This window comes from Phoenix dactylifera, chromosome 8 (assembly GCF_051530095.1).
Source record: "Phoenix dactylifera cultivar Ajwa chromosome 8, Ajwa_hap1_PhDact_Kaust_v1.1, whole genome shotgun sequence".
Taxonomy (NCBI): Eukaryota; Viridiplantae; Streptophyta; class Magnoliopsida; order Arecales; family Arecaceae; genus Phoenix; species Phoenix dactylifera.
In genome coordinates this window covers 18,353,908-18,498,086 of record NC_143197.1, presented here as the reverse complement: position 1 = coordinate 18,498,086, position 144,179 = coordinate 18,353,908, and the positions used below count along the sequence as shown (strand labels likewise).

Genomic DNA, 144,179 nt, shown 5'->3' with positions numbered 1-144,179 from the left:
TCAAGGAACCCAAAAAGTAACTTCTGGCTAGCCATTTTGGTTAGCTTGGATGATGGTATTTTAAACCGCTCACCTGATCTTTGGTTCGATCGTCATGGATGACACATCCTAATATTTAATATGTGAGGACCCGTGCGGGCGTGTGTTTAGTCCCATATCGGTTATTTGCTCGGTAGATCTTGGGTACTTATACAGAATTAAGAAACCCAAATAATACCTTCCGGCTAGCCATTTTGGGTAAGGTCTTGGGCTGTTACAAATGGTATCAGAGCGAATCCGGCCTATAACCTATGTGGACTAGGGGACACTGCAGCACGGATCCATTGGGGCTGATCACGGGCCAATCGTGGTGTTTGTGATTAGATTTGAATAGATTTAAACCCTTAGCCTGACAAGGACGTCAGAGCTTGAACGAGGGGAGCATGTGAGGATTCGTGCGAGCATGTGTTTAGTCCCATATCGGTTATTCGCTGGGTAGATCTTGGGTACATATACAGGATCAGAAAACTTAAATAATACCTTCCGGCTAACCATTTTGGGTGAGGTCCTGGGTTGTTACAGTGGTCTACTACTTGACTGGCTTCATTGTAGACATTGAACACATGCGAAGTATGTAATAGTAGATCATAATGATCTGATGCTAAAATAACCCAGCCACCAAGAGCTTCCAGATTAAATATTAATTATGGAAAAATGTCATCACAATGAAATCATTGGCAATATATAGATCAAATGTTAATTATTGGGGATCTTTTTCTAGAATGTTATAAATCTCTTAATAAAAATTTATTATTTTATCTTTAATATTTAATTAATGGCTTTCTTCATACATTGAATAAATAAATTATGTTTGGATCTTACCCAATTCAAGGCATGCTATGGAAGGTGCTTCCTTTAGAGTAGAATTCGTTCGGCCCAAGTGCAAATAGTTGATGGCAGTGTAGTCCCAAGATATAGTGGCTCACCTCGTGTTCTCCTTGAAGTGCCTAACAAAGGAGAATCAAGCTTGAACCCAAACTAGTTAAATCTAGATGCACTAAAAATCAGCAAAATAAGTTGAAAAAAAAATCTCTCTCTCAATCCTCTTTTTAAGTTGTTGCCCAAAGAGACAACCCAAGAGGAAGGATGAATTAGGTTTTAATTAATTATTGACAAATTAAAACTTAATGAGTAATTAATTAAACTTATTACAAACCGATTAAATAGATTACTAGATGTAGTGAATGGAGAGAGTGGAAGAGACAATCAATCAATGCAAACACAAGAGATTTTATTGTGGTTCGGAGCCAACTCTTGCTCCTACGTCCACTCTCCAAGTCGTACTTGGGAGTTCACTATAATCCCTAGGATTACAGCCGGTTGTTTTACAAGTTCACAAACCAACTTGTTATTTTTGCGAGATCACAACGAACTCGGTCGGTTTTCACAGGCTCACCCACTAGAACCACCCGATTGTTTTTTCGAGATCACAATCAAACCCTTATACCGTTGGTTTTACTTTGGCTCACCAACTAACCTTAACAACCCTTGATTCAATCCCCTGATTGAACCAAGTAAGAAACACAGTTTGGGAAAGGATACAAGGAAAGCTTCTTAAAAAAACAAATATGAATCAATATGAATAGAGTAGAGTTAGAAGCCCTCAAACAGATTTCAAAAGAGAAAGAAGGAGCTTCTCGAACTCCGAGTCTCCTCTTTGAGTGCACTCAGAAGAAGAGCTTTGAATGCGAAGAAAGAGCTTCTAGGAATGAATTGAATGCGTTTCTTCCTTCTTTTTGCTTGTCTTTTCTCTCAATGGACTCTTGGTAGTTGGAAATCCCTTAATGCACAGATGGAGTAACTCTCTTGTTGTCTACTACTGTTTACTCTGGCTATTTAAACAGTCCCTTTTGAAAAATAGCTGTTAGACACTGATTTGTGGCCGTTCTGCACAGTCTGCACCTTCTAACAATGTATCCGTTGGGGTTGGAGTCGACTCGCTCGATCTGAAGTCGACTCGGCTGTTGCTGGAGTCGACTCATGCTTTAGTGGAGACGACTCGCTCACTGTTCAGGATTCAAATTAAAGTGTCGTTCCAACCTGGAGTCGACTCGATCCAAGCCTGGAGTTGTCTCGCTAAGATCTGAAGATGACTCGGCATTTTGGAGACGGCTCGTTCTAAGGATTTCAGAGATCTATTTTTCTGCATTTCTCTCTTGAGTCGACTCGGATCCTCTTGAAGTCGACTCGGCTCTCAGAGCCCGAAAAAACCGATCCTTTGTCTGTTGATCTGAGCTGCCTCGGAGTCGACTCGCACTTTGTTGGGGTCGACTCGGCTGACTTGGGGTCGACTCTGGAATTCTCGGAGTCGACTCGTTCTCAGGGTCACTGAGTTTGGTTCTCTGCCTTTCAGTCCGCTTTTCTCTGAGAGTCGACTCTGGCATGATTAGGAGTCGACTCGCCAAACGTTGGAGTCGACTCGCATCCTTCTGGAGTCGACTCGATGACAGAGTCCAGAAAACACCTCTCTGTCTTTCTGTCTGTGACTCCTTGGAGTCGACTCGTGGCCATCGGGAGTCGACTCGGCAAGCATAGGAGTCGACTCGAAACCATTTGGAGTCGACTCGCTGACCGGATCTGAAAACCATCTTTCTGTCTTTCTTTCTGTTCTCAGTTAAAGTCGACTCGTAGAGTATCGAAGTCGACTCGAGTTGGTGCTGGAAACTCTGAACCATTTGGAGTCGACTCGGCTCTTTCGGAGTCGACTCGAGAATCAGCCCTTGGTTCAAATAGGATTCAATACTTGTCCAACTTATTTTTGAACCTAAGCTTGAGGCACTTAATTGAAAATATACAAATATATGCCTGAAGTACTAGATTGAATTCATAAGTATAACATAAGATATACTCAAATGCTTTGAGCTCATCAAAATCAAATAGGGGTTTAATCAATCACTCTACAATCTCCCCCTTTTTGATGATGACAAAACATTGAGTATTTGTAAAGTGAATTGCTCAGACATGAATTGACTTGTAGTAGAGTTTCAAAATGAATTCAAATGTCTAATCATTTAGCGTATCCAAAATTGAAAGGTATGAGTCAGTAAACTTTGAAATTAAGGCTCTCTCTTTCATTTGGAATTATATAAGCCTTCAAAGCATACACTCAATTGTTTGGCTTATATTTTTTCAATTTAAATTGTTTATTATTTTGATTCTCCCCCTCAATATTTGCATTCTCTTTTGTTCGAACTTTGTTCAGATTTTTTATTAAATTTCTTTTGATTAGAGAGGAAAAAATCTGACAAATTGTTCTTTAATATGATTCAACTAATCTCCGAATATTTCTTGAATAAATTCTGGAGATTACTCCTTGAGGAGCCCCAACAGAGAAATAATTAGCCTCGAGATATTGAATCTACTAAGAACAAATTACATTGAACAAATTACATTTTTGCTTAAGAATGTTTCATTTAAACATTTGTTTATATCCTTTTACATTTTTCTTCCCCTTTTTGTCATCACATCAAAAAGCACATAAAGAGATAATAAGTCAAATTGCACAGATATTTGAAGGAAAATCTCTATTCATTATAGTAAGTACAAAAATGAATACAATCAAGGGACTGTACATCACAAAAAAAGTGAAATACACTAGGGTTTCTTAGTAGTGGAGGATGTGGCTCCCGTACTCAGTCTAGTATGTCGCATGACCAAGCTAATCCCCTCATATACATTTTCTAGTTGTTCGATGATCTCCGAGGTGGCCCTAAATTGTATCTGAGTGAGCTGGGTCATATTCTCCTGAATAGTGTCAAGCTTGAAGAATAAGGCATTTGCAAGCCTTTCCGCACCTTGACTCTGGCTGCCCATTTCTTTTCTGATGCTGTCTCGCATCTTCCTCGTGACTTCTTTTATGACGCTAAGGCTCCAATATTGACCTTGGACTAAGCTCCTTATGTTGGACATTTCCTCCTTAAGGTCTGCTATCATCATGGCTACTGCTGCTGTGGAGGAAATAATGTCAGTGGAGGGTGTGCTGTGTGAACCTCTCAGCTTCCTCACTATGTCACCTCTCAGCTTCCTCACTATGTCATCTCTCATCTCCCGGAGCTGCTCAGTGCTGATCCTGACTTCTAGGGGCTGCTGAGGTGGTGGACCTGTAGATGGTCCAGCTGAAGTGGATGGTTTAGTTGGGAATGAGGGACCAGAAGTGGATGGGAAGGTAGAAGGATCTGTGAAGTGGTCCTGGTCATGATCAGAGCTAGGGGAATGATGAGTAGTGGGGTCAGATGGTGTGGATGCGGATGTTTTCCTAACCCAGACACCCTCCACCTTGTGGAAACCCATTCGGTGGAGAGTTCCCTCACCCAAGTGGTCAGTGTATCGGAGGGAGCGATGGTGTTCTCCCTCAGGGATAGGGACTTCTAACTCCCTAAAGATGAGTGTAAATAGCACACCGTAGGGAAGACTCAACCTATATTTGTCTAGGGGTTCATAGATATATCTATAGATGAGTTTGGGAAAGTTCAGGGGGATGTCCTGTAGAATGTGGAACATCAAGCCTAGGTCTCTCTCAGAAATGAAGTCAAACCTCCCAGTCTTAGGAAAGAGAGTCCTAGATAAGATACTTAGGAGGAGTCGCATTTCAGCTAAAAGCTGATTTGCAAACACCTCCTCTATAGAGAATTGAGGTGGGCTCCCTAAGATGGTCGTAAGGGCCTCAGTCCTATCAGATGGATGTGTGGGAGCAATCCCCTCTTGGGAGAGATGGAGGATTCGAGCAATGAAGTCCTCCAAAAAAAAAATAGGGACACCTGCTACAGTCCCTTGGATACCACCGCCACCCCGTGTGACGGTCTCGTAAAATTTTCTAACTAACCCTGGGTATGTAGGGAGGTCAAGTGAACAAAAGTACTCTAAGCCCTGGGCCCTAAGACGATGCCCTAAGGTGAACCCTTCCCGGGAGAGGAAGTTAAAGTTGACTTTTCTTCCGGTAAAGACAGCCCTCCCGGCGTATGGACGCGAGGGAACCGGCCTAGGCGGAGAAAAATCGGAGGTGTTGGCCTCACGGGTTCGTTCCATGCCTTGGACCATCTGTCGGCGCCGCTCGCGGTGAGAGATCTCTTCCGGCTCGGGACAACGGCTTTCTTAGGCATTTTGACCTAAAACCGAGGGAAGGACAAGAGAAAATGGAAGAAAATGCGAGAGAAAGGGCCAAAAATGGGTCGGGGATGATGTAGGAGACGACTCTAGGGCTTTTGAACAGTGGCAGCTGAAAATAGAAGTGGAGAAAAGGACATTTCACTTAGGGTTAAAAGTCGGATTTCCGATATCGAGTCGACTCCGGTAAGTCGCGAGTCGACTCGACCTCGAGTCGACTCCTAAATATGCGCGAGTCGACTCCTCCACGAGCCGACTCTAAAATCTATTCGAGTCGACTCGAACTCTGGCACACGCTTAGAGTCTTAATCAATTCTGCTCAAAATGTAAGAAATGTAGAAATCCTTAGAATTTATGCAATGATTTGATGATCACTGACGTGAAATCCAATATCAAAATATAGACTAATCATCAAAATTAATGAATTATAGGGGAGTATCAGTCGAATGGATCAATCACTCCTAATCCTCTTCTAAGAATACAAAAACGATCTTCACTTAAGGGTTTTGTGAAGATGTCAGCAAGTTGATCATCAGTACACACGAATTCAAGCATCACATCACCATTTAACACATGATCTCTTATGAAGTGATGTCTTATCTCAATATGTTAAATTCTTGAGTGTTGAATTGGATTTTTAATTAGATTTATGGCACTTGTATTATCACAATTTATGGGAATCTTATCTTGTTTAATGCCATAATCTTCAAGTTGTTGCTTGATCCACAAAATTTGTGCACAACAACTCCCGGCAGCAACATATTTGGCTTCCGCCGTAGATAGTGCAACCAAGTTTTGTTTCTTGCTAATCCATGAGATTAAGCCGCTGGTGCTTTTTCTATCAAGTTTACAACCAGCGAAGTCAAAATCAGTGTACCCTATTAAGTTTATGCTTGATTCTTTAGAGTACCATAAACCTATGTTTTTTGTTCCTATTAGATATTTAAAGATTCTTTTTACTGCAATTAGGTGTGATTCCTTAGGATTAGATTGATATCTAACACACATGCATACACTAAATATGATATCAGGTCTACTTGTTGTAAGATATAATAATGAACCTATCATACCTCTATACAGCTTTTGATCTACTGACTTACCTGATTCATCTTTGTCTAATTTGCATGATGAGCTCATGGGTGTGCTGATTGGTTTGTTTCCATCCATATCAAACTTCTTTAGCATCTTCTTGATGTATTTAGCTTGATTGATGAAGATCCCTTCCTTAGATTGTTTGATTTGGAGCCCGAGAAAATAATTCAGCTCTCCCATCATGCTCATTTCAAATTCACTCTGCATTAAAACAGCAAATTCTTCGCATAGGCGATTGTTAGTAGCACCGAAAATAATGCACTACTAACATATCTTTATTTTTCCTTTTTAAAAACAGTGTTGTATCAACGTTCCCTCTAGAAAATTCATGGTCTAACAGAAATTTGCTAAGTCTTTCATACCATGCTCTAGGGGCTTGTTTTAGACCATAAAGTGCTTTTCTAGTTTGTAAACATGATTGGGGTATTGATGATTTTCAAAACCAGGAGGCTGTTCTACATAAACCTCCTCATTAATATACCCATTCAAGAAAGCACTTTTTACGTCCATTTGAAATAATTTGAAGTCTTTAGAACATGCAAATGCTAATAACAACCTAATTGCCTCAAGTCTAGCCACAGGAGTAAAGGTCTCATCAAAATTTTTACCTTCTTCTTGATTATAATCCTTTGCTACTAGTCTAGCCTTGTTCCTAACTACAACTTCATTTTCATCAAGTTTATTTTTGTTTATCCATTTAGTTCCAATTATCGGATATTCAGTAGGTCTTTCTACTAAATTCCATACTTTGTTCCTTGTAAATTGGTTTAGTTCCTCTTGCATAGCATTTATCCAATTTACAACACTTTCAGCTTCATCAAGGCTTTTAGGTTCTTGATGTGAAATAAAAGCAAGATGATTATTTAAGTTTCTAAGTAAGGCTCTAGTTCTAATAGGCTGAGATGGATCATCTAGGATTAACTCTTTAGGATGACCGTGAGCATACCTCCAAGCCTTAGTAAGTCCATGTTCAGCCATTACCTCTTGATTTGTTGAGCCCTCCTCAATTTGCTTTGGTTCACCTTCTTGTATGATCATGTCATCCATCTTTTCTTCAATTATTCCTACATCATCATCAAGTGCTACTCTCTTGCTGGAGGAAGCATCATTAGAGTCATCAAAAACAACATGAATGGATTCTTCAATAATAAGGATTCTTTTGTTGAAGACTCTATAAGCCTTACTTGATGTAGAGTATCCCAAAAATATATCTTCATCAGATTTGGAATCAAATTTACCTAAATTATTTTTGCCATTATTGTTAATGAAACATCTACACCCAACACATGAAAGTAGTTTACTTTGGGCTTTCTATCTCTCCAAAGTTCGTAAGGTGTTTTCTTTATAATTGGTCTTAATAGAACTTTATTTAATATATGACATGATGTGTTAATGGCTTCTTCCCAAAAATATTTTGGAAGATTACTTTCACATAACATGGTCCTAGCCATTTCCTCTAAGGTTCTATTCTTTCTTTCCACCACTCCATTTTGTTGTGGAGTCCTAGGTGCAGAAAGATTATGAGTTATCCCCTTCTTACTACAAAATTTTTTCAAATAGATGATTTTCAAATTCGATTCCATGATCACTTTTAATAGCTATAACTGAAGTATTTCTTGTGTTAGTTACTTCCTTATAGAATTTCTTAAATACTGAAAATGCTTCATCTTTATGAGCTAAAAACATGACCCATGTGTATCTAGAGAAATCATCTACAATGACGAGACCATACTTGTTTCCACCAAGGCTTGTGGTTCTAGTTAGTCCAAATAGATCCATGTGAAGTAGTTCAAGGGGTTTAGTAGTAGAGATACAATTTATGGATTTAAAAGAACTTCTAGATTGTTTGCCATATTGATAAGTGTTGGTGGAAAAATGGACCACCCCACAAATGCAATTATAGCACCCAAATCCGTCCGCTCTCGAGCTCATCCAAGTGATCGGGCTCTTCCGCTCTCGAGCTCATCCAAGTGATCGAGCTCTTCCGCTCTCGAGCTCATCAAGTGATCGGGCTCTTCTAAGTGATCGAGCTCATAGGCCGAGCCGAGCACAGCAGGCCGAGCACAGAAGGCTGCCGAGCACAGAAGGCCGAGCACAGAAGGCCGAGCACAGAGAGCCGAGACCAGAGAGCCGAGACCAGAAGGCCGAGACCAGAGAGCGCCGACCAGAAAGGCAACCCCGCCGAGCCCATGCCTTGGCCAAATATCCAATCTCCGCCTAACCCTCCAAAGGATCTGACAACTAAATATATGACTCCACTTCAATCTGCCACCATCCCCAAGTCATTAAGGCACAAGATCTCCGCAGGCATTCGGCACACCCTATCATTAATGCATGAGACCCCCTCAGACCTCCGATGCACTCAGTCATTAAATGAACACGGCTTAAGATGATCTTCGGATCACTGAACCATCAAAGCGTACGGCTCTTTCTGACCACCGGTTCACTCAGCAATCAATGCGCTTGTCATCTACGGACCCCAGGCCCACCACGGCCGGCGGTTCAACCACCCCAACGGGTCCGATCAATCGTGACAGCTCCCTGACAGTGACGGTAACCCATTAATTCGCCCAGTCACATCACAGGTAATCCTGCCACTCTCCCTATAAAAGGGGAGCTTCTCCCTCTAAGATGGGGGAGGCCTCTTCCTCCCAAGGGGATTTTTTCGGACTTCTACATACAATCCCTCTCTCTTCTTCAAAGTGAAGCCCCCCTCTGACTTAAGCATCGGAGGGCCGGCGCCGGGGAGCCCGGCCACCGGTTTTCTTGCAGGACTCTCCAGGAGGACGCCAGCCGTCGGCGCACCGCCACCCACCGTCCCGGCAGCGGAGGCTTCTCCCCCTTCTCGGTTCGCGGCGGCCCCCGGGTCCGGAATTTCCAGCAACAGTTGGCGCTAGAGGAAGGGCCCGAGTTGCTGCCATGAAACTAAGAAGCAAAGGGGCTTCCAACGCCTCTCGACGTCCTCCACTTAGTCCTGGACACTCTGTCCAGAACTCGCCACCTCCGGCCGAGTCAACCCCTCAAGTTCGGCCGGAGCAGTTTCATGCTCTGGTGCAACAGGTGCAGGCCTTGGCTACCGCTGTCCAAGGCTTGCAACCTAGGGGCGCCCCGACGGTACCGCCCCCTCTGGCCCCAGTTCAACCAGAGCCTCCTACAAGCGGACTTCCCTTTCGAGGTCAGGACTCTCAAGTCCAGGCCTCCCTCTGGAGAGAACACCCAGCTAGAGGCCCTGGTGGCTGGCCCCAACCCTCAGAGGCCGAGTCAGTTCCAGGGCAACTTGCACCAGAACGGACCGCTGCAGCGATCCCCCAGAATGATGAGCTCGACAAGAAGGTCGAGGAGCTGGAGCGCCAGATCCAGGCACTCCATGGAAGGAAACCGGGACGTGATGGTGACTTTGAGTTCACCACAAAGTCCCCCTTCTCCCAGCAAATTGATGACGAACCAGTCCCGCCGCGGTTCAAGATGCCCCAGGTGGAGCCTTACAACGGCAGGGCCGACCCCCTCGACCACCTGGAGAGTTATCGGGTCTTAATGGCCCTACAAGGAGCCTCGGAGGCCATGATGTGCAAAGCCTTTCCAGCAACGCTCCGAGGACCGACCCGGCTTTGGTTCACCGGGCTGAAGCCGAGTACTGTCTCCTCCTTTGAGCAGCTCGGCAGGCAGTTTGCCAGTAATTTTGCCGCTAGCCAGCCCCAGCGGCGGACGTCGGACTCCCTCCTTGACATCAAACAAAAGGAGGGAGAGTCCTTCAAGGAGTACTTGGACCGGTTCACCGCCGCAACATGGGAAGTCCGAGAGCTGGACCAGTCAATCGCCATGTCGGCACTAAAGACTGGAGCCCGGTCTTACAGGTTCCTCTTCTCTATCGAGAAGAACTTCCCTGCGGACCTCACCGAAATGTTGGCCCGAGCTCGCAAGTACGCCAAGGCTGAGGAAGCCATGGCCTCTCGGCGGGAGGAAGCCGAACAACCTGCCAAGATGCAGAAGAAGCACCAGGAGCACTCCCAACCAAGTAGCAGATTCCCCTGGCATGAGAAAGAGCCTCCTTGGCCCAAGAGCCTAGCTCGCCCGGGGTCTCCCCTCCAAAAATTTTAGACGTACACTCCTCTCACATCCACCCGAGCAGAAATCCTCATGGAGATTGAGGGTCGGGGCTACCTCCGACCTCCGTTGAGAATGCGTCCGACAGAGTCGCGGAAGCACTCGAAAAAGTACTGCCGCTTCCACCGAGATCACGGCCATGATACGGAGGATTGCTACGAGCTTCGTGATGAGATCGAGGCACTTGTCCGCCGAGGTCGGTTGAGTTATTTTGTCCGTGATCATGCCTACAGGAGAGAGCCCGAGGAACAAAATCCAGTGCCGCATAAGGAGCAGAATGACAACTGACCTCTCACGGGCATCATCAATACCATCAGAGGGCGGGCAACAAGAGGCACCAGAAGCTCCGAGCTCGGAAAAAAGAGCTTCCTCAAAGCATCCGTGCTCTGTGAAAGTCACATCTCCTTTTCTGATGAAGACCAAAAGGGTGTTGAGCCCTCTTTATGACGACGCTGTAGCTATTTCCCTCATCATTGTAAGGTTTTAAAAAAGGATTTTAGTACATAATGAAAGCTCGGCTGATGCCTTATTTTGTATGCCTTCCAAAGGATGAGCGCTCCTCTGGCTAGATTCATAGGAGATTCTACCCCAAGAAAGTACTATGAAGCTAAATCCTTTCATGGTCCAGAAGGCTGCCGAGCTCAGAAGGCCGCCGAGCTCAGAAGGCCGAGCTCCGAAGGCCGCCGAGCTCAGAAGGCCGAGCACCAAAGGCCGCCGAGCTCAGAAGGCTGCCAAGCTCCGAAGCCCGAGCTCAGAAGCGCGAATGCAGAACACCTCCCCCAGAAAATCGAGCCAAAGAAAGCTAGTGCCAAGCTAAGTCCTAAGGGACTTCGAAGCTCGGAAGCCATCAAAATATCTCCAAAAGGTACAGGACGCCACTTTGGCTTCAAATAATTTCAATATTTTATCTATTTCCAGGTCGGAGAATCCAAAAAACGACCAACGTCGCCCCGAATAGGGCGCATGATCGCCAACGGACGAAGTCCGTCTCCTGTATGCGTCTCCAATGATGCTCTAGCTAAGCTTGGGACGCCGACTCGACGACACTCGACTCCATTCGACGCCATTCGACGCCATTCGACGACATTCGACGCCATTCGACGCCATTCGACGACATTCGACGCCATTCGACGCCATTCGACGCCATTCGACGACATTCGACGCCATTCGACGACATTGTTAGATGTATGCCCTAGAAGCCAATTTGGCTGACACATTGTTGATTCTAGGGACATAATTTTGTACTTGACTATTTATTATTGAATAAATAAAAGGCATCTTTTCATTCATATTGTTTATGTGTCTATGAATTGTCCAAGAAATTAATAAGATGATGATACATATTCTCAAGAGTTGAGAATTTGAGCCATGTATCATTGGTGATTAATTTCTAAATGCTCCTGATCAATGGATCATCACGAGGACGGTGATCGATCCGATCAGTGCACAGATCACTTTCCTTCTGGATGGACGAGACTTCAGTCCACAGTGTAGGAACACTGAAGTGATAGTGCAGGTGCTTGTTAGAGAACAAGGGTACTGAGCGTGACCAAGACAAGAAGTCACTTGGATGTCTATCCACTCGTCAGTGACTTGCTTGATGTTGCAGTAGTGTGACTGGTCCTTTGACCTGCGGTGCTTCGGCTACTCACAGTGAGGTTATTGTAGTTTGACTGCACACATACATGGTCTCTAGCCATATGGGTCCATGCAGTGTAGATTGGCTGCAGTAGGTTCACTGTAGGAGTAGGGTATGCACCTATAAGGAATCTATCGACCTTGATAGAAGAGGAGTGATCCTATGTGATTTGTTAGACTGAGTTCTAAGACCTTGGCCAGGGCAGTAATATAAAGTGGAAAAAGAGTTTTCCACTATCGAACTCGAGTCGAATAAATCTTGACATATGACAGACGATGGGGTTTGACGAGTTGTCCATGACCTCCGTCCTGTAGGGATCCACGATAGTAGGACTGTATCACATGTTAACTGCACCTAGAGGTTCATCATTCCATTCTGCTGGGTAGCCACTACATGCTGCTAGGTGTCACTGGTGGATGGTGGGACTCATAGGGATTATCTTGATGATCGATAAATCCTAATGAGTAGAGTTGGAATCGTTCCAACCCATTGAAAGGAGTTTTCAATGATATAGTGATAGAGATCACAATATATCTCACTACCAGTCAGAATAGAACCTATGGGGTCACACACACTAGAAGTATTGACCGATCCGATGGTTGAAATCGTGATTAGGAATCACAAGTAATCAATTTGATTGATAAGAAGTTGAAGAAAGGAACAAAGGAAATTAATTAATTGGACTTGAAACAAGAGTCCTACTTCGGGTAGGATTCCTAGAGTCCTAATTGGATTAGGACTGGGAATCCTAGTTGGAGTAGGACTGGAATTCCTACTTGGAATAGGATTCCCACAATCCTAATGAGATTAGGAATTTTGAATTAAAATTGGATTCCTACTTGGAGTAGGATTCCTAGAAATCCTAATTGGATTAGGACTTCGAATTCAAATAAAGTCCTAATTGGATTAGGACTAAAATTAAACAAATCCTAATTGGATTAGGATTCCTTAAGTCTAAATTAATTATTAATCTAATGAATCAACATGACTCCTAATTGGATTAGGATTGAAGAGTTCAATTAAGTCATGATTCATTCAAGTCCTAATTGGATTAGGACTAGCGTAGATTGAACCCAAATTTGGCTAATCCTAATTAGATTAGGATTAAACCATGAGAGAGGCACCTAATCCTTTTTGGAAGAGGATTGGGTTAACCAAGTAAGAGGGGCATCAGCCCCTCTTCACTTAGTTGGTGCGACATGAAGAGAGAAGGGGGGCCGGCGCCCCCTCTTGGAAAGTAGTCAAGGGCTCCTAACTTGTAGGAGCCCTTCATCCTTATTAAAGGAGGACTAGGGCCGGCGCCCTAGATGGACCTTTCTCCTCTTCATCACGTGGCCACCCCCTCTCCATCTCTCCTTGGTTCAGCCGCCATCAGCAAAGGGAAAAGAAGAGGAGGCGTCTCCCTCCTCTTGGTCTTCTTCCTTGGCTCCAACGCATGGAAAAAGAAGAAGGCTGCAGGGGCTTTTGATCTTCTTCCCATCTTCATCCTTCTTCTTCCTCCTCTCAAGCACAATCAAGGGTTGATTGAAAGAGAGGAGATCAGCCATCAAAAGCTATCTCTGCAAGGGAGCTAGCACCCCGGTGAGATTTAGAGCTTGGATCGGATCCTGCTTCGTGTGGATACCCGTAGAGGCCGGACGTTTGAACGGCTTCAAGCGAACCCTCTTCCAAAATCACGAATTCAGATTTGCGGTGATCATCTACCCGCACAAGGTGAAGATTTGATCTTCCTAATAGTTTTAAAAGTTTTAATTCTTACCTATTACGAAAGGTCTCGAAACAACGTTCATGCGATGAACGTCGAACCCGCACATGCCGATTCCGCTGCCATCTGAAAAAATTTTGAAATATCAGCGGCATGGGCGGGTTCCCAACAGTGGTATCAGAGCCTAGGCTTCATAGATTAAGGTAAGAATTAAATATCTAAAGACTTATTAGATCTGAAAATTGAATGATCATGCATGCTGAAAAATTCTGCATGCAGATTTTTCAGGGGTGCTGATTTTTTGCATGCTGATTTTTATGTGATAAAATGATGATTCTAATTGCGTTGTTAATGAGATTACAAAGTTTAGAATCATGATTAGCATGATCAGCGACCTATGTCATGATATAATCAGTTAGTTTTCAGATCTGAAAATTATAATTGTTGCATACGGTGATGATCATAGGATTCAAACCCTTTTGGTATCAAATGTAATGACCTGCGATGTGATCTGCGATGTCATGTAATTTTTCAGATGCTTGCATGCATCTTGTTTGATGTTTTGAGAGGCCTGCGTGCCTCCTAAAAGGAGATGTAATTTATTTTTATTTTTATTTTACATCTGGTTGTATTTCTGTGATGTGATGTACATCAACGATCAAGTTGAAGCAAAGGCATGAGATAAAAGGTGATCTAAGCGGTTGATGGCGATGGGATCAAGAGTTGATCAAGGATCGAATCAAGGAGGCTTAGAACCAATTCAAGAGTTGAAGACCACTTGATCGATTGATGTGCATGTGCTTGTAATACGACCTAATTAGAATCCATGATCATCACCTATTTAAAGTTTAACTTTATTTGATGCTGCGATTATAACTGCCTGTGATGTACCGTTTGCATGAGATGTGAATGCGAGTCGGGTAGATAGGTTTACATGTGATGTAGCAAACCCAATTGAGACCTAAATCAAAACCTCCTCAATCAAGTCGAGAGTGAACCGACATGAGCAAGTCATATTAGATTAATTGATCTAATTGGTGTCTAGGAAAGCATGAAAGGTGGTTACTTAATTAGGACCTTACTCTCTGAGTAAGGGGAGCCTCCCACCTGCTTACCTGGCCAATTGTTCGATTACCTCTTATGAAGGGCTCAAGTTGCAAACACTAAGACCTGATTAACCAATATTAAGTCAATAGGTCTTCCACTGTAGTAGAGCTGCTAAGGCCTTTCTGATGTTGATTTGTCTCGGCTGGACACAGTGGTCAAGTTGCATCGGAGGGCTGGACCTCTCTATAGACATGAGATGTTGTAGGGTAAAGGTGGGGTTGGGCACCAATAACTGTTAGGTGAGGACCCAATGACGACTTTATTCCTACGGTTATACGGTGGGTCTGACTTAACTAAGAAATGGGACCAATAACTGTTAGGTGAGGTCTTCATGGCTTAGAGACCAAGTTGCACTGCAACATGCTTGAGAAGCATTGTACAAGAGTTGTACACTCATCTATCTATGTGTCACCAATAACTGTTAGGTGAGGTGGCATATAAATCGGTGGGACCGCAGTACCCACTAGAAACCCTAGTCGTGTGGGATTTCCGTTTTCCTACCAGGGGAGTGTGAGGGATTCGAGAAAATAGTGGGAGTCACATTTGTTCTAAAAGACCTTAGAACAGATTAGGATCAAGTACAAAAGTCTAACTAGAATCTTTACTCTCTGCAGATACAATGTCAGCTTCAAACCCTTTGACCCGTATTCTTGAGACCAACCGACTGACCGGAACCAATTACAAAGACTGGCTTAGAAATCTCAAAATTGTTTTGAACTGTGAGAAAATAGGCTATATACTCGATTCAGATATCCCCACACTACCAGCACGTCCTACTGATGTTCAGCGTGAGATGCATAAAAAGTGGTTGGATGATGACATTAGAGTAAAATGCTATATGATGGCATCCATGTCTAATGAACTCCAATGCCAGCATGAAAATATGAAGACTGCTAGGGACATACTGGCACACCTGCAAGAGTTGTATGGTGAGCAGAGTCGCACAGCTCGTTTTGAAGTGTCCAAGAGGCTTTTCAAAGCGAAGATGCGCGAGGGGCAGTCTGTCCATGATCACGGTCTGACCATGATCAAGGACCTAGAGGAGCTTGAGAAGCTCGGTATGGACATGCACAAGGAATTGCAAGTAGATCTGATCCTTCAATCCCTTCCTGATTCATTTGGTCAGTTTATAGTAAACTACCACATGAATAAGATTGAATGCACTAAGACTGAACTAATCAACATGTTGGTAACTGCTGAGGGAGCCTTGAAAGGTTCAAGGGGCAATGTCCTTGCTGCTGAGTTGACTTCTGGTTCCAAGAGAAAGTCTACTTGGAAGAAAAAGAAGCCTGCAAAGAAGCAGAAGAAAGACAAGAAGCCAAAGAAGGAAGTTCAAAAGAAAAAGGCTAACGACAAAAGAAAATGTTTCCACTGCAATGTCGAAGGCCACTGGAAGAGAAACTGTCCTTCATACCTCGAGAGCCTGAAGAACAAAAAAAGGTGACACACCTTCAGAAGGTATAGACTTGCTCATAATTGAGACTAATCTAACGGTTTCTTCTACTTCTAGTTGGGTTATAGATTCTGGTTCTAGTGCTCATTTGTGCACTACCATGCAGGGTCTAAAGGAAAGTAGAAGGCTGGCGGAAGGTGCGGTAACCCTTCGGGTTGGCAACGGGGCAAAAGTTGCTGCTGTGGCTGTGGGCACCTACCATCTGCGACTACCGTCTGGATTTAGTTTAGTACTTAGAGACTGTTATTATGTTTCTGCTGCTAGCAGAAATTTGATTTCTGTTTCATGTCTAGCACAGGAAGGTCATGTTTTTACATTTGACAAAGACTGCTGTTCTATTTATTTAAGAAATAAAATAGTCGCACGCGGTTTCATGATTGACAGTCTCTATCATTTACATATGGATGTATCTGTGAATGTTACCGAGCAAGAAGTGAGTGCCAAAGGATCCAAAAGATCCAGAGATGAGATAAACCAAAGGTATTTGTGGCACCTCAGGCTTGGCCATATTGGAGAGGACAGAATGAACAAAATGGATAAAGATGGGCTTTTAGGCTCATTGACTTCCGAGTCATATCCAGTTTGCGAGTCCTGTCTTCAAGGAAAAATGGCTAGACTGCCCTTTGTAGGACATGGGGAGAGGACCACTGAAATACTTACCCTAATACATACAGATGTATGTGGCCCATTCGATGTGCTAGCCAGGGGACGTTATTCTTACTTCATTACCTTTACCGATGATTATTCACGGTATGGGTATGTGTATCTTATGAGACACAAGTCTGAGTCTTTTGAAAAGTTCAAAGAGTTCAAGAATGAAGTAGAAAAACAAACTGGAAAACCTCTTAAGGCTCTTCGATCAGATCGAGGAGGAGAATACCTTAGTGGGGAATTCCGGGACTATCTCAAAGAAAACGGCATAGTCTCACAATGGACACCTCCGGGCACACCTCAACTCAACGGGGTGTCAGAGAGGAGGAATCGGACCCTATTGGACATGGTCAGGTCCATGATGAGCTTCACTGATTTACCTATGTTCCTTTGGGGAGATGCCTTACTCACAGCGATTTATTTATTGAATAGAGTTCCCTCTAAATCCGTTCCTACCACACCGTATGAGATATGGCATGGTAAGAAACCAAGTCTGGGTCATCTCAAGATTTGGGGATGTCCGGCCCACGTCAAGCGACTACAGGCGGACAAGTTAGAGGCTAGGACCATAAGTGCTCGTTTTATAGGATATCCTAAAGAGTCATTAGGATACAATTTTTACGTCTCAGAGGATCACAATGTGTTTGTGAGCCGTCATGCCATCTTCTTGGAAAATCAGTTTATCCTTGATAGAGGCAGTGGGAGGAAAATTGAGCTTGAAGAGAAAGTCTCTGAAAAGCAACGAGTCATGGATCCTATAGAACCCATTCATAAAGAGCCAGTACACGATGTCCCTCGACCACCTCGTAGATCTAGTAGGGTCTCCCATCCTCCCGATAGATACTAAGGTATACTAAAAGAGGATACCGAGGAAGTGTTCCTAGTGGGAGATAGGGATCACATATAGGATCCCAAAAACCTACAACGAGGCGATATCTGATATCGATTCCGAGAAATGGCTGGAAGCTATGAAGTCAGAGTTAGACTCCATGCATTCCAATCAAGTCTGGACCTTAGTAGATCCACCAGAAGGTATTGTACCTATTGGATGCAAATGGATCTACAAAAGGAAGATAGGTTCGGATGGAGAGGTAGAGACCTATAAGGCAAGGCTTGTGGCGAAAGGGTATAGTCAGCGCGAAGGCATTGACTATCAGGAGACCTTTTCACCTGTAGCCATGCTAAAATCCATCCGAACATTGCTTGCCATTGCAGCATTTCATGATTATGAAATTTGGCAGATGGATGTGAAAACTGCTTTCCTGAATGGATATCTTGATGAAGATATCTATATGGAACAGCCTTTGGGTTTCACTACCAGTGATGGAGATCACAAGGTCTGCAAGCTGCAAAGGTCCATCTATGGACTAAAGCAAGCATCTCGGAGTTGGAACACTCGTTTCGATGACGCAATCAAAACGTTTGATTTCATCAAAAACGAAGAGGAACCGTGTGTTTACAAAAAGGTTAGTGGGAGTGCGGTCGTTTTTCTCGTACTGTACGTAGATGACATTCTCCTGATTGGGAATGATATTCCCATGCTAACCTCGGTCAAGGTCTGGTTGTCAAAAGAATTCTCCATGAAAGACCTTGGGGAAGCATCCTATATTTTGAGAATAAAGGTCTATAGAGATAGATCTAAAAGGATGCTTGGCCTTTCACAGAAGATGTACATAGAGGAGGTGCTGAAGAGGTTCAGCATGGAAAACTCCAAGAGGGGTCTCTTACCCCTAAGACATGGAATTCATCTCTCCAAGAAGATGTGCCCCAACACATCTGAAGAGATTCAACGCATGAGCAAGATTCCCTATGCATCGGCAATAGGGAGCCTCATGTATGCCATGCTATGTACACGACCTGATATAGCTCTTGCTATGAGTGTCACAAGCAGATATCAGTCGGATCCAGGCAAGAAGCACTGGATAGCTGTGAAGAACAGTCTTAAGTACTTGAGAAGAACTAAGGACATGTTCTTGATCTTTGGGAGAAGATCAGAGTTGAAGGTAGAAGGATGCACACATATTGATGATAGAAAGTCTACATCAGAATATGTGCAATTGTGGTTCAGTAAATTGGAAGAGTTCCAAACACCCGATCATTATAGATCTACCTTAGAAGCTGAATGTTAAGCCGTATCTAAGGGTGCAGTGGAAATCTTCTGATTAAAAGTTAATTGCAGAGTTAGGTGTAATGTCATTAGATGCCATAACACTTTACTGCGATAACATTGGCACCATAGCACTAGCTATGGAGCCATGGTCTCATCAGAAGTCCAAGCACATAGAGCGGCGCTTCCATTTCATACGCGACTATGATGTAGAGGTGCAGAGAGTAGACTCCGCGGATAACGTGGCAGACCCGTTCACTAAGCAGCTGAGTCAGCAAAAGACTGAAGCCCACCTTGAGAAGATGGGCCTAAGATATATGACCAATTGGCTTTAGTGCAAGTGGGAGATTGTTAGATGTATGCCCTAGAAGCCAATTTGGCTGACACATTGTTGATTCTAGGGACATAATTTTGTACTTGACTATTTATTATTGAATAAATAAAAGGCATCTTTTCATTCATATTGTTTATGTGTCTATGAATCGTCCAAGAAATTAATAAGATGATGATACATATTCTCAAGAGTTGAGAATTTGAGCCATGTATCATTGGTGATTAATTTCTAAATGCTCCTGATCAATGGATCATCACGAGGACGGTGATCGATCCGATCAGTGCACAGATCACTTTCCTTCTGGATGGACGAGACTTGAGTCCACAGTGTGGGGACACTGAAGTGATAGTGCAGGTGCTTGTTAGAGAACAAGGGTACTAAGCGTGACCAAGACAAGAAGTCACTTGGATGTCTATCCACTCGTCAGTGACTTGCTTGATGTTGCAGTAGTGTGACTGGTCCTTTGACCTGCGGTGCTTCGGCTACTCACAGTGAGGTTATTGTAGTTTGACTGCACACATACATGGTCTCTAGCCATATGGATCCATGCAGTGTAGATTGGCTGCAGTAGGTTCACTGTAGGAGTAGGGTATGCACCTATAAGGAATCTATTGACCTTGATAGAAGAGGAGTGATCCTATGTGATTTGTTAGACTGAGTTCTAAGACCTTGGCCAGGGCAGTAATATAAAGTGAAAAAAGAGTTTTCCACTATCGAACTCGAGTCGAATAAATCTTGACATATGACAGACGATGGGGTTTGACGAGTTGTCCATGACCTCCGTCCTGTAGGGATCCACGATAGTAGGACTGTATCACATGTTAACTGCACCTAGAGGTTCATCATTCCATTCTGCTGGGTAGCCACTACATGCTGCTAGGTGTCACTGGTGGATGGTGGGACTCATAGGGATTATCTTGATGATCGATAAATCCTAATGAGTAGAGTTGGAATCGTTCCAACCCATTGAAAGGAGTTTTCAATGATATAGTGATAGAGATCACAATATATCTCACTACCAGTCAGAATAGAACCTATGGGGTCACACACACTAGAAGTATTGACCGATCCGATGGTTGAAATCGTGATTAGGAATCACAAGTAATCAATTTGATTGATAAGAAGTTGAAGAAAGGAACAAAGGAAATTAATTAATTGGACTTGAAACAAGAGTCCTACTTCGGGTAGGATTCCTAGAGTCCTAATTGGATTAGGACTGGGAATCCTAGTTGGAGTAGGACTGGAATTCCTACTTGGAATAGGATTCCCACAATCCTAATGAGATTAGGAATTTTGAATTAAAATTGGATTCCTACTTGGAGTAGGATTCCTAGAAATTCTAATTGGATTAGGACTTCGAATTCAAATAAAGTCCTAATTGGATTAGGACTAAAATTAAACAAATCCTAATTGGATTAGGATTCCTTAAGTCTAAATTAATTATTAATCTAATGAATCAACATGACTCCTAATTGGATTAGGATTGAAGAGTTCAATTAAGTCATGATTCATTCAAGTCCTAATTGGATTAGGACTAGCGTAGATTGAACCCAAATTTGGCTAATCCTAATTAGATTAGGATTAAACCATGAGAGAGGCACCTAATCCTTTTTGGAAGAGGATTGGGTTAACCAAGTAAGAGGGGCATCAGCCCCTCTTCACTTAGTTGGTGCGACATGAAGAGAGAAGGGGGGCCGGCGCCCCCTCTTGGAAAGTAGTCAAGGGCTCCTAACTTGTAGGAGCCCTTCATCCTTATTAAAGGAGGACTAGGGCCGGCGCCCTAGATGGACCTTTCTCCTCTTCATCACGTGGCCACCCCCTCTCCATCTCTCCTTGGTTCAGCCGCCATCAGCAAAGGGAAAAGAAGAGGAGGCGTCTCCCTCCTCTTGGTCTTCTTCCTTGGCTCCAACGCATGGAAAAAGAAGAAGGCTGCAGGGGCTTTTGATCTTCTTCCCATCTTCATCCTTCTTCTTCCTCATCTCAAGCACAATCAAGGGTTGATTGAAAGAGAGGAGATCAGTCATCAAAAGCTATCTCTGCAAGGGAGCTAGCACCCCGGTGAGATTTAGAGCTTGGATCGGATCCTGCTTCGTGTGGATACCCGTAGAGGCCGGACGTTTGAACGGCTTCAAGCGAACCCTCTTCCAAAACCACGAATTCAGATTTGCGGTGATCATCTACCCGCACAAGGTGAAGATTTGATCTTCCTAATAGTTTTAAAAGTTTTAATTCTTACCTATTACGAAAGATCTCGAAACAACGTTCATGCGATGAACGTTGAACCCGCACATGCCGATTCCGCTGCCATCTGAAAAAATTTTGAAATATCAGCGGCATGGGCGGGTTCCCAACAGACATTCGACGCCATTCGACACCATTCGACGCCATTCGACGACACTTCGACGCCATTCGACGACATTTCGACGCCATTCGACGACATTCAACGCCATTCGACGCCTTTCAACGCCATTCGACGCCTCCTACGACAACACGCCCTGATCTGAGTGGGGGCACCCTGCTGAGTTGACCACAAGCCAAAGAAGGCCGCTGAGTCGACCTAAAGCACTATAACTCTAACTGCATGAAAGGTACATCCTACTTGGTACGCACATCTCCATATATATTTGGCTATATTACAGGATGATCGACGACTGGACTACTTCCTTCGTCCGAGCCAAAAGGCAGCTCGAACTCGGAAGTCGGGGGGTAGTGTTGGTGGAAAAATGGACAACCCCACAAATACAATTATAGCACCCAAATCCGTCCGCTCTCGAGCTCATCCAAGTGATCGGGCTCTTCCGCTCTCGAGCTCATCCAAGTGATCGAGCTCTTCCGCTCTCGAGCTCATCCAAGTGATCGAGCTCTTCTGCTCTCGAGCTCATCCAAGTGATCGAGCTCTTCCGCTCTCGAGCTCATCAAGTGATCGGGCTCTTCTAAGTGATCGACCTCATAGGCCGAGCCGAGCACAGCAGGCCGAGCACAGAAGGCTGCCGAGCACAGAAGGCCGAGCACAGAAGGCCGAGCACAGAAGGCCGAGACCAGAGAGCCGAGACCAGAAGGCCGAGACCAGAGAGCGCCGACCAGAAAGGCAACCCCGCCGAGCCCATGCCTTGGCCAAATATCCAATCTCCGCCTAACCCTCCAAAGGATCTGACAACTAAATATATGACTCCACTTCAATCTGTCACCATCCCCAAGTCATTAAGGCACAAGATCTCTGCAGGCATTCGGCACACCCTATCATTAATGCATGAGACCCCCTCAGGCCTCCGATGCACTCAGTCATTAAATGAACACGGCTCAAGATGATCTCCGGATCACTGAACCATCAAAGCGTACGGCTCTTTCTGACCACCGGTTCACTCAGCAATCAATGCGCTTGTCATCTACGGACCCCAAGCCCACCACGGCTGGCGGTTCAACCACCCCAACGGGTCCGATCAATCGTGACAGCTCCCTGACAGTGACGGTAACCCATTAATTCGCCCAGTCATATCACAGGTAATCCTGCCACTCTCCCTATAAAAGGGAAGCTTCTCCCTCTAAGATGGGGGAGGCCTCTTACTCCCAAGGGGATTTTTTCGGACTTCTACATACAATCCCTCTCTCTTCTTCAAAGTGAAGCCCCCCTCTGACTTAAACATCGGAGGGCCGGCGCCGGGGAGCCCGGCCACCGGTTTTCTTGCAGGACTCTCCAGGAGGACGCCAGTGTTGGGAACCCGCCCATGCCGCTGATATTTCAAAAATTAAATCAGATGGCAGCGGAATCGGCATGCACGGGTTCGACGTTCATCGCATGAACGTTGTTTCGAGACCTTTCGTAATTAGGTAAGAATTAAAACTTTTAAAACTAATAGGAAGATCAAATCTTCACCTTGCGCGGGTAGATGATCACCGCAAATCTGAATTCGTGGTTTTGGAAGAGGGTTTGCTTGAAGCCGTTCAAACGTCCGGCCTCTACGGGTATCCACACGAAGCAGGATCCGATCCAAGCTCTCTATCTCACCGGGGTGCTAGCTCCCTTGCAGAGATAGCTTTGATGGCTGATGTCCTCCTTCTCAATCAACTCTTGATTGTGCTTAGAAGGAGGAAGAAGAAGGATGAAGAAGAGGAAGAAGATGATCCCCTACGCAGCCTTCTTTTGTTCCTTGCGTTGGATGAAGGAAGGGAAGGGAAGGAGGCCGCCAACACTTGGAGATCTTTTCCCTTGCTTGCGGCTGAAAACACCAAGGAAAAGAGAGGGCCACGGCTTGGAGGAAGAGAGGTTTCAATACATAAGGGGGGCCGGCCCTAGTCCTCCTTTTAAAGGGAGTGGAGCTCCTAACAATTAGGAGCTCCATGACAACTTACCAAAGAAGAGGGCGCCGGCCCTAGCTCTTCATGTCGCCCTAGCCAAGTGAGAGGGGCTGATGTCCCTCTTACTTGGTTAACCTAATCCTCTTCCAAAGAGGATTAGGTGCCTCTCTCATGGTTTAATCCCAATCCAATTAGGATTAGCCAATTGGGTTCAATCTATGCTAGTCCTAATCCAATTAGGACTTGGATGAATCATGACTCAATTGAACTCTTCAATCCTAATCCAATTAGGAGTCATGTTGATTCATTAGATTATTAATTAATTAGGACTTAAGGAATCCTAATCCAATTAGGATTTGTTTAATTTTAGTCCTAATCCAATTAGGACTCTATTTGAATCCGAAATCCTAATTCGATTAGGACTCTAGGAATCCTACTCCAAGTAGGAATCCAATTTTAATTCAAAACTTCTAATCTCATTAGGATTTTAGGAATCCTATCCCAAGTAGGAATCCCAGTCCTACTCCAACTAGGATTCCCAGTCCTAATCCAATTAGGACTCTAGGTATCCTACCCGAAGTAGGATTCTTGTTTCAAGTCCAATTAATTAATTCCCTTTGTTCCTTCTTCAACTTCTTATCAATCAAATTGATTACTCGTGATTCATGATCACTTTTCAACCATCGGATCGGTCAATACTTCTAGTGTATGTGACCCCATAGGTTCTATTCTGACTGGTAGTGAGATATATTGTGATCTCTATCTCAATATCATTGAAAACTCCTTTCAATGGGTTGGAACGATTCCAACTCTACTCATTAGGGTTTATCGATCATCAAGATAATCCCTATGAGTCCCACCATCCACCAGTGACACCTAGCAGCATGTAGTGGCTACCCAGTAGAATGGAATGATGAACCTCTAGGTGCAGTTAACATGTGATACAGTCCTACTATCGTGGATCCCTACAGGACGGAGGTCATGGACAACTCGTCAAACCCCATCGTCTGTCATATGTCAAGATTTATTCGACTCGAGTTCGATAGTGGAAAACTCTTTCTCCACTTTATATGCCCTGGCCAAGGTCTTAGAACTCAGTCTAACAAATCACATAGGATCTCTCCTCTTCTATCAAGGTCGATAGATTCCTTGTAGGTGCATACCCTACTCCTACAGTGAACTTACTGCAGCCAATCTACACTGCATGGACCCATATGGCTAGAGACCATGTATGTGTGCAGTCAAACTATAATAACCTCACTGTGAGTTGCCGAAGCACCGCAGGTCAAAGGACCAGTCACACTACTGCAACATCAAGCAAGTCACTGACGAGTGGATAGACATCCAAGTGACTTCTTGTCTTGGTCACGCTCAGTACCCTTGTTCTCTAACAAGCACCTGCACTATCACTTCAGTGTCACTACACTGTGGACTCAAGTCTCGTCCATCCAGAGGGAAAGTGATCTGTGCACTGATCGGATCGATCACCGTCCTCGTGATGATCCATTGATCAGGAGCATTTAGAAATTAATCACCAATGATACATGGCTCAAATTCTCAACTCTTGAGAATATGTATCATCATCTTATTAATTCCTTGGACGATTCATAGACACATAAACAATATGAATGAAAAGATGCCTTTTATTTATTCAATAATAAATAGTCAAGTACAAAATTATGTCCCTAGAATTAATAATGTGTCAGCCAGATTGGCTTCTAGGGCATACATCTAACAATCTCCCACTTGCACTAAAGCCAATTGGTCATATATCTTAGGCCCATCTTCTCAAGGTGGGCTTCAGTCTTTTGCTGACTCAGCTGCTTAGTGAACGGGTCCGCCACGTTATCCGCGGAGTCTACTCTCTGCACCTCTACATCATAGTCGCGTATGAAATGGAAGCGCCGCTCTATGTGCTTGGACTTCTGATGAGACCATGGCTCCATAGCTAGTGCTATGGTGCCAATGTTATTGCAGTAAAGTGTTATGGCATCTGATGACATTACACCTAACTCTGCAATTAACTTTTAATCAGAAGGTTTCTACTGCACCCTTAGATACGGCTTAACATTCAGCTTCTAAGGTAGAATCTATAATGATCGGTTGTTTGGAACTCTTCCAATTTACTGAATCACAATTGCACATATTCTGATGTAGACTTTCTATCATCAATATATGTGCATCCTTCTACCTTCAACTCTGATCTTCTCCCAAAGACCAAGAACATGTCCTTAGTTCTTCTCAAGTACTTAAGACTGTTCTTCACAGCTATCCAGTGTTCTTCACCTGGATTCGACTGATATCTGCTTGTGACACTCACAGCAAGAGCTATATCAGGTCGTGTACACAGCATGGCATACATGAGGCTTCCTATTGCCGATGCATAGGGAATCTTGCTCATGCGTTGAATCTCTTCAGATGTGTTGGGGCACATCTTCTTGGAGAGATGAATTCCATGCCTTAGGGGTAAGAGACCCCTCTTGGAGTTTTTCATGCTGAACCTCTTCAGCACCTCCTCTATGTACATCTTCTGTGATAGGCCAAGCATTCTTTTAGATCTATCTCTATAGACCTTTATTCCCAAAATATAGGATGCTTCTCCAAGGTCTTTCATGGAGAATTCTTTTGACAACCAGACCTTGACCGAGGTTAGCATGAGAATATCATTCCCAATCAGGAGAATGTCATCTACGTACAATACGAGAAAAACGACAGCACTCCCACTAACCTTTTTGTAAACACACGATTCCTCTTCGTTTTTGATGAAATCAAACGTTTTGATTGCGTCATCGAAACGAGTGTTCCAACTCCGAGATGCTTGCTTTAGTCCATAGATGGACCTTTGTAGCTTGCAGACCTTGTGATCTCTATCACTGGAAGTGAAACCCAAAGGCTGTTCCATATAGATATCTTCATCAAGATATCCATTCAGGAAAGCAGTTTTCACATCCATCTGCCAGATTTCATAATCATGAAATGCTGCAATAGCAAGCAATGTTCGGATGGATTTTAGCATGGCTACAGGTAAAAAGGTCTCCTGATAGTCAATGCCTTCGCGCTGACTATACCCTTTCGCCACAAGCCTTGCCTTAAAGGTCTCTACCTTTCCATCCGAACCTATTTTCCTTTTGTAGATCCATTTGCATCCAATAGGTACAATACCTTCTGGTGGATCTACTAAGGTCCAAACTTGGTTGGAACGCATGGAGTCTAACTCTGACTTCATAGCTTCCAGCCATTTCTCGGAATCGATATCAGATATCGCCTCGTTGTAGGTTTTGGGATCCTGTATGTGATCCCTATCTCCCACTAGGAACATTTCCTCGGTATCCTCTTCTAGTATACCTAAGTATCTATCGGGAGGATGGGAGACCCTACTAGATCTACGAGGTGGTTGAGGGACATCGTGTACTGGCTCTTTATGAATGGGTTCTATAGGATCCATGACTCGTTGCTTTTCAGAGACTTTCTCTTCAAGCTCGATTTTCCTCCCTCTGCCTCTACAAGGATAAACTGATTTTCCAATAAGATGGCATGACGGCTCACAAACATATTGTGATCCTCTGAGACGTAAAAATTGTATCCTAATGACTCTTTAGGATATCCTATAAAACGAGCACTTATGGTCCTAGCCTCTAGTTTGTCCGCCTGTAGTCGCTTGACGTGGGCCGGACATCCCCAAATCTTGAGATGACCAAGACTTGGTTTCTTACCATGCCATATCTCATACGGTGTGGTAGGAACGGATTTAGAGGGAACTCTATTCAATAAATAAATCGCTGTGAGTAAGGCATCTCCCCAAAGGAACATAGGTAGATCAGTGAAGCTCATCATGGACCTGACCATATCCAATAGGGTCCGATTCCTCCTCTCTGACACTCCGTTGAGTTGAGGTGTACCCGGAGGTGTCCATTGTGAGGCTATGTCATTTTCTTTGAGATAGTCCCGGAATTCTCCACTAAGGTATTCTCCTCCTCGATCTGATCGAAGAGCTTTAAGAGGTTTTTCAGTTTGTTTTTCTACTTCATTCTTGAACTCTTTGAACTTTTCAAAAGATTCAGACTTGTGTCTCATAAGATACACATACCCATACCGTGAATAATCATCGGTAAAGGTAATGAAGTAAGAATAACGTCCCCTGGCTAGCACATCGAATGGGCCACATACATCTGTATGTACTAGGGTAAGTATTTCAGTGGTCCTCTCCCCATGTCCTACAAAGGGCAGTCTAGCCATTTTTCCTTGAAGACAGGACTCGCAAACTGGATATGACTCGGAAGTCAATGAGCCTAAAAGCCCATCTTTATCCATTTTGTTCATTCTGTCCTCTCCAATATGGCCAAGCCTGAGGTGCCACAAAAATCTTTGGTTTATCTCATCTCTGGATCTTTTGGATCCTTTGGCACTCACTTCTTGCTCGGTAACATTCACAGATACATCCATATGTAAATGATAGAGACTGTCAATCATGAAACCACGTGCGACTATTTTATTTCTTAAATAAATAGAACAGCAGTCTTTGTCAAATGTAAAAACATGACCTTCCTGTGCTAGACATGAAACAGAAATCAAATTTCTGCTAGCAGCAGGTACATAATAGCAATCTCTAAGTAATAAACTAAATCCAGACGGTAGTCGCAGATGGTAGGTGCCCACAACCACAGCAGCAACTTTTGCCCCGTTGCCAACCCGAAGGGTTACCGCACCTTCCGCCGACCTTCTACTTTCCTTTAGACCCTGCATGGTAGTGCACAAATGAGCACTAGAACCAGAATCTATAACCCAACTAGAAGTAGAAGAAACCGTTAGATTAGTTTCAATTATAAGCAAGTCTATACCTTCTGAAGGTGTGTCACCTTTCTTGTTCTTCAGGCTCTCGAGGTATGAAGGACAGTTCCTTTTCCAGTGGCCTTCGACATTGCAGTGAAAACATTTTCCTTTGTCGTTAGCCTTTTTCTTTTGAACTTCCTTCTTTGGCTTCTTGTCTTTCTTCTGCTTCTTAGCAGGCTTCTTTTTCTTCCAAGTAGACTTTCTCTTGGAACCAGAAGTCAACTCAGCAGCAAGGACATTGCCCCTTGAACCTTTCAAGGCTCCCTCAGCAGTTACCAACATGTTGATTAGTTCAGTCTTAGTGCATTCAATCTTATTCATGTGGTAGTTTACTATAAACTGACCAAATGAATCAGGAAGTGACTGTAGGATCAAATCCACTTGTAATTCCTCGTGCATGTCCATACCGAGCTTCTCAAGCTCCTCTAGGTCCTTGATCATGGTCAGACCGTGATCATGGACAGACTGCCCTTCGCGCATCTTCGCTTTGAAAAGCCTCTTGGACACTTCAAAACGAGCTGTGCGACTTTGCTCACCATACAACTCTTGCAGGTGTGCCAGTATTTCCCTAGCAGTCTTCATACTTTCATGCTGGCATTGGAGTTCATTAGACATGGATGCCATCATATAGCATTTTACTCTAATGTCATCATCCAACCACTTTTTATGCAACTCACGCTGAACATCAGTGGGACGTGCTGGTAGTGTGGGGATATCTGAATCGAGTATGTAGCCTATCTTCTCACAGTCCAAAACTATTTTGAGATTTCTAAGCCAGTCTTTGTAATTGGTTCCGGTCAGTCGGTTGGTCTCAAGAATACGGGTCAGAGGGTTTGAAGCCGACATTGTATCTGCAGAGAGTAAAGATTCTAGTTAGACTTTTGTACTTGATCTTAATCTGTTCTAAGGTCTTTTAGAACAAATGCAACTCCCACTATTTTCTCGAATCCCTCACACTCCCCTGGTAGGGAAACGGAAATCCCACACGACTAGGGTTTCTAGTGGGTACTGTGGTCCCACCAATTTACATGCCACCTCACCTAACAGTTATTGGTGACACATAGATGGATGAGTGTACAACTCTTGTACAATGCTTCTCAAGCATGTTGCAGTGTAACTTGGTCTCTAAGCCATGAAGACCTCACCTAACAGTTATTGGCCCCATCGCTTAGTTAAGTCAGACCCACCGTATAACCGTAGGAATAAAGTCGTCATTGGGTCCTCACCTAACAGTTATTGGTGCCCAACCCCACCTTTACCCTACAACATCTCATGTCTATAGAGAGGTCCAGCCCCCCGATGCAACTTGACCACTGTGTCCAGCCGAGACAAATCAACATCAGAAAGGCCTTAGCAGCTCTACTACAGTGGAAGACCTATTGACTTAATATTGGTTAATCAGGTCTTAGTGTTTGCAACTTGAGCCCTTCATAAGAGGTAATCGAACAATTGGCCAGGTAAGCAGGTGGGAGGCTCCCCTTACTCAGAGAGTAAGGTCCTAATTAAGTAACCACCTTTCATGCTTTCCTAGACACCAATTAGATCAATTAATCTAATATGACTTGCTCATGTCGGTTCACTCTCGACTTGATTGAGGAGGTTTTGATTTAGGTCTCAATTGGGTTTGCTACATCACATGTAAACCTATCTACCCGACTCGCATTCACATCACATGCAAACGGTACATCACAGGCAGTTATAATCGCAGCATCAAATTAAAGCTAAACTTTAACTAGGTGATGATCATGGATTCTAATTAGGTCGTATTACAAGCACATGCACATCAATCGATCAAGTGGTCTTCAACTCTTGAATTGGTTCCAAGCCTCCTTGATTCGATCCTTGATCAACCCTTGATCCCATCGCCATCAACCGCTTGGATCACCTTTCATCTCATGCTTTTGCTTCAGCTTGATCGTTGATGTACATCACATCACAGAAATACAACCAGATGTAAAATAAAAATAAAAATAAATTATATCTCCTTTTAGGAGGCACGCAGGCCTCTCAAAACATCAAATAAGATGCATGCAAGCATCTGAAAAATTACATGACATCGCAGATCACATCGTAGGTCATTACATTTGATACCAAAAGGGGTTGAATCCTATGATCATCACCGTATGCAACAATTATAATTTTCAGATCTGAAAACTAACTGATTATATCATGACATAGGTCGCTGATCATGCTAATCATGATTCTAAACTTTGTAATCCCATTAACAATGCAATTAGAATCATCTTTTTATCACATAAAAATCAGCATGTAAAAAATCAGCACCCCTGAAAAATCTGCATGCAGAATTTTTCAGCATGCATGATCAATCAATTTTCAGATCTAATAAGCCTTTAGATATTTAATTCTTACCTTAATCTACGAAGCCTAGGCTCTGATACCACTGTTGGGAACCCGCCCATGCCGCTGATATTTCAAAAATTAAATCAGATGGTAGCGGAATCGGCATGCACGGGTTCGACGTTCATCGCATGAACGTTGTTTCGAGACCTTTCGTAATTAGGTAAGAATTAAAACTTTTAAAACTATTAGGAAGATCAAATCTTCACCTTGCGCGAGTAGATGATCACCGCAAATCTGAATTCGTGGTTTTGGAAGAGGGTTCGCTTGAAGCCGTTCAAACGTCCGGCCTCTACGGGTATCCACACGAAGCAGGATCCGATCCAAGCTCTCTATCTCACCGGGGTGCTAGCTCCCTTGCAGAGATAGCTTTGATGGCTGATGTCCTCCTTCTCAATCAACTCTTGATTGTGCTTAGAAGGAGGAAGAAGAAGGATGAAGAAGAGGAAGAAGATGATCCCCTACGCAGCCTTCTTTTGTTCCTTGCGTTGGATGAAGGAAGGGAAGGGAAGGAGGCCGCCAACACTTGGAGATCTTTTCCCTTGCTTGCGGCTGAAAACACCAAGGAAAAGAGAGGGCCACGGCTTGGAGGAAGAGAGGTTTCAATACATAAGGGGGGCCGGCCCTAGTCCTCCTTTTAAAGGGAGTGGAGCTCCTAACAATTAGGAGCTCCATGACAACTTACCAAAGAAGAGGGCGCCGGCCCTAGCTCTTCATGTCGCCCTAGCCAAGTGAGAGGGGCTGATGTCCCTCTTACTTGGTTAACCTAATCCTCTTCCAAAGAGGATTAGGTGCCTCTCTCATGGTTTAATCCCAATCCAATTAGGATTAGCCAATTGGGTTCAATCTATGCTAGTCCTAATCCAATTAGGACTTGGATGAATCATGACTCAATTGAACTCTTCCATCCTAATCCAATTAGGAGTCATGTTGATTCATTAGATTATTAATTAATTAGGACTTAAGGAATCCTAATCCAATTAGGATTTGTTTAATTTTAGTCCTAATCCAATTAGGACTCTATTTGAATCCGAAATCCTAATTCGATTAGGACTCTAGGAATCCTACTCCAAGTAGGAATCCAATTTTAATTCAAAACTCCTAATCTCATTAGGATTTTAGGAATCTTATCCCAAGTAGGAATCCCAGTCCTACTCCAACTAGGATTCCCAGTCCTAATCCAATTAGGACTCTAGGTATCCTACCCGAAGTAGGATTCTTGTTTCAAGTCCAATTAATTAATTCCCTTTGTTCCTTCTTCAACTTCTTATCAATCAAATTGATTACTCGTGATTCATGATCACTTTTCAACCATCGGATCGGTCAATACTTCTAGTGTATATGACCCCATAGGTTCTATTCTGACTGGTAGTGAGATATATTGTGATCTCTATCTCAATATCATTGAAAACTCCTTTCAATGGGTTGGAACGATTCCAACTCTATGTTGGGAACCCGCCCATGCCGCTGATATTTCAAAAATAAATCAGATGGCAGCGGAAAGGGGGCATGTGCGGGATCGACGTTCATCGCATGAACGTTGTTTCGAGACCTTTCGTAATTAGGTAGGAATTAAAACTTTTAAAATTATTAGGAAGATCAAATCTTCACCTTGCGCGGGTAGATGATCACCGCAAATCTGAATTCGTGGTTTTGGAAGAGGGTTCGCTTGAAGCCGTTCAAACGTCCGGCCTCTACGGGTATCCACACGAAGCAGGATCCGATCCAAGCTCTCTATCTCACCGGGGTGCTAGCTCCCTTGCAGAGATAGCTTTGATGGCTGATGTCCTCTCTTTCAATCAACTCTTGATTGCACTTGAGAGGAGGAAGAAGAAGGATGAAGAAGAGGAAGAAGATCAAATCCCTTCGCAGCTTTCTTCTCTTCACACGCGCTGAAGCCAAGGAAGAAGACCAAGAGGAGGGAGACGCCTCCTCTTCTTTTCCCCTTGCTGATGGCGGCTGAACCAAGGAGAGATGGAGAGGGGGTGGCCACGTGATGAAGAGGAGAAAGGGTCATCTAGGGCGCCGGCCCTAGTCCTCCTTTAATAAGGATGAAGGGCTCCTACAAGTTAGGAGCCTTGACAACTTTCCAAGAGGGGGCGCCGGCCCCCTCTCTCTTCATGTCGCACCTAATCAAGTGGAGAGGGGCTGATGCCCCTCTTACTTGGTTAGCCTAATCCTCTTCCAAAGAGGATTAGGTCCCTCTTTCATGGTTTAATCCTAATCTAATTAGGATTGGCCAAATTGGGTTTAATCTATGCTAGTCCTAATCCAATTAGGACTTGAATGAACCATGACTCAATTGAACTCTTCAATCCTAATCCAATTAGGAGTCATGTTGATTCATTAGATTAATAATTAATTTAGACTTAAGGAATCCTAATCTAATTAGGATGTATTTAATTTTAGTCCTAATCCAATTAGGACTCTATTTGAATCCGAAGTCCTAATCTAATTAGGATTTCTAGGAATCCTACTCCAAGTAGGAATCCTATTTTAATTCAAAATTCCTAATCTCATTAGGATTGTAGGAATCCTATTCCAAGTAGGAATTCCAATCCTACTCCAACTAGGATTCCCAGCCCTAATCCAATTAGGACTCTAGGAATCCTACCCGAAGTAGGATTTGTGTTTAAGTCTAATTAATTAATTCCCTTTGTTCCTTCTTCAACTTTTATCAATCAAATTGATTTCTTGTGATTCCTAATCACGATTTCAACCATCGGATCGGTCAATACTTCTAGTGTGTGTGACCCCATAGGTTCTATTCTGACTGGTAGTGAGATATATTGTGATCTCTATCACTATATCATTGAAAACTCCTTTCAATGGGTTGGAACGATTCCAACTCAACTCATTAGGGTTTATCGATCATCAAGATAATCCCTATGAGTCCCACCATCCACCAGTGACACCTAGCAGCATGTAGTGGCTACCCAGCAGAATGGAATGATGAACCTCTAGGTGCAGTTAACATGTGATACAGTCCTACTATCGTGGATCCCTACAGGACGGAGGTCATGGACAACTCGTCAAACCCCATCGTCTGTCATATGTCAAGATTTATTCGACTTGAGTTCGATAGTGGAAAACTCTTTCTCCACTTTACTGCCCTGGCCAAGGTCTTAGAACTCAGTCTAACAAATCACATAGGATCACTCCTCTTCTATCAAGGTCGATAGATTCCTTATAGGTGCATACCCTACTCCTACAGTGAACCTACTGCAGCCAATCTACACTGCATGGACCCATATGGCTAGAGACCATGTATGTGTGCAGTCAAACTACAATAACCTCACTGTGAGTAGCCGAAGCACCGCAGGTCAAAGGACCAGTCACACTACTGCAACATCAAGCAAGTCACTGACGAGTGGATAGACATCCAAGTGACTTCTTGTCTTGGTCACGCTCAGTACCCTTGTTCTCTAACAAGCACCTGCACTATCACTTCAGTGTCCCTACACTGTGGACTCAAGTCTCGTCCATCCAGAAGGAAAGTGATCTGTGCACTGATCGGATCAATCACCGTCCTCGTGATGATCCATTGATCAGGAGCATTTAGAAATTAATCACCAATGATACATGGCTTAAATTCTCAACTCTTGAGAATATGTATCATCATTTTATTAATTTCTTGGACGATTCATAGACACATAAACAATATGAATGAAAAGACGCCTTTTATTTATTCAATAATAAATAGTCAAGTACAAAATTATGTCTCTAGAATCAACAATGTGTCAGCCAATTTGGCTTCTAGGGCATACATCTAACAATCTCCCACTTGCACTAAAGCCAATTGGTCATATATCTTAGGCCCATCTTCTCAAGGTGGGCTTCAGTCTTTTGCTGACTCAGCTGCTTAGTGAACGGGTCTGCCACGTTATCCGCGGAGTCTACTCTCTGCACCTCTACATCATAGTCGCGTATGAAATGGAAGCGCCGCTCTATGTGCTTGGACTTCTGATGAGACCATGGCTCCATAGCTAGTGCTATGGTGCCAATGTTATCGCAGTAAAGTGTTATGGCATCTAATGACATTACACCTAACTCTGTAATTAACTTTTAATCAGAAGGTTTCCACTGCACCCTTAGATACGGCTTATCATTCAGCTTCTAAGGTAAAATCTATAATGATCAGTTGTTTGGAACTCTTCCAATTTACTGAACCACAATTGCACATATTCTGATGTAGACTCTCTATCATCAATATGTGTGCATCCTTCTACCTTCAACTCTGATCTTCTCCCAAAGACCAAGAACATGTCCTTAGTTCTTCTCAAGTACTTAAGACTGTTCTTCACAGCTATCCAGTGCTTCTTGCCTGGATCCGACTGATATCTGCTTGTGACACTCACAGCAAGGGCTATATCAGGTGGTGTACATAGCATGGCATACATGAGGCTCCCTATTGCCGATGCATAAGGAATCTTGCTCATGCGTTGAATCTCTTCAGATGTGTTGGGGCACATCTTCTTGGAGAGATGAATTCCATGCCTTAGGGGTAAGAGACCCCTCTTGGAGTTTTCCATGCTGAACCTCTTCAGCACCTCCTCTATGTACATCTTCTGTGAAAGGCCAAGCATCCTTTTAGATCTATCTCTATAGACCTTTATTCCCAAAATATAGGATGCTTCCCCAAGGTCTTTCATGGAGAATTCTTTTGACAACCAGACCTTGACCGAGGTTAGCATGGGAATATCATTCCCAATCAGGAGAATGTCATCTACGTACAGTACGAGAAAAACGACAGCACTCCCACTAACCTTTTTGTAAACACATGGTTCCTCTTCGTTTTTGATGAAATCAAACGTTTTGATTGCATCATCGAAACGAGTGTTCCAACTCCGAGAGGCTTGCTTTAGTCCATAGATGGACCTTTGCAGCTTGCATACCTTGTGATCTCCATCACTGGAAGTGAAACCCAAAGGCTGTTCCATATAGATATCTTCATCAAGATATCCATTCAGGAAAGCAGTTTTCACATCCATCTGCCAGATTTCATAATCATGAAATGTTGCAATGGCAAGCAATGTTCGGATGGATTTTAGCATGGCTACAGGTGAAAAGGTCTCCTGATAGTCAATGCCTTCGCGCTGACTATACCCTTTCGCCACAAGCCTTGCCTTATAGGTCTCTACCTCTCCATCCGAACCTATCTTCCTTTTGTAGATCCATTTGCATCCAATAGGTACAATACCTTCTGGTGGATCTACTAAGGTCCAGACTTGGTTGGAATGCATGGAGTCTATCTCCGACTTCATAGCTTCCAGCCATTTCTCGGAATCGATATCAGATATCGCCTCGTTGTAGGTTTTGGGATCCTGTATGTGATCCCTATCTCCCACTAGGAACATTTCCTCGGTATCCTCTTCTAGTATACCTAAGTATCTATCAGGAGGATGGGAGACCCTACTAGATCTACGAGGTGGTTGAGGGACATCGTGTACTGGCTCTTTATGAATGGGTTCTATAGGATCCATGACTCGTTGCTTTTCAGAGACTTTCTCTTCAAGCTCAATTTTCCTCCCACTGCCTCTATCAAGGATAAACTGATTTTCCAAGAAGATGGCATGACGGCTCACAAACACATTGTGATCCTCTGAGATGTAAAAATTGTATCCTAATGACTCTTTAGGATATCCTATAAAACGAGCACTTATGGTCCTAGCCTCTAACTTGTCCGCCTGTAGTCGCTTGACATGGGCCGGACATCCCCAAATCTTGAGATGACCCAGACTTGGTTTCTTACCATGCCATATCTCATACGGTGTGGTAGGAACGGATTTAGAGGGAACTCTATTCAATAAATAAATCGCTGTGAGTAAGGCATCTCCCCAAAGGAACATAGGTAAATCAGTGAAGCTCATCATGGACCTGACCATATCCAATAGGGTCCGATTCCTCCTCTCTGACACCCCGTTGAGTTGAGGTGTACCCGGAGGTGTCCATTGTGAGACTATGCCGTTTTCTTTGAGATAGTCCCGGAATTCCCCACTAAGGTATTCTCCTCCTCGATCTGATCGAAGAGCCTTAAGAGGTTTTCCAGTTTGTTTTTCTACTTCATTCTTGAACTCTTTGAACTTTTCAAAAGACTCAGACTTGTGTCTCATAAGATACACATACCCATACCGTGAATAATCATCGGTAAAGATAATGAAGTAAGAATAACGTCCCCTGGCTAGCACATCGAATGGGCCACATACATCTGTATGTACTAGGGTAAGTATTTCAGTGGTCCTTTCCCCATGTCCTACAAAGGGCAGTCTAGCCATTTTTCCTTGAAGACAGGACTCGCAAACTGGATATGACTCGGAAGTCAATGAGCCTAAAAGCCCATCTTTATCCATTTTGTTCATTCTGTCTTCTCCAATATGGCCAAGCTTGAGGTGCCACAAATATCTTTGGTTTATCTCATCTCTGGATCTTTTGGATCCTTTGGCACTCACATCTTGCTCAGTAACATTCACAGATACATCCATATGTAAATGATAGAGACTGTCAATCATAAAACCACGTGCTACTATTTTATTTCTTAAATAAATAGAACAGCAGTCTTTGTCAAATGTAAAAAAACATGACCTTCCTGTGCTAGACATGAAACAGAAATCAAATTTCTGCTAGCAACAGGTACATAATAACAGTCTCTAAGTATTAAACTAAATCCAGACGGTAGTCGCAGATGGTAGGTGCCTACAGCCACAGCAGCAACTTTTGCCCCGTTGCCAACCCGAAGGGTTACCGCACCTTCCGCCAGCCTTCTACTTTCCTTTAGACCCTGCATGGTAGTGCACAAATGAGCACTAGAACCAGAATCTATAACCCAACTAGAAGTAGAAGAAACCGTTAGATTAGTTTCAATTATGAGCAAGTCTATACCTTCCGAAGGTGTGTCACCTTTCTTGTTCTTCAGGCTCTCGAGGTATGAAGGACAGTTTCTCTTCCAGTGGCCTTCGACATTGCAGTGGAAACATTTTCCTTTGTCGTTAGCCTTTTTCTTTTGAACTTCCTTCTTTGGCTTCTTGTCTTTCTTCTGCTTCTTTGCAGGCTTCTTTTTCTTCCAAGTAGACTTTCTCTTGGAACCAGAAGTCAACTCAGCAGCAAGGACATTGCCCCTTGAACCTTTCAAGGCTCCCTCAGCAGTTACCAACATGTTGATTAGTTCAGTCTTAGTGCATTCAATCTTATTCATGTGGTAGTTTACTATAAACTGACCAAATGAATCAGGAAGTGACTGTAGGATCAAATCCACTTGCAATTCCTTGTGCATGTCCATACCGAGCTTCTCAAGCTCCTCTAGGTCTTTGATCATGGTCAGACCGTGATCATGGACAGACTGCCCTTCGCGCATCTTCGCTTTGAAAAGCCTCTTGGACACTTCAAAGCGAGCTGTGCGACTCTGCTCACCATACAACTCTTGCAGGTGTGCCAGTATGTCCCTAGCAGTCTTTATATTTTCATGCTGGCATTGGAGTTCATTAGACATGGATGCCATCATATAGCATTTTACTCTAATGTCATCATCCAACCACTTTTTATGCATCTCACGCTGAACATCAGTAGGACGTGCTGGTAGTGTGGGGATATCTGAATCGAGTATATAGCCTATTTTCTCACAGTCCAAAACAATTTTGATATTTCTAAGCCAGTCCTTGTAATTGGTTCCGGTCAGTCGGTTGGTCTCAAGAATACGGGTCAAAGGGTTTGAAGCTGACATTGTATCTGCAGAGAGTAAAGATTCTAGTTAGACTTTTGTACTTGATCCTAATCTGTTCTAAGGTCTTTTAGAACAAATGTAACTCCCACTATTTTCTCGAATTCCTCACACTCCCCTGGTAGGAAAACGGAAATCCCACACGACTAGGGTTTCTAATGGGTACTGCGGTCCCACCGATTTACATGCCACCTCACCTAACAGTTATTGGTGACACATAGATGGATGAGTGTACAACTCTTGTACAATGCTTCTCAAGCATGTTGCAGTGCAACTTGGTCTCTAAGCCATGAAGACCTCACCTAACAGTTATTGGTCCCATTTCTTAGTTAAGTCAGACCCACCGTATAACCGTAGGAATAAAGTCGTCATTGGGTCCTCACCTAACAGTTATTGGTGCCCAACCCCACCTTTACCCTACAACATCTCATGTCTATAGAGAGGTCCAGCCCCCCGATGCAACTTGACCACTGTGTCCAGCCGAGACAAATCAACATCAGAAAGGCCTTAGCAGCTCTACTACAGTGGAAGACCTATTGACTTAATATTGGTTAATCAGGTCTTAGTGTTTGCAACTTGAGCCCTTCATAAGAGGTAATCGAACAATTGGCCAGGTAAGCAGGTGGGAGGCTCCCCTTACTCAGAGAGTAAGGTCCTAATTAAGTAACCACCTTTCATGCTTTCCTAGACACCAATTAGATCAATTAATCTAATATGACTTGCTCATGTCGGTTCACTCTCGACTTGATTGAGGAGGTTTTGATTTAGGTCTCAATTTGGGTTTGCTACATCACATGTAAACCTATCTATCCGACTCTCATTCACATCACATGCAAACGGCGCATTGCAGGCAGTTATAATCGCGGCAATAATTAAAGCTAAACTTTAACTAGGTGATGATCATGGATTCTAATTAGGTCGTATTACAAGCACATGCACATCAATCGATCAAGTGGTCTTCAACTCTTGAATTGGTTCCAAGCTTCCTTGATTCGATCCTTGATCAACTCTTGATCCCATCGCCATCAACTGCTTAGATCACCTTTCATCTCATGCCTTTGCTTCAACTTGATCGTTGATGTACATCACATCACAGAAATACAACCAGATGTAAAATAAAAATAAAAATAAATTACATCTCCTTTTAGGAGGCACGCAGGCCTCTCAAAATATCAAATAAGATGCATGCAAGCATCTGAAAAATTACATGACATCGCAGATCACATCGCAGGTCATTACATTTGATACCAAAAGGGTTTGAATCCTATGATCATCACCGTATGCAACAATTATAATTTCAGATCTGAAAACTAACTGATTATATCATGACATAGGTCGCTGATCATGCTAATCATGATTCTAAACTTTGTAATCCCATTAACAATGCAATTAGAATCATCTTTTTATCACATAAAAATCAGCATGTAAAAAATCAGCACCCCTGAAAAATCTGCATGCAGAATTTTTCAGCATGCATGATCATTTAATTTTCAGATCTAATATGCCTTTAGATATTTAATTCTTACCTTAATCTACGAAGCCTAGGCTCTGATACCACTGTTGGGAACCCGCCCATGCCGCTGATATTTCAAAAATAAATCAGATGGCAGCGGAAAGGGGGCATGTGCGGGATCGACGTTCATCGCATGAACGTTGTTTCGAGACCTTTCGTAATTAGGTAGGAATTAAAACTTTTAAAATTATTAGGAAGATCAAATCTTCACCTTACGCGGGTAGATGATCACCGCAAATCTGAATTCGTGGTTTTGGAAGAGGGTTCGCTTGAAGCCGTTCAAACGTCCGGCCTCTACGGGTATCCACACGAAGCAGGATCCGATCCAAGCTCTCTATCTCACCGGGGTGCTAGCTCCCTTGCAGAGATAGCTTTGATGGCTGATGTCCTCTCTTTCAATCAACTCTTGATTGCACTTGAGAGGAGGAAGAAGAAGGATGAAGAAGAGGAAGAAGATCAAATCCCTTCGCAGCTTTCTTCTCTTCACACGCGCTGAAGCCAAGGAAGAAGACCAAGAGGAGGGAGACGCCTCCTCTTCTTTTCCCCTTGCTGATGGCGGCTGAACCAAGGAGAGATGGAGAGGGGGTGGCCACGTGATGAAGAGGAGAAAGGGTCATCTAGGGCGCCGGCCCTAGTCCTCCTTTAATAAGGATGAAGGGCTCCTACAAGTTAGGAGCCTTGACAACTTTCCAAGAGGGGGCGCCGGCCCCCTCTCTCTTCATGTCGCACCTAATCAAGTGGAGAGGGGCTGATGCCCCTCTTACTTGGTTAGCCTAATCCTCTTCCAAAGAGGATTAGGTCCCTCTTTCATGGTTTAATCCTAATCTAATTAGGATTGGCCAAATTGGGTTTAATCTATGCTAGTCCTAATCCAATTAGGACTTGAATGAACCATGACTCAATTGAACTCTTCAATCCTAATCCAATTAGGAGTCATGTTGATTCATTAGATTAATAATTAATTTAGACTTAAGGAATCCTAATCTAATTAGGATGTATTTAATTTTAGTCCTAATCCAATTAGGACTCTATTTGAATCCGAAGTCCTAATCTAATTAGGATTTCTAGGAATCCTACTCCAAGTAGGAATCCTATTTTAATTCAAAATTCCTAATCTCATTAGGATTGTAGGAATCCTATTCCAAGTAGGAATTCCAATCCTACTCCAACTAGGATTCCCAGCCCTAATCCAATTAGGACTCTAGGAATCCTACCCGAAGTAGGATTTGTGTTTAAGTCTAATTAATTAATTCCCTTTGTTCCTTCTTCAACTTTTATCAATCAAATTGATTTCTTGTGATTCCTAATCACGATTTCAACCATCGGATCGGTCAATACTTCTAGTGTGTGTGACCCCATAGGTTCTATTCTGACTGGTAGTGAGATATATTGTGATCTCTATCACTATATCATTGAAAACTCCTTTCAATGGGTTGGAACGATTCCAACTCAACTCATTAGGGTTTATCGATCATCAAGATAATCCCTATGAGTCCCACCATCCACCAGTGACACCTAGCAGCATGTAGTGGCTACCCAGCAGAATGGAATGATGAACCTCTAGGTGCAGTTAACATGTGATACAGTCCTACTATCGTGGATCCCTACAGGACGGAGGTCATGGACAACTCGTCAAACCCCATCGTCTGTCATATGTCAAGATTTATTCGACTTGAGTTCGATAGTGGAAAACTCTTTCTCCACTTTACTGCCCTGGCCAAGGTCTTAGAACTCAGTCTAACAAATCACATAGGATCACTCCTCTTCTATCAAGGTCGATAGATTCCTTATAGGTGCATACCCTACTCCTACAGTGAACCTACTGCAGCCAATCTACACTGCATGGACCCATATGGCTAGAGACCATGTATGTGTGCAGTCAAACTACAATAACCTCACTGTGAGTAGCCGAAGCACCGCAGGTCAAAGGACCAGTCACACTACTGCAACATCAAGCAAGTCACTGACGAGTGGATAGACATCCAAGTGACTTCTTGTCTTGGTCACGCTCAGTACCCTTGTTCTCTAACAAGCACCTGCACTATCACTTCAGTGTCCCTACACTGTGGACTCAAGTCTCGTCCATCCAGAAGGAAAGTGATCTGTGCACTGATCGGATCAATCACCGTCCTCGTGATGATCCATTGATCAGGAGCATTTAGAAATTAATCACCAATGATACATGGCTTAAATTCTCAACTCTTGAGAATATGTATCATCATCTTATTAATTTCTTGGACGATTCATAGATACATAAACAATATGAATGAAAAGACGCCTTTTATTTATTCAATAATAAATAGTCAAGTACAAAATTATGTCTCTAGAATCAACAATGTGTCAGCCAATTTGGCTTCTAGGGCATACATCTAACACTCTACTCATTAGGGTTTATCGATCATCAAGATAATCCCTATGAGTCCCACCATCCACCAGTGACACCTAGCAGCATGTAGTGGCTACCCAGCAGAATGGAATGATGAACCTCTAGGTGCAGTTAACATGTGATACAGTCCTACTATCGTGGATCCCTACAGGACGGAGGTCATGGACAACTCGTCAAACCCCATCGTCTGTCATATGTCAAGATTTATTCGACTCGAGTTCGATAGTGGAAAACTCTTTCTCCACTTTATATGCCCTGGCCAAGGTCTTAGAACTCAGTCTAACAAATCACATAGGATCTCTCCTCTTCTATCAAGGTCGATAGATTCCTTGTAGGTGCATACCCTACTCCTACAGTGAACTTACTGCAGCCAATCTACACTGCATGGACCCATATGGCTAGAGACCATGTATGTGTGCAGTCAAACTACAATAACCTCACTGTGAGTAGCCGAAGCACCGCAGGTCAAAGGACCAGTCACACTACTGCAACATCAAGCAAGTCACTGACGAGTGGATAGACATCCAAGTGACTTCTTGTCTTGGTCACGCTCAGTACCCTTGTTCTCTAACAAGCACCTGCACTATCATTTCAGTGTCACTACACTGTGGACTCAAGTCTCGTCCATCCAGAGGAAAAGTGATCTGTGCACTGATCGGATCGATCACCGTCCTCGTGATGATCCATTGATCAGGAGCATTTAGAAATTAATCACCAATGATACATGGCTCAAATTCTCAACTCTTGAGAATATGTATCATCATCTTATTAATTCCTTGGACGATTCATAGACACATAAACAATATGAATGAAAAGATGCCTTTTATTTATTCAATAATAAATAGTCAAGTACAAAATTATGTTCCTAGAATTAATAATGTGTCAGCCAGATTGGCTTCTAGGGCATACATCTAATAGCCAGCCGTCGGCGCACCGCCACCCACCGTCTCGGCAGCGGAGGCTCCTCCCCCTTGTCGGTTCGCGGCGGCCCCCGGGTCCGGAATTTTCAGAAACAATAAGCTTCATAAATTTTATTTTTCTCAAACTTTATCTTTGGCAAACCAATCACAGAATCTCTTTTAACTAATTTATATATTGTATCCATACTTGCATGACCTAATTTACGGTGCCATAACCAACTTGCATCATTGACCTTAGTATCACTAGCTACTAAGCAACGACTATTTTTGGCAAGATCTTCAAGATCTACTACATAAACGTTGCCACGTCTTATTCCTTTGAATACTAAGCTATGGTCAATTGAGTTGGTTATGATGCATAAAGATGGCTTAAATAAAACATCAAAACCTCTATCACATAATTGACTAATGCTAAGTAAGTTATACTTAAGACCATCTGCAAATCGTACATATCAACGTAGGTTGAAGGGGTGATTTGTACTTTACCTATTCCAATGATGTGGCCTTGGTTATTATCTCCAAAAGTCACCGCACTTTCCTTTTTTGGCTCTAGGGTGAAGAATTGCTCCTTGTCACCTGTCATATGTCTTGAGCAGCCACTATCCAAGTACCAACAGTGTTTGTTGACCTTGGCTGCAAGACACTCCTACACAAGGAAATCATAAAATTTTAGGTACCCAAGTTTTCTTGGGTCCTTCAAGGTTAGTAACGTTGGTTCCTTTTGGAACCCAAATCTTTTTAAGCTCCCTTTTAACTTCAGTTTTTTTGTGGTTACATATATTTGCTATAAGTCCTACTTTACCACAACAAAAACAAGTTATATTTTTGATTTTACTTTCTCCGGTTTTTACAAAAAAGTTTTTAAGAAATTTTTTTTTGTTGTTAGGCTTATACCCTAAACTGGCTTTATTAAAAACAGCTCTTTGACTATTAAGAATCATTTCTAATTTTTCAGAACTAAAAGTAAACTTCTCAACTATAGGTTTATATTTTTCAAGTTCTTTTGTTAAGTTCAGTTTTTCTATTTTTAGTAAATTTAGATCTTTAGTAAAGTTATCTTTTATAGTTCGGTTACTGTTTTTAAGTTCTAAAACTTTCTTAGTTAGTCTTTCGTTATCTTTAGTTAAGGTATTAGTTTTTTGAGTAAGCAATTGGTTGCTTGTTTTAAGTTCTAATTTTTCTTTGATGATAGAGTCCTTGTCCTTTATTAATTTATCGTATTTATGAATGTAAGATTGATTAGTTAGCTTCAATTCTTTATTTTTAAGATTTATTGACTTATATTCATTCATTAGTTCATTAAAAGCATCATACAATTCATCAAAAGTAAAATCTAAATGTGCTTCAGATATTACCTCATTCGCCATAAAACAGAAGTTGGCATTTTTCTCTTGTTCCTCTTCCGATGATGATGATGATTGATCGGAATCTGTCAAGGTGGAGACAAGAAGTTTCTTCTTCTTGAGTTTGGAGCTCTTTTTCAGCAAGGGACAGTCAACTCTGAAATGTCCCGGCTTCTTGCATTCATAGCAAACAATTCCCTCACTTTCCCTTTCTTTACCTTTATCCTTGTTGAAGGAACTTAAGGAACCTCTCCTCTGATGAAAGGACTTCTTCCGGTTGATGAATCTTCTGAACTTTTGCATGAGAAGAGCCTCTCCTTCATCTCCCTCATTGTCGTCTTCTACACTGCTGCCACTGCAAGATAGTCCCTTGTTAGAAGAAGTGGATTTGAGGGCAATTACCTTTTGCTTATGTGAGGATTTTTTTTCGTCGTGTTGTTTCATTATGATCTCATGCGTCATTAGGGATCCAAGAAGCTCCTCTAGTAGCATCTTGTTCAAGTCTTTTGCTTCTTGGATTGCCGTGACTTTGATTTCCCAAGACCTTGGTAACGAACGAAGAACTTTTCTGACAAGATCAGTGTTAGTATAACTTTTGCCAAGGCTTTTTAGGACGTTGACAATATCAGTAAAACGAGTAAACATGCAAGAGATGGTTTTATTTTGCTCCAGTTTAAATAGTTCATATTTATGAACTAACATGTTAATTTTAGTTTCTTTAACTTGATTTGTGCCCTCGTGGGTCACTTCAAGTCTATCCCATATCTCTTTTGCAGAAGTGCAAGTAGAGATTTTATTGAATTCATTAGGATCTAGGGCACAGTAAAGTACATTCATAGCTCCGGCATTTAGCTGTGCCTTCCTTTGATCATTGTCATCCCAGTCTTTGTCAAGCTTGGGTATAGCAATGTCATCAACATAGATGGAAGGAATATGTGGTCCATTGATTATGATGTTCCAAAGATTATAATTTTGGGCTTGGATGAATATTCTCATTCTAGCCTTCCAATAAGTATAATTAGTTCCATTAAACAATGGAGGCCTATGAGTAGATTGCCCCTCACTATATGAAGATCCAAAAGGGATTATCATTTTGATCTTTTGACTCTATTTAAAGATTGGAACACCAATCGATATGAGAGCACCGGCTCTGATACCACTTGTTTCCTAAAGAGACAACCCAAGAGGAGGGGGTGAATTGGGTTTTAATTAATTATTGACAAATTAAAACTTAATGAGTAATTAATTAAACCTATTACAAACCGATTAAATAGATTACTAGATATAGTGAATGGAGAGAGTGGAAGAGACAATCAATCAATACAAACACAAGAGATTTTATAGTAGTTCGGAGCCAACTCATGCTCCTACGTCCACTCCCCAAGCCGTACTTGGGAGTTCACTATAATTTCTAGGATTACAGCCGGTTGTTTTACAAGTTCATAACGCAACTTGTTGTTTTCGCAAGATCACAACAAACTCGGTCGATTTTCATAGGCTCACCGACTAGAACCACCCGATTGTTTTTTCGGGATCACAATCAAACTCTTACACCGTTGGTTTTACTTTGGCTCACCAACTAACCTTAACAACTCTTGATTCAATCCCCTGATTGAACCAAGTAAGAAACACAGTTTGGGAAAGGATACAAGAAAAGCTTCTTAAAAAAGCAAATATGAATCAATATGAATAGAGTAGAGTTAGAAGCCCTCAAACAGATTTCGAAAGAGAAAGAAGGAGCTTCTCGAACTCCGAGTCTCCTCTTTAAGTGCACTCAGAAGAAGAGCTTTGAATGCGAAGAAAGAGCTTCTAGGAATGAATTGAATGCGTTTCTTCCTTCTTTTTGCTTGTCTTTTCTCTCAATGGACTCTTGATAGTTGGAAATCCCTTAATGCACACATAGAGTAACTCTCTTGTTGTCTACTACTATTTACTCTGGCTATTTAAACAGTCCCTTTTGAAAATAGCTGTTAGACACTGATTTGTGGCCGTTCTGCACAGTCTGCACCTTCTAACAATGTATCCGTTGGGGTTGGAGTCGACTCGCTCGATCTGGAGTCGATTCGGCTGTTGCTGGAGTCGACTCATGCTTTACTGGAGACGACTCGCTCACTGTTCAGGATTCAAATTAAAGTGTCGTCCCAACCTGGAGTCGACTCGATCCAAGCCTGGAGTTGACTCGCCAAGATCTGAAGATGACTCGGCATTTTGGAGACGGCTCGTTCTCAGAATTTCAGAGATCTATTTTTCTGCATTTCTCTCTCGAGTTGACTCGGATCCTCTTGAAGTCGACTCGGCTCTCAGAGCCCGAAAAAACCGATCATCTGTCTATTGATCTGAGCTACCTCGGAGTCGACTCGCACTTTGTTGGGGTCGACTCGGCTGACTTGGGGTCGACTCTGGAATTCTCGGAGTCGACTCGTTCTCAGGGTCACTGAGTTTGGTTCTCTGCCTTTCAGTCCGCTTTCCTCTGAGAGTCGACTCTGGCATGATTAGGAGTCGACTCGCCAAACGTTGGAGTCGACTCGCATCCTTCTGGAGTCGACTCGATGACAGAGTCCAGAAAACACCTTTCTGTCTTTCTGTCTGTTACTTCTTGGAGTCGACTCGTAGCCATCGGAAGTCGACTCGGCAAGCATAGGAGTCGACTCGAAACCATTTGGAGTCGACTCGCTGACCGGATCTGAAAACCATCTTTCTGTCTTTCTTTTTGTTCTCAGTCGGAGTCGACTCGTAGAGTATCGGAGTCGACTCGAGCTGGTGCCGGAAACTCTGAACTATTTGGAGTCGACTCGGCTCTTCCGGAGTCGACTCGAGAATCAGCCCTTGGTTCAAATAGGATTCAATACTTGTCCAACTTATTTTTGAACCCAAGCTTGAGGCACTTAATTGAAAATATACAAATATATGCCTGAAGTACTAGATTGAATTCATTAGTATAACATAAGATATACTCAAATGCTTTGAGCTCATCAAAATCAAATAGGAGTTTAATCAATCACTCTACATAAGTGCTTAATTAGTGCACTTGAGTTCACTCACTTAATGGTTAATCAAGTATCACAACTCTTTTTAATTGAATGATATGTTCAAATGGAAGGAGATATTGTTTTGAAGTATGATCCCTTTTCTATGTATAGTTATAAAAGGGTAAGTATGGCTGGATGCTTAGGTATACTTTCATTAAATGCATCCCTTCACATAATTCAGCTATTCATCAAGAGTTGTGTCCCTTAGAATCACCATCAGATTGGGTGCATCTTTTCATGAGAATGCATCTCTTCATTTATGGAAGTCTCCTAAAGAGTCCATTTGTGAAGCATCCATTCGGAACGTCTTGTAAGAAGAGAAAACATTTCTATGCTTTTTTTTTAAGGTACTGCATGAGAAACAAATAGATATGTATCAACAGAATTTTCGTTTAAGAGAGGAGGGAGAAATAAAGATAAAACTAAATCTTATCTATTTAGAAAATGAAGTTGTTTGGGAGTTTAAGATAAGGATTTATATTTAAGTAAGTTTATGTTTAGTTAAATATATAATATGTGATTATTCTAAAAATAACAAAATTTTGAATTAATTATTTATTAATAAATCAACATTAATATCTCTAAGGGAGCATATGTGCCCATGCACTTGCTCACCTAGCAGAAAGAGAGGGCAAGAGAGAGCGACGAATGGATAAGGAGATTCGACTCTCTTCTTTGATAATCTAACCTTTGATTAATTATCACATTCGAGCATTATCAAGATCCCTATTGATCAAGATCACAAAGAGGGTCTCGAGCTTGCCTAAGGATTCTTAAATAAAATTCCTTCAAGATAAGAGTCCCCCCCACACACACACACCCCCCAACCCATTGGAGGGAAATGGTGATGATAGCTATTGATGGAGAACAAGGAACTGGGGTGACAAAAAAATGGGATGGGGGTAGAGATGGCTTTTCATGGTGGGGTTTTTGAGATAATTTTGGTAAACAAAGATACAAAGATATATTTTCTATAGCAATGAATACATATTGAGAGAGGGAGAGAGAAATTCTTTCATCCTTGAAATGTGATCTCCTCCCATACCCTATTGATTGCCAATGAGCTCCTTCTCGAACTTATGGAGGCTAGAGTCTTTGGCTAGCAATCGTTCTACTGGATCTCTAAGCTTCTTTCCTCCTCCAAATCTTATATTCTCATTGGCAAAGAGCCACAAAGGTGGTTCTCTAACTAAAAGGATCTTAAGCAAGGCAACCCTCTCTTGCCTCAGCTCTTTTTGCTTGTTGTCGACACCCTCGACTGAATCCTCAAAACCATAGCCTCTAAAAATATCATCGCAAGAATTGGTCCCCTTGAAATTTTTGGTCACCTGCGTATCCTTCAATTTGCAGACAATGCCATTATCTTCTGCAATACATCTCTAAATCGCATATCTATGTTCAAGTGTATACTCCACTACTTTAGGCTTCTAAGAATCCCGATTGCTGGGAATAGGATTATCATAAATTGAAACATCCAAATTTTTCAATATGATGGGCAGCCAAGCATCCTGTTCCCCTATCAACTTGTTGCCCAGATAGACAACCCAAGAGGGGGGGGGTGAATTGGGTTTTTAATATAATTTGGCTAATTAAAACTTTGTGGATGATTAATTAAAAACTATAGCAAGTTATTTAATTAAAGCCTAGTGCTGTGAGTAATGTGCGGGGAAGAAGATGAGAGACAATGCACTACAAACACAAAGTTTTATAGTGGTTCGGAGCTAACCCTTGCTCCTACGTCCACTCCCCAAGTCTCACTTGGGAATTTCACTATAACCCCCTTGGATTACAGCCGGTTGTTTTGCAAGCTCACAACCAAACTTGTTGTTTTACGAGCTCACAACGAACTCGGTCGGTTTTCCCAGGCTCACCGACTAGAACCAACCCCGATTGTTTTTCCGGGCTCACAATCAAACCCTTACACACGTTGGTTTTAACTTGGCTCACCAACCAACCTTAAACCCCTTGATTCAATCCCCCGATTGAATCAAGTAAATACAAGAGATAGAAGAAAACAGAAAATAGCTTCTCAAAAAGCAGATTTAAGACAATATAATCGTAAAGGAGTTAGAAGCCCTCAAACGCTTTTAAGCTGGTGAAGAGGTATGGCTTCTGGAACTCCGGTCTCCTCTTGAAAGAGTGGTCGACTTGAATGCAGGAGGAGGAAGCTTTGATTGTTGGGAAGAAGTTGTTGGAGCAGTAAATGCAGATCTCCCCTTTTTCGTTTAAGAGCACTTGGAGAGCTTGAAAACTTGAATGCTTGGAGTGGAATATCTGTTCTCTTCCTTGCTACAGTCCTCTGTGGCTATTTAAGCCAACCCCCACGGAAACTAGCCGTTACTCTGCTTTTTCTGGCCGTTCTGCACACTCTGCGCAGCCTGACAATATGACCGTTGGTGGGTTGGAGTCGACTCGCGCGATCAGGAGTCGACTCGGCTGTAGCAGGAGTCGACTCACGCTTTTCCGGAGTCGACTCGGCAACTGTTCCAAATTTGAATTAAAGTTGCCGTCTTGACTGGGAGTCGACTCGTCTTGATCTGGAGTCGACTCGCCAACTTCTGGAGTTGACCTGGCAATTTTTGGAGTCTACTCATCCACTGAAGTCCGTGGATCCAAATTTGAATTTTGTCCACTCGAGTCGACTCGACTGTCCTGGGAGTCGACTCGAATCTCAGAGCCCGAACTCTCGATTCTCTGTCGTTTGGCTCATCCAGTCTTGGAGTCGACTCGAACCTCCTTGGAGTCGACTCGGCTCTCAGTTTCCGAAAGTTGGTCTTCTGCCTTTTGACGTGAAGCTTGTCTTGGACTCGACCCGAGCTGTCTGGGAGTCGACTCGAATCTCAGAGGCAGTAACATGGTCTTCTGTCTGTTGATGGTCGCTCAGTCTCGGAGTCGACTCGTGTACTGCGGGAGTCGACTCGAATCTCAGAGTCCGAAAATCGTTCTCTGACTTTTTCCTTGTGTTCCTCTGAGAGTCGACTCTTACCTTCTTTGGAGTCGACCTGCCAACCATCAGAGTCGACTCGCATTCCACTGGAGTCGACTCGAATCTCAGACCCGAAAACTGCTCTCTGACTTTTCTTTGTGTACCTCTTGGAGTCGACTCTTACTACCCTGGAGTCGACTCGTTGAACATTGGAGTCGACTCGCGCACTTCAGGAGTCGACTCGTTGACAGGTTCTGAGATGAGGCTTTATGTTCTTCTTTCTGTTCTCAGTCGGAGTCGACTCGTACTAGTCTGGAGTCGACTCGAGCTCGTGCCAGTGAACTTGATACGCTTGGAGTCGACTCGTGATACTCGGGAGTCGACTCGAGTCTCAGACATTGGTTCATGCAGACTTCTTAACTTATCCAAAATACTATGAACCAAGTCTAGAAACACTTGGACAGGATTTTCACTGAAACACTCAATTGAATTCATTAGTAATCACAAGATATACTCAATTGCTTTGAGCTCATCAAAATCAAATGGGGTTTTAATCAATCACTCCACAATCTCCCCCTTTTTGATGATGACAAAACTTTGAGTATATGTAAAATGAATTGCTCATAAAATAATGAAGTAAAATCCATAAATGAATTCAAATGTCTGATAATTTAATTTATCCAAGTTTGAAAGGAGTGAAACATTAAATTTCGGAGTTAAAGCTCCCCCTTTCATTTGGAATTATATAAGCCTTCATATTATGCAATCAATTGTTTGGCTTATATGTCATTAATGATTTAGCTTGATTAAAATTCAGATTCTCCCCCTCAACATATGCATTCAACTATATTTTGATTTTCTGAATTTCCTCTTCATGCTTTGAAGTTTTTTTTTTTGAACTGAATTTTATCTTTTTAGAGGGAAAATCTGTCAATTTATTCTTGAGTAGGATTCAGCTAATCTCCGAATATCCCTTGAATAGATTCTGGAGATTACTCCATTAGGAGCCCCAAAAGAGAGATAATGAGCCTCGAGGTACCGAATCCACTTAGAACAAATTTGTGTGTGTTTTTAAGAGTTTATCGTTTTATTTATTTCCATTGATTTCTTTTACATATTTTTTTTCAATATTTCTCCCCTTTTACATATTTTACCATATTTTATACATATTTCTCCCCCTTTTTGTCATCATACCAAAAAGGAGGTAATCACACACAATCAATGGCACAATCAACAAATGGCACATCAAATGGCACATAATTGAAGATAAAATGTCTACTCATTGTATTGATATGAATGTGAATACATTTGAGAATACAATAAGTAAAGTAAAACAATACATCACACAAAAACATCTATGGCCTCCTCGAGGATGAGGCTCCCCCTCTCGAGGATGTGGCACCTCCTCTCGAGGATGGTGCTCCTCCTCTCAATCGGCTCTGCTCCATGAGGAGGGTGACTGCATCTGTCACATGTCCGAGCTGCGTGATAATAGACGTGGTGGCTCTGCTATGTGTAGTGGAGAGCTCTGTCACCGACGCCTGAAGCCCAGTCACCGATGTCTGTAGTGCGTCCAGCTTGTCGATGAGTACATTCGACAAGCGCTCGGCCCCCTCGGTGGTGGTGTGCATGTCACGACCTATCTCCTCTCGCATCTGTCGAGTGGAGCTCGTGACCTCATTCATGCTTTGGAACTGGGCCTGGACCAAACTCCGGATATTGTAGATCTCTTCCCGTACATGAGCCGTCATGTCAGTCACGGCTGTCAAGGAAGGGACCAACTGAGAAGATACGGGTGCAGGAGTGGGAGCAGGCACCGCACCTCGGAGCTCCCGAAGCAGCTCGTCCCTCAGATCTCGGACGATCTCCTGCCGCAGTTCCCGGAGCTGCTCTGGATCAATCCGAACCTCCATAGATGGTGTAGCTGAGGAGGAAGGTCCGGCAAAGGTGGTAGGAGCAGGAGGAGTGGATGGGAGGTCTGGATGGTCTGGAAGGTCTGGGTAGTCTGAATCTGGCTCAGGACTGGGTGATGGTCTGGTGGTCTGAGCAGTGAGAGTAGACTTCCTAACCCAGATCCCTTCTCTCTTCCGAAATCCCATCTTGTGCATAGTCCCCGTACACAATCGATCAGTCCATCGCAAGGCACGAGAGGGTTCCCTCTCAGGATTGGGAATCTCGTATTGCCTAAAAAGAAGAGTGAATAACATCCCGTATGGGAGTGAGAGCCTAGGTCTATCTAGGGGCTCACACATATACCTATAAATGAGCTTTGGGAAGTTGATCGGGGTGTCCTGAAGGATATAAGACATAATAGCTAAGTCCCTCTCATTCACAAAATCAAATCTCCCTGTCTTAGGGAAGATGGACCTGGACAGAATGCTCAAAAGGATTCTCACTTCAATAGAAAGTGAGCTAGCAGATACCTCATCTAGGGGGGACTGAGGTGGATGCCCTAAGACGACCGTAAGGGCCGCAACTCTATCCTCAGGGTGTGCGGGAGCCACCCCTACTAATGGAAGGTGAAGGATATGGGCAATGAGGTCCTCTGTGACACGCAACGGGACACCTACTACCGTACCCTCGATACCTCCATCTCCCCGATGGACGGTACTGTAAAACTCTTGAACTAGGCCAGGATAGGTGGGAAGGTCCAAGGTGAGGAAGTACTCTAGGCCCTGGGCTCTAAGCCTATCGCCTATGGTGAACCCCTCCCGGGAGAGATAGTCGAAATCGACAAACCTCCCGGAGGTGACGGCCTTCCCGGCCAACGGCCTAACGAGAACCACCCTAGGCGGGGACCGATCCGGAGGTGGTTGCCTCGCGGGATCGTGCCGCGCCTTGGAGCGTCGCTCGGGACCGGCCTCGGGACAGGACCTCTTCCTAACGACGGTCTTACGAGGCATCTTGACTTAAACGGGAAGGAAAATACCTAGAGGACGGTGAAGAACCGACAGAGAAAGCTCGGGACGGACCGGAAATGACCTAGGAACGGACGGAAACTCAATGTCCGGCGAAGAATCGACGGGAAAAGGACTTGGAGACGATCGGGGATGACCTAGGAGTCGGCTCTAGGGCTTTGTGAACAGTGGCGGCTTGAGGAAAAGTGTCTGCAAAACGACAAACCTAGGGTTAAAAAGTCGGATCCCGACTGCGAGTTGACTCTCTGTTAGCGCATGTAGACTTCGAGTCGACTCCCGACAGTGTGCGAGTCGACTCCCCCTCAGCTGCCAACTTTGCGAGTCGACTCCCGCTAATGCGCGAGTCGACTCCCCCTTAGGAGTCGGCTCTGAAACTTACTCGAGTCGTCTCTAACCTTGGCACGCACCTAAAAACCATGCCATAATCATGCCAAATGAGGAAAAATCACCTAATTAAGGACTGATTTGATGATCACTGCATAGAAACTCTATTTTAACCTCATTCTAATCATCAAAATCAATTAATCTAGTGAAAAACTCCCACTAGGATGGATCAATCACTCCTAATCCCCTTCTAAGCACACTAAACCTCTCTTCACTTAGGGGTTTTGTAAAAATATCTGCTAATTGATTATCAGTACACACAAATTGGAGTGACACATCACCATTCAATACATGATCTCTTATGAAGTGATGTCTTATCTCAATGTGTTTAGTTCTTGAGTGTTGAATTGGATTTTTAGTTAGATTTATGGCACTTGTGTTATCACAATTAATGGGAATTTTATCTTGTTTAATGCCATAATCTTCTAATTATTGTTTAATCCATAAGATTTGAGCACAACAACTCCCAGCTGCAACATATTCAGCTTCTGCAGTGGATAATGCAACCGAGTTTTGTTTCTTGCTAAACCATGAGATTAGGTTTTCTCCTAGAAATTGACAAGACCCGCTGGTACTTTTTCTATCAAGCTTACATCCAGCGAAGTCTGAATCTGTGTACCCTATTAAGTTTAGGCTAGATTCTTTAAAGTACCACAGCCCTATGTTCTTAGTTCCAATTAAGTATTTAAAGATTCTCTTAACTGCAGCTAGGTGTGATTCTTTAGGATTAGCCTGATATCTAGCACACATGCACACACTAAACATAATATCAGGCCTACTTGCAGTAAGATACAGTAAAGAACCTATCATACCTCTATAAAGTTTTTGATCTACAGATTTACCTGATTCATCTTGGTCTAACTTGCATGATGAGCTCATGGGGGTGCTGATTGACTTGTTTCCCTCCATATCAAACTTCTTGAGCATCTCCTTGATATATTTTGCTTGATTGATGAAGATGCCTCCTTCAGATTGTTTGATTTGAAGCCCGAGGAAATAGTTCAGCTCTCCCATCATGCTCATCTCAAACTCACTCTGCATCAAATCAGCAAATTCCTCGCAGAGGCGATTGTTAGTAGCACCGAACATAGATCTGTACTAATAACATATCCTTATTTTTCTTTTTCAAAAATAATGTTGTATCTATATTTCCCCTAGAGAATTCATGTTCTAATAGGAATTTACTAAGTCTCTCATACCATGCTCTAGGTGCTTGTTTTAGTCCATAAAGCGCTTTGTTCAGTTTATACACATGATTAGGGTATTGATGATTTTCAAAACCAGGAGGTTGTTCTACATACACCTCCTCATTAATAAACCCATTTAGAAAAGCACTTTTTACATCCATTTGATATAGCTTGAAGTCCTTAGAGCATGCATATGCTAATAGAAGTCTAATCGCCTCAAGTCTAGCTACGGGAGCAAAGGTTTCATCAAAATCTATGCCTTCTTCTTGATTATAACCCTTTGCTACTAGTCTAGCCTTATTCCTTATAACAATTCCATTTTCATCTAGTTTATTTTTATATATCCATTTTGTACCTATTATTGGATATTCAGAAGGTCTCTCTACTAGATCCCACACTTTGTTTCTAGTAAATTGGTTTAGTTCTTCTTGCATTGCATTTATCCAATTTACATCATTCTCGGCTTCTTCTATATGTTTGGGCTCAAAGTGTGAAACAAAAGCTAGATGGTTATTCAAATTCCTAAGAGATGCTCTAGTCCTAACCGGTTGAGATGGATCATCTAGAATGAGTTCCTTAGGATGCCCGTGAGCATACCTCCAAGCTTTTGTTAACCCATGATCCACAATAGGCTCTTGGTTTGATGATTCTCCTTCAATCAACTTTTGATTACCATCTTGTAATCCCACCTCATCTATCTTTTCTTCAAGTATTTCAATATCATCATCAAGATTGGCTTTCTTACTAGAGGAGATGTCACTAGAGTCATCAAATACAACATGTATAGATTCTTCTATAACTAGTGTTCTTTTATTAAAGACTCTATAGGCTTTACTAGTTGTAGAATAACCTAAGAATATTCCTTCATCAGATTTAGGGTCAAATTTCCCTAGATTATCTTTCCCATTATTATGTACAAAACACCTACATCCAAAAACATGAAAATAGTTAACCTTTGGTTTTCTGTTTTTCCACAGTTCATAAGGTGTTTTCTTTATGATGGGTCTTAATAGAACTCTATTTAATATATGGCAAGAAGTATTAATGGCTTCTCCCCAAAAGTACTTAGGGAGGTTACTTTCACATAACATCGTTCTAGCCATTTCCTCTAGTGTTCTATTTTTCCTTTCCACAACTCCATTTTGTTGTGGTGTCCTAGGTGCAGAAAAATTATGGGTTATCCCCTTTTTACTACAAAATTCATCAAATAATTGATTTTCGAATTCGGTACCATGGTCACTTCTAATGGCTATGACTGAAGACTCTCTAGCATTTGTTACTTCCTTGTGGAACTTTTTAAACATGGAAAATGCTTGGTCCTTATGTGCTAGAAACATGACCCATGTGTACCTAGAGTAATCATCTACTATGACTAGACCATATTTATTTCCACCTAGGCTTGTTGTTCTAGTTGGACCAAATAGGTCCATGTGTAATAATTCTAGAGGCCTAGAGGTAGAGACACATTTTATGAGTTTAAAAGAATTCCTAGATTGTTTGCCAAATTGACATGCTTCACAGATTTTGTTCTTTTCAAATTTTAACTTTGGCAAACCTATCACGGAATCTCTTTTAACTAATTTAGTTATTGTGTCCATGCTTGCATGACCTAACTTACGGTGCCATAACCAACTAGCATTATTATCTTTAGTTTCATTAACAACTAAACATTGGTTATGTTTTGCAAGGTCTTCTAGGTCTACCACATATACATTTCCACGTCTAATCCCTTTAAAAACTAAACTATTATCATTAGTATTTGTTATAATGCACAGTGATGGTTTAAACATAACATCATATCCTTTGTCACATAATTGACTAATGCTTAACAAGTTATGCTTAAGACCATCAACATATCTAACATTATCTATAAAAGTAGAAGGGGTGATTTGAACTTTACCAATACCAATGATGTGACCTTGGTTGTTGTCTCCAAACGTCACAGCACCTCCCTTCTTAGCTTCAAGGGTGAAAAATTGGTCTTTATCACCCGTCATGTGCCTTGAGCAGCCACTATCCAAATACCAGCAATTTTTGTTGACCTTGGCTGCAAGACACTCCTACACAAGCAAATCATGTCATCTTAGGTACCCAAGTTTTCTTGGGTCCTTCATGGTTAGTCAAGTTGGTTCCTTTTGGAACCCATACCCTTTTAATTTTTCTTTTAGTTTTACTTTTCCTAAAATTACATACATTTGCTTTATGGCCTACTGTACCACAACAAAAGCAGGTTATTTTCTTAGTTTTTGTTTCCCCAGCTTTAACAAAGAAGTTACTAAGAAGTTTTTGCTTATTCCTTGGTTTATATCCTAAACCGGCTTTATTAAACACTGCACGTTGACTATTTAGTATCATGTTTAATTTTTTAGAACTATAGGTAAATCTTTCAACTAAGGGTTTGTATTTGTTAAGTTCTTTAGTTAGTGTCTGATTTTCGGCTTTTAGATCATTAAGTTCTTTAGTAAGATCCTTATCTAAGGTTTGTTTATATTTTTTAAGTTCTGAAAATTCCTTAGTTAGTTTTTCATTTTCTTTAGTTAAGGTGTTGGTCTTTTGAGTTAAAAGTTGGTTGCTTGTTTTAAGTTCTATATTTTCTTTGGTGATTAAATCCTTATCCTTAACTAATTTATCGTATTTATGTAGGTATGATTGATTAGTTATTTTCAGTTCTTTATTCTTAAGATTTATAGCCTTATATTCTACCATTAATTCATTAAATGCATCATAAAGTTCATCAAATGAAAAATCATAGTGCGTATCGGAAGTTACCTCATTTTCGTTGGCCATGAAACAAAAATTGGCCTTCTCTTCTTGTTCTTCATCCGATGATGAAGATGATGCGTCGGAGTCCGATAGGGTGGTGACAAGGGCTTTCTTCTTCTTCTTGTACTTGCTGCTCTTCTTTAGTAAGGGACACTCAGCTCGGATGTGTCCCGGCTTTTTGCACTCATAGCAGCCGATCCCCTCACTTTCCCTTTCCTTACCTTTGTCCTTGCGGTAGGAATTTGAGGGGCCTCTCCTTTGATGATAGGACTTCTTGTGGTTGATGAATTTCTTGAACTTGCGCACAAGAAGAGCCTCACCACCATCTTCCTCATCTTCTTCTTCTTCACTGCTGCTGCTGCAAGACAAGTCCTTGTTAGAAGAAGTAGATTTTAAAGCTATTACCTTTTTCTTATGGGAGGACTCTTCCTCGTTGTGTTGTTTCATGGTAAGCTCATGCGTCATAAGGGATCCAAGGAGCTCTTCAAGTGGAAGCTTGTTCAAGTCTTTAGCTTCTTGGATTGCCGTCACTTTAGCTTCCCACGACCTTGGTAGACACCGAAGGATTTTCCTGACAAGTTCACTGTTAGTATAGTTCTTGCCAAGGCTTTTTAGGCCATTGATAATATCAGTAAACCTAGTGAACATGCATGTAATTGTTTCGTTAGAGTCCATTTTAAATAGTTCATATTTATGAACCAAAATATTTATTTTGGACTCTTTCACTTGATTCGTGCCCTCATGGGTCACTTCAAGTCTGTCCCAAATCTCTTTTGCAGAATTGCAAGTAGAGACCCTATTGAATTCATTACGGTCTAAGGCACAATAAAACACATTCATAGCTTTAGAGTTTAATTGTGCCTTCCTCATGTCATGTTCATCCCAGTCCATTTCTAGTTTAGGTACCTTAACACCATCTACGTATATGGATGGGATGTATGGCCCATTTACTACAATGGACCACATCTCATAGTCTTGGGCTTGGATGAATATTCTCATCCTAGCCTTCCAGTATGAGTAGTCAGATCCATTGAAGAAAGGGGGTCTTTGGGTGGACTGACCCTCAATGTGAGAAGATCCAAATGGGGTTGTCATTTTGATCTTTTAACTCTTGAGTGGAAGAGTTTTTGGCTCTGATACCACTTGTTGCCCAGATAGACAACCCAAGAGGGGGGGTGAATTGGATTTTTAATATAATTTGGCTAATTAAAACTTTGTGGATGATTAATTAAAAACTATAGCAAGTTATTTAATTAAAGCCTAGTGCTGTGAGTAATGTACGGAGAAGAAGATGAGAGACAATGCACTACAAACACAAAGTTTTATAGTGGTTCGGAGCTAACCCTTGCTCCTACGTCCACTCTCCAAGTCTCACTTGGGAATTTCACTATAACCCCCTTGGATTACAGCCGGTTGTTTTGCAAGCTCACAACCAAACTTGTTGTTTTACGAGCTCACAACGAACTCGGTCGGTTTTCCCAGGCTCACCGACTAGAACCAACTCCGATTGTTTTTCCGGGCTCACAATCAAACCCTTACACACGTTGGTTTTAACTTGGCTCACCAACCAACCTTAAACCCCTTGATTCAATCCCCCGATTGAATCAAGTAAATACAAGAGATAGAAGAAAACAGAAAATAGCTTCTCAAAAGCAGATTTAAGACAATATAATCGTAAAGGAGTTAGAAGCCCTCAAACGCTTTTAAGCTGGTGAAGAGGTATGGCTTCTGGAACTCCGGTCTCCTCTTGAAAGAGTGGTCGACTTGAATGCAGGAGGAGGAAGCTTTGATTGTTGGGAAGAAGTTGTTGGAGCAGTAAATGCAGATCTCCCCTTTTTCGTTTAAGAGCACTTGGAGAGCTTGAAAACTTGAATGCTTGGAGTGGAATATCTGTTCTCTTCCTTGCTACAGTCCTCTGTGGCTATTTAAGCCAACCCCCACGGAAACTAGCCGTTACTCTGCTTTTTCTGGCCGTTCTGCACACTCTGCGCAGCCTGACAATATGACCGTTGGTGGGTTGGAGTCGACTCGCGCGATCAGGAGTCGACTCGGCTGTAGCAGGAGTCGACTCACGCTTTTCCGGAGTCGACTCGGCAACTGTTCCAAATTTGAATTAAAGTTGCCGTCTTGACTGGGAGTCGACTCGTCTTGATCTGGAGTCGACTCGCCAACTTCTGGAGTTGACCTGGCAATTTTTGGAGTCTACTCATCCACTGAAGTCCGTGGATCCAAATTTGAATTTTGTCCACTCGAGTCGACTCGACTGTCCTGGGAGTCGACTCGAATCTCAGAGCCCGAACTCTCGATTCTCTGTCGTTTGGCTCATCCAGTCTTGGAGTCGACTCGAACCTCCTTGGAGTCGACTCGGCTCTCAGTTTCCGAAAGTTGGTCTTCTGCCTTTTGACGTGAAGCTTGTCTTGGACTCGACCCGAGCTGTCTGGGAGTCGACTCGAATCTCAGAGGCAGTAACATGGTCTTCTGTCTGTTGATGGTCGCTCAGTCTCGGAGTCGACTCGTGTACTGCGGGAGTCGACTCGAATCTCAGAGTCCGAAAATCGTTCTCTGACTTTTTCCTTGTGTTCCTCTGAGAGTCGACTCTTACCTTCTTTGGAGTCGACCTGCCAACCATCAGAGTCGACTCGCATTCCACTGGAGTCGACTCGAATCTCAGACCCGAAAACTGCTCTCTGACTTTTCTTTGTGTACCTCTTGGAGTCGACTCTTACTACCCTGGAGTCGACTCGTTGAACATTGGAGTCGACTCGCGCACTTCAGGAGTCGACTCGTTGACAGGTTCTGAGATGAGGCTTTATGTTCTTCTTTCTGTTCTCAGTCGGAGTCGACTCGTACTAGTCTGGAGTCGACTCGAGCTCGTGCCAGTGAACTTGATACGCTTGGAGTCGACTCGTGATACTCGGGAGTCGACTCGAGTCTCAGACATTGGTTCATGCAGACTTCTTAACTTATCCAAAATACTATGAACCAAGTCTAGAAACACTTGGACAGGATTTTCACTGAAACACTCAATTGAATTCATTAGTAATCACAAGATATACTCAATTGCTTTGAGCTCATCAAAATCAAATGGGGTTTTAATCAATCACTCCACACAACTACATTGGCATGCTACCCCATCGCTCTCCCCTAAGACATTTTGGTTTGGACTTCCTCATTAGAAAAATTAAAAAGAATCTATTTGCATGGAGGGTCAAAGTTGATAGCAGACTTGATTCATGCTAGCCTCAATCACGGGATATGCCAACATGATTACCATTTCTAGTGCATTTCAAATTTAAATTTGAATTTCAAACATCAATAGTAGACATGATTTATGCAATCACAACATATGCCAACATGATTACCATTGTTGGTGCATTTCAAATTTGAATTTGAATTTCAAACATCAACCATGCAATTGTCTTCTCTCAGTCTTGGGATATGCAAAATTACCATTTCTCTTGCATTTAAAATTTTGAATTTGAAGTTTGAATTCAAGAAAGGTCCACTCTTAATGCAAGAGTATTTACATAAAATTAAACAAATTAAGGACCAACTAGCTGCTAATAGGGAACCTATGACATTGATATTCTTACATACACCTTATAGACCCTTCCAAACTGCAATTAGAATATGTGCAAAATATGTCCCAGTCACTGTAGAAGAACTCCGTAGCCTTTTATTGGCAGAAGAGTGAAGTCTTTGTAAGTCATCCAATTTCATGCAACTCAATGCTACTGCATTTGTTGCAAATCACAATGGGTCCAACAGGCAAAATGATGATCATTCAACAACTAGAACAGCAACCCTCCAGCAAATATCAACAGTGACATCAAGCATTTGGCACTCAAAAGCATTCCTAGCAATATTGTAGAGGGCCTAAGAATCATGCCAACAATCATGAAGCACCAATCTAGCAAAATAGTATACGGCCTACTTGTCAAATATGTAGCAAAGCTAGATATATAGCTTTGGATTGCTATCATCTTTTGCTCTTGCTTTCTAAGGTCGGCTTCCTCCTCAATGCCTAGCTCCAATGATGGCCACACTGTAGCCCGTGAATGACTCTATAGTGCACGAATACTAGAGCTAATCACCATATTATTGCCGATCTCAGAAATCTGACCACCAACTCTCCATATCAAGGCTCAAATAATGTACAAATCGGAAATGATAAAGGGTTGATTATCAAACATATTAGATCTTCTCATGTCACCACTTCATCCCAATCATTTATATTAAATGATATCCTCCATTGTCCCAATGCATCAGCCAATCTACTTTCAATCAAAAAATTTGCTCATGATAACAATTGCTCCTTCATATTTGATGCTGATGACTTTGTAGTAGAAGATAAGGCTACAAGGAAGATGCTCCACTGTGGGTTACTTAAGAATTGACCCTACACTTTTTACTCACTCCAACCATCAAATAAGAAGATCTCTCCAACATTATTCATCGAGCATTGTGTCTCTATGAGGTATGACACTATCGACTGGGGCACCCATCTTCTTTTCAACAACATTTACTCCTATCTAAATTTTCTCCTTCAATAAAGTCTTCCAAGAGCATTTGCCCATCATATCAACTTGGAAAAAGTCACGAAATTTTCTTTTCTTTTTCTAATTCCTTGTCCTCTATACCCTTGGAACTAATACATTATGATGTATGGAGCTCCGCTCCCCTTATTTCAATTTCAAATTTTAAGTATTATCTTATTTTTGTTCAAAATTTTAGTCATTATAGATGATTATTTTCATTTAATTGCAAGTTTGATGGGTTCACCATATTTGTTCACTTCAAACAACAAGTTGAAACTGTTTTTCAAACAAAAATTAAAATTTTTACATTTGAATGGTGGAAGTTAATTCATGGGACATGCATTCACTAATTTTCTTAAATCTCATAGTATTGTCCATCATTTAACATGTCCACATATGCCTAAATGAAATGGTGTTTTTGAACAAATACATCGCCATATTATTGAAACCACCCTAAGCTTATTGCCTCACTCCAATTTGCCCTTAAATTTAAGTCCTCTTGCAATATTTTTTTGGCTACAGTACCAATCAAAAGGGGCATGGATGCCTTGACATTAAATTAGGTCATATTTTTTTATCCAGATATATTGTCTTTGATGAATTTTTCTTTCGATATCAAAATATTACCTCTCTTCCTTCCACCACATCCTCATCGCTTTCAAATTTGCAAACATGGTGGGTTACATTTAGTTCTAAATTGCCTCACTCAATAGTGCCCCACCAAAATGCTATCCAACGTCCAAGCTCCACTTCAAATCTTGAGCCTATTTTGAGCATTTACCATAGACAATAGTCCATCACATGCCTTGTTAGGCCTCTCTTCAAGCCCACCTGTACCACAACATCAACACACTCAGCTACCAGCCCACATTGATCCCCATGCCCAACCACTAATCACCATCGAGCAACCCTTCCAACCACTCAATTCAACTCACCTAGAATAGTCCCAAAATAACTCAATCCTGCAATCTAATCCTACATCTAACTTGTCCCCATCTATCCCACCCCAACCAGCCTCAAACTCAAGCCGCACTCATTCAATGGTGACAAAATCCCAACATGGAATTATTAAAAAGAAGACCTTCTTTAGCATCAAACATCAAGTTGTCAAGTTATTCTCATCGAAGAAAGGCTTCAACCAGAAGAAAGGTATTGACTTTGATGAGATATACTCTCCAGTTGTCAAGATGAGTTTCATTCGAGTTGTTCTAGGTTTGACAGCTAGCTTGGATCTTGAGCTTGAGCAGTTAGATGTGAAGACTGCTTTTCTCCATGGTGATTTAGAGGAAGAGATCTATATGGTTCAGCAAGAAGAATTTGAAGTAAAGAAAAAATAGCATATAGCTTGTAGGTTGAAAAAGAGTCTGTATGGGTTAAAGAAGGGTCAAAGGTAATAATACAAAAAGTTTGATTCATTCATGGCGGGTCATGACTATACCAAAATAGAGACAGATCATTGTGAGTATATTAGAAAATTTTCTGATGATAAATTCATTATTCTTCTGTTATATGTAGATGACATGTTGATGATAGGACAAGATGATCAATTGATTCACAGTTTGAAGGTAGAGTTGTCCAAATCTTTTTACATGAAAGATCTTGGTGCAGCACAATAAATTTTAGGTATGCAGATTTTTTGGTGACAAAAAAGCCAAGAAGCTATGGTTATCACAGGAGATGTATATTGAGCGGGTACTTGAAAGGTTTAATATGAAGCAGGCTAAACCGGTCAGTACACCTCTTGGCGATCACTTCAGACTAAGTAAGAAAACTTGTCCTACCAAGGAAGAGAAAGAAAGCATGACAGTAGTTCCTTACGCCTCTGCAGTCGGGAGTTTGATGTATGCTATGGTTTGCACATGCCCAAATATTGCTCATGCTGTTGGAGTTGTCAGCAGGTTTCTTGTTAATCCTAGCAAAGATCACTGGCAAGCAGTAAAGTGGATCTTTAGATATTTTAGAGATAGCTCCAAGATATGCTTGACTTTTGGGGGCTCAAAACTAATTTTGGAAGGCTATACAGATACAGATATGGCAGGTGACCTTGATGGAAGGAAATTAACTTCAAGGTATTTGTTTACTTTTGCAGGGAGAGCTATATCTTGGCAGTCAAAACTGCAAAAGTGTGTTGCCTTATCTACCACTGAGGCTGAGTATATTGCAGCTAGTAATGCAGGAAAAGAGATGCTTTGAATGAGACAATTTCTCCAAGATTTGAGTTTGAAGCAAAATGAGTATGTAGTTTATTGTGATAGTCAAAGTGCACCAGACTTGAGCAAGAATGCTACATATCCTTCACACATGAAGCACATAGATGTGAGATACCATTAGCTATGCTAGGCAGCTACAGAGTAGTTAGTACTGCTAAAAAAGATTCACACTAAGAAGAACCCGGCTGACATGATGACAAAAGTTGTTACTAGAGAGAAACTAGAACTTTGTGCCAGATTGGCCGGATGGATTCTAACTAGTAAGTTAGAGCACAGTCTCCTTCCTGTATGGGTTGAAGGGAGAGATTGTAAGTAGGTCCAGCCCATTTGGGTTGGGGGGGCAGATAGCCCACTAGGGCTTCATCCCTTTGCTTTAAAACAAAAAGCTGAAACCTTAATAGGGGTGGCGGTGGCGCATAATAGAGAGACGAGTAGAGAGAGTGATGTGCAGCGGAGAAGAAAGGACACTAGAAGCTTTGGATGCCGAATGGAGAAGAAGAAAGGAAGAAGAAACAAGTTTTTCTCTTATCTTTCTTGAGTGTGGTTTTTCACGCGGAGATTTAACAAATTGGGTTTCTATCTAAGAGTTGTATTTGATACTATAAAGAGATGTAGTATTTATTATTAGGGATCTCATTACATTCTTGGGTTCATTACATTGTGGTTGTTTGAGTAAGATTATTGTTACTCTTAGGGCATTGATAATGGTGTTTTTCCAATTTATTGAGAACTCAAGTTTTGGGCATAAACTTGAGCATTGTGAACTCTATATTTATTATAATGGATTGATCAGATTTACCCCATAGTTTTTTTTTTCTCTACACTGGTAGGTTTTTCCACGTACATTTGGTGTATGGGTTCTTCTTTCGCTCCCTAGGTGTTTGATATATTGCTTGTGTCAATATTGCTTTTAGTTGGTTTTAGTTTTGGTTTAATATATTCCACAATATTCTTTTTTGGCCCTAACACAACCTAGGCATCAGGCTTGTCTCCCACCTTTCCCACTTAATCCTTGTAAATATGTTATCCTTTAACCACCAGGTGTTAATCACTCCAGTTCTTCCTATAAATTCTTCATATTTAATTAAACTCTCGAGTCAGGCCTCCCTCTCCTCCTCTTTAACATCTTTCACTGTTCTGCATTCTTTGGTGCATTGCTCCCTCCCTTCCTCTTTGAACTTGTTGGTGGCACTCTTTGTGAAACCAAAATTTTGATGCTTAGTTATGGTTTTCTTTCTAATTATCTATTTTAGTGAAATTTTTAGATAATGAATGTCAACCTAACATGAAACATATGATGTGAGACTTGGGTCCATTCCTCCATGACAAGTCCCAATCTCAAAAATAAATGATGTCTCACTAATGCTAATATCCCAGAGCAAAGGGTTAAAATTCTCCGCTGCATGGTTTAGAAAACTAAAACTCCACTGTACATTTCCCCATATCGAAGGGGTGCCGACATGATGCTCTTGGAATGGCCAAAATCCATGGGAATCCCCCACCTGCTACACTCCGTGTATCCCACGGATCCAAGGCTGCCGTATCGGACCGGAGAAGTGAAGCACGAGCAATAACAGTGCTCAACCCCATGCAAGTTTTGGATAGGAATGGCAATAGGTGGGATATGAGCAGGACAGACCATCACTCATATCCGTCCAATACCTATCTCGGTAGGAGACAAAACAGGTGGGGCAGGTAGGCTCTCGGAATAAAAAGGATGGATTGGTTTAGATACAAGAAGTTCGATGGATTGGGCCAAGTAAAGCTACAAATTTAATTTTTTATTTTTTTTATCTCAATTTTTTTTTTTTTAAAGAGTTATATATAATCTGTTCAGGTTCGGGATGAGTTTTGGATAAAACCCGTCATATTAGGTTCAAGTCTGATATATGATGGGGCGGACTAAATTTTCATCCTTGGTTGTGGACAGCATCTAACACCTACTTTTGATGAATATGTCTTGAATACAATAATAACTGTTATGGCAGTCAGTATTAACTATTGTAGTAGAAATTAATGGAGAATAGATATCAGATAGAGGTATTATATTTTGCAATGTAACTATTATAAAAGTTCTTATATACATTGTGTCAAGGGGATCTGAGTTGAAAATTTGTCCATTGGACGGATGCTTGACAGGAGAAAATGTCAGCCATATTTAAAGAAAAAAGCTGGAATGGAGGCCTGTGAACATTATGACAGCCCTTAACTATATATGTTTGTTGTTGTAAGCTGTGCTGCCCAGCCCTTCGAGTCTTCAGCACGTACATAGCAAACTGTGGAGTTCCTATCCTTTACTTTGGGCCATGTTTGTGAGACTAGGAGAGTGGTTGGATGTCTTGATTAATCCATGACAAGACCTGACTTCAAAGTCACATAACATCCAAAACACTTCACCCAACTCCATGTATGCTTTGTAATGTCGGTGAGAAATTAGATTTGCTCTCTTGACCACCCTCACCAAGTAAACCTTCTAAAGCCAAGAAAGGATGCAGTGGTCTAAATTGAGAGAATCAATCCAGTTGAAAACTTCAATTTTGTGGACTTGATAAAAGCAGCTGAGGTCCGCCACCTAATGGTCATATAACAAGGAAAATTATGGGCGAGATCAATTCCCTTTCTCTTCACAGCTCATAGAATCATATAATGTTCAGGCTGGAAAACTGGTGAATTGAACCCCTGGCCAGTTCTTCAGACTGTTTATAAAACCTTTGAAAATGGTGCTTTAAATAGTATTCAAATAACTATAATCTGGTTTAGGTTGAAGGCCATCAACCAATTAATATAGCAACTCTTGCAGCTATAATTAAGATTCTTTTTTATAGTTAATCTATATCATTATTTTTTTGTTATGGCATTATCTTAAATAGGTGTTTCATAATCAATTATTTCCATGAAATATTATGATCAATTCTTTAATGATTTAGTAGAAATTTACATATATACTCATTTCAGTTTTTTTATATTATTAAAACCATATAATTTAGCATATTAAAAATATCTACGAATTCCATATATTTTTCTACATCATACATTCTTTACAATTTTTAGAAAACTTTAGTGATTCATCTTATTTCTATTTATGTTGCAATTAAAGAGAAGCATTTAATTAATGTTGACCTATGTGATCTATGGAGTAGTTTAAAAAATATCAATTATTATGCATATCTAATATAAAATAATATTATTTTTAATTTTTTAAATTTAAAATAATTTTAATGCAAATCAGTCCTAGAAATTGATCTAGTGGTTGGACCAGTGGCCCAATGACCCGTACCCTTGCTCATCTATGGTCCCGTTTTAATTACTATGTATAGAGTAACATTATCCTTTAAAATTTCAGCAAGATATTCAAGATTGCAACAAATCCCAATGCCATAAAAGAAATGGTTAGTTTGTTTGATTTAACTAAGCACTGCAATTCATATTAGATTCCCATCCTACTCCTAATACTTGAGGTTTGCTTGGATTAAGATGAGAAAATTATTTTTCAGTTTTCCTTTATTTTTGTTCCAAGATATTCTTTTTTTATTTATTGGAAAAAAAAATTAAGCATGCGATTATAGATAATAATTGTGTCTCAAGGAAGAAAATATTATTTTGTATGTGGTTCTATAAAATCTACCTACTTCCTTCTGAGAAAGAGAAATCTTTGTCTTGAACATGTCCCCCAACCATTTCCCCTTTTGACTTCCCATCTTGCTTTAAGGTTTACTGGTGATTTCATTTGGATTGAACATAAACAACATGAATAAATAGAAGTAGAGGAGCTCCCTGTTAATTTTTTCGCCACCAATTCATGATTTGCTAATGATTTAGTTAATTAGAAACAGAGTTTATGATTTTATAAAGCAACCAATGAGAAGAATCTTCAATTGCATAAGCCGGATTTTCTGATTATATCTGGCTATCTGCATGCTGATTTAGCATTATTACCTCTATAATTGTGCCTACAAAACAAAAGACATGCTGTGGTAACTAGTTGCCCATTATGGTAGTTATTCGTGGAAGCAACATGACATTTCAACAACTGGTTGTTGGATCGCTGAGTTTGCCATTGTTAGCACAGCTATCATATTTTCTTTCTCAGGAAGTTTTAATTTCTAAATTCTGAATTAGATAATGTGACGACTCACCTTTAATCTCATGTCGGTTATCCGTCGAGAAGATCTTGCGTACCTATACAAGACTAAAGAATTTAAAAAATACATTCCAGTTAGTTTTTTTAGGTGAGGTCCTGAGTTGTGACAAATGGTATCAGAGCGAACTTAGCTCATAGCCTATGTGGACTAAGAGACACTACAGCATAGGTTCATGGAGACTGACCATGGGCCTATCGTAGTGCTTGTGATTAGATTTGAATAAATTTGAATTCTCAGCCTGACGAGAACGTGAAGGCTTGAACGCCTTTAGTCCCATATGGTTATTCGCTGAGGAGATCTTGAGTATTTATATAGAATTAAGGAACCCAAAAAAAATACCTTTCGGCTAGTTTTTTTTGGTGAGGTTCTAGGTTGTGATCGATAATTAAGGGGATAAAATAAGTTAAGCAAAACTATCTTTTATATTTCTATGACGACTCCTACAACAGCTTACTGAAAAATGTTGTTTCCATCGATCTTATGATTAATGACCGTTATCCAAACTCTCATGTCGCAACCTATATCTGCCAATATAAAACCAGTACATTTCTTAGACTCTCTCTCTCCTTATAACTAATCTAAAGTGACATTTTATAATCAAGACTTTGTCGAAAGCTGTCTGATATTACTAACAGGAAGAAATCACTGTATCCTGACTGCTTCAATCAATGCTAGATAAGAGAACAAATTAAACATTTGAAATGGCGTATTGACTATGGGTCTTTAATTAACTTTTTCTACAAGAACTGTATTATTTGGAATAGGATCAAATGGCAGTGTTTACTTATAGTTTACCAATCATCAATTGTATTTACCGACTCACTTTTTTCTGCTAAAGTTCCAGACATGCTCGCCCATCACAATCCAGTTCGTTGAACTGTCTACATCTCTCTAATGGGCAGATTCCCATTGCATCTTTGGCTGCTTCCATCATTGCTGACATGGAAAATAACATGAAAAAAGCTTAAAAGTTAAAGAAAATTTGTTGGGTTTTAGTCTTCTAGTTTGAAATTAATGTAACATAGTGGTATTATTGCATTAAATGGAATGGGATTTGATCTCTTCTATCTTTGATGGTACTGGAATCCAAAATCCACCATTAGCTTCCTTGAGCGTGGCTAGATTTATAGCCATTGGAAGCAAAGCAAGTGGATGATGAGGTAGCACTATTACTATATTCAAATATCTGAGATGCATAGAATAGCAAAACCATCTTTACAATTTTACCACTTTCACTAATCCTCTAAATGTTATCTAAAATAGAAAAGGGAATGTTACCTTAAGAGAACATGGCATCCAGTTAAATATTTATAAGCATAACTGTGAGGACCCGTACGGGCGTGTGTTCAGTCTCATATTAGTTATTTGCTTGATAGATCTTGGGTACTTATACAGGATCAAAAAATTCAAATAATACCTTCTAGCTAGTCTTTTTGGGTGAGGTCCCAGATTGTGACAAATGGTAACAGAGCGGACTCGACCTATAATCTATGTGGACTAGGAGACACTGCAGCACGGATCCATTGGGGCTGACCACGGGCCGATCATAGTGTTTGTAATTACATGTAAATAGATTTGAACCTTTAGCCTGACGAACACGTCAGGATTTGAACAGAGAGAGTATATGAGGACCCATATGGACGTGTGTTTAGTTTCATATCAGTTATTTACTAAATAGATTTTAGGTACTTATATAAGATCAAGAAATCCAAATAATATCTTCCGGCTAGCCATTTTGGGTGTGGTCTTGGGTTGTTACAATAACAAAGGACAAACTAATGGCTTGAGGCTACTCCAGAAGCTACTGATATTGAGAGCATGGTAAAGGTTACACTCTAATATTTGCTTATGTTAAGAGAGCATATGATACAGCTGGAAAGGAAGAAGAAATGATTTGATCCATGAAGCTACACTTTGAAGATTGGCATATAAGTAGAAGTAAACTGAATTGAACAATCTTTTGCTTAGTGAAGAAAATTCTCTTGAATTTTATTAGTATACTAAAAAACTACTCTAAAGGTTCAATTATAGGTTTACTAATATTCAGAAAGCATGTGACATAGTTGGAAAAAAAGATTGGGTGATTTGATCGACGTTGTTACATTTTGAAGATTAACATGTAAATAGAAGTTAACTAGATTAAAGAATATTTTGCTTGGTGAACAAAATTCTCCTGAAAAATTTTATTAATATGTCAAAAAACTACTCTAGAGGTTCAATCACAGGATTTACTTATATTCAAAGAGCATGTGATATAGCCGGAAAGAAAAAAGGGATGATTTAATCGACGATGTTACACTTTGAAGATAAATATGTAAATAGAACCAAACTAGATTGAATAATCCTTCGCTTGGTAAAGAAAATTCTCTCAAAAAAAATTTATTAATATGTCAAGAAAACTACTCTAAAGGTTCGATGACAGGGTTTACTTATGTTTAAAAGTGTGAGACATAGCTAAATAGAAAGAAGGGGTGATTTGATCAACAAAGTTATACTTTAAAGATTAACACATAGATAGCAATAAACTGGATTGAAGAACCCTTCACTTGGTGAAGAAAAATTTCTCATAAAATTTTATTAATATAGACTACTCTGTACAATATATTAGATGCATATATAAGACATAATTCTCTAACCCTAATTCGGGACTTAAAATAGAAATTAACAATAAGAAAATATGCTGTAGTTATTCTACTACAGGTATAAAAACCTGACTAAAATATGATATTGTCCCTACTAAAAAAATTATAAGAAAATCCAACAAAAATCTGTGAATTTGCTAACTCATGCGATGCTTGGCATGATCTAGCTAGTCATGGTGCTTGTTGGCTGCACCCTGTGCTACATCAGCATGTGAGATAGTAGGAAACCTAAAGAACCCTAAGGGTTTCTTCCTTAACACATTTTAAACATGTACTATGAATTGCTATATAGTAGGATACTAGTCATTTTCTCCTAAAAACAGTATTGATCGTTTGTATTATGTATCATGCCATTATATACTATTTCCTAAAAACAATATTATATGCTTTGACTGTTTAAAAATCCATTTCTCCGAGAAAGTCACTTAAATAAATTAATTAATAGTCATTAGTAAGAACTCATTCCAAACACATGCATACATCCATATATATGTATATCGGGTGTGTGTGTGTGTGTAACTGGGATCAGGTCTTAGATTAGTTTGAGTCTTGATTGAATGATAGGGGTCCAACATTAATGATTCAAGCTATTGGATGCAATCTTCTACATCTAAACTATTTATATATAAAAAATCGTGTGTGACTGGGGGATTTTGCGGTGGCCATAAAACGGCACCATATCTCTTTTTTCTGCCATCCCTGTCCCTATCCGTTTTCATAGGAGTTGGATTCTTCCTATGCATATGGCTTGGATCCTTCTCACCATGTGTCTCCTTCCTACCACAAGTCTTGGAACCTTCATTTTAAATTTATTAAATTCCATGCTTCCTTTCTTTATGTTGAGGTTTGTAGGAATAACAATATCATAGGAGTTGGTGGTTTTACTACGTTAGCTGTTAGTTATGTCTGTATATGTTTAATTGGTTGCTTGTGATCAGATTTAAGAATTCAGACAACTAAGCCTGCTGGAACGGAAGAAGTACTCCGGTATGGTCTCAGACAATACGAGTGAAGAAGGGAAGATGGAAAGGGTGCCAGATGTGAATCTTTCAAGATCTCTAAAGCTAAATCTTGGCACCAAAAAGTACGAAGATTCACTGCTTGCTTATGCGAGTCCCCTCCTCAGTCCTTTATGCTAGCAAGGGATGCCATAGAGTTGCGATTAGTTGGAAGAATCTAACACGGTTGCAATCGTCCGAACATCAACAGTTCATTGCATGGAACCACAGAAAGCAACACAAAAAAAATCAGAAGCATACCAAAAATGAGTGAAACATTCACTTGGGTCGCTTGTCAAAAGAAATTGCCTCCACTGGACGGCAAAAATTTTCACTATATAGTAATAATAGACTAGGATATGAGTTCATATGACAAGATCACAAAATGCTACCTATAGCAGCATGCCTTCATGTAGTGGTCATAGCAAGTAATATATCCAACATTAGTATTTACATATTTAATATAATTTATGTATTTTAACATATATATGGGAATTTACATTTATAATTTCGTTAAATATAGAATGATTGTAGTGCTGTTTTTCTCACTATTAAGAGTTGTTATATCCAATATCCTAGTGACTAATATATAACAGGTACCATGACATAGAAATAAAGTGATACTTTATTGTTGGCCAAACAGTGATCCATTGGAACACTACTATAGTCCATAATAGTTTCAGCCTACAGCCTTTAAGCAGCCAAATAACATTTTTCTTTTACATTTAATATAGGCTTGAAACTAGAAAATATATGGAATCGATAAATTATCAGGGAATTCAATTACCTACCATGGTTTCTCACTATGTCAGCAATGCTGCAGGGGGACATGTATCTTAATGAAAGGATACCAAGTGTCATAAGCCTCTGTGCCATGTCCTCTGCAAGCCAACTAATTAGACACTGGTGCCATGTGATATGCCTCGCAATGTCAATGTAGTGGGATCCAACGTTTTTGGTAATTGTCGTTCTATTTTCCATTATGGAAGTCTAATCACCATACTAATAAAAAGCCATCCTAGCGGCCAAATAAACCCAACAATGGATTTATGTCGTTCTTTACGCTCTTGTTTATGTTTTTCTTCTTCCAACTATTATTAAATTAACTATATATTAGCTAGTTTCTTATAAAATTTAGAATAAATTTTGCTAATGAAAGGTATTGGCATAAATGAGTGGATTTTTTTAGTTGGTTTATCTATTCATTCCACACCATTTGTAATGGTGAAGGATATAATAAGGAGAAAAAAGATAATGATATATTGCTTCTAAGTCAAGTCAACTTGTGAAGTTAAAAGACATCTTCGGAATGTCTTCAAAGTGAGGCTGCCAAAGTTTTAGTACCCAACCTGCTGCCTCTTTTCCCTTGCACGCGGAAGGATCTTCCCTTTGCATACCTTCTTATTCTTAGTTTAATGACTGTGAAATCTCAGCATTAGCTATTGGAAAGGATTTAATAGAAAATATTCAAGATTTTATATTGGAAAAGATTTATTGTAGATAGACAGGGTTTATGTATTATACTCTTACAGAATTAGCTAAAATTCTCGACCTCAAGTTGGGTATATACGACAAGATTTAAATAATATTTTTTCCGATTGATCATTCTGGACAAATCAACCATGGGGTTGTTAAAACGATGCAAACTCAACCATTTTTCTTTAATGGATATGATTGGAATGAATGTTGAATCCAATATCTTAGGATGGTGAATCTAAAAGGATATACATATATAGCATCTTCTCTCGTTATAACATAGCAGCTTCGTCTGAAGCCCGTTTCATCATGGAAGGATGTTCTTGTGGCAAGTCCTAGCAAACTAAGACACAAAATGGAGTCTGAAGACAACATGGAAGGGTGTTCTTGGGGCAGGTCCTAGGAAACTAAGATGCAAAATGGAGTCTGAAGAACATTCTTCCAATATGGATCAATCAACATCGACAAATGATATGAATGTTGTCGGGTATGCATTGAAAAGCTGAGACTAAAATCCTTCATCAAATTCCAACAGTATCTCACACTAGCCTTTAACCATATTGTTGTTGCATTTTATTGGAAGGAGGCATCTCCAAATGGAGGGTGGAAGTAAAAGATTGCTCATTTAATTTTGTTTATAACTAGCTACAATTAAACTACAATATATTAATTTTCTGACTAGTTACAAGTTTTCTGGCAGGAGAAAGACTCCAACACAAATTTAGTCAATATCTTCAAACATTATTGATCCGAATATGAGGGAATTTTGATAAAGGATTTGCATTACATCCCGAATATATTGTATGAAACTTGTTGGATGTTATTTCATATATTATTCTCTAATTTTGATGTTTAACTTTTCCTCTCTCCATTTCCAACAACTATTTGTACAATGCCATTGGCACCTAACTTCTAAGAGCTTGCCCTTCAGGAGATCCAAGATCATACAAATCCTAGGTGTATATATATATATCCCCTCCATTGTCATGTAACACAATGGAATGCATTCTTATATTGCATTGGAAGTCTATTACCCAGAAGTACGTAAGGTTAATAGAAATTGAGATAGTTTGGACACGGCCCGCAGCTAGTAGCTCAACTGGTTGGCAGGCCTCCTCTTCAAATTAGAGGTCTCGGATTCAAACCTAAGTGGTGGCGAATGATCCTGCCGTGTAAAAAAAAAAAAAAAACTTGGACATATTGTTTATAAAATGATAATACAAACCTTTCGTTTTATTCCAATCATGTAATTTTAACTGTTTGTCATTACATATTCTTCCTTGGTCTTCTTGCCTTCAATCAGAGAAGGAATCTTTAAAAGCTAGTACTTACATGACCAAACACATAAAATGATGCATGACCTATTGAAGCCAGACCACTCACCAAAACTTCCTCTCAACATAAACACACCCACCCACACACACACACACACACACACACACAAAGAATCTTCATATAATATATGGTTTATCTGAGATAGTCTAACAGCATAGATAAAGGGTCCCAGCATAGTCCCTTTTTCCTCATCTCTGAACCCTCAAATTTCTTCTCGCTAAAATTCATTTCATCAATCTCTTCTCCCCTCGGCTCTCCACAATTAGCACTTCCCAGACTCTTTCTCTACAGAAAACCGAAAACAATATATATATATATATATATATATATATATATATATATATATATATATATATATATATATATATATATATATATATATATATATATGTTTGTTATGTAATATAAAACAAGAAAATACCAAAACCTGATCAAGATACAAAGGGAAACAGTAACAAAACCGACATAAAAAACTTAAGCTATCGGAGATATCTTTCTGTCGTCCTCTTTCCTCCTTAAATCAACACCTAAATAATTCAAATGACTAACCTGTTCAAGAAATCAACGTTTTTAGAGCCTAAACCATATAAGAAAATATTAATAATAACTTGAGCATAAGAGAAGAACAGGAAAATAGAACTTGAGCTATCCTAACCTTAGGACTGTTAAGAGGAGAACTAGCAGTATCCTCCAGGGGATCATCCCCCAAGGTCACCTTTGCCTTCCTTTTCTTAAAGCTTAACTTCTTGCACCCCTTGGATGGCTCGGCGTGAGCTGGAGGCTTCCATGCGACGTATGAAGCGGCATCAGAGACCATGGAAGACCCACCACCAATATTAGGAGAAAAACCAGTAGAAGTAGAACCTTCCTTCTTCTGTGATGCTAAGAAGTCCTCGAGATAGGAGGTCCAACCACTCTCCTCAGACAGAGGTGTCCCTTCCTTGGAACAATGAGACTTGCCCATGGAAGAGTGGCCTGGGTCCTCCATTTGAGGGAATGGGAGATAGTGAGGTTCGCCTTTATGTAGAGAGAAGAGGAACCAAGGAGTCGCTTATATAACATCGAAGAAAGGAGAGTAAACGGAGACAAAATATGAGAGAGAGAGAGAGAGAGAGAGACCAGTGTGGGGTTTGGGGAGTTATAACTAGGGAAGCCTTGACCTCTCATGTCAGTAACATACGAGATTTCAACACAACTAGACATGTATTCTCCCCCACCCACCACCTCTCTCTCTCTCTCTCTCTCTCTCTCTCTCTCTCTCTCTCCAGTTTACATGCTTGCTTTCTTTCGGTCTTCTATTTCAAATATGGTCTATAATAACAGCTGGTACAGCAGCATTTATAATAACTTCAGTTGCTGCCACAGCTTGTGGGCCTAGCAAGTGGTTTTCTACTCGATGTATTGAGCGGTCTCTTCAGTATTTATATCTGAACTTCTGAAGAACTATAATGCTTGATGACTCTCTCTATCTAAAACAAAAAAAAATGTTATTCAAATATATCATGAATATTTATTAAGTATTCTTTTTTAATAATTCATCTATTTTAATGGCTGTCAACCAAGGCGAATAACAATTTTACTATTTATCTGGTTAAAATACTTAGGGACAAGCATGTGCAATTATCCTTCGTTGTTAAAGTTATGACATAAGCAAAGCATGCGAAAAGAATGCCTTTCGCTTCCTTCTGGGTTTGGAGGCTGTTTTTTTTTACTCTATGGGCCGGCAAATGGATCTAAACCATGCATGCTCTGCCTACCGGAAGCACAGAGTATGAAATTTCTCCTCCTTTTTTTAAATTTTTATATCAATTCAACAACCAACATTTGTTTTCATTTTTTAAGGATTAATTTTAGTTACCTTTATTTTTCAATTATATTTCATTATAACAATTCATGATGACCATTTAGCAGCAGTTATTTCAGTCCAAAATTTCAGTCATTTGGACATATGAATGTCATTTCGTTAATATAGTAATTACATGGATTTTGGATTTTTTTTTCCAGGAAAAGAGAGGGGAGAAACACACCGAACACAGAACCTCCCCTATATATATGGATGGCATAGTAATAGATTAGAAACTACTGTTGAAGTACTTTATCAACAAAACAAGCATTATTGAAACATTGCTTTCTAATGAAGACTTCGACGGCATTGACCAGTTTGTCTAGCGGCCAGTGTAAGATCACTATTACAATTACTAATATGATTCAAGTAAATAACTTATCCTCACTTAGATGGTTCTAAATTATAATAATTTAATTATTATAAACTAAAAACAGCATCCTACTTTATATATATACATATTTTGTATCTTTGAATAAATTGTTATTCCATGTTCTACTGGATGAAGTATGAACGTCAAACTGCTTCAAAACTTGTTTGATTCCGTATAGTAGCATGCTTTTAGAAATTCTTTCTAGTAAAATATTGTATCCAAGAGGCATACAGTTTGATTATGAAACAGGAATGCTCAGCTTTGTCTTGTTTAACTTTATCTCCCTATATGGACAAGTTGGACCTCCATAAAAAAAAAAAAAAAAAACGGCCAACACATGCTATTCTATAAATGCGCTTTCTCTAAATTCCTTGGATTTTCTTGATGCAGGATAAGGACATTCGCTTTTGTTGATTTATATAATCTGATTAAAAAAATATTCTGAAATATAAAATTGGCTGTAAGATTGTTTGAATTTATCAAAATACAAACAGTTTAGAGAAAAGAAAAGAAAAAATAGTTAATTTTTTTTAGTACTTCTTAATCTTCTTTGAAGTAAAAGAGAGAGGGAAAAGCATACTGAATTTGTTAAGAAAGAAGCAAAGACTATATAAAGGCTAACAAAAAAAGATCAGTGTGTGGAGTTCACCGATCCTAGACTCAGAGATTCTTCAAACATGGAGTTCCAACAGATCAAGAGATAAAAATTGAAAGAGGACAAAACAGCCTTCATGTTGGAGCATTGTTCAGAACGAGTCTTCAATTTCTCTCACCAAATTGTTCGACACAAGGCTAGCAAGAGTCAACTCCAAACTTTTATCACATCTTTCCAAATATCTATGAACTTGTCCTTCTACATCACTTATTATGTGGAGAGTCTCAACCTAGGATGAACTAAAACAAATATAGAAAATTAAAAGAAACAAAAATATATGTGGTTCAGTCTATAGCCTAAAAATGAGGATATAAACGAGGAGAGAAAATTTTACTTATGGTAGAAGAGTACAAAGGTGAAGAGCAACTCTAATATGAATTTATCGGTCTCGCCAAAGGTAGACCTTAGGCTTTCTAAGTGCAAGATACAATATTACATCACTCAAAGAGGATTTAATAGAACCAAGTTTACCTCTCACTTCCAAGGCTTTCAAAAATATTAAGCGGTTTGATAAATAGACACTAAAAACAGATGATCGATAGTTTCTGAAGAATTACCACTAAATGCACAATCCGTACAAGAGCAGCAAATCCCATCAAAAATTCACTTATAAAGAGGGAGTTGGAATAGATGACCCCTAGGAACTCCTTGTGTTGCACCAAAGTTAAGCATGCTTCTTTCGTTAGCGGTAGTACTAGAAATGGGTGATTAGGAGAAAATCCACATGTTGCACTCCATAATTTTTTTAAAAAAAAATAGGGTACTTAATTCATTTGACATTTTTATAAGCTTCTAAATTATTTAAGATACTAAAATACATGGTGAGACTTTTCAATTCGATCACAATGATTCATAAGTTGCACTACTTATTTGAGTAAACTTTTATAGGATTCTGTATCATAAAATGCTAAAGCATACTATGATCCTTTGCAATTCATAATTTACCCATAATTCAGCAGACTAGGTAGCTCCATTGTAGCCCAATGTCTTCTGGATTTCTATAATGAAAATTTATATGTTAAACTATGCGCATATTTCAGAACATCTCTTTCGGTGATGTTTGGTATATCCATCGGTTGGGTGCTTGAGTCGGTAGGTTGGCCCCTCGATAAGCCAAGTTAGATAGGCACAGGCTAACCGTGGCCTTCTATGCCACAAATTCTCAATGTTCTTCCAGATACAAAATGATTAGAAAATAAGCATTGCCTGTACTACTGAATGTTCCTCATATCTCCTGGCAATTTCCAGTTACAGGCGTTTTAACGAGAAGTGCAGGAATGCACATGCTCGCAGCATTAAACATATATTCTTGTGGCCAATGCCGGATTCATGCATTATCATAAAAGTGAGTAGTCACGCTCATGAGTAACTCATTGCCTTGGACCTTCTCAACATTGCAACTATCTTAATTTAGTCCCACATGCCCCCTGGTTATTGCCTAACTATATCCACTCAATCATACTTTTAAGGGGACAATCCACCCAGACATCCAATTCAATCTTCCATGAAGAGATGTGATTTTCTGTTTATTTGTTTTTGTCTTGAAGCCTTCATTGATGCTTTGATCATCAAATCATTCCTCGTGGTAAAAAAAAAAAAAAAGGAATGAAAGCGATCTTAAGAGAATGATGTTGTAGGACCAATTCAGATGCCAGATCCCAATGGTGAGAAGCATAATAATGTGTCGGTATTAGTCAATAATTCCAAGGCATTGAAATGTGGATAACCGGTACAAGAATGTTCCGAATAATTTCCTTGTACTATGGAGATCGATGCTCTACACTTCTAGAAATTTTTTAAACTTTTGCAATTTTAATAATGGCATAGTTTAGACTTTGAAGAGGAATGACATGTATATACAATTTCTGCACTCCCAGATCAAAAATTGATTTAAAAAATTTCGATGATATAGGAATATGAACTCGATAGTAGATTTTATTTTATTTCGTTTTATATCATTTAGAATGTAAACCGGTGTTGCCACCTTCTGAGCTTAAAATCAGAACCTCTTTGAGGGGATGGGGATGGGTGCGCTTGGTTTGTGACTATAATCGGAATCAGAAACGGAATGAGATTTAAATACAAAGAGAGAGTCGGAATTGGATTTTGAGAAATTGAGATATTTACATTTTCTCCTGAAATCAGAATGGGGATGAAATCTCCCCCAACCAAATAGCTGAAATAAGAGTCACTCATTTTCGTTTCGGTTCTAGAATTCAACCATCTTTAACCAAACTTGCCCTTAATGGAAAGTTGATATTCAATAAGTAGCATTTTCAATTTTCTGATCATCAGGGAAATGCTGCATTCCATGCTCCAAACTAGAATATCTCACCAATGCTTTGCTGAAGAATCTCTGCTGGGTTGACCCTAATCAACAAATTTCCTGATAAAAATTAGAACTATCAATTCTTTCGGTTTTACCAAGTTTCAAAGAATGCAAGCTAAAATATAACTGTAGTTAGTACATCAATAGAACACCCAGCATAACTTATGCAGAGATAAACTACCAGTTGGGTGTCCCAAATATTAATATTTGTATTGAGCACATGCTGGCATAGCATAAATCTCTCATTAGTCACTAAGTGCCAGTTGATTTCTCAACATTAATCGCTTATTAGTCATAAGAACTAATATTTAAACTTTGGAATTCCATGAAACGGCATCAGGATCATGTACAGAAGACCAATGAGCAAAGCAATAGTAACATCACACCATAGATGTAATTTTTGTGTGAGCAACATCTCAATGAGCATAGCAAATTTCTTCCTTCCAAAGTAGCCGTGGTGCCCAATCTTGGTAACAAAAAAATTTCACCTCCTTGCCACAAATCTAATTGGTTAAAGGCATTTACCATATTCAACAAACTTCATTATCTCAGGTTGGCATTAAAAGAAACTGCTAAAAGTCACCCATCCTTTCATCGCCCAGTTCACCTGTCCTCCGTGGAGGCAAGTGATTGGTTGAATCAGTATATGAGAACTCTCACGACCTACCTGCATCAATCCCTAATTCCACGCGGTATTGGTGAACTGGGTGAACAGTCTCCGTGATCTGTAATATTACTCGAAAGAAAGCTATTGCAGGTATATTGGAAACTATAAGGGATCTTCTATATAACGTATTCCTGCTATAAGCGACGGGAGTAGATGAGAAATAGATGTGTGGGAGCATTCGGAAGACTCCGAGAAGGACGCTGCGTACTCACAATCCCTGTAATCCAAGGATAAACACACCTACCCCTCCATTCAGCCATTTTGATCTCCTTTTCAAAAGTTCTTCCATCAAAATTTGGATTTGATGCTAGAATTGCTCGAACTCAGACTTCAGATTTAACCTTAAACCAGCGTCGGCCTCACTACACAAGTCTGTAAAGATTTGATTAACATAAGCATACTTCATTATGAAGGACAAATCAATTTTATCAAAAGAAACAAGAGACACTGAGATGATGCCAGACCAAATTAAGGTGGCATCCCAAATAATACTAACATACAAGCCTTGCTGATGTTTCAGAAAGAGCACTATGATGCCGATTCAGAGCTAACAGAATACAAACAAGCAAATTGCCTAGATAAGATGAGCCTCGACTAAAATTGGATGATCTGCTATCTTACAGCGTTTCCCACATGATGTTGGCGCACCTGAAGTGCTGATGTTGAGTACAAACCTAGTATCGGCCATACCCTGGTGGTGGTGGCGGCCTTCGGTTTGAGCCCCTCTCTAAAGCTGCAAAACGATTGGTACTTTGTTGGTTATGCGGATAACCTCTCCCAACTGCGGGTTGAGATGGCAGGGGGCCTGTCCTGGGATCATGCCGTTGATCCCACTGCTGTGCTCCATAATTTGGATAGCCCCCATAGCCACCATGGTATACAGCCCCTGGATGACCATAGGGTCCTGGAATTAGTGGCAGTGCTGCAGATCTATTTACCGAATGATAAGGGTGACCTCCATTTTGAGGATAGCTCTGCACTGGAACTCTTCCCCTCACATCAGGTTGGCTGTGTCTTCCAGTTGGGGTATAATGGGACCTACCCTGTTGATCTCTTTCATAGTGATGTGATATACGTCTTTCATAGTGATGATGATTCGACGCCGAAGAAGCATACCACTGCCCATGACTGTTACGTAAATGGTTACCAGGACCATGCCACTGTGCATTGCTAGCTTGATGCTCTACCCGAGCAGCTGCTCTCCGGTCTATAGAATGGTCTCTGCCGTTTGAATATAGTCTACTATTTGCAGCCATCTCATATGATGGTGGAGCATAACTTGCGTCACCACCATTACGGTCTGCACTATTCTGTAGACTGTTTATGACAAGCCGATGAGCTGCTGCTCCAAGTTGGCGGCCTGAAATAGTCCCTGGAGGATTTTGCCTGATCAAGAGAAGATCATGTCAGAAGGAACCAACAGCACAAAGTCTTTCTAAGATGAAAGTACAAAAGACAATTACAGACACACACACACACACACGGATGCATACAACACATAAAGATCATTAGCTGAATTTTCTTCTTAAGCTTTCAGATATCATTAGAATGGAAGCATATGCTTGAGAAAACAGTACAGATAAATATGTTAGGTATAGCATTCCAAATAGCTTCACCAGCTACTGACCTTCCATTTTCAAATGGCTTCCTGCCAGTATCTTCGTGCCATAGGACAGGAGGTGGCTTCAAATCACCAGCTGTAACAGTCTTTAGCCAAAAGATAATACTTTAACCAACTGCAATTGCTTGAAGGACAAAGAAAAGGAAAAGCACTTCTATAATAGAATATACTTACTATCAGCAGAAACTATTAGAATGTGACCTAATTTGAACAATGATGTATAACTCAATTCAAAAATCTCCAAATTATAAGGTCAAGACCCTCTTGATTTGTCAAGTGATAAGCAATTGCAAACTACCCCATAAAGAAACCAATGATGGGGCCCCTCCAGGACAAAGTTCTAGACATCAGCAGTATTGCCTATCATGACCCAAACTGGTTACCATTTGGGGCAAGTGGCACTTGATTGATAACATTCTAACTGATTGTTATGCTCACTAATTAATCTACACATTCCGTTGGAGTATATTACTAGAAAACATAAGCTTAGTGTCGCGTTCACTGCTGAAAAACTACAGTTCTGTTTAATCACCAAGAATAGTCTATTAACATGTTTGTTTTTCAAAGATAGGTGTTGACCAATATGTTCTAACATCTTGGAGCATCATCAGGAAAAAAATGGAGACATCAGCAATGTTATGTTCGGCCAACATTTATTTGCTCACTGTGTTACATTGACAGCGTCCTGCTCCAAGGATGAGTATCCGATACATGCCACACATGAAAACTTCTCCTTTTTTTTCCAGCTTTTACAAAGAAGTGGATAATTTGACCCTTCCAATACTGAGTTCAACCCACAATAATAATGTTGCATGTGACCTCCTTTTCTTTTCAGAAATTGGTCAAGCATATACACAATGAAATTACTTCACAACTCCTCAGCTAAGAAGTTTGAGAAACATATAGTGAAAGATCCTAACATATAATATCTCCTAATATTTTTATATAATATTTAACAACAACATATAATTTTGTGAAAATTATTTTTCTCCCTCTTGCTGAGTCAAAACACGTAGACATGTGTCTGAATCTGATCTCATATCTGTGTCCCTGAAACACTCGATGGCTGAACCCATTTGCTTGGTACAAGAGAGATTAGGTGCAACTGAGATGTTGCACACAAGAAATGATACAAAACGTACAATTCTGCAATATTGGCCTAGACATCAGTCAAAAGCCAGTCACTGAGACGTCACTAATCTGTCCAACTAGAGAGAGCTTATGTGCAACTGTCAACCTACAAAGACACAGAGATGCACTTAACATGCACTCCCTTTTTTAAGACAACAAATTAAAAGATAAGACAAACATGAATATCCCAATTACATGCTGTGGCTCTGGTTAAGCAAACAGAAGAGACAGACCATATTCAAGAGAGGATATCAAAATAGACGCAATAATCCTTTCAACTCAGAACTCATGTAGATTAAGTTGAAAACAACTTAGGTTTGACCAATCATGGGCTAGCAATATGGAAAAGACTCGCAAAATAGGATTGCCTGGTTGCCCAAAGTGAACATTTAAGTGCAGTTCGGCCAGTTCAACAAGACTTCTTTCCAGTTCGGTAAACTATTAACTATAAACACACCTGGTGACTTCATAGAGGGGGGTCCAAAGTGACCTAAAGTGGGCCTCTTCAACTTTTGCCACTTTCAACCAACCCAATATGCCCTAAGGTCAAATATTACTTGTACACAAATACAAGACACCTCCCTCCACTAAACTGTTCCATTTTAATTAAGGTGACTTTTTTTAGCTTACTCCCACCTTCCCTGAATTAATCCATACACTTCAAATTGCATGTAGGTTTGAACACTAGCATTAGATGCGCACGAGAAAATGCTTAAGATTGCTGAGGAATACTTGAATTATTCTCTACAACCAAGATAAAAATATGCATATATTGTGAAAGAGTTTGACATCACAAAATTCGACTCGTTAGTCTACATGCTAGCCCTAAGCATAATATAGAAATTTTGCTACAGGTAGACCTACATATCACTTGCAAATTATACCTACAAGCCATAGAACGGTCAAACGTTACACTAACTAATTATACATAAAGTGAAAGCTAAGCAGATTAAAAAAAATAGTTAGAAAGAGCAGGAAAGTTGAGCATCATATTCTATGAAAACATTAAACTAAAAAAAAAGTTTAAAAAGAATCCAAATATTTTAAAGTACAAAACTACCCAAAGTATTACCAACCAGATCATATATCAGAAAGCACTTAAGCAAGCTACATTCAATAAAAAAATCTGAGGTAGTTTGCACGCATGCACACATATGCATATGTGGATATATATATATATATACATACATATATATACACATATACATACATACATATATACATACATACATACATACATATATACATATACATACATATATATATATAGACATATACAGTTTCATAAATAAGCACATCAAATTTGGTATCAAAAATATCAAATCACTGGTAAAATCCTCAAGCAAAAATATGCACCTTCTTTGGGAAAATGACGCCTGGTGGCGGTCTAGTGATATGTTTATGTGCATCCGGAAGTATGTATAAAGAACATCTGGAGAAAACGGAAAGGTCATGAATGCAAAATTTGCAAATAGTATTAGTAAGGATTCTGTCATTTTACAGATTATGAATATTGCTTACATGACTTGATTATCCATTATATCTTCCATTCCTTTAACAGGAGACCTGAAGACAGGAGGGCATGGATCTCCATCACAAAGGGACAAATATCCATTCATTCCACCACTGCAGACAAAAGTGGAGTCAACTAAGAAGGAAACCAAATAGACTCGTATATTAACAATTCTATTTATGCATTTTATAAAAATAGCATAAATTTTCTTCAGAAGAAAAATTATTGCAAATTGACAAATCTCGCCCAGTAACATGTATCACAAAATCTCCAAATAAACTAAGCCTTTTTTATTTTTCTCACCACAAGTGAGTCAACAGAGGATAAATGAGAAGGCATCTGGACATGTCAACAGAAGAAATAGTACACACAATGATGCAGACAGTACAAGAGAAATGATGTAGCTCTAGAGTTAGATCTACATAATATCAGACTCAGAGGCACTTAAAAAGGAAACACTAGGGTTCTAATTAATCTGAAATTTCTGCACTGAGTTTCAGCAATAGAAAGCAAAAAACATAGAATTATGCTGAACCAACAGATAGCAAATATTTAGATGCATGAACAGTTGCGTGAAATCTGGACTTAATTAAACAGTAACCGCAGTATTTACAGGAATATCCAACAAAGTTATAAACAATTATGCCACATTTGGTTCACAGGAATGAAAAATAATTGGAATGGAATGGGAACACAAGGCGGGGAATCAGAATCGCAATTCCTGTTTCATAGTTCGAACATAAAACAAAAGAATGTATGAAAAAAGAATAGCAGTTGAGTTCCAATGTTCAATTTAACTAGTTATATTTTAAATTATAACCAATTTATATTATTTTTAAATAGATCATTACCTAAGAGATAGAACTAATTTTATAACAATGATCACAATAATTCTTTTGGGGGGGCATCCTATATTTTTGGATTTTCCTTTGATTATTATGACATAATTTATGCTCTTTATTTTTTTATTTTTATATTCTTATTAACCAAGGTCCGCCGAACCGGTACCGGGACCTCTACCAGTTGGCGGACAGTTCAGTATAGTACTGGTTCGGTACCGTACTGACACAGTATGGTAGGGCGTGCCGGTAGTACCGTACCGACACATGGTAGGGTAAGGCGTGCCGGTATGGAACCGGCACGTCCAATTTTTTTTTAGAGTATCTCAAGTTGATTTAATTGATAATCACTCTTTTTCAACTTTTTCAATGATTTTAAGTCTAATCTGATATTGTTTTGATGTTTTTTTTTGATGTTTTTTGATATTTCTATGATCTTGATTTAATCTAAATGATACATCTTACTATTTTAAAATGATACAAATTATAAAATGATTAGTGTAATGGTGCATGCTACAAGAAGCAACATGAAATATCCTCAAATCTAGTGAGATAAAAATTATAAAATTATACAATCAATTACATACACTTAAAGTACAATATATATACAAATATCTAAAATTGGGTCGAGTGGTGATGCCTCTCGTAGATATTCGGATCATCAGCATAGTCAGGAGGCACATCAGCCCACCCCTCTAACCAAGCGGTGTTGTAGTCTTATATGTTCATTCCATAAGGAATGCACTCTGATTACAAGCACTCAGATCTCTAGTTGAAGCTCTAACTCTGAGAGGTTTCATCTGGCTGATAAACTAGCTGATAAAACTGTGAAAGGGTCCATCCGAATAAGCCGACAGCAAAATTCGATCCGTAAGATGCTCCGAGCTGTATAGAATAGTAGCCACAGAAAAATGTCTCAGACGCACCATATTCGTATCTGCAGTGTCCTCGGAATAACCTCGAAGAGCCCGTCTACTATACAATAGGATTCAGGCAGGCACTACCAAATCGTGTATCGTGATCCATATCCTGTGTAGCACGCATAAACTAGAACTCACCGGTGAATCGAAGACCACCCTACGATTATCTCATAAATGGTGGTCTCTTGTCCACTCCTAAGCCGGCAGATCCATGACCACCAGAACTGCTATTTCTGGACTCTGAATCTGAGTGAACTGACTCATCGACACTCTCCATTGGGGTTTGGATCTTTTGAAGTGCTGAATTGGTGTGATTTTGGACTTGGCGGAAAGAAAAAAAGGCAGAAAGTTATCCGCCGCTTACAAACAAGGCCTTCCAACATCATTTTAACACCAGACAGAAAAAGAGGGGCCCAGTTCAGAACCGAGTCGACACGGTGCGAACCGGCCAGTTCGCACTGAGTTCGAATGGAACCGGCCGGTTCCAAACGTTCCCGGCCAGTTCGCATAGGTAAGTTCTGATTCGAACCTTTTTCAACATGTTTCGACCAGTTCTAGGCCGAAACTGAATCCAAAGACCAAACTGACCCAAGTTTTCACCAGGTCGACTCGGTATGGGCCGAACCGGGCGGTTTGGCCCGGTTCGGCCCAGTTCAGCATTCCTTGCAATTAACTAATTTTTTATATATTAGATTTAATATAATACTAAAATGCATGCCACTTGATATGTTCCCTATTTTCTAATTTAATGAAATATGTATTAATTACATATTTTTATTTTATATCATAATTATCTACAACTAACTCATATCGACGATATTATTTGTTACTATTTTTACCATAAATATTGTTAATCCATTCATTACCAAAAATATCATTCAGTCCCATTATCATGGGAATGACCATTCCTCCTATTTACAAGTGGAACCGTCATTCTTTCATGATTCCAAAGGAGATGTGATTCCGTCCTATGTTGTCATACCAAATATTTGAATGAGGCCAAAGTATAAAATCACCATTCCATTCCAATGCACATTCCAGCGAACAAAACGAAGTTAATAAAACAAGCAAAAGATGCAAAAAGACATAAGGAAATACAAAAAAGGCGAGGGAAAAGAAAAAGAGCAGTAAATGTGAACAATAGCACCCAGTGATCGCCGAACCAACCCAAGTTGGGCAGCTCGGCCCATACCAAACCAAATTGACATTAAGTCTGAACAATTTAGCTCGGTTCAATTATAAATCCCTCTCACAAATTAGCATTTGAAGGTTCGAGAGCTCAAAGGCTCTCTCGTTCGATGAACAACTCTTCAGCCCCCCTCTATCTCACTCACTCTCTCTACACGAGACACAAACCACGGCCCTTTGGAACATAATGGTTTCTAGTTGTCCTCTTCCTCTCCAAAGGCCGGAAGGGAGCAAAGAAAACCCTAGATTTGGTCTCCTCTAATCGAGTCTTTCTTGAAGAAAAAAGTTACTGTGTTCATAGTTTGATCGGATCTGAGATCAATTTGAGGCTCCGGACAGAAGCGATCATCGCGTTTGACGTCGGAGATCGCCAAAATATTGAGATTCGGTGCTCTGATGACTGAGATTTGCTGTTCTTGTTTTGATTGATCATTTTTCTTTGCCATTTCAGAATATGGTTGTCGGGATTGCCGAATGTATCATGGGAGATTGATGAAGATGGTAGTGTTGGTTTACTTTGAGAGAGGCGATAATCTAGATGCTGGTTTGTTTCAATCCTACAAGCCTCCTCCCCATTTCTCTCCCCCCTTCCTCCCTCTCTCTTCTTGTCCCTCCTCAGTCTCCCCCTCCCTCTTCATGTAAGTACGTCCAAGAATATCACAATACAGACCCATACCGTACCAAACCGGACATCAGCCGATATGAGACCCAGTATCGGTGCGGCAAACCTTGATAACACCTATACCATTTAAGCAACAACTCAGTAGAGGGGCTGATGTGGCTTATTAACTAAATGTTATAACAATACAACAGCTTGAGGATGCATAAAACTCAGCCATGGACTCTAATCAAAAACAAAGGTAAAAGACAGCAACATTTAAAATTATACTAGATCTAAACTACGTTTCAACAGACAAAGGAACTTCATCATCAAGCAAATGAGCACTTATCCTAAACTCCAACTGTACACTAAATGCTGAATACATAATCTCACTATATCTCAATAAGGAGATTAACAAGAGCACCAGAAATAGTGTATCTTCACCAAATCATCAAATCAGAATGTCTAAACCAGCAGTTCAGGTGACACAATCCAGCATATAAGCAGAGCATTATATTGCTCAAATTAGTCATTCTATCATCCCCCTTCTTAATGGAGAAACCTAGAGTGAAAAATTGAGAGAGAGGAGGGGGAGGGGGTCAGATCCAACAAGAGAAAAGCCAGAGCACCTTAATAGCTATTTATTGTCAATACCACAACTAAAAATTAAAGAATGAAGTACTTTTCTGCACAAGGAAGAATGCTCTTTCCTTCTGTCCCTTCTCTCATTCCTGATAAATAATACTGCTGACCCCATATAGCATCAAAACTTGAATGAGGAATCTGAGTATTTGGCTCAGGAAATTTATAGTTTAAAAGCTAGAATACCATCAACTCTGCTGAAAGGAGAAGTTGCACAACCTGGACATACAGAAAATTTGATATACGCTGCTTGTATAAAGACCCACAATCCTCCATGTCCCAATCAGTAAATATGTTTGGAATCAATGCTTTAAGAAGAATGATTGAACAGTTCCGTCCAATGCAAAACCTTATCGCAAGCTTTCCATATCATTGCAGCATCAATTACATACTTGATAAGTACAATTGCCTACACTATTGCAGGAAGGCAGTTTATCAAGCATGCTAATGCCTATAATATAGGATGTGATCCTGTCCATGGGTCGGTTTCAGGACCTGAGCTGACCCAAAAGCCAACCCGACCCGAGTACTTTCCCTTACCTAAGAACCCGACTCAAAATCGAGATGTCATTTGCAAAGAGATGCTGCAACATCTTATCTCTATTCTCTCAGCTCCCTCACCTCCTCCGCCTCTGCCGCCCATGGAGATAACCCACCACTCTCTTCTCCGCTGCCTCTAGTCCCATGGAGGTTGTGCCACCACCTCCTCACTACCATGGACATGGACAACACCTCCCCGCCCTCAACTGCCTCAAGGAAGCATTCCTCGGCCACGCCTGCCTCCCCTAGGATTCCTCCTCCCCTCGCCACCCTCCTCCATGACCTTGCCAGACTCCACTCAACCTCCTTTCCCCCTTCACTCCTACCCATCTTTCTTCATTGCTGCCACCGCTGTCCATGACACCACTCGCACCAACCTCTCTACCGTTCACTCCAACCTTGGCCTCAAATCGAAGTTGGCAGCACCCCCAATCACGTAGAAGAAAGGAGACAATGTTTGTCAAATCGGGTTAAAAGTCGGGTAATCGGGTCCTCATTTTGGGTTAAGTCAGGTCGGGTAATGTGTTGGGTTACAGATCAAGTTGGGCTAAACCCGAACAATTGACAGATAAGAGTACGATGCTTTCATATCTCAAAAATAATGATATAAGACTCTCCTGCATCAATCTCTTTGTTGAAATGTTTGTCCTGAGAAGTAAAGGTGATTCTTTTGCAGTTGAAGTCATCTAGATGTGAGATCTAACATTGGTAATCATGAATGAAATCTAAAAAGCAGATGATTGTCGCAATCATAGACAGAACAAACTTTCTAATATGGTCTCAAGTTCTCATTTAACAAGTGTTCATTAAAACAATGATTGATAGAGGATACATCAATCAAAAATTTGATCAGTTGAGCAGTCTATCCCTGATTATGAAAGTACCTGTCAGAAATCATCTTGAGAGGTCTTAGTTGTCATCTTTCAAGAAAACCTTCTAGCGCCTGGACTAATTATTTCTTAGACTGCAAAGTCAGCATGTCAAAGGATTGCTCGACCTAACTCACATAACTAATATTCTGTTCGATATATCAGTGGCTTAGAGTCCTAATAATCAGATTATCCAATCTAAATATGACTTTTCAATACGGATCCCAAAACTATATTTGAACAAGTTTTAGTAATCCAACACTATTCTGATCTTGAAGGATCTAAATTAGATAACCAATATATCACACATAAGGAGGGTCCAGACATGCACCTACACTGAGCATGGCACATATGAGACTACTGAAGGGCAATTGATCTTTGCCATTAGTTAGTTGATAGACTGAAATGTATAACAGTATGTATTCAACCTGAACACGTATCAGATGAATTTATTTAATAATCAATAAAACCATACTTGTCTTTTTATGTTAATAGGTTCATAAGTAAAAAATTAAAAATAGTATTAAAAAGTAACAATGGCAAATACAAAATCCGTTCTCTAGTTTCTACCAAACTTCTTAAGTTAATTACTGTTCTTTTTTCAAAATAACTCAACATGACCAAAATGGTACCTGACCGGGAAAACATCAGTTGACACAGATTTAACCTTAAAACTTCTAGTATTCAACATATGTTTCCATTTACGTTAAGTTGGGGCGTAATTTAAGCTTGGCAGACTTACCTGGCTCTTGGGTCAAGTTTTTCTTCTACTTCAGCACGCTCTTTCTCTGACAGTTGTCCAGAATTGCTACTAAGAGAAAATATATATGGAGAGAGAGGGTGAGACACATTTACGAAAAGCATGTCAGCCATGACACTGTTCCGACGGACTTCCTCCTCCTACAAAAGGGGAAAAAAGCAACAATATTTAGGCTATTTTGGAAAAGTAGTTTTCTTCTCATGAACTGAGCTGTATCTAGTGCAATAGCAGGTGTCAGTTATACCGTTAAAGTATGCTCCACTTTTTCAATCTCAGCAAGTAATCGAGTCTCATCTATAAAAGGCAGTTTTACAACACCCTGAAAATAGGGAGGATCAATGTATACACCAACAACATAACGTGATTAAAATGAGAGAGAGAGAGTGGGGGTGAAGAAAAGTAAACTCAAGAAAAATATAGATCAATGCGACAATGATATAGTTCTACCTGCCAAGAAAATCTCTTCCCATTCATATCTACCTCAAAATCTGGCAAACAGAGTAAAAGCATGAGAAATGTTTAGATCTTAAACAAGAGGGAAGACCATGATGTGAATATAAAACATTACCAGTCGGATAGAAATCGACTATGGGAGAGTTTGGATCAGTCATCAATTGCCTATAGTGCAAAGGAAGAGCATGGGAACTGCAAATATCTAGACCATTTTAGCCAGCCTTCCACATGATATAATTTAAAACTCAAGAAAAAATATTTGAGGAACTTCACCTTGCAGCTGGAAACACCCCCATTAGCTGATTGAAAGGTTTAAAAGGCACACCTAGTTGAAAGCTTATATTCAATTGACCTAAATCCTTGAGGTCAGATGCAAAAGGTGCATAATGGTAAGGATAAAACCTGAATGACAAGCGGAGAAAAAATAAGTGCTGAGTCACAACAGTCAAATGTGAAAATGCAGTTTGGAAAGTTACATAATTTTTTATACACAAAAGAAAACTCGATATGTTCTTTCTTGGTTTGTGACGTAAACAGGAAATATGTACCCAAACTTTTATTAGTCATGCTCTCTAGATTCACCCACATGTTTGCTAAAAGAAGCCAAATCTTGTCAAACAAACTACTGTAGCAGATCACGTAAAAAACCCAGAAAGGCAAACTTATCTATTTTAAAATTTGCATTTTAAAATGCAAATACATAGTCTAAAGACCTGCGGATCAGAGTCAAAACCTAGCTGAGTTGGATCAGATAGGCAAAAAAGCTTTCAAGATATCTCGATACATTAGATCAACCAAAAATTTTCCAATACTGGATCCAGATAACATGAGTTTATTTTTGTATCAGATGGCCTTGATGGCCAATACTCATACTCATAGTTCAGAACACAACTAAAAACTGTGTCGTATTTATATTTTATAACTATACCTCTTGAAAACTTTCTACCTAGAATTTTTGCTAAAGTAACAAGCCTGTTCCCTTGTTATTTCCTTATTGTTATCTCTAGCTCGCTCGCCCACCCCATCCACCACCAACACCACCCCCCCCCCCCCCCCCAAAAAAAAAAAAACAGCTGATGCGGTGTCTGCACAAGCAGGAGCCTTCTCCTTTTGATTATGTTATTACATGCTACAACAACTAATGTAATGTATTTGATATTTAATAGTCAAAGTATGGCATATATAAAGTATATAATTTTTTTGAACCATTCGGAAGTCCATACTATATCATAAATTGAGAGGAATATGATGAATCAATTCTGCCTATCAAATTTTTTGACCAAAATATCCTTGGTCTTTCTAGAAAAACATTTTCTCAAAAATAAATTACAGTGATAATTTAAGTAAATATTCAAAAAATGTCTTCATTTTATCTCTCAATTGCATAATTACCTCCTTCACTTGGCCATTGTTTGACCAGATTTAGTTTTTATCTTCGGTGACATGCTCCCAACCAATGTTCGCTCTCTCTCACTCCCAACCAACATTCCCTCCTTCCATTTCTCCTATCACCCGTGCCTCACCCTTTCCACCCTTGCACTCTCTCTTCCCAATGCCTCTCCCCCACCTTCCATCTCCTTCCCTTCCTTGCACACCGCACCCTCCCCCCTCCCCACCTTCCCGGCCCCCCGCCCCCCCCCCCCCCAAAAAAAAAAAAAAAAATCTACTCTTCCCAACCCACTCCCCTGCTCTCTCAACCCACCAGCCACAGCCCTCGTCTCTGGCCCCTCTCCCTTGGTTTCCCACCCCAACAATCTCTCCTCCTAGCCCATCAATTTGAATATCTGTCTCCTCCATAAAGTTCCTGCATATTTTTCAAATTTTAAGTTTAAGTTTACTTTTATTTTATTCAATTAATTTTTTGTTTTTAGTTGATCACTTGATTTGTTATTTATTTTATATTTCATATGTTTTTTATTTAATTTTCTATAATGATATTTTTTTACTTTCCATTTTATTTTAATTTAATTTTTTGGTGCTCAATAAATTTCAATAATTTGTAAATTTTGTATTCTTGTTATGTTCATTACTTCTTTCACATGCATTTCACCTCTACCTCCAAGCCTGAATGAGAAAGCAGCAAAGGATTCTCATGCAACAGAAATGTAATAATCATCAGCAGACACCATCATCAAACCAATTATAACTTCTTAGTATTCACAACTATAGGATCTCATTAATCATAGAAGCTGAAACAAACCATTATTAGACAACACAGGAAAAAGATGGCTTCAAGTGCATGAGAAAGTTGTGACCATAAAATATTATACAAAATGAATAGCAAACGTGTAACAATATTTTGTGAAAATAAATAAAAGGACTCTTGTGACAGTTCAAGGACAACATAAATATGATTATCAGACTTTGTGAATTGTCTAGATAGAACCAGCTATAAAAAGTGGCATCTAACAAAACTCAGAGATTTCCAGTATTAGGAAATGGAGCAAGTTTTTGAAGACAATGAAGCATATAACATGTAGGTTTTAATCCACACAGATAGGAATATATAACATGTAGCTTCTGAATACTACAAGTCAGGTTTTCAAAAACTTATCATTTCACAAAGTTATCAGAAGTGATTTTCTGTTAAAATAAGGAATCTCATAATGCAGAGCTATTTAAATCCCAAGGTAACTAACAAACAAACTTAAATAATAGCTGAACATGCTCACCATTGCCATGAGCAAACCCCTTCATAGTAATAGCGCATAACCCAACACAAGCCTTCTGCGTACTTTGTGACCTAATAAAGATAGCCGATGTATTCAACATATTACATACATTCTTTAAGTTATCAACTCAACACAAGAAATAGAGGCATACATTTATGAGACTTATTGCTCCACAATATATAAGATTAAAGAAAAAACAAAGTGCTTTTTAGATGAGAATTAGCAGTTGAAGCAATGCCAACATGATATTCCTGTGAAATGCGAGTGGTAGATGGTAATGATTGCTTGTCTACATGAAAATATATTTAAAAATTTCAGAGTGACTAAGAATGAGGATCTAGGGCTGTAAATGGGTCAGACTAGGATGCATTCCATGTTATATCCACATCCAAACTGGATAAGACAAATTAAGTTTGGATTCAGATTCAGGTCCATCAAAAATGAGTAAGCTCTGAACTTGAATCCAAGCTCAATAAATAGTCGGATTCGAGTTTGCATTCAGGCTTATTTTTAAATTCAATTTAGCCCATGATTTTATCTTATGTTTCTTCATGTTATTATTTTTTATATTTTAATACTTAATTAGATTGTGACTTGAAAAAATCCACTTGCAGGTATGACTCTGTTTTAACACTCATTCAGAAAAAATAACTTGGTTACTCAAAACTAGAGCCGGTCTGAAATTATACTCCTACTAACCTGCACGCATAGTAGGTAGGATAGCAAGGACAATATTCCCCAAACCAAACTGGACAAAAAGAAAAAAAACATTTTTGTCTATAGCAAGTTTTCAGGAAATTTGTAAGATTCAACTCTACAATTCTTTCTTGGCACATTGATAGCCGCATCCACCTGGCCATCTCCATGCTACACAAATAACTTCAAATGTAGCTACTAGTTTATTATGGTTCGTTTGTCTGTCTGATAACAATTCATATCACTATCTGAAAAAGTTTCAAGCTTTTTTACATCGCATTACATCCAACTTCACGCAAACATGCTTTGTTACTTGTGCTATGAAACTTAGGATCAAGGTATACCGTACCGGCCAAAACCGAGCGGTACGGAGCGTACCATACCAGTTCGGTACCGGTGGCATACCGACACTTGATACGCTAAAAAGAATCCTTACTATATCATACCGACACTGTACTAGTGTAGCATCGGTATGAAGTCCGGTACCGAGACAGTGAACCTTGCTTAGGATAGTAGGTGAACCACAAGATTTGGTCTTTCAAATTGTCTTCTTACCATAGCAACAGGGAAAGAACTTTTCAAAGTCAAGACTCAGGTCACTACAGTTACCACTGTATAAAATTACACAGTTTAATCTCCTTACTTCATCACCTACCAAGACAACAATGACATTCAAAGAACTAAACAAACCTCAGTTTCCATGAAAGCATAAATAATAGTAACCATAACCTCAGGGAATCACCTATATTTCACTGGCAAATACTTACTCCAAATCTGACAAGTCGTGGTTATCATCAAAACAATTCACTCTTAAAACAACCAATTAAAACTCCAGCTGAACGATTTTTCCATGAAATTAGATAAAAAAACAAGTACTATTCTTTAGAATAACTTTCAATGAATAATCTGCTACGAATTTAATGAAAATGTTAAATGCATAGCCAAGTGTATTCTATATAAGCGTACACTTCATGTCATTGCCATGAGACATGACAAGGCTGATATATTAAGAGAAGTAGATAAAGTAGACAAATTTTTCGTTTGCAGAATAATAACTGTTGTATGCTGAACTCTTACCTAGAGAATAGCATCAGAAACTCGCATGTCAAGATGATGTGATGGAAAAAAAGCTAGTAACATTTCCCTCACTTAAACTAACTCACAGAACCAAGAACTACATAAAAATCCAAGCCATGGATGTTACATGCAGCCAAACACAGTAAGAACCCATTGGAGCAAGTGCAGCATTTATTTAAGATATATTAAGCTGCAAAACCTGCAATTGCTATAAAAGAAATACGCTCATAGGAAACATTTAAAACATGCCAAGTCATAAAGGTAAACATGATTGGACCTTTGAAATAATGTGTTCAACTAACTTTGTTAGCAAATTACTTACAACATCTCTTCGCACTGCTTCAACTTCTTCAGGAGTTTTTACAGAAAATTTTTCTTCATAATATCTTTCTTTCCATCCTGGTGCTCCCAGTTTTACCTGACAGAGCGAGCATTGCATTTATAGGTGTCATAGAATGAATAGTAGAAGGCACATGACATGCATGTTTGACAATCAAGAAAATTAACAGAGAGAGTTTACTGGTTCAAGTTTCCATTGAATACCATTATGGTAAATACCAATAATGCCTAGCTTAAACTAATTTAGCAATAAACCAGCTTTGTAACTTCAATCCATATTTTTTTTTGGAAAGAAGTAAATTGAGTAGATTCATGGATACGATATGACTTATTTAACAGAAACTTTCTTGTTGGAAACTGAGACTTCAAATGACACCGCGCAACCACATAAATAGATTCACATCCAAATTTATTTTTAAGCATGTTTATAAAATGACAGTGGGGGTCATTGATTGTGACTATTTAAAATGACAAACAAAAATCCCTCTAGATATGGAGAGAAAACATAGGCCCAAACCTTGTCCTCCTCTGGAGCTTCAGAGTTAAAAATATCCGACTTCTCACGAAGCACTTCCTTAAGTTTTGTTTTCAACTCCTCCCTATTTTCCTGAATCTGGAAGTAATAATATAAAATTAGGGTCAGAATTCCATAAAAATTTACAAAAGCAATCCAAATGGCTACCAGGGAACAAAAGGCACAGTTGAAAAGAAAATTCATCAAGACTGAAAATTATCCACCTTGAACAAACAAACTTACTGCTAAATCAAGACTATTCTCAGCCTCCACAATAGCAGCACCAACAGTTGCTCCTTCTGATAAAATGCGTGCTACCTTTTGGGCTCGAAAATTTATTCCCTTACTATCATATGTATTAGACTGATTAGACTTAATATTAAGCACTTGCATGGCAGTAGTAGCTTGTCTAACTTGGTTATCCTTTTTTGTATTTTCTGACCTGTTTGAAGGTCCACTCTGATCATATGGCGAAGGCAAAGCACCAGATGCAAGACGTGAACCTTGAAAACGAGCAACAGGCACTATAAGCTCAGGTTTGACGTCTGGCTCTACATCATCTCCTCGTTTTGCTTGTTCCTTTTCACGTTTTATTCTTTCAGCTTGGCGCTGGAATGGATTGTTATTTGTTATTTCAAAAGACATGGAAAGAAAGACATCTTTAAGTAAGAGATATTACATTGCAACCATGAAGATACAGTTAAATGTCAACATAAAAGCAGCCAAGCATTGAACTATAGGCCAATTAAGCTACTAAATATCAGTCTAGCAAAAGCATTTATGACAACTTATGTCTATAAGAATTCTAGACATGATTAAAGTCTTTGCATACTATTTGCAGCTAATATATGCATTTAAAGGGCATTCATGACAGCACCATTACATCTAAAAAGATGGTCTCCAACAAAACTCATTGTGCCATCAACCATGAATATCAGAACATCACCATATAGAAGAAGCATCGTAACATCTAATGTATTAGACAACAAAACAAGTAAGTTCAACATGGCCATTGAAAATAGGAATGAATTCCTAAAATCCTCCTCCCTATGGTATCAAACAAAGTGTTCAGAAAGTGTGAAGAAGCATCATCACATTTAATATATTAGACAACAAAACAATAAGCTCAACAATGCCATTGAAAACAGGAATGAATTCCAAAAAATCTCCACCATATGGTATCAACCAAAGTGTTAAGAAAATGTTACGCTGCTCGTAAGCATCAAATCTTTCTATGCACACATTATGTTCAGACATGACCTCAAGGTTGCAAAACAATGAGTCAAAGATGTTCGTAATTTCAAAATAATTATAATTTGACTGCAACAGTAAAAGTAGAAGGACCAAGTAAATTAGGGGAAAATCTCCAAGGATCAAAGACCTGTCTAGAAGGCTAAGCAAAACTTTTTCAGCTTGAATAACATTGCGAATGGATTGAATCCTCAACAAAATCCATTCCACATCCAACTACTCAAACAATAACCAAAACAATTTAGGATAAGGGCAAACACCCCAATTCAACCAAATTATATTATAAATGTAAAACAATATAACCAAATATTGTAAAGCCCAATTTAACGGTATTATAGTAAATTCAAACAAATAATATTATAAATATAAAATAAGATGAAAAATACAGTATGCAAATATTATTATATAATCCACATTAAATATAAAACATATGGTAGTCCCAGACTACTTACCCCTATCTCTGACCCCATCCTTCTTCCTGCCCATCCCCCCCAACCAAGGTCCGTCGTACCAGGTCCGGTAGGCGTACCGATTGCCTACCGGACCGGTACGGGCCAGTTCATACCGTGCTCCGGGCGGTACGAACCGGGAAGCTCTTCCCCGCCGGAACCGGAAAAGAAGAAGAGAACCAGAGAGAGCGTAGGGAAGAGAGGGAGGGAGCCCACCTTCAGCCGCCATCGGAGAGCCGCGAAGGGGCGTCGGAGGCCGGTGGGGGGCGGCGGAGCCCGGCGGGGGACGGGGGAACCCGCGGGGGCGCTGCGGAGGCCGCGGCCGCTAATTTGGGGATTTTTAAGTGAAGTCGGCAACCGATTTGCCGACTTCACTTAAAATTCCCAAATTTAAAACCGCGGCCGCGTCCCCTGTTTCTATCGAAACAGTGGATGCGGCCGCGGCCTCGGCCTCCGCAGCGCCGCTGCGGGTTCCCCCGTCCCCCGCCGGGCTCCGCCGCCCCCCAACGGCCTCCGACGCCCCTCCGCGGCTCTCCGATGGCGGCTGAAGGTGGGCTCCCTCCCTCTCTTCCCCGTGCTCTCTCTTTTTCTCCTCGTCTTCTTCGTCTCCGGCAAGGAATCGGCCTATACCGGTTTCCACGGCTCCAGCGTACCGGTAGCTGGCCGGACCGGTTTGTACCGGCCCGTACCGGCCCCCGTGCTCTCTCTTTTTCTCCTCGTCATCTTCGTCTCCGGCAAAGAATCGGCCTGTACCGGTTTCCACGGCTCCAGCGTACCGGTAGCTGGCCGGACCGGTTTGTACCGGCCCGTACCACAAATCACTGCCCCCAACCAAAACTCAACCACGGTCCCTCACCACAAATCACTCTCGCTAGCTTGATTTTGTTTTATGATTTGTCCATCCTCACAGTCCATGGTTCTCTGTCTCGATACTAATTAATAACTACCCACTGCTACAGCAAACTGTGTTTATGCTCCCCACCCGTGCTCCTCCCTATCAACACAGTCAAAGCCCATCTGCCTCCATATTCACTCCTCTCCTTGGTTCTCCTCTGCCCTTCACCTTGCTGTGCCTCCACACTCCATTGACCACAGCCCTGACACATCCCATCCTTCTTTTCAACTGGGATCCCTCAACCTTCCCTCCCCTCCTAAGCCCCCAGTATCCCTCATCCACCTTCAACCCTCCTTCTGCCTTTCTCAAACCCAAACAGAACCATATCCATAGGACAATGAAACTAGATTGTCGGATAACCAAATATTAAAATTTTAGCCAGATCCAGACTAAACGAGGATTTACCGGTTAACTGGATTATCAGATTGGGTGAGGACAAATTTACTTCCCATAAGCAGTTATTATGTGTGACCATACTGCATACGGGCTGAAAATACACCGCTCAGTATTAATCGGCCGTACATGCAGCCTATTTAGCATTGTGAAGCTGCATATACAAGCCTACTTAGCATTTTGGAGAAACATATGCAAACCACTCTTATGAGACTCCATGCAGATGACGTGGGTTCAAGCTGATGGTTAGGTTTGAAATGGTTTCAGATGAAAATACCAATTATGTTCTACTATTGTTATCAGCCATTAGGTTATAAGTAATAAGCACTAATAGTCATTATTATCAATAATGTTATCATCCATCCAAAAAGTATTACCATTATTATTATTGTTATTATAGTATTTAATGTATTATATTATCTTAAATTTTGAAAGCAACCGCATACTCCCACACATCGCACATGCACTATGCAGTCCCTGACAACCTAAATATCACAACTGCCTTTAAAAACACTGGTCAATGGTAGGTCAGGATACTTCTTAACAAATAGCACTTGATCAACTAATTATTTTGAAAGGAGTCATATGAACCATGGTCTGCCGAACCAGTCCAAACCAGCCGGTTCAGCCCGGTACAGACCGGTCCGGCCTGGAACTAGTACCCGGACAGCGTGGATATCGGTTCTAGCTGTCCGGATATCGGTTCCAGTTGTTTTCAGGCCGGTACCGACCGGTACACATGCATACAGAATGCGTACCGATCTTGTACCGGCCCGTATTGATGCAAACCGGCCGGTTGGCACCGGTACCAATTTTTTTTTACCACAGCGCGTGTGAGAGCGCGTGCTCCCTCGGGCAAAGCACCACGCATGGTTCCCCTCGCGCATGGCACGGTTTCATGGCGCGCGGGCGCGATTCCCCGCACTCTGTGGCCAGCTCTGGCGCGTCCGAGCTCGCCAAAAAAAAAAAAAAATTTCACGCACGGCCGTGAACCCCCCCCCCCAAAAAAAAAAAAAAAGAAGACTGGTTCGTACCGAACTGATTCCGATACGAACTGGTCCAGTAGGCGTACCGGTTCAGCGTACCTTGATATAAACTAAATCCACCATACTTCTTTTTTGAATCACATGGTTTCCTGCTGATGTACGTTCAAATCTTAGCCAAAGAGATATTAGTGATTAACAAATTATCAGGGACAAATTAACTGTTCATTGCCATTATTTAGGAAAAACCTTCATAAATACTTGGGTAGATAGATCCAGTGGTTTTCTAGACCAAAGAGTCCACAAATATAGCATTTTCATTAAGCAGAGAGATCTAAAATCACATAAAACATGATCCAATTGATATGAAGAAAAGAGCATAAACTCAAGAACCTAATACGTGCATTGATTGAGCTCATTACACCAGTGCTTTATTAAAATGCAATCCAAGTGGATGTGTCCTGGTGACAACACCACGTTCTTAAAAAGCAAGCCACATATATGCATGCAAATGCACCTACATACTGTATATGCACTATGATGCCTCACCTGCCCCCCACAGCCGCTTTTATGACCTTGCAATACATAACTGAAACTCACCTCATTGCAATAAAGCAATCAATAAACAAAAGAAGCAAAATATAGTCACTTAATTTCGACTTTGCAACTAAAAATACAATTGTTGCAACCTCTTTATAGCACATTTTACATGTGAATGCCATGAGAACAAACATTCATGGTGGAAGGCACCAACCAATTTTCAAACTACAGCTAGGACTATTATAAAGAAACCACCCATATGCTTTTGCGAAATGTAAACCAATTTCTACCCATTCCACTTATTTATGAATGCACAAACGTAAACACATTTGTTATCCATTATAAATGGCATTTAAAGAAATAAGAAAACCACTACTCTATGCAAGCATGCATGTATTTATTCATGTATATATGTGAAAGAATTTTTTGTTTGATAAGAAAAATCACTAAGCTAGTACAGAAAAGTATCTGTAAAGGATTTCCTGGTTTAGTTCTCATGATTTTTTTAGAATCAAAAAAGGCTTAGAACCCATATTCTTTATATTTCTTATTGAAAGAAAATCTTTTTGCCATGACCTTAGAATTTAACTATACACACCTGGGTACGAATAAGTGTCGTTTTTCAGTTTTGTTATAAATCCTCATAATGGTAAGAGATTTCAGTGACATATTCTATTGTTTCAAGAATGAGTAGTATGTTTAGATATTTAGAGGTAATAAAGCCAAACTTTGTGTAGGTTAATGCCAATTAGTGCATGTATATGTACTTTGACCTAACTAATGAGCCCTACTTCCGTATACCAATAAATATAGAATACCACTTCTGCAACTACTCACAAATAGATATGAAGCGATGGAAAAGAAATGTCAATCATCTATAAAACATACCTGATGCAACCGAGCCCTTTTCTGAAATATCTTATCCTCGTATGATCCAACTGCCTGAATAAAATGCTCAACTATGCCCAAATTTGGCTGGAACAATATAAATGAAAGCCTGTTAGTCATTATACAAAATTATGTGGAAATAAAGAAGAACGGAAAGAAATAAAGCCAGCTACCTTGCTCGAGTCTGTCAAATAGCCACCCATTGCCCTAAACTCCTTCTTATAGACAGCCATTAATAAATTTATTGCACCCTGTAAATAATTCCATAAGGCATTCACTTTAAAGAACAAATAAATGAGAAACTATGTGACGAAAATACAGAATTACCTGAAAACATAAACTAATCTTTAACATCATTGAGCTTACATCATTGATTACTGTTACGGGGGAACTAAGCCGCCATGCCCCACGTGACCGGCACGCGCGCCCAGGAAGACTACGGCTGCCCTTTGATCCAGCGCTCCGACCCCGAGTCGGACATCCTCGGCTCCGCAGCCCGACCCCGAGTCGGCTGCCCTTTGATCCAGCGCTCCGACCCCGAGTCGGACGTCCTCGGCTCCGCAGCCCGACCCCGAGTCGGCTGCCCTTTGATCCAGCAATCCGACCCCGAGTCGGATATCCTCGGCTCCGCAGCCCGACCCCGAGTCGGCTGCCCCTTGATCCAGCGCTCCGACCCCGAGTCGGAGATCTCTTGATAACGACAGGCTATTCCCCAGAGGCACGCCGCGGCCTCCTGCTCCGCTACTCCCTGCAACGGCTGTATCCGATGCTGCTCCACGATCTCCTGCATCAGCCGTACAAAGCGGAGCCCCACTATGCCCTGACGTGGCCGTACCCGGTGCTGCTCCACGACGCCCTGTAACGGCCATGTCAGTGGCCACACCATCGTGCCCCACGATAACGAACCCCCCTGAGAGACCCCCCAGCCAGGTATATATGCGGCTGGGGGGAGAAAGGGGGGGGTGAGCAATATCTCCCAGAGCACTCTCTTACTTGCGATTATCACCTCTCCTCCTCCTCCAATCTCCTCTGACTTGACCGTCGGAGGGCCATCACCACCCTGGTGGTGGTGCAAGGCTTGTTTGCAGGTTTCTTGGCGGAAGGTGGAGCGCAACCAACACCAACCAAGACAACTCAGACGGAACCCCGTTCACACCGCAGTGCCAATCGTTCTCGGTTTGGACCACCAGCAACAGTTGGCGCTAGAGGAAGGGCCCGAATCTTAGAACGATCGTAATGGCACGGCGAGGTGGTCGTGGAGCTTCCAATGCTTCCGGTCGCGGAGCCTCTCGCGCCTCCGGCCGAGAGGCTGCTGCGTCCCCAACGCACTCTCAGCAGCACTCCACCGCCCCTTCTCCCATTCAGACGGTCGAAGCTGCTCAGTTCGACCAGCTAGCCCAGCAGGTTCGCACCCTCGCGGAGGCAGTGCAGAATCTGCAGGGTGTGATCTCTCGGGTGCCGCAACGGGCTCAGGAGCCGCTGCCCCCCGAGCACTCGCCTCTTCCTCACAACCCGCGCTCCTTCCTCTCCCATGGAGAGGAGCGCCGGCGCGAGGAGGATTCTCGAGTGCGGTCCATTCTGCCAGGACCTTCTCATCGGAGCTGTGCGGGGTACGAGAGGCGGACCCGGGCGCGTTCTCAGACACCCCAGTCCTCGAGGGGCCCGCACTCCAGTCGGTCCCCCTCGCGCCGCTCCTTGTCCCCCACCCACCGGTCGCGCTCCCTGGACCGGCGGGTGGACGATCTCCACAGACAACTCCAGGTCCTGAAGGGCCACTCCAAAGATCCCTTCGCTGACTTGGAGATCTCCTCCCAGCCGGCGCTTGCCTCGAGGATCCTGCGGACCCCGAACCCGCCGGGGTTCAAAATGCCGGCGATCGAACCCTACGACGGGGCGGCGGACCCGCGGGACCACGTGGAGAGTTTCAGGACTCTTATGCTCCTCCATGGAGCATCGGATCCGCTCCTCTGCAAGGCCTTCCCGGCGACCCTCCGTGGCCCGGCAAGGGCATGGTTCGCCGGCCTGGAGGCTAACTCCATCCAGTCCTTCGACCAGTTCACCCGCTTCTTCATCAGCCATTTCGCCGTCAGTAGCAGGCGGCGACTGGTCTCCGACTCCCTCTTTGATGTCCGGCAAAACGAGGGAGAAAGCCTGCGGGATTATCTCACCCGCTTCAACAAGGCTACACTGGAGGTCCGGAACCTGAGCCAGGAAGTGGCTCTCTCAGCCCTGAAGCGTGGCTTCCGAAAGGGCAGACTCACCTTCTCCCTGGACAAACGCCTGCCGCGGAGCTTCCCGGAGCTGTTATCTCGGGCAAACCAGTATGCAGACGCCGAGGAGGCAGCATCCCACCGGAACAAGGAGGCCGCCGAGGCCCCTCTAAAGCCCGGGAAGAAAAGGCGAAAAGAGGCACCCCAGAGGAGGAGCCCGACGCCTCAACGCCGGCGCAGAAGCCCGTCACCAGCAAGGAACCACGGCGCCACACGCCCTCGTTCTCCGCACCGACGCTTCAACCGGTACACCCCACTCCTGGCCCCCCGGGCCCAGATCCTCATGGAGGTCAAGGGGCGGGAGGACCTCCCGGTCCCGAGGCAGATGAAGAAGATCCCTGGGAGGAGGCCTTCTCGGGCGTACTGTGAGTACCACCGAGACCACGGCCACGATACCGAAGACTGCTTCCAGCTTCGGGACGAGATCGAGGCTCTCATTCGCCGAGGGCGTCTCGGTCGATATGTAAACGACCGACGTCCCCCGGCAGACCCGCGTCCGGCCGACCCGGCCCCTCAGGAGCCTCGGGAACAGAATCGACCCGTTGCGGGAGTGATCCACACCATCACTGGGGGCTGCTCTCGGCCCGTGAGGAACGCAGGGGGCTCGGCGGGAGCATCAGGAGTGGCCGTCGCGAAGAGGCAGCGGGTCGGAAATGTAATCACTTTTTGTGATGAAGATGTAAAGGGGGTTCAGACTCCCCACGATGACGCCATGGTGATCTCTCTCACTATGGCGAACTATGATGTAAGGCGTGTTCTTGTGGATAATGGAAGCTCAGCTGATATTTTGTATTACGAGGCCTTCCAAAAGATGAGCTTGTCCCGACAATTGTTGCACAAAACATCCACCCCCCTCATAGGATTCACTGGAGACGCTATCTCGGCCGAAGGTGTCATTGAGCTGCCTGTGACTGCGGGCGTTGCACCCGCAGAAGCCACGGTGCGACTCGGGTTCTTGGTCGTCCGTGTCCCCTCGGCCTACAACGCTATCCTCGGACGACCCGGACTGAACGCCCTTCGCGCGGTGGTTTCTACCTACCATTTGCTCATGCGGTTCCCCACGGCGGCCGGGATTGGAGAGGTCCGAGGTGACCAACCAACCACACGGCAGTGTTTCCTAGCAACTCTCAAAGGGAAGAAGCCCATGGAGGCCCTAAGCGTCGAGTCCCTTGACGCCAGAGACGAAGTGGCCTTGCGGCACGGGGAGCCTGCCGAGGGCGTAATCGAAGTTCCCCTCAAAGAAGGCCGCCCGGACCGCACGGTCCGGGTCGGTGCCAACCTCGACTTGGAAGCTCGGCTCCGGTTAGTGGAATTCCTCCGAGCCAATGCTGATGTGTTTGCCTGGTCGGCGGCCGATGTACCTGGGATCGACCCGGAGGTCATTTCTCACGCCCTCAACGTCGACCCGACCCACCGACCAGTAAAGCAAAAGAAGAGACACTGTGCCCCGGATCGGATCCGGGTGGTCGGCCAGGAGGTAGACAAACTCTTGGAGGCAGGTTTCATAAGGAAAGTGAACTACCCCGAGTGGCTGGCAAACGTCGTACTTGTCCGGAAGGCGAGCGGGAAGTGGAGGATGTGCGTCGACTACACCGACCTGAACAAGGCGTGCCCCAAGGATAGCTTTCCGCTTCCGCGAATAGACCAACTGGTCGACGCGACTTCCGGATATCAGCTGCTGTCTTTCATGGACGCCTTCTCCGGCTACAACCAAATAATGATGGCTCCACAGGACGAGGAGAAAACGGCCTTCATAACAGACAGGGGGCTGTACTGTTACAAGGTAATGCCTTTCGGTCTGAAGAACGCTGGCGCTACTTACCAGCGCCTCGTCAATAAAATCTTCAAGGAGCAGATCGGCCGGAACATGGAGGTGTACGTGGACGATATGCTGGTAAAGAGCCGCCATGCGGATCAGCACATTGCGGATCTGGAGGAGACCTTCGCCACCTTGCGGAAGTTTCGTATGAAGCTAAACCCAGCGAAGTGCGCCTTTGGTGCTTCGGCCGGGAGGTTCCTCGGCTTCATTGTCAACCAGCGGGGGATCGAGGCCAACCCGGACAAAATCAAGGCCATCCAAGATATGTCCCCTCCGACCAAAGTGAAGGAGGTTCAGGAGCTCGCTGGGAGGGTCGCCGCGCTCGGACGATTTGTGGCAAAATCGGCCGAACGCTGCCAACCGTTCTTCAAGGTATTGAAGCGCCCGAAAGACTTCCTCTGGACGGCTGAATGTCAAGTGGCGTTCGACCAGCTCAAGGAGTACATGGCGTCTCCTCCCCTGCTGTCCAAGCCGCAAGAGGGGGAGATGCTCTACCTTTACCTGGCGGTCTCCCCAACCGCAGTCAGCGCAGTACTGGTTCGGGAAGAGGCAAAACTTCAGAAGCCCGTGTACTACACCAGCCGAGTCCTCCGGGATGCCGAGACGCGGTACACGAAGGCTGAAAAGATCGCCTTCGCGCTGCTGACTGCGACCAGGAGGCTTCGCCCCTATTTCCAGGCTCATTCTGTCACCCTTTTGACCGATCAACCACTGCGGCAGATCCTCAGCAATCCTGAGAATGCGGGACGGCTGGTGAAGTGGGCAGTAGAACTTGGCGAGTTCGACATCCGCTACCAGCCCCGGCCCGCCATCAAGGCCCAGGTGCTCGCGGACTTTCTCGCTGAGTGCACTGTGCAGGAGGCGGAACCTAGGCCGCCGGAAACACCCAGCCTCGATCTCCCGATCTGGACGCTCCACATTGACGGGTCGTCGAACCCTGAAGGTGGAGGGGCTGGGCTGGTCCTTACCAATCCCGATGGAGTGATAGCCGAGTATGCCTTGAGGTTCGGATTTCCAGTGACCAACAATGAGGCGGAGTACGAGGCCCTAGTCACGGGACTCAAACTCGCCAAGGAGCTCGGCATCCGGCGTCTGAAGGTCTTCACCGACTCCCAGCTGGTGGTCGGGCAGGTTCGAGGGGAGTTCGAGGCACGGAGCCCGACCATGCAGAGCTACGTCCGGAAGGTGCAAGCACTCATTCCCGACCTCGGCAGTATTGACATTCAGCAGGTCCCAAGGAGCGAAAATGCTAGGGCCGACAGGTTGTCCCGCTTGGTGGGCGCTGAGGCACACAACTTGTCAAGGGCGATATACCTGGAGACCCTAGATGCCCCGAGCATCGGCGAGGCTGAAGCGGTAATGGCAATTGATCCGGAACCATCTTGGATGGACCCGCTTGTAGCTTACCTCGCCGAAGGGATCCTCCCCGAAGATGAAGATCAAGCTCGGCGACTTGTTATGAAGTCCGCCCACTACGTACTCTACGAAGGGAGGCTGTATCGGACCTCGTTCACCGCCCCCCTCTTAAGGTGCCTCCGCCCTTCGGAAGCGGCTTACGCCCTCAGCGAAGTCCACGAAGGCATCTGCGGATCGCACCTGGGGGCTAGGTCCCTGGCACATAAGATCATGAGGCAAGGCTACTATTGGCCGACCTTATTGGAAGACTCAAAGGATCACGTACGGAAATGCGACGCCTGCCAGCGCCACGCCAACATCCAGAGAGTCCCCTCTGTTCCCTTGGCGCCAATCACCGCCCCCTGGCCCTTTGCACAGTGGGGAATGGATATCCTCGGACCATTCCCCATCGCTTCGGCCCAGAGGAAATTTTTGATTGTCGCCATCGACTACTTCACCAAGTGGGTGGAGGCAGAGCCACTGGCCACCATCACGGAGGCGCAAGTCCGGAAGTTCGTAAAGAAGAACATCATTGTCCGATTTGGGGTACCTCGGGTCCTCATCTCGGATAACGGTCGACAGTTTGATAACAAGCATTTCCGAGACTTCTGCGAGGAGTTCGGGATCGAACATCGGTTCACGTCCGTGTCGCATCCCCAAACCAACGGCGAGGCCGAGGTCACAAATCGGACAATCCTCCAAGGTATCAAAGTGCGGATCGGACGGACGGGGCAAGCTTGGGTCGAGGAACTCGAGAATGTCCTTTGGGCGTATCGGACCACGCATCGGACTCCAACCGGGGAGACGCCTTTCAGCCTAACCTATGGCACGGAAGCCGTTGTCCCCGTAGAGCTCGGACTTCCCTCACCTCGGGTAGCCGCACACCGACCCGAGGCCAACTCGGAGCAACTCCGAGGGAACCTGGATCTCTTGGAAGAAGCAAGGGAAATGGCGCAGGTTCGGATGGCAATATATCAGCGGAGGGTGGCCCGATATTACAACTCCAAAGTCCGACCGAAGCTTTTCAGAATTGGAGATCTGGTGCTGAGGCGAGCTAAGGCATCTCAACCTACGGAAGGTGGGAAGCTAGCGCCGAATTGGGAAGGCCCGTATAAAGTTCGTTGGGTAAACCGACCTGGCTCCTACCAGTTGGAAGCCCTAGATGGCCGAGAAATTCCAAGGGGCTGGAATTCCGCTAACCTGCGGATGTATTACCAGTAGAACAACAAGGCCAGAAAGACAATTTGAAAAGGTGCAACACTTTTCATTTCAATAATTTCTGGTTACAATGGCGTGCTCGTGTGATTACAAGGAATTCCCAGAGGGGAATTAGGGAGTAAAGAAAGCAAAGAAGAGGTGGAGAATCCGTGGAGCTGAGGACCGAGGATCCCAAACCCTCAACCCAAAGCAGCTGCAATCCCACCGGAAGTGGGTGCTTCTAACCGGAGGCGCCATCCAGCACCTCACCAAAAAGACGAGGAGCCGCCGCAGAAGAAGCTCCCGCTGCCCCCAGGGGAACGCCGCCTCCAAAGGATATTCCCATCCTCCCCAGTGGTAGGAAAGAGAAGGAATTCGAGGGGGAAGAGCATATGGAGGCGCGGTCCCGGACTGAGCGTCTGGTGCAGAGCTCAATCGGGAGGCTGAACTTCAAGGAGGGGAGATGTGATCCCGGATGAAACGCCTAGAGCGGAGTTCCGCCGGAAAGACCCTCCTTGTTGATCCCAGATGAAACGGCTAGTTGGCTGAAGTCGCAAGGGGAGCGCCTCCCCTTTCCTTCAACAGGAGTCTCTCAGTCATATGCCAAGGAGGAGGTCCGCGATCCATGGCAACCTGAACAGCTCCGGCTTGGCAAACTCCATCGTACCTGCACCTGTATTTATAGCCAAACTGCGGCCCCCTGGTCGTTCCGATGCGGGTGGCTCCAATAAATGCAGGCGCATTGAAACCGGAGCCGTTCCGGCTCCCGAGGCGTATCTCCCCGCGATTTCCTAAGCGTCATTCTCCTTAAACCGCATTCTTTGTGCAGGACAATCCGGGTGTCATGTACCCCTAGGTCCACATATCTCCGCTCGCGCCCAGGCCGTATCCTCCTCGAAGAACCCGCGTATCGCGGCCGCTCAACTAACACTCCTCGCAAGCAGCAGCTGGCGATCCGATTTCCCAGGTAACGCATTAATTAGCGTTTAATGCCCTTCTCGTGTTCCCCCAGGCAACGCTTAGAGAAAAGGAGAAACATGATCGCGGCTGGCCACGGAGAAACCCCGTCGGGCAGCGAGCGACAAGCGCACGACCAGCGAGCGGAATTTTCCGAGGCTCGGCCCTCGGATGCCTGGCTAGCCCGATGATCATCCCGGGAGCAGACTAGCCGGAAGCCCCGACCGGTCGCCTCGGCTTGCGCCAGCCTTGGCCGACCAACGAGTGGAATGTCCCGAGGCTCGGCCCTCGGATGCCAGGCTAACCCGATGATCATCCCGGAAGCAGACTAGCCTGAAGCCCCGACCGGTCGCCTCGGCTTGCGCCAGCCTTGGCCGACCAACGAGCGGAATGTCCTGAGGCTCGGCCCTCGGATGCCAGGCTAACCCGATGATCATCCCGGGAGCAGACTAGCCTGAAGCCCCGACCGGTCGCCTCGGCTTGCACCAGCCTTGGCCGACCAACGAGCGGAATGTCCTGAGGCTCGGCCCTCGGATGCCAGGCTAACCCGACGATCATCCCGGGAGCAGACTAGCCTGAAGCCCCGACCGGTCGCCTCGGCTCGCGCCAGCCTTGGCCGACCAACGAGTGGAATTTCCTGAGGCTTGACAACCCTCGGATGCCAGGCTAACCCGACGATCATCCCGGGAGCAGACTAGCCTGAAGCCCCGACCGGTCGCCTCGGCTTGCGCCAGCCTTGGCCGACCAACGAGCGGAATTTCCTGAGGCTTGACAGCCCTCGGATGCCAGGCTAACCCGACGATCATCCCGGGAGCAGACTAGCCTGAAGCCCCGACCGGTCGCCTCGGCTTGCGCCAGCCTTGGCCGACCAACGAGCGGAATTTCCTGAGGCTTGACGGCCCTCGGATGCCTGGCTAGTCCGATGATCATCCCGGGAGCAGACTAGCCGGAAGCCCCGACCGGTCGCCTCGGCTTGCGCCAGCCTTGGCCGACCAACGAGTGGAATGTCCCGAGGCTCGGCCCTCGGATGCCAGGCTAACCCGATGATCATCCCGGGAGCAGACTAGCCTGAAGCCCCGACCGGTCGCCTCGGCTTGCGCCAGCCTTGGCCGACCAACGAGCGGAATGTCCTGAGGCTTGACAGCCCTCGGATGCCAGGCTAACCCGACGATCATCCCGGGAGCAGACTAGCCTGAAGCCCCGACCGGTCGCCTCGGCTTGCGCCAGCCTTGGCCGACCAACGAGCGGAATTTCCTGAGGCTCGGCCCTCGGATGCCAGGCTAGTCCGATGATCATCCCGGGAGCAGACTAGCCGGAAGCCCCGACCGGTCGCCTCGGCTTGCGCCAGCCTTGCCCGACCAACGAGCGGAATGTCCCGAGGCTCGGCCCTCGGATGCCAGGCTAACCCGACGATCATTCCGGGAGCAGACTAGCCTGAAGCCCCGACCGGTCGCCTCGGCTCGCGCCAGCCTTGGCCGACCAACGAGTGGAATTTCCTGAGGCTTGACAGCCCTCGGATGCCAGGCTAACCCGACGATCATCCCGGGAGCAGACTAGCCTGAAGCCCCGACCGGTCGCCTCGGCTTGCGCCAGCCTTGGCCGACCAACGAGCGGAATTTCCTGAGGCTTGACAACCCTCGGATGCCAGGCTAACCCGACGATCATCCCGGGAGCAGACTAGCCTGAAGCCCCGACCGGTCGCCTCGGCTTGCGCCAGCCTTGGCCGACCAACGAGCGGAATTTCCTGAGGCTTGACGGCCCTCGGATGCCTGGCTAGCCCGATGATCATCCCGGGAGCAGACTAGCCGGAAGCCCCGACCGGTCGCCTCGGCTTGCGCCAGCCTTAGCCGACCAACGAGTGGAAGGTCCCGAGGCTCGGCCCTCGGATGCCAGGCTAACCCGATGACCATCCCGGGAGCAGACTAGCCTGAAGCCCCGACCAGTTGCCTCGGCATGCGCCAGCCTTGGTCGACCAACGAGTGGAATTTCCTGAGGCCTAACCCTCGGATGCCTGGCTTAGCGCCGGAAGAATTTCCCGAGGCCTAACCCTCGGATGCCTGGCTTAACGCCGGAAGAATTTCCTGAGGCCCAACCCTCGGATGCCTGGCTTAGCGCCGGAAGAGTTTCCTGAGGCCTAACCCTCGGATGCCTGGCTTAGCGCCGGAAGAATTTCCTGAGGCCTAACCCTCGGATGCCTGGCTTAGCGCCGGAAGAGTTTCCTGGGGCCTAACCCTCGGATGCCTGGCTTAGCGCCGGAAGAATTTCCTGAGGCCTAACCCTCGGATGCCTGGCTTGGCGCCGGAAGAATTTCCTGAGGCCTAACCCTCGGATGCCTGGCTTAGCGCCGGAAGAATTTTCTGAGGCCTAACCCTCGGATGCCTGGCCTAGCGCCGGAAGAATTTCGGGAGCCAGGAGTCAGCAAGACGCTACCGAGAGTTAAAAGAAAAAGAAGGACGAAGGCGAGATGAAGAAACATTCAACTTGCATTAATTTTCATTGTTTCAGGGCCGAGGCCCATACAATTTGGCAAAACCCCGGTATACAAAAAAAAAGAGAAGACAACGAAAGGTACAAGAGGTCAGCTTGGAGGAACTCCCGGGTCGGGAACCAGCAGGAGAACCAGCAGGCAATGGCGCCGGAGAGGAGTCGAGAAGGAAAATCTCGCTCAGGTCAACTTCGGGGTACTTAGCCGACACCCTTGCCAGGCCCTCCTCGAAGCCTAAGATAAAGGCTTCGGCCCCCGCGTCCGACGCGTCACGGACAAACTCGTCGGACTGACGATAGGTCTGTACTGCCTCCGACATATCATGAGCGAACTCGGCGGACTGGCGATAAGCCTCTACCGCCTGACGCCCGATTTCCGCACTCCTCTCGGCCAGCGCCGCCTCTGCCCGCTCCATAATCTGGGCTTTCGCCTCCAAGACCTTCGCCACAATCCGGCCTTCCGCCTCGGTGGAGACCCTCAGCAGCTCAGCCCGAGCCTCCTTGTGCTTCGCTTCGGCAGCAATGCGAGCAGCCTCAGCCTCCGTCAGGCGCGAATGAAGCTCCTGATCGCTCGCACGGGACTTCTCCAAGGCCGACTCCAATTCGCCCAGCTTAGCTTCAAGAGACCGGATTCGGTTGCGGGCGTTGTCGGCTGACCGCTGGGCCTTCTCCCACCTCTCCCGGTAGTCGGCAGCCTTCCGGGACTGCTTCTCGGCCCGCTCATCCGCCTTCTTGACCTCGCCCTCGAGACCCGAGGCAACCTTGAGCTGCTCCTGAGCCTCCAACAGTTGCTTCTCGAGGGCAGCAAAGCCGAGTGCCCGCTCTTCGGCCTCCCGGAGCCTCGCCTCGAAGTCCCCGGTCGTCCTGCCTGCCACAGCCTGGCCTCCCTTTTCCACTGCTTTCAGCCGGTCCTCGGCCTTCGCCAGAAGCCCCGCCTGTTCCTTGTAGCACTCCTCCAGACGGATCATGTACTGGGCGAGCTAAGAAATAGGAAAAATAAGGGAGTCAGGCGGAGAACAACAGAGCCAATAAATGGTGAAAAGCGGCCAGAAGAACACTCACCGACATGAGACAGACACAGCTGGCAGCCCCAACGTCAGAGACCTCCAACTCCCGGACCCGCCGACGGTCCTTCTCCAGCAGCACTGTTTCGATGAGATTTCGGGCGCCATCGGTAGTGAAGGCAGACCCCGATTTCTCCCCAGAGCCGGACGGTGGTTCTGCAGCCTTACCCCTATCCATCGCCTGGGGAAGAGTCCGGCCGATCGCGCTCGGGGCGGGGGTCACCCCAGGAATTGATAGGGTCCCGCTCGGTCGGGGCCTCGGCGCGTCCCTCCTCGAGTCATCAGGAGCCGACCGAGTCGAAGGCCGGGTCGGGGACCGATCACGTCCGACCCGTCCGTCTCGGGCAGGCTCGGATGATACCTCCGGAGTAGCGGCAATCTTACCACCGGAGGGCTGATACAGCGTCAGCTGCCGGTCCGTGCCCACGACGTCTCCCTGATCGGTGGGCCCGGACTCGTCGGTCGGCGTCGGAGGCACCTCCTTACGGGACTTCTTCGCCGGTGGGGCCCCGCTCGGAAGAGCTTGTTTCCTCCTCTGGGCTGCTTCCAACAGGGACGCCCTACCAACAGCCTTTGTCTTCACCGACCGCATGACGTCGTCGATCTCTGCAAAAAGGACGGGATAGTCGGAGACGGAGAAACCAAAGGAAAGAACGGGACGAAAGAAGGGAAAAAGTCAAGAAAGAATCGGTGGCGGACTCACGGTCGGTGGGGACCGAGCTCAGACCGACATTCACCAAAGTATCCTCGGAAATAAGGCGGGCCACCGGGGGGAGCTGGCCCTCGGCAACCAACCCCTTCAAGGCGGCCAAGCCATCGGACTCCTCCCTTGACAGTCTCGATAGGCCGATCGGAGACTTCATCGGGGTCTCCCAGGTCGCCCTGATTTCCCAAGAGGGATCTGCATCAACAAAAAAGAAGCGCTCCTTCCATTTGTGAATGGAGGTAGGAGCCTCCTTGACAAGGCCGCATCCTCGCCGCGCTGCGAAGCACCACCACCCTTTGTCCTGGGGGTGGCCGCTCAGGCTGTAGAACTCCCAAAAAACATTCAGGGTGGCGGGGATCTCGTGCATACGGCAGAGAACCTGGAAGACCGTCAGGGCCCGCCACGAGTTCGGCACCAGTTGCGTCGGTGCCACTCTTAAACCCCGTAGCACCTGCATGACCAAGCCCGAAGGGGGAAAGCGGAACCCGGCCTGGAGAATGCCCTCATTGATGGCGATCTTCCCTGGAGGAGGATGGGACATCCTCTCCTCAGGCCCCGGGAGCGTGGCGTTGCAGGCCTCGGGAAGGTGGTACCGAGCCACGAGTCTGTCTAAGTCTGTGGCGACCAGCTCCGACTTAATTTGGTCTGCTCTCACTTCGCCCATTCCTAATGGCCAATAAACCTACGGTCAGGACGGGGACAGGAAGGGGGGAAAGACCGGAGCGACTGGAGTACACTAGTATAAGAGGGGAAAGTATGGAGAGCCCTAAGTAGAAGAATGGGGAAAACTCACCGGAAAAGAGGTAAGAACGGCTCCGAGAGCGCCAAAGGAGAAACAAGTGAACAGTCCGACGGCAGCAACAGCAGCGCAAAGGGGAAACTTGAAAATATCTGTAAAGAAGAAGACGGACGGGGAAAGGCCCCCGATTAAATAGGCGGAAAGGCAAGTGACGCCTCGATGACGCCAGAGGACGCCTGGCTGCCGAAGGGTCGCTCGCGCCCCAAAGGCGAATCGACACCATTAGGGAAGGATGTCCGCCGAAATCCTCAGACTGCCAGGTCAGCAATAACCGCCATACGCCATAAAAAGGGCGGGGGGCTCGAAGCGCGCGCGCCTCTCCGAGGAACGGCGGCAATCCCGAAACATCACTCCCTTCACCTGTTCCCCTTCTGGTTCCAGGCTCGGAAGTGGGGGGCTACTGTTACGGGGGAACTAAGCCGCCATGCCCCACGTGACCGGCACGCGCGCCCAGGAAGACTACGGCTGCCCTTTGATCCAGCGCTCCGACCCCGAGTCGGACGTCCTCGGCTCCGCAGCCCGACCCCGAGTCGGCTGCCCTTTGATCCAGCGCTCCGACCCCGAGTCGGACGTCCTCGGCTCCGCAGCCCGACCCCGAGTCGGCTGCCCTTTGATCCAGCAATCCGACCCCGAGTCGGATATCCTCGGCTCCGCAGCCCGACCCCGAGTCGGCTGCCCCTTGATCCAGCGCTCCGACCCCGAGTCGGAGATCTCTTGATAACGACAGGCTATTCCCCAGAGGCACGCCGCGGCCTCCTGCTCCGCTACTCCCTGCAACGGCTGTATCCGATGCTGCTCCACGATCTCCTGCATCAGCCGTACAAAGCGGAGCCCCACTATGCCCTGACGTGGCCGTACCCGGTGCTGCTCCACGACGCCCTGTAACGGCCATGTCAGTGGCCACACCATCGTGCCCCACGATAACGAACCCCCCTGAGAGACCCCCCAGCCAGGTATATATGCGGCTGGGGGGAGAAAGGGGGGGTGAGCAATATCTCCCAGAGCACTCTCTTACTTGCGATTATCACCTCTCCTCCTCCTCCAATCTCCTCTGACTTGACCGTCGGAGGGCCATCACCACCCTGGTGGTGGTGCAAGGCTTGTTTGCAGGTTTCTTGGCGAAAGGTGGAGCGCAACCAACACCAACCAAGACAACTCAGACGGAACCCCGTTCACACCGCAGTGCCAATCGTTCTCGGTTTGGACCACCAGCAACAATTACAAAAACAAATGTGAATCCACAAGGCAAGCAGTAAACTTCAATGAATTCTAGTCAGAGTTACTTATAGATTAATCAATTGATATTATGCAATTTACTCTTTATTGAAGCTGGCAACATCACAAAGACAAAAACAAGAAATAAGGAACAGACCTCACGAATTTCTAAAGTTGGCATGTGTGGCAGAAAGTCATTGCCGACAAAGAAGCACATGAAGATAAAATCATCAACTATGCGCTCAAAGTCAATCTCAAAAGGAGGATTAGGAATTCTGAATTCATATTCTAAATACTCCCGAAGAGTCCAGATTTGAAGAAACTGCAATCATTCAAAAATTAGAGCAAGGAAAAATATAAGTAAAATTATCACTGACACAGCAAATTGCCAGAATACAAAGACTATAAAGCAAAGTTAACACTCACAGACCTGGAAAGGCTTTTTTACAACATCTTCATTCTTCTCATCAAATTCTCCAGCTTTTCTTTTGGCATTTCCCTGGCAATCTGCAGCCAAATGGCCCATTTGACCACACAAGAAACACTTGTCTTGCTGTCCAGGAGTGAACACGACCTGATAATTACCATTTAAAGAGATCATGCTTCTGAGATATTCATCCCATTTCCACAACATATCATAAGATATAAATAATGGTGCAAAATATAAAAAACATGTTTAAAAAAAACAAAAAAAGGAAATTGATGATGGAAGCTCAACCCGTGTTCACAAAAGAAAGGACTTAAAAGATACCAAACAATGCATGCAAACTTCATACTACAATCTGGTAGGGCAAGGGAACAACTGGGACAGCACAGAATTGAACAGAGACAAACTGCAGATTTGACTTCAATGGAGAGAAGTTACAAGCAAAAGATTTATTTCTTCAGTTAAAATGCATAAAAATCATTTAACCATCCAAGCCAGATCATCCAAATTTTCAGAAATCAGCAAAACTCCTGGTTCATGAAGACACTGACCTCCCTCAAGATTGAAAAATGCACTTCATGCGTTGCCAAAGCTAACATAATCAGATCTGCATCCTGTAAATACAATGTAGACAAAACAAAATACTTAAACAGTTGACAAAATTTAAAGCAAATAAAGAATCTAGATGAAATTTAAACCATGAGTCTTACAGAAGGGATCATGTTAACATATACACATAATTTCAAAAGGTAGATCCAAGTGCCATGGGGTTAACAGTCAACAAACTTAACAGTATCACAAATGAACCCAAATGAATAATATTAGTCATTGCAGAAAGGGTGGAAAACAAAAGGAACCCCACATAGTACAAAATCATGATGAAAATAGCAGAGGATTACAACAAGAATAAAAACAGTACTAAATCAGTATTAAAACTGTTGACAGGAGAACAAATAATTCAGCAGATTCATAAAAAAAAGGAGGGGGGGAGCCGCAGGAGCAAGATAATGGGAGTGCACTCGGATGTAAGAGCTATTAGACGTAGTCAAGGATGACAACAAGGCAAAGTGAGCACAAATATCACACATGATTAATCCTTAATCATCACAGTTATCAGAATTTGATTTGTATATTTTCAGTAGGTAAGTACATAAATATCTTCATAAGATGCAAAATTTATTAAAACAAGGAAACGAAAAAGAAAAAGGTTGTGCTACCAGTGACTTAAGTAATTAACTAGGTAGTGGTAATAATATCTTATGATTTAAGAGAGAATATGTGCAATCTATGAGCACCCAAAAGCAAGAGTTGGAGTAGAACAAGCTACCCAGGCCATCTTGCAATCTCAGACTCAATGTCCATGCAGTGAACTGGAAAAGTACTGGTATATATAATGGCAGCATGAAAGAAAAGAATACATTAAGTGTCCAACATGAAAGTAACTTTTAAGTGCACATCTGTGAAAAGAGACGCATGTTGATATCTAACAACAAAAACAATACTTTAGAAACCAAAAGCAGAAGCACAAGTGGAAGCAAGCTCTGAAATCAAGTAAAAAAGCTACAAGCAAAATAAACACAACTATGAGTATCTAATAAAATCGGGCATAAGCAAAACAGACAGAGATTCTGTTTCCTATGTGAGATTTTGCAGTAAAGGAGTTCCACTTCATGAGAAAGGGATCCATATTGACGGATGACCATGACCAGATTATAAGACCCTTTAGAAAAATTACCATAAAATGGGCTGAATGAAAAGATCTCATGACAAAGTAAAAACTTAAACAAAAAAAGAAGACATACCAAACCATATAAACAGTGCCGAGTATTTGGATTATAACCAGGTAGATTTCGTTGCAGGCGAATGTATGACATAATTTTGTGTTCCCCTTCACCAGGAACATTTGCATCAGAAAGGATAACCTTCAAGAAAATAAAATATAAGCAAAATATCTAGTTTGAATGTGCATTGCTGACACTAAATGACAAAAACATATGAGAAATATGAATAATAAATTAGTTTTTAACAGTTTGCTAAATAAATAAAAGAACAGGCCGGAAGCAATTAATATAAATTAAGTTCCATGACGCATACTTTGATCTGTTTCCATCCAGGGTCATAATTGAGTCTCAAATGAATATAATACTGTAGTGCAAACGATAAAACAGCCATAAATTCAGTCCCAGGAGTGATAACATTAGAATCAAAAACTTGTGATTCCAGTTTTGGAGGAAGCTTTCTGCCTTCCTTCTCAAACTCTTGACGTAACCGTTCTTCTTCAGCTGCCTGCAAAGCTCAAAATGGCCATGCATTAAAAATTATAAGAGGCTGCAGATAATACAATCATTTAATAAGTGCATGTGAATGACATTTAAATTGATTGAAACGGAAAAATATGGTGCAAAAGGAGAATCTACAGATAAACCCACCGCATCTGCTGCATCTTTTGCTGCCTTAAATCGCCTGGAGCGCTGCTGGTTCATCTTAGCTCTCGGTGCAACACCATCTACATTTGCACTTTGGTGTTATTACATTTGACAGGACAACATACAGCATAGCACCAATATAATATCATAAAGATGCACACATGCATACATGCATGCATATATACAATTGTATGCATGCATGTATGCATGGATGTATATGTTTGCAGCAATGCATGCATAATGTCTCCAAATGTATACATATATTTGGAAAATATTAAGCTGATGCAACTATTAAAATTAACCACAAAAGGCAGCAAAACTTAAACATGAGCTCAAGATTGAGAAACCAATGCTTTGCTAGTAGACATGAGCCTTGGAATATTTGTGTATCTAAATAATAATAGGAAGAAAGAACGAAAGAGTGAACAACCAACAAATTGAACACATGGCAGAAAAGCTTTATATACACTCACCAATTGCCATGTATAGAAGTTTCCGAGGGCGAACGATGGCAAAAAGTCTATCAATGTAATCAAACATGCACTGGAATACCTCATCAAAGGTAGTTGGAGCAGGCTGTTGGAAACCATTTGCAAAAAAATCAGATGAAAAACCTTACACATGATATCAAGAGACAAAGTTAATCATTCTCTAGGCTAAATTTATAAGTCACTATACTAAGGATTTCATAGACAATATAATGATATCCAAGGTGAATCTAAAAAAAAAGCATAAAGATTACAACTAAAAGCATTAGATGGACTATAATTAATCAACAATCACCAGCACTATAAAATGAAGGCAAACCAAAACTCCGCCTACCATTCCAACAGACTTTTGTGCTAATAAGAACCTATGCTATCAAGAATAAGCCACTCCTCAGCTCTTCTAGATGGGGGGATCATGGCACCAAATAGTGAAATCAGGAAACAGAAAAAGATAGGAGCAATTGTTTCTCTTCGTAGAAAATGCACCGGGAACATAACTCCAGAACTTATGTACCTTCATGGTTTTAAGGTGAAATTTGTTTGAAGTGTCTCAAAACAAAAGTCTGGGTCAGGACGAGGATTAGAGATTCACTCTTGCAATAACTACCTCAACCCATCATCAAGACCCCTAAGGACCTAAAAATCTAACATATGATCCATGTACAAACCCATTTGTTAAAACCTATGCCACTTGCATGCAAATCGCTTACTAAAATGTCAATGTCAGAGGCATCAAACAAACAAATATAAAGATAAAAATCCTTCTTATATCATAATCATAATCACCAAGCCGTTTTCCAACTATTTAAGTCAGCTTTATGGATACTCATTAACCAAAGTAATCCTACTAAGGGCCAGCTCTGATGTTATTCCAAGTTTCTCCCCATCCTTCCACACAACCTCCATCCATGTTACCCTAAGTCTTCTCCTTTTTCCTATATGATGTTGGATTTTTATAACACTGCCATGACCAGCCATAGAAGTGTTATAAAAATCCTTCTTGTATCCGCTACAAAATTTTGCAGATCACGACTGACTCTCACAGTTGAACCAGCACTATATCCATCAAGATTGTGATATTCACAGTATTATCCTTACAGCACACCTACTGCCCAGTAGCCACCACTCCAACAACCCCCACCCCTTCCACCCCAAAAATAAAAAAAAATAAAGGAAGAAAAAGAGAAATCATTGCCTAGAATACAGTAATACACACAATAAAAGAACTTGTCAATTGATTCATAATCTCCCCATTTACTTACATAAAAGGGCCCTCATTATTTCATCCAAACTATTGGTAGCTAAACTGTCCTCTTTTTGAGTTACATGGACTGCCATGCCTTGTAATTTTAATGACGCTTAAACTATGAACCACCACCAAGATCATCACCCCTCCACACAAAATCCTTCTAACTGTTGTTCCATTTAGAAAACCCATAATGCCATTACAACAAAGATTAAAACAAACAGCTTTAAAAAGAATAGCTTGAACCCAGAATGAGAGAATTTTTAAATTGTCAATCAGTCATATTCAAGAAGTGACCACACAATGACTCCGTGGTTTTTATGGATTTCCTTGATCAAATATTGTCAAGAAATATGTTCCACACATGATCATTTCTATGTACCAATCAATCAAATCTAAACCACACCTAATTTGTGACATAAATCCAATCAAAACTTTAAAAAATGACCCACTGTTAGTCCATTAATCATTACAAGAAAATAAACAACATGTTGACCTTAACTAATGCTTTCAACATGTTAATATTAATCAACACCTTCAAGTTATTTAGGGGAGAAAATGCCATTGCATATCAGAGACAAGCAACAATGTCCAAAACTCGTTCCCATTCCAACCCTATAGCTTCAGGGTTGTTGAGAATTCCTCCAATGAATCTTACTAGTTAACATTGACGTACAAAAATGAAAAAAATAGTCCCCTTGCCTAAATCATCCATTTCTACCAAGGGACAATCTACAGGTGGTCCTCCTTGTTAATTAATTGATAGTGAAAAGAAAAGAAAAAAGAGAGCAAAATACAAGGCAACCAAATGAAAAACCTATAGATAATCCATTTAACAATTTTGAAAAATTATGTACAATGCTCCCACAATTCACACACAAAACACCTATCCATCCTTATTCCATTGCTAAGTTCACTCTCATAAAATACAAGTTGACCCCTAATAGCGCTTCTGCAGATAGTCATTTTAGCACGTGGAATGCATGTGCAATGAATATATGGTTGTGATTCTTTTGAAAAGTGCTTAAAATAATCGATCAAGCAAGGATTTTTTTTCTGTTCCCTGTGGTGTTGTAGATTCAAGGCAAGAAAGAACATTTTTCCATCATTTATAATTTGATAAACCAATCCTTTTTTAGATAGTGCATTTCTTTTACGTGTTAGAGGATAAAAGAATATAGAGCGGCAGATCGGTCAAGTCAAACTGGGGCATGCTTGACCCCGATCCGACCCGGTTTCATGTTAAGGTCTTCATTTTGTACCTGAATCCAACCCATTGGCTGATTGCAGCTGGTTAGGTCTTGTCCATAGAAGGATTCTTAGACCCAATAGGTCATTCGAGTTGCATCGGGGTCAATTATGAACTAGACCCAAATCGAAATGTTTGAATCCAAGAAGGATGAGGTCTATAACTCCAACCAAGCATTTAACTGATTCTTTATAACTTAATTATGGTCGTTGATAACTAAATATAAAATTACTAAAGTTTTTAAATAAAACTAGAAAAAAGCCAGCTTAAACATGAATTTTCATTAAGAAAAATAATTTAATCCAAGAAAGTGATCTTTTTGAGACACAAGCTTACAAACTACAAGTTAAAAAATAAATATTGATATAAATAAGAATCCACCAAAACAAACATGAATTTTTAAATATAATTAAATGAAAGTAGGTAGAGGAGATGAGGTGGTCGAGATGAAGCGAGAGGGATGAGTTTAAATGAGAGTTTATTCAATGAATTGAAAAGGACATTTAGAGTGATGGAAAACAGGTCTTATATCATTTGAGTTTTTAGGTTAAGTCACATCGGGTCCTGGTTGGGTCAAGTCGGTCCCATTTTTTATTGATCCAAATTAGATTCGGACGATACACCAGTAGGGTCAAGTCGGGTAATACAAAATCCATAGTCAATCCTATTTTCAAATCGGGTCCAATTTTTGACCCTGACATATCCTATGGCTCATCAAATTTGAATCAAGTCAAGATCGGGTAGAATCATGCATCAACCCAACCCAATTGCAACTCTAAACGAGCACTTTCAATGTCCTTCAAAATAAAGCTAATTAAAGAGTATGAAAGGCTTGGGCCATGTAAAATCCCTCAGCTTCATTTTTTTCAGCGTGTTCAAGCAAACCAAACAGTTTTTTTGGGGGTAGTATGGTTTGGGCACACCATTTTTTTTGGAATGAAGCATTCGCAGCTTCAGACACTAAACCCCCACAAAAAAAAGGGTTTCATGCTTCATTTTTCACAGCTCGAGCTTGTGAAGGGAACCATAGTTTTTTGGGCCAATGGGGTTAAAGAACCCAATTTTTTTCCTCAAGAAACCAATACACGAGGCAAGTAAATCCTATGCAAGGGAAACAAAGCCTTAGCAGCTTCATGCTTTGATGTAGTGGGCTTCAATGTCTTTCGCATTATATATTAGTAGGTAGAAGATCAAACTCCAATGAAACTACTTTAAAAAGAACAATATTTAATTTTTCTTCGTTCCCTAAAAAAATCCACGAAGATTCTTCTCGAGAATAAGCTAAAAACTACGTTATAACTGAATCAATAATACACCCACAACCATTAAGCATTGTTAAAACTATATGGTTTCAAATTCATAGAACTCTATTCCACCAATCATTTCTAGTGAGGGATACCTCAGATGCCCTTGTAAGCTTTCCTTTGAACGGTGAGCCTTGGTGCAATGATAAGGTTGCTCCACCTTGGCCTGGCTATGACGAATTCAAATCGCATGACGATAAGTCCCTTACCCCATAGTGGCAGGAGCCTCGTGCATTGGGGCGCCCATATGCTTTCCTTATTCTTTCTCAAACTTCCCATCCATGTTAACTTAGATCTTACCTCGTCTTTAAATGCTTCTCAACAATTCTAATTCCAGCACCTAGCTCGCCAAGGCCTCTCTATATCATCATTTCACATGCAAATACCATCTTAATCAGCTCCATATCACTTTAACCTCAATAATTTCCACACTACCTCTAATGTACTCATTCATCAAGTCATTCTACTCTTAATCAAATATAAACATCAACATTTTCATTTTTATCATGTTCGTCTCATTTGCTTAGATCCTCTCTACTTGCAACCTTTTGAACCACACAAGCTAGACTTATTGCCATTCCATAAAATTTTCACTTAAGTCACCAACTAATGGACCATAGACAACATCTCAAAAGCACAACACTTCTCCACTTTATCTACCAATCACCTTTTCTATGGCATAGATCATCATCTATCACTCCATTATTTTATAAAATCAATCTAGATAACAGCAACAATTGCAACACAGTATTTGTTATCCATCAATTCTCACTAGGACTTTTTTTTTTCCAGGACGGGCGATTCATATCTGATGAGACTAGGACTTTATTTGCTTAAGCATAATTATGGAGCACATGGATTTGGAGCAAAACAAGAAGGAAAATCTTGCTTTAGCACTTGAACTATAAGCATTCCAACCATCATTAATGTGAGACATATGGAGTTATTTCATCTCTAGAAGAAATGATAGTGCAGATTTACATTGTGCGTATAAATGATATATATTTCTCGAACATTCGATCAAGAAATTTCTTTTTTCTTGATAGGTTCATTTTAATAAAAAAAATGCAACGAGAGGCAGTTGAACAAAGTTCCTTTTGGATTGGGCCCACAACAGGATTAAGTTTTAATTTGGATGGGAGACCTAACTCTGCAGAGTGCATGTCTGGAGGTTCAAATAATATCTCGACATTCATTCCATCGAAATCTTAAAGTATATGTTTTGCAAACTTAGATAAACCCATGTTTTGATGGGAAGCTGTGACAATGATAACGATGACTTTATTTTCAAACTGTGGCCCATCGATGGATATGGACTTTTTCCTCCCATAAGGAAGGTCGGGATCTTCCCCCCTTTCCTTTCAGCATGCTGCTGTTTGTTCCAGATGCCATCCCTAAAATCACGATAAACCCAAACCCAAAACCAGACCTTACAGACTGTTTTCTAATGCTGTAAACCATTCTTCCCGACTTTATACTACACCTTTCGAAGTTTAGTTACATCTAAAACAGGTATTGGGCTATCTTCCACTTACACTTCAAAATTTTCATTGGCCTTGGTCTCATGATTCTGAAATACCTAGAATTATTTTTGTAACTAAGCATCCTACCTCGGCTACCATGTTTTCAACTCTGTTTATATTTCAGGAAAGCAGCCTCAGCTTGCTTGCTCCAACCCTATCCTAGGCATTGCATCACACCCATTATGTATCCTAAACCTTTTTAAATCTTAGGAATCAACAGATCATACTTTTATTATTCTATTACCACAAATTTGTTAATACCCAGATTTTCTGAAGAACAGATCCTTCAGACCCAAAACATCAGTTATCTCAAAAACTATTCTCTGAATCACTGTAGAAGTGAACCTTAAGCCAGGAATGCATCTCCCTCTCTCTTTGCACCATGCTCTCTCCCTTTGCTGCCACCTGTCAGTCCCCAATACACAACCATCTCTCGATTTCTGTTCTCTATCCTCTGCTACCCCATTTAGTAGGCCAAATTTTGCACTCTCCTCTGCTTCACCCTGCTGCTCTCCACCTTCACCCCCTTCCTGCAGCCCTTGCTTTCCCCTTGAGCTTGCATTAAAATAGTAATGAAATTCAACCTAAAGTCTTTGCTTCCACCCTGTTCCTCCAATCATTCCTCGAAATCATTTTTAACCATCATACAATAGATGACAAAAGGAGGTATACAATTCAATTGCCATGATAATATCATATACCATCAGCCTAATAAATCAACAGCAACAACAGCAGAAGCAGCAAAAAAAAAAAAAACTATACCATGCATATTTATAGGAAAAATCTTATTGGATAGTAGCATTTCGACTACCTAAAACCACCTGTATTATGGAGATCACTCTTATATCCCGGATTTTCACCGAAAAAAAAAAAACCTTTGTAATGTTTCCTGAGTGCTTGGCCGCATAATAAAATTCACGATAAACAAAATAGAAAGGTAAGTGATAAAACATGTCTCTAACTCTATCCATTAAAAAATTTCTACATTTTCTGATTATATTCTCAGAATTCAAATGTTTTTCCATGTGAAAAAAAAAATGCGAGCAAATTTCATCACCAAATCTTGAACAAGACAAAACCCAGTTAGACAACCGTCCCCCCTTACATTATCCTCGTATCTTGTCCCCCCACCGCGGCACTCCAAAAAAAAAAAGGCAAATAAGGGAAGAGGGGAAGAGGATAGCTGAGGCTTACTCGATCCTCGGGGTGGAAGCAGGGATGGATGATACCATTCATATCAAGGTAGAGGTTATCGTATTCCATGCCATTAGGGTTGATCTTGGAGGTATCGACGGGAATCTTGACGCCATCGATCTCCACCGGCTCCTCCTCCACGACGTCCACCACCACCATCGGGTACTTCTCCGCCAGCCACCGGTAGAACGCCGGAACCCCCATCCCTCCCTATCTCGCTGTCGTTCTCGACCCCTCTCGCTCGCTGCTTTCTCCTCCAAGCGCTGAGCTCTCGATCGAGAGAAGAAAAGACGAGGAAACGAAACCCTAGATAGATGGCGGCATGAGAGAGAGAAGGAAGGAAGGTAATCTTATTTCCTCGGAAAATCCACTCTTCGTCAGCAACTTAACGTGTTAAGTCATGACGCCCGAACGATGGCCTGGAAAGTGGATCGGATTAATGCGGATCCGACATATAGCTGACCCGATTTGTAGCGGATAAGTATTCAGAGACTCTTGCGTCTCGGTGGGTCGGGTATGGTCAAGTAGATGGAGTAGGGTCCGAATTCCAGTGGGATTGGGACCAGATCGGTCAATATAGCATTTTGTCCTACTGGATCGGAATATTCTATTCTAAGTTTCAAGTTGGGATTGCTTGGATTAGGAGCCGAGCTTGAGCTTGGATTTGAGCCTGGAATGTAATCGAGCTGAGGAGTTATGTCTAGCCCGTTGAGTTCTGTCCTGCATCAGTTTTATACCACAACATTCTATATTTTCTATCTTTTGAGCTTATCCAATGTCAATTTGGAGTCAGAGCAAATCTTAATCCATTACCACCATCACGTCTTTGCTGATTTATCAATGCAGCAGCCCTAGCAACCGCTCGAATCACCCTAAGGATCTGTCGTCCATGCCCCACCACAACGGCACCCAAAACCAAAAACTAAAGAGAGAAAAGAAAAAGAAACCCAAATAATACTTTTGAGACTAGTTAGCATATTGTAGTGTCATTCATTTTCTTTTTTTCAATTTTCAGACAGGAAAAAACAACAACAGTTATCGAACATATTTCAGTTTTTAGTTTTCAGGAAGAATAAACAGAAATACGTTTTTCAGTTTCAAAAAACTGAAACACTGACAGCGATACTAAATGTAACCTAAATTTACTATATTTAGTTTTTGCGTAGGAGTATCTATGATCAATAATTAAATTTACCTAGGTAGTAAAGGAAGTCCATATGTTCGGCCTTGGAGCCAGCCCGGTTTGAGGTCCAAATTAGGCTCAAGGAAGCTTAACGTGTTCCGACCAAACCAGCCAAGCAGTGGTTCTCTCGAAGACACGAACCGGTCTTCTGACTTGATCGCTGGCCGCTAGGTTCCTCTCGAAGAAGTCCCCTCCGGCCTCCCCTCATCTCCGGTCTCCTTATCAGGCGTAGCTAGCGACCCTTACGGTTCTCTTCGCCTCCGCCACCTCTCCATCCTCTTCCACTCCGATCCTTTGGTCCCTGAAAGGCTTGTCCTTCGACTCGTCGCCGGACGCCGGTCTCCGGTCCGAGCAGGGCGGATGCGACTCTTCTCTTGTCGGCCGACAGCGGTGCATTCAGGTACGTCTTTCCCTTCCTCTGTAGAATCCACTTAATCCACCCCCCCTCTCGGTGCCTGTGGACAAAGCGAGGCACTCGCAGATGCTGTCCTATTGAATTTAGGATTCTGGAGATGTATTCTCCAGTTTTGAGATGTGAATCAAATCTACCAGCAACCATTCATTAAGGGGAAAAAATGCCATGGAAGAGGATGTCTTTTGGAGATGTCTTCTTCTTCTCTTCGCCTCCGCCGCTTCTCCCTCCTCTTCCAGTTTTGCGGCTAGTGTTCTCCCCGAGATACCAGCAACCATGCATTAATGGAAAAAAATGCAATGGTTGTTGTATCTGTGCCTGATGCTTTGTATAGACTATAACTATGATGAATAGAAAAAAATCCAAAACATTTCTTATATTCATATTATCGTGTGGAAGAAAAGTGTTTAAATTCACAAATGTCTATTAATCAGTTTTTTATTATTATTCTTATGTTTGTAAATGAAAAAAATTTCAGAAGAGATAGTGAGATGCTGAAATACTGATGGATTTGCTAACAAATTTATATATTGATTACCTGATACCAAAATATTGAGGGCTAATCTTCTTCATAAAAGAAAAGAGGTTTGAGAACCTCTTGCTGCTGTTGAATCCGGTCTGAGGTTGAAGCGCAGCTCAGTTGACCCTGAGATTGGCTAGAGACGAGCTGGGCAGACCGGTTGGGGTGTCGGGTGCTGGGCTCCTCCAGAGATAGCCTGCAAGAAAGTCTGCTTGCCAGAGAGTTTTCGGCGGAGACCCTCCGATGCCTAAGTCAAAATAAAGAGGCAATAGTGTGAAAATGAAAGATTTCAACAGTGTGACTCTGTGAGTAATATTGCAAGTGTTATATCTTTGCTACCTAAGGTCTCCCAGACTATTCCTTTATATAGGAGAGCTCATTTTGTCGTTACCTAACCTAACATGGCGTGTAACGATAGCTTGATAACGGCCGGTAGTACGATCGCAGTGTGGAATCAGTTCACATGGATGGCAGATAGTGCTGGCAGGGCGCAGGCCGTGGTTCTTTCATGACTGCGGCTGCCAGAGCTGTCGGTTGTTAGGACTATCAGTCCTTGCTGACACATATTGATTGTTCTTCTTGGTTGATGGCTCCTCCTCGATCAGGACTGAAGTCACTGATCTCGGTTGGTTAGATGTTTGGCTAGTGTCAAGGTTGTTCTTGTTGTCTGTGTGTTTTGTGAATTTGTAAAATAAATTAAATAATAAATATATGAATAAATAAATCTGACCTCAAATGAAGATTCAACTATGTTAGATCAAGGCTAGTGTTTGACACTATGTCCTTAAGACAGATTTCGCCCTCCACACAGGTGCTTTGGATCTCGTGAGCGTCTGCCTCCCAGGATACAATGATCTTCACAAACAAAAGGAGCACACCAATTTGTTTGTACGGCGAACAAAAACTGAGTTTTTGTACTCTCTTTGAATGAACTCACTTATGCTCTCTAAGAACTCTAGAATGAGAGAACTAGATGAATTGAAAAAATTCCATGTTTAGAATGGTTGGAGGAAGGCTCTATTTATAGAGTTCATGGTGACTTTTCAGAATAGACACCAAGTGAAGAGACATGTCTTTTCTATTCAAATGAATAGACACATCCCTATGAATAGTTATGTCTTTCATGCTAATAGTCATGTCTTTTAAATGAAAAGATGCATCATACAAAGATGCAATGAAAAGATGCAACTCTTTTGAAGAGACATACCTCTTCTAAGAAGCACCCTTTCAAGTGGGTCATTTTGCAGCCTATTTTCTCATTCACCTATTATAGCAATTAGCATACGAATGGATGTTATTCTCGTAACAGGCGAGTAGGTATCGAAATAATCAATACCTTCCTTTTGCTTGTAACCCTTTGCCACAAGTCTAGCCTTATATTTATCAATTGATCCATCAGCTTTCATTTTTCTCTTGAAAATCCATTTACTACCCAAAGGTTTACTTCCAGGTGGAAGATCTACCAATTCCCATGTGTGATTTTGCATAATGGATTCAATTTCACTATTAACAGCTTCTTTCCAAAAAGGTGCTTCAGGAGTGGACATTGCTTCTTTGAAGCTTTGAGGCTCATTTTCTAATAAATATGTTAGAAAATCTGGACCAAATGACTTTGCAGTCTTTGCCCTCTTACTGCGTCTAATTTCATTGCCTCTTTCTTTTTCAATGGACTCATGATCCATATCACTAGTTGCAACATCATAAGTTCTTTTATGAGAACTTGTATCACTTATATTTTTGCATGGAAAAATATTCTCAAAAAATGATGCATTTCTAGATTCAATAATTGTATTGACATGTATTTCAGAAATATTAGATTTATGCACAAGAAATCTATAAGCACTACTATTATTTGCATATCCAATAAATATGCAATCAATGGTTTTAGGTCCTATTTTGCTCTTTTTGGGAGTAGGAACTAATACCTTAGCCAAACACCCCCACACTTTTAAATATTTGTAGGAAGGTCTTCTACCTTTCCATGCTTCATAAGGGATTTTGTTTGTTTTCTTATGGGGTAACTTATTGAGTATGTAATTTGCAGAAAGCAAAGCTTCCCCCCACAAATTCTGAGGTAATCCTGAACTTATCAACATAGCATTCATCATCTCTTTTAGAGTTCTATTCTTTCTTTCAGCAACACCGTTTTGCTGAGGTGAATAAGGCGCAGTAGTTTGGTGAATAATGCCATGTTCTTGACAGAACTTATTAAGCGGTGCATCATATTCACCACCTCTATCACTTCTAATTGCCTTAATTCTTTTGCTAAGTTGATTTTCAACTTCATCCTTATATTGGACAAACATATCTATTGCCTCATCTTTGCTTCTAAGTAAATACACATAGCAGTACCTTGTGCAATCATCAATAAAAGTAATAAAATACTTTTTTCCTCCTCTAGTTTGAATATTTTTCAAATCACATATATCAGTATGTATCAATTCTAAAGGTTCAGTACTTCTTTCAATTGAATGAAAAGAGGATCTTGTTAGTTTTGATTCTATACAAGTCTCACATTTATTACTAGTATCAATATCAAATTTAGGCAATAAATCTAAACTTACCAATCTACGCATAGTATCAAAGTTAACATGTCCTAATCTACCATGCCACACATTTGAGGACTCAATAATATAAGCAGAAGATAAATTCTTATTATTAATAGATGGTACAATAGTCATTACATTCATCTTAAAGAGCCCTTCGCTCACGTACCCTTTGCCTAAATAAATTCCACCTTTAGTGAGTACAAATTTGTCAGACTCAAAAACCAACTTAAAGCCATTTTTGCTCAACAATGACCCAGACACGAGGTTCTTTCTAATATCAGGCACGTGCAGCACTTCGTTTAGAGTAAGTTCTTTTCCCGAAGTCATCTTCAATATAACCTTGCCCTTGCCTTCAACTTTTGAAGTGGCAGAATTACCCATGAATAGTTTTTCACCACTAACTGTTTCATAGGAGGTGAACATATTCTTATCAGAACATATGTGTCGAGTAGCCCCAGTGTCTACCCACCATGTCTTGGTATTGGAAACCAAATTTGCTTCAGATATGACAGCAGAAAAATTTAATTCTGCAACATTCGAAGCTAGCTTATCCACCTCGGTTATATTAGCTTGTGGAGACTTTTTCTTGAAATTCTCGTGTGCCTTTCGGTAGCGACAATCCTTAGCACGATGGCCGGGTTTGTTGCACACATAGCAATTTCCCTTGAATCTCTTTCCGTTGCCACTCTTGGTATCTTGTTGATCATTATTCTTTCTTTTTCTTTTGTTGGTCTTTTGTCCCTTTTCCACCACATGAGCCTTGGACTCCATGAAATGGTTTCCAACCTTTTTCTCAGAATTTCGATTGTCTTCTTCAATTCTCAATCTAACAATCAAGTCTTCAAGTTTCATCTCCTTGCGCTTATGCTTGAGATAATTTTTGAAATCCTTCCAAAGTGGTGGTAATTTTTCAATAATTGCAGCCACTTGAAAAGACTCACTTAGTATCATCCCTTCAGTATGAATGTCATGGATGATCACTTGGAGATCTTGAACTTGACTTATGACATCCTTGGAGTCGACCATTTTGTAGTCTAAGAATTTGCCCACAACGAACTTCTTTGTTTCAGCATCTTCCGTTTTGTACTTCTTGTCCAAGGATTCCCATAGTTCCTTTGCCGACTTGAGAGGACTATACACATTATATAATGTGTTGTCCAATCCATTAAGAATGTAGTTTTTGCATAGAAAGTCAGAATGCTTCCATGCTTCTACAGCGGCCATAGTTTGAGCATTCTCTTCACCCTCGGCAAGAATAGGAGCCTCTTCACGAAGAACCTTCACAAGATTCAACGTAGTGAGATAGAACAACATTTTTTGTTGCCATCTCTTGAAATCGTTCCCATTGAACTTTTCGGGCTTCTCTCCATGGCTCACATGTGAGGCAATGGGAATGGCGGTAGGCACCACATTGCTTGAACTTAAAGCCATCTCTAATTACTAAATAAATGAATAATCTCAAATTAGAATGAGTAATATCAAAATTTAGTTTGTCAAGTTAATGCAAACCAACAATGAACAAATTTTGCAAACAGAAATATAAAGTGTATATATAAAACTATTTGTAAATAATTAAATAAATACAAAATCACAATATACACAATATAAAAAGTGGAAATCTGTCTTAAGATTGTTGTCTGTGTGTATTGTGAATTTGTAAAATAAATTAAATAATAAATATATGAATAAATAAATCTGACCTCAAATGAAGATTCAACTATGTTAGATCAAGGCTAGTGTTTGACACTATGTCCTTAAGACAGATTTCGCCCTCCACACAGGTGCTTTGGATCTCGTGAGCGTCTGCCTCCCAGGATACAATGATCTTCACAAACAAAAGGAGCACACCAATTTGTTTGTACGGCGAACAAAAACTGAGTTTTTGTACTCTCTTTGAATGAACTCACTTATGCTCTCTAAGAACTCTAGAATGAGAGAACTAGATGAATTGAAAAAATTCCATGTTTAGAATGGTTGGAGGAAGGCTCTATTTATAGAGTTTATGGTGACTTTTCAGAATAGACACCAAGTGAAGAGACATGTCTTTTCTATTCAAATGAATAGACACATCCCTATGAATAGTTATGTCTTTCATGCTAATAGTCATGTCTTTTAAATGAAAAGATGCATCATACAAAGATGCAATGAAAAGATGCAACTCTTTTGAAGAGACATACCTCTTCTAAGAAGCACCCTTTCAAGTGGGTCATTTTGCAGCCTATTTTCTCATTCACCTATTATAGTCTAACAGTTCTCCTTGGTTCATGTCCAATGTCAATATGCTAAGTCTGGCCTGAGGTCGAGGTGTCAACTATTTCTCTTATCAAGGGTCTTGAAGCTCTTATAATGATCCAGAGGATCCGAGGTACCGTCGTGCGACTCTACATGAGGCATCTTGAACCAAAGTGGGGTCGGTTCCTTCATGATCTGCCTGGTGAAGGGGGCTCCGAGAAGAAGTTGAGATCATTGTTCGCCCTCGGAGCCTGTCCTTTGAGTGCCTGAATTTGTCGGCCCATCTCTTCGATTCTCCTATTGAGATCAACTACCCACTGGGGTGGGGGCTTCACTTGACGAAGAGGCGAGAGACTCGAAGTGGAGTCTTCGCCGGAATGGGGGCTTGGAGCATGCGACTTCCTATACCGTCCAGAGCCGCTCCTCTTGGTGCGTCTACTCTGATGCAACCGCTCGGGATTCCGGTTCTAAGAGGGGTAGCTGACCAGGCGCATGCTGTGTGCCAGCGACTGAAAATAGTGGCTGGGTTGGCCAGATTTCGATCGGACCGGGTTCGATCTCGCCACTATCTGCTGCAAGCCCTGGACCGCCGCGGTTAGCACCTGCACCTGCACCTGTTGAGTGAGAAGGTTGAACTGGCCATTGTCCACAGGCGCGACAGGTTGTTCTGACAAAGTAGATTTTAGGCTCTGCAGCCACCCTCGGAAGATCAGAGTGTAGCGTTGCGAAGCATGCGATGCGCCCGAGGCGTCTCGCGACCTCATGCTTGTTGTCTCTCCTTTTAATTGATATTGATGTAGTTGGAGGGAGGCCCTCCTAACGTCAATCTGTTGCCACCGAATTTGGACCGAGGTGGGAGGGCAGACCGATTGACCCTAAAGGCAGCTGGAGGTAAGCTGAGCAGGATGGTTGATGTGTCAGGTGTTGGTCTACTCCACTGGTGGCCTACAAGAAGTCTACTTGCCGGAGAATTTTCGACGTAGAACCCTCAGATGCCTAAGTCAGAATAGAGAGGTAATAGTATAAATGAAGAGATTTCAGTAGAGTGTGATTTTCGGTGAGGAATGAATGTCATACCCGAGAAGGCAAGAAGTTGGGTGATTGAATCTAAGTTGATTATTGTTAAAGGGCAATTTGTCCAGGTTTTCTTTTGCTAATGGATGCTTGAGCCCAATTAGGACAAATTGGGTCGGCCTTGTTTTCGTCCCAATCGAGCTAATTTTGGTCAGGCCGGTTGGTTTCAAGTCGGGTCCGAGCTAGGATTATCTAGAATTTTTGGGCCTAAATCTGGCCCGAAGCTTGAGAGAAATTTTGGGCCAAGCTTGGCGGAAGAGTGGCCCAATCGTGTCCGGCCCATTTCTAGGCTACCACCAACCCGTTCGTCTTTCTTTTTTTCCCTCCTCTTCTCGCAACCAACCCCATCCCCTTCTTCTTCTCCTCCTCCTCCTTTTCTTGTCCTCTTCTTGTTGATTAATCCTTCTAATTAGCCATGTAATCTTAGTAGATTAATGCTTTCAGAAAAAAAAAATAATCTTTTTGGGTTGATGCATTTTCTTGAAGTATGTTATGTGTGCATTGCGTTTTATTAAAAGAGTTTTTTATGTACATATCCTCCTAAATATGAAAATTTACATGAATATCTTTCCAAAATTGATATTTACATGTATATGCTTATAAAATACTTATTTTGCATGTATACCCTTCATTTTATTTTTTTCTTGCATATGTGCCCACACCATCTAACACCGTCAAAAAATTAGCGATTTAAAATTAAAAATGTTGAACTATCCTTAATGGGTAAATATGCAAAAAAATATTTATAAGGGTATATATGCAAATAACACTTTGCGAGGGTATTCATGTAATTTCACATATTTAGGAGGGTTTACATGCAAAAAATTCTAATTTTGTTTTTTTTTATTTCAACCTATTTTAACACTCGGATTTATCTAGTGCCTACTTCTCAATATTTTTCGTAAAAATATTGCTTAAGAAAAAGACTTGTTAACATGTTATCCGCTTTAGAAATAATGAGATACTTTCATAAATTTAATTAATTTTTAATTTAAATAAATATGATTTTGGCTAATCACGTTAGTTGAATCACTATGTCAAAAGTATTCATACAAAAATAGTATTTTGGGAGGACATGCACGTAAATATCAATTTGGAGGGCATACAGGCAAATTCCAATATTTAGAAGGGGCTTTATGCACAAATCTGAGGATGTTTTTATGTGTATACTCTCCTTAATATATGAAATTGCATGAATACCCTTTAAAATTGCTATTTGCATGTATATCTTTATAAACATTTTGCTTTGCCCGTTAAGAGTATTTTCATCATTTCAATTTTAAACTGCTAACTTCTTACCGGCATTAGATGGCATGCGTGCATATGCAAAAAAAAAAAAAGGGTATACAAACAAAACTAGTGTGTAATGAGGATATACGTATATATATCAATTTTGGAAGGGTATTCACACAAATTTCAATATTTAAGAGGGTATATGCGCAAAAAATCCTTATTAAAATTGTATGAAGTTGTCTGATTAATGGGAGATTTTTGCAGAAGTTATAATTTTTTTTCATTCTTCTGATTTTTTTTCGTGCATATCGACTTTGATTTTTCTGTGCTGCCTCATTTTTGTGGCTTCGTCATTCCACAAAAAAAATCTCAAAGAATCATTTTTATTGGGATAAGTATTAGATCCTGGATATGGCTGAGCCAATAGACCTGTTTGCAAGTAAATGGCTGATACTAGATGCCAATCACCAAAATTAAAAGCAATTGATTTTTTTGGTAGTTTCATTTGCATATAATATATTTATTTACAATGTATTTCATTTAAAATGTTAATGCAATCCTTTATGGTTTGAATTCATTTTTTCCTATATTGTTTCCTTTAACTTATTAGTATGCAAGGAAAAACAGCTTACTAGTGTGCGACCTTCTTATTATTATACTATGGCGGTATTTATTTTTTCTTTTTCCAGTTTTCAGATAGAAAAAACCACACTGGTTATCAAATAGATTTTGGTTTTTAGTTTTGAGAAAGACTTGAAAGGGATTAGACTTATTTTTATATATTTGATTGAATGCAATAAAGCACAATGATCAGAGGCGACACGGGGAAGATGGCAAACCTGATCTTTAGGGAATAAATCAATCTATCCCCTACTTACCATAGCTGAATCAATTTGCTCTCACATCCTAGCACATCTAAGGTTACTATTACACCAGGTGTACTAGGAGCCAAAGGTCAGTAAGCCTATTGTCACAATGAAAGGTCTTATATTTTCGAGCAAGGTTCGCCATCTTGGTACCGGATCTTGTACCGATGCCACACTAGCACTGTGTTAATATGGTATAGTACGGAGTCTTTTCGGCATACTAAGGGTCGGTACGTCATCCGTACCGAGTACCAGTACCGAACTAGTACGGTATGATATGCCGGATACTGCCCGGTTCGGACCAGTATGGCGAATCATGCTCTCTAGCATTATTAGCCACCATAAATTTCTTGCCAACACACTTCTTTGAGCTAGCAATAATACAAATAAAATCTCCCATAAGGAGAGTGGAGAATTGAGATCAATCGCTTTAGAAGCTTGCTGCCACACAGGCCTCCTCAGGGGAACTTTGGTTTTAGCTAGGGATGAAAATGAACTAAGCTACTTATGACCAACTCAGGCTCGGCTCTCTAAGAGCCTAAAAACTTATTTGTGCTCAGCTTAGCTAGGAATTGAATTGTTCTTAAGCACATTTTAAAGCTTGGCTCATAAATGAGTTGAGCATGAACATCTCTTTTGTTTGTATATAGTGGAAAAGCTTGGTTTGGCTCGACTAAAGATTGGCTTTAGACTTTGCCAAGCCAAGCTCGAAGAGGTAATGCGGAGCTTGGCTTGAGTTTGAGCTGAACTCAAGCAGCTTGTTTAGTTTTCGAGTCTAGCCCAAGTAGCCAGGTACTTGTCTCGGCTCAGCGTGCTTGCACCCCTAGTTTAGTATATGCCAAGGAGAAGAATTGGGTAAAGAGATAACTTCAAAGGTAACTTGATTACAACTAGCACAAAAGTCAATATCACCTATACCAACCTTCCAAATAATAATCATTCCCCAAGTTAGACCCTTCACCAGGATGGTACAAAGTACAAACCCTCCGCACATTACCAAAAGCCTTTAAAATATATGAACCAAATCAAGGGAAATCCTAGTTTTAAAGAAACAACAAGTGTCAGGATCATGGGTTCGAATATACTCTTTAGCATAATTGAAAAGGAGAGCGTTGATATCCCATATAATTCCAATATAAGATCAACATAAGGAGTGATGAGGGTAATCAGGGTTTACCTATTCCCTATCCACCATGTGTTTGCCTGGAATTAGAATCATCCACTTGCTATGAGGGTGTAAAACCCCCCAAAATTAAAAAAAAAAAAAAAAAGGAAAGGGCGGATGGGCCGGCCCGAAAAGACCGGGCCCATCCCCTTTATCACGATCGTGCCCTAGGCACGATCGTGGAAGAAGAGGGAGAGTGCGAAGGGGAGGCGGCGGCGGCGCTAGGTCGATCGCTGGAGGGAGCCGACTCGCCGGAGGAGTTGAGCGTCGGGAAGGCGGCAGATCTCGTGAGCCGGCCGGTCAAGAAGGAGGATCCCCATCAACGCACGAAGAGGCCTTGGATCCGTGGGTTTACTCACGGATTTCTCCACCAAACCCTCGCCGGAAGGGCCGCCGGAGCATCCCTCCGGACCGAGGTAAGCCTTGTGCTTCATTACTTTGTTTTTTTGGGTGGTGTTGGTGAAGTTTTGGCCGGTGAAGCCGTCGGAGAGGGATCCGAAACAGGGTACCCCTGTTTCGGCCCCCTTCTTTCGGATCTCGCCGCCGGCGGCCGCCGGGAATGGCCGAGGTCCATGGCGGTGGGGTGGTCGGGATATGGGAGGTCGGAGAGGGATTTTTCTAGGGTTTATTGGAGAAGGGAAGTGATGGATCCGAGGTCTTCTTCCTCGTGACTCCATCTCCTCCCTTCTCCCCTTTCCCTCTCGTCGGCGGTGAAGATGGCGGCTGGCCACCGGCGACGATGGCGGCTGGCCACCGGCGGCGACGGCGACGGTGGTGGTCGTGGGCCACCGTTGCTGCCGTCGAGTTGGGGGGAGCCGAGCCACCATCACGGTGGCCCTCTGTCAATGATGGTGGAAGAAGGGGGGGTTCTTTGTCTTAGGAAAGAAGAAGGCAGAGGGCCTTCTGACCTCTGCCGACCTTTTCTTTCATCCCTCCCTCTCTTGGCCGGCCATCATCATCGGAGTTGTGGCCGATGATGGTTCGGCCAATGGTGGCTGAGTTGTTGTCGGGTTGGGGAAGGAGAGGGCACAGCCACCATGGCTGTTGCCCTTGGATCAAAAAGATTTGAGGAAGGGAGATGTACTCCCAACCATAAAGAGAGAGGAATCATCTCTTTATGTTGGTCTCTTTACCGGGACCGGCCATCATCGTCGCGGCGTGGCTGCGGCCACGGCTGGCGACGACATAGGCCGGTGGTACAAGGTGGGAGTCGGGCCACCCCGACTGCCCTAGATTTGGAGGGATTGAGATGTTTGGGAATCTGGTGATGGATCCCATAGTAGATGTGAATTATATTTTGGAATATTTAAATATTAAATAATTTAGTTGTGATTTATAATTGATGTTGTAGAGGAAGAGTCGGCGGTGCCAGGAGATTTTGATCAGGGGACTCAGCACCCCAGCTCGTAGTTGTGATCCGGATCTGTAATTGTGACAGTCTACAATCTCTGTAAGAATCCCTACATCTGAGCACTTCTATGCATATATTGATTTATCGTTGGATTTATTTACGGTTTTGATGTTATTGCTTGTGAGTTGATATGATACATATGAGATGAATTTTTATCAACATATTTTCATTATTATGTTGTTATTGTTTATGAGTTGATGCGGCACCTATGAGGCGTGCATGTTATTTATAATGAAAATATTGAGATAAATTCATTTGGAAAGAAATAACATATTTTTGAAAATTTATGAAAATATGTGATGTGATGGGAATGTGATTGAACATGTAAAACTAGACATGTAATATGGGTTGGACTAACCTTGTCATGAGATAGCCTCTACGAGCTTATGCGTAGGATAGCGGCCACGAGCTGATGCGTGGGATAGCCTCCACGGGCTTACGCGTGGGATAGCCTCTATGAGCTTATGCATAGGATAGCCTCCACGGGCTTACGCGTGGGATAGCCTCTACGAGCTTATGCGTAGGATAGCCTCCACGGGCTTACGCGTGGGATAGCTGCCACGAGCTTATGCGTGGGATTTGTGCAGTCTTGGACTGGGACATGATCTTGGTTAGTCCAACGCCAGAAATGAAAAGTTTGAAAACTTTGGAATTTGAGTAATACGGGAATGGATCACATAATGTGAAAACAACAAAGGATTTGTGTATATGTACTGATTACATATATTTGTTGTTTGTTGAGCTTTTGAAATGATGAAATGATATATATATATATATTTTGATACTTGATTATTTTATGATTTTATGGTGTGTGGCTGTTGGGATTCTTACTGGGCTGGAAAAGCTCATACTACACTTCCATTTTTTTTTCAGAGGCACTGAATTCGTAGAATCTGTCGGATGAGACAAGAAGTGAGCTCGATCTGGAGTCAGACTGCTAGATAGTTAGAAGTCAATTTATCTTTTATTTATGGACATTTGAATTTATGTAATCATTCGGTATATTTTGGTTGGATTTGATTTAAATACATTAATTATTGATTTTGGCATTTATGAGGATATTGTTTATCTTAGGCCTTGCATGATCTCTAGGGCTCATGCGGCCGGTCGCGTGCCGGACCTGGGTGATGGGTTCGGGGCGTGACAGAAGGCCTCATTTTGCTTCCTCCATTTTGCCACATTTGCCCCTCTGGTCGTCACCAGCAGATGCAAAGTGGTTAGTAAAGTTGAAGCTTAGTAGAAGTGACCTTAGATGCAGAGTATGAGAACTTAGAGCAACATGAGTCTCAATTAGGCTAATTGGGCTGAATTAATGTGCCGTTATTGGTTGGACCTAGAGGACTGGGGACTTGCTCTGCACCTGGGCGACCAATAGATTGGGCTTAAACCTCTGTTATAGCACAATCTGGACCATCTATGGTCTCAATGTCCTCAATTGGGAGCATCTTGGAGAAACAAATGCATTGCCTCTGTACGGGCCAGCAGCATTTGGGGGAAGGCTTGGGTGGTGAGTATTCCTTTTCCTCTTTTTAGGATCACCCACATAAGCCTCTTTTTCCTAGAAGCTTGTAGCCACAACTTCCACTAGGTGGGACTCTGACGTGGCAGAGGAGAGGCCCAGAGAGTCGTTGCTCGCATCTAAGGTAACAAAGGGAGGCTCACCTTTAGCCTTTATAGGCTCTCTGCCCTCCCAATATCACTACATGTCCCAACCTTAAAGGGAGGCTCTCCTTTAGCCTTTATAGGCTCTCTGCCCTCCCAATATCACTACATGTCCCAACCTTCTTACAAGATTTTCTAACCACCATCCGTTCCCGTATTGTTCTCACTTGAGTTGACACAATTGACTGATCCAAAGTAGGTTGAACTGCCTGGCTTGTTTTGGGTTGACCTAGTTCTTTTGATCTTCTTTCCTAATTGAAACCCTAGTAGCAACTATCCATTCCCCATACAAGCACCTCCAACCATGAACCCTTCCTCCTCGGGTACCTCCACCATCTGGAGGTACAAAAGTCCTCAAGTTGTACCAATCCTCCACAACGAAAAAAGAGATTCAGGATATGTTAATATGAAAATTGCTACCAAATCTACTGCTCTTTTGCAAAGACATGGATTCTTGACCGTAAGGACTTTGTGATGTTAACATGGACGTACACCCTTGCAAAATCTGTTGGAGACGCCTTATTTGTCCAGTTTATCAATGAAGAGAGGTTTCCGACTGTCGTTGCTACTTTGATGACCTTATCCCTATTTCAGAGTTCTATTGGCAAGTTTGGTGGACATCCAAATAGCGGCATGGGAGAATTATTAGGTTTAAGCCGAAAGTTAGGATGCTAGACTTCTAGGTCAAGGATTTTCCCTAAAATAATCCAAGGCCCCTTGAAGCAATACTTGATCTCTGTCTTCAGCATTATCAGGTTTAAAGATTAGATAACCTTCAGTGAGGAGGATGATTCTAAAACTAGCTGGGAGTTTCCAGTGCGTCTGAAGGTCTCGCATCAAGAAATCTACTGGGAATCAGAGTCCATGGGAATCACTAGAGAGAGAAGCTCCTAAACCAACAGAATGGAAGTTCAAAGATAAAGATTTAATGAATTTGAAGTTAAATGCTCTACATCTAACAGAATGGAAAAATTGTGTCATTGATCATATTTATTGGGAACTAAAAGGGCTAATTTGCAGATTTGGGCCCTGACAAACATCCCAAAATATGCAAACGGGAAACAAGTGCTACACCAATATACCATCTCAATCCCATCCTAAACATGAGAAAACTCAGCAAAACACCAATTTTGTGAAAAGCAAAACAAAAACCCAACGGATTAGAAAAATGGCTGTGGGTTGGCATTAGAATGGCCCATTCCATTTAGGATTGAATTGGGCCAATTTCTTAGAGGGCTTACAACCAGCCGTGCCCCTTCTCTCACTCAGACCAAGTCAAAAAAAAAGGAAAAAAATTGAGGGGCGAGAGAGAGAAGCGAAGCGATTAGGAAGAAGAACGAAGGTTATGAGATCGCTTGTGATGGTAGACGAACGAAGTAGGAAAGGTATTCCGACCCCAAAGCTCCTAACCTCCTCTTCCTTCCTCTCCTTTCTCATTTCTTTGATTTAGGGCTTCATTTTTGTTTTCTTTTTTATTCCCCTTCCTTATTCCTTTTCTTTTTTTATTTCTTTTCTTTGGTGAGCCATGGGGACGGATTCGGTGATATAAAGGTGAGAGGAGCCAAATAGGCCTCTCTGATACTAATTTTATCTTATTTTGTTTTTGTATACCTCTAAATTCTATAGAATTTGTTGATGTTGCATATCATAATAGCTTTATTGGAAGTGCTACCATGTTCAATTTTTTATCCCTATTTTACATTAATTAGTGAAACATTTATTGGTTTTGCTTTTTCTTTTTCTGATTGAACCATTTATTTTACTTGAAGTGCTGACTCAAAATCTTTCTCATATGCTGCTGTAGGTTCTTTGTTGGAATATCTTAAATTGCGGATTCTAGTCTAGAATTAACCTTGTGACAGTAAATATAATGCCCCTTCTGAAACCTCCACTTCCACGCATCCTCATAAACAATGTTTCCTGCATGCGTAATGCTCAGACTGTCCTCCGCAATATTAATGTCTCTATGCATGATGGCTCTGCTCTTGTATTGACTGGTGCTAATGGCTCTGGGAAGACAACCTTTCTTCGCATGCTAGCTGGATTCTCTCGCCCTTCTGCTGGTGAGATCCTTTGGGAGGGGCATGACATCACATCGCCTGGAGTATTCCAACAATACAAGCTTCAACTTAACTGGCTATCGTTAAAAGATGGCATAGTGGATAAACAAACTGTGTTAGACAATGTTGAGTGGTTTGAAGTCTTGGAAGGAAAATGCGGGAAATCTATGGGGGCTCTCGAGCTCATGGGGTTAGGTAGGCTTGCAAATGAGAAGGCAAGGATGCTTTCTATGGGGCAGAGGAAGCGGGTACAGTTGGCTAGATTGCTGGCTATAGATAGGCAGATTTGGCTGCTTGATGAGCCTTCAGTTGCGTTGGATGATGAAGGAGTCTGCCTGTTGGAGTATATAATAGCAGAGCACCGGAAGAAAGGTGGAATTGTTTTTGTGGCAACTCACCTACCGATCAAGATTGAGGATGCTATGTCTCTGAGGCTCCCGCAAAGGTTTCCAAGGAGGAAAACTTTAGTTGATCTGGTTCGTTGATGTAAGCATAAATCACAAACTGATCATGTTCTCCAGTCATGTTATATATTTAATTTTACCCGTATCTCAATCAGTTTTGTTAGGTTGCATTATCATGTCCACTGTCATTATAAAATCACTGATTACTGCCCATGTTGTTTTGAAGATTGTTGGAATTTGGAGAAAGTTCTTTTGTACTAAAAATTATGCTAGAAAAAGTCATCCCTTATTGTTAAAGTACTGGTTAAACAAATTCCTATAATTTTGCTTTACACATTTTGTTTTAAACTTTCGAAGTGTTCTTTTAAGCATTATCTGTGCAGATGGGCAGTCTTTGTTTTGTGTTTAATGCAGTATTGCTTGGGAAAGGGTAACTATGTTAAATAAATTAATAAATTGAAGAAAATCTGTGTTGCTTTATTTTGTGATGTTTTAGATGGATCAAGTAAAGTCCTTATATTTCTACGCTGTGCAGATGGGCAGTCTTTGTTTTGTGTTTAATGCAGTATTGCTTGGGAAATGGTAACTATGTTAAATAAATTAATAAATTGAAGAAAATCTTATTTTGTGATGTTTTAGATGGATCAAGTAAAGTCCTTATATTTCTACGCATGTGTGCATGCGCACGTGTTCTAGGAGAATGTAAAAGGTGAGATATGAGAAGTTCCAACATTGAAACCATGAGCATTAGTAGGGGTCATT

General features: G+C 42.1%; 3 protein-coding genes across 7 annotated transcripts; 1 reads left to right on the top strand and 2 right to left on the bottom strand.

Annotated features, from left to right (window-relative positions):
- Nucleotides 1-75,716: 75,716 nt before the first annotated feature.
- On the bottom strand, nucleotides 75,717-76,230 carry LOC103700641 (vascular-related unknown protein 1-like). The gene is made up of 2 exons (XM_008782547.5): nucleotides 75,898-76,230; nucleotides 75,717-75,791 (listed from the first exon to the last, which is right to left on the bottom strand). Exons 1-2 carry the CDS (start codon nucleotides 76,228-76,230, stop codon nucleotides 75,717-75,719), a joined length of 408 nt encoding a protein of 135 aa, XP_008780769.1.
- A 5,260-nt stretch (nucleotides 76,231-81,490) lies between these two features.
- On the bottom strand, nucleotides 81,491-127,041 carry XRN3 (5'-3' exoribonuclease 3). Of its 2 annotated transcripts, XM_008810769.5 has the most exons (24): nucleotides 126,647-127,041; nucleotides 120,116-120,218; nucleotides 119,646-119,722; nucleotides 119,311-119,502; nucleotides 119,019-119,138; nucleotides 117,768-117,830; nucleotides 117,220-117,363; nucleotides 116,947-117,111; nucleotides 103,057-103,134; nucleotides 102,884-102,970; nucleotides 97,927-98,093; nucleotides 97,728-97,830; nucleotides 97,488-97,583; nucleotides 96,954-97,049; nucleotides 94,859-94,929; nucleotides 92,460-92,588; nucleotides 92,302-92,378; nucleotides 92,181-92,221; nucleotides 91,978-92,052; nucleotides 91,716-91,873; nucleotides 85,383-85,487; nucleotides 85,218-85,293; nucleotides 82,737-82,816; nucleotides 81,491-82,495 (listed from the first exon to the last, which is right to left on the bottom strand). In XM_008810769.5, the coding sequence occupies exons 1-24, from the start codon at nucleotides 126,848-126,850 to the stop codon at nucleotides 81,784-81,786; spliced, it is 3,219 nt and encodes a 1,072-aa protein (XP_008808991.1). In that variant the 5' UTR covers nucleotides 126,851-127,041; the 3' UTR covers nucleotides 81,491-81,783. The 2 variants fall into 2 exon arrangements, with proteins under 2 accessions (XP_008808991.1, XP_008808990.1); XM_008810768.5 differs by having other exon boundaries at nucleotides 97,728-98,093; nucleotides 126,647-127,033.
- A 1,015-nt stretch (nucleotides 127,042-128,056) lies between these two features.
- Nucleotides 128,057-143,765, top strand: ABCI1 (non-intrinsic ABC protein 10). Of its 4 annotated transcripts, XM_039116534.3 has the most exons (4): nucleotides 137,909-138,296; nucleotides 139,232-139,330; nucleotides 140,165-140,203; nucleotides 142,758-143,765. In XM_039116534.3, exon 4 carries the CDS (start codon nucleotides 142,824-142,826, stop codon nucleotides 143,496-143,498), a length of 675 nt encoding a protein of 224 aa, XP_038972462.2. In that variant the 5' UTR covers nucleotides 137,909-138,296; nucleotides 139,232-139,330; nucleotides 140,165-140,203; nucleotides 142,758-142,823; the 3' UTR covers nucleotides 143,499-143,765. The 4 variants fall into 4 exon arrangements, with proteins under 4 accessions (XP_088559091.2, XP_008808988.2, XP_038972462.2 ...); XM_088702965.2 differs by lacking the exons at nucleotides 137,909-138,296; nucleotides 139,232-139,330 and adding an exon at nucleotides 128,057-128,229; XM_039116533.3 differs by lacking the exon at nucleotides 140,165-140,203.
- Nucleotides 143,766-144,179: the final 414 nt, after the last annotated feature.

Bases quoted from the DNA above. Each gene is read 5' to 3' on its own strand.
- LOC103700641 (XM_008782547.5), bottom strand. From the start codon at position 76,230: ATGGAGGACCCAGGCCACTCTTCCATGGGCAAGTCTCATTGTTCCAAG. The intron at 75,792-75,897 runs GTTAGGATAGCT...TTTCTTGAACAG, and splicing joins CTCCTCTTAACAGTCCTAAG to GTTAGTCATTTGAATTATTT.
- XRN3 (XM_008810768.5), bottom strand. From the start codon at position 126,850: ATGGGGGTTCCGGCGTTCTACCGGTGGCTGGCGGAGAAGTACCCGATG. The intron at 92,589-94,858 runs GTGAGCATGTTC...CTTGTCATTCAG, and splicing joins GGGGTTTGCTCATGGCAATG to GTTTTATCCTTACCATTATG. The intron at 92,222-92,301 runs GTAATGTTTTAT...TCTGTTTGCCAG, and splicing joins AGTCGATTTCTATCCGACTG to ATTTTGAGGTAGATATGAAT.
- ABCI1 (XM_008810766.5), top strand. From the start codon at position 142,824: ATGCCCCTTCTGAAACCTCCACTTCCACGCATCCTCATAAACAATGTT.